At 46.5% G+C, this 144,179-nt stretch overlaps 1 pseudogene and 1 gene segment (V, D, J or C); one reads left to right on the forward strand and one right to left on the reverse strand.

Annotated features, from left to right (window-relative positions):
- Positions 1-22,093: 22,093 nt before the first annotated feature.
- On the forward strand, positions 22,094-95,859 carry LOC130024140 (immunoglobulin heavy variable 4-59-like; the record flags this gene model as incomplete). The annotated part of the segment is given in 3 exon segments: positions 22,094-22,133; positions 22,214-22,521; positions 95,791-95,859. Coding segments are annotated over 3 exon segments (417 nt in total), but the record flags the coding sequence as incomplete, so codon positions are not given.
- On the reverse strand, positions 70,814-70,931 carry LOC130024486 (uncharacterized; annotated as a pseudogene).
- Positions 95,860-144,179: the final 48,320 nt, after the last annotated feature.

A 144,179-nucleotide genomic window follows, 5' to 3' on the forward strand; every position in this document is an offset into this window, starting at 1 on the left:
GCTTGGCCAGTGGCGTGGCATCTTTGAAGATACCATTAGCTTCAATATCATGGAGGGTTTTGCCAACTTTATTTTCAATGTACCTTATGGCTTCTGGTCTGATGTTGAGGTCTTTAATCCATTTTAATCTTACTTTTGTACATGGTGTTAGGCAGAGTTCTGAGCCTATTTTTTTGCATGTAGCCGTCCAATGATGCCAACATAATTTATTAAAGAGGCTTTCCTTACTCCACTTCACATTACTTGCACCTTGATCAAAGATTAGATGAGCATATGATTGAGGGGAGATGTCAGTGTATTCAACCCTATTCCATTGGTCTGCAGTTCTGCCTTTGTTCCAGTACCATGCTGTTTTAATTATTACTGCTTTGTAGTACAGTTTGAAGTTAGGGATGTTGATTCCCCCTTTTTCTTTTTCCCAAGAATTCCTTTAGCTATTCGTGGGGGCTTATTGTTCCATATAAATTTCAGGAGTGTTTGCTCCATTTCTTTGAAGAATGTCATGGGTATCCTTATAGGGATTGCATTGAATTTATACAATGCTTTCGGTAGTATTGCCATTTTGACAATGTTAAGTCTCCCGACCCATGAGCAGGGGATATCTTTCCATTTCCTCATGTCCTCTTTTATTTCCTGAAGTAGCGTTTTGTAGTTTTCTTTGTACAGGTCCTTTACTTCCTTAGTTAAGCTGATTCCTAGGTACTTGATTTTCTGGGGCACAATTGTGAACGGGATTGTTTTTTTCATGTTGCTTTCTTCTCTCTCACTGTTTGCGTATAGGAAAGCCATGGACTTTTGGGTATTGATTTTATAACCTGCAACTTTACTATACGAGTCTATTGTTTCTAGGAGTTTTTTGGTGGAGGTTATTGGGTTCTCTAAGTAGAGTATCATATCATCTGCGAATAGTCAGAGCTTGATTTCTTCCTTTCCTACCTGAATTCCCTTAATATCTTTTTCTTGCCTAATCGCTATTGCAAGTACTTCCAGTACTATATTGAACAGAAGTGGAGAGAGTGGGCATCCCTGTCTCGTCCCTGATCTTAGAGGGAAGGCTCTCAGTTTTTCCCCATTGAGGATGATGCTTGCTGTAGGCTTGTGGTAGATGGCTTTAATTATGTTGAGGAAGGTCCCCTCTATACCCATTTTGGCTAGGGTTTTCATCATAAAGGGGTGCTGGATCTTGTCAAATGCTTTCTCTGCATATATTGATATGATCATATGCTTTTTATCTTTTCTTTTGTTGATATGATGGATTATGTTGATTGATTTCCGAATGTTAAACCATCCTTGCATCCCTGGGATGAATCCTATTTGGTCATGGTGTATGATCTTTTTGATGAGTAGTTCGATTCTATTTGCTAGTAGTTTGTTAAGTATCTTTCCATCTGTATTCATCAGGGATATCGACCCATAGTTCTCTTTCTTTGTGTTATCTCTGTCTGCTTTTGGCATCAGTGTGATATTTGCTTCATAGAAACTGTTCGGAAGTGTATTTGATAGTTCAATTTCGTGGAAAAGCTTAAAGAGGATTGGGAGTAAGTCCTCTTTAAATATTTGGAAGAATTCACTGGTGAATCCATCCGGGCCAGGGCTTTTGTGCTTCGGGAGACTTTTTATTACCATTTCAATTTCCTTGATGGTGATAGGTCTGTTCAGGTATTCCAGGTCTTCTTGGTTCAGCCTTGGGAGTCTGTAGGAGTCTAGCAATTTATCCATTTCCTCGAGGTTTTGATATTCCGTGGCATAAAGCTTCTCAAAGTATTCCCTGAGGATCCTTTGAATTTCTGTAGTTTCTGTTGTAATGACTCCCTTTTCATTTCTGATTCGGTTTATTAGGGTTTTCTCTCTCCCTTTCTTTGTGAGTTTTGCTAGTGGCTTATCAATTTGTTAATTTTCTCGAAGAACCAGCTCTTGATTGCATTGATCTTTCGGATTGTTTTTTGGGTTTCCATCTCGTTAATCTCTGCTCTGAGTTTTAGGGTTGTGCTCCTTTTTTTGGTCCTTCTCCAAGTTCTTAAGCTGTGAGGTTAGTTTATTTATTTGGGCTCGCTCCTCCTTTCTGAGGAATGCTTGTAGTGCTATAAACTTACCTCTTAAGACAGCTTTTGCTGTGTCCCATAAGTTTTGGTAACTCGTGTCCTCATTTTCATTCGTTTCTAGGAATCTTTTGATTTCCTCTTTAATTTCCTATCTAAGCCACTCGTTGTTCAATAGTGCAGTTTAATTTCCAGGTGTTTGATTTAGTTTTCTGTTTTTGTGTGTGATTTACTTCTAATTTCAGTGCATTATGGTCTGAGAAGATTGTTGATATAATCTCTATCTTTTTAATTTTATGGAGGCATGCTTTGTGGCTCAGCATGTGGTCTATCTTGGAAAATGTTCCATGTACGCTTGAGAAGAATGTGTATTCAGCTTTTTGTGGATGAAGTGTCCTGTATATATCTACTAAGTCCCTTTCTTCCGACAATGATCATTCTAACAACCACCTTGGCTGTACTTCACTCGAGGGTATTTTCTTCTAAGTGTGTGAAAAAACTAATGCAAACTTTGATTGACTTTGGGTTGAAACAAACTTTGTCTGAATTCACAGTAATAATAAATCTGACTGTGTGAAACCAAAAGTTGGAAAGAGTTGTAGAACAGGAGCAAACACAGACGGACACGGAGGGGCAGGGGTCTGTCTACATGCCTTGGGGGGGCCGGGTTTTGTCATCAGGGACTTGCGACATGGGGACACTCCTCCACAGCTGCTGTTGCCCCCCGAGCTATTCCTGTTTCCAGAGAGCTCCTCAGCAGTTTTTTTTGTGCTGGAGAAAGAGTCCCATCTCTGACAGGACCCCAGGGAAAGGCCTGATCCTCCTGATTTCCTCCTCAGAGAGTCAGGGTCTGAGACACAGAATGGGGCTCACAGGGTTAGGCTTCATTTGAGAAAAAGGTTCAGGATCTCTCTCTGTCCTTCAGCAACAGCCCAGAGGAAGATGGCTTCTCTGGAGAACACCTGGTTTCCCTCATATTTTCTTCCAGGATTTTCTGTGAAGTGACCAGATGGTACAGGAAGAACCACATGGAAGTTTGGGCTGGTGTCATTGCAGTTTCCTGAACTGTATGTAGGTCTACCCATTTCAGACTCTCAATGTTACACATTAAGCTTGAAATTCTGTCTCTGCAAGAAATCCTTTTCTCTGAGGTGAATTCTTTGTGGTGGCCAGAGTTTCTGTGCAGACCTGTCTCTTTGTACATCTTCATATCTCTATATTCCTGACCTGGAATCCTGCCACTGGACAAGGGACAGTGGAGGATATGTACCTATATGAAAGGGACCAAGGTCACATTTCTCCTATCACGTAGTGTTAAGTAAATGGTCAGGGTCAGGTTCTGTGAAATCCTGATGTTGGCGGCATCTCAGCCCAGCTCTGGGGAAAGTCATGACCCAAGCACAGACACACAGTCTGGGGTGTGCCCAGGGGGGCTAGCAGTAGTATGGACCAGCAACAGGATCTAGAGTAAGGCCTCAGGGGCTGTTCCCTCCACTCCAGGGTCATGCATCCCAGATGAGTTTACCTGGGTCTGACCGCACCAACTGACCAATAGTCCTGGGAAATAAATGGTATTGAGTGAGACATTAATTTTATGCATGCCTTGAAACCTGGGAATAACTAATCACAATTCATAACTTTCTTTCAATTGATACGGAGTACATGTATTCATGGAAATATATCCGTGCACAAATGTATACACTAGGTGAGTGGAAAACAGAAATATATATATATATATATATATATATATATATATATATATTTGCTCGAGCGGGCCCAGTAACGTCTCCATTGGAGACTTTGTTGTTACTGTGTCTGGCATATCCAATACTCTCGGAGAGCCCGGCAAGCTACCGAGAGTATTTGATATGCCAGACACAGTAACAACAAAGTCTCCAATGGAGACGTTACTGGGCCCGCTCGAGCAAATCGACGATCAACGGGAGGGCCTTTTTATATATATTTACCCTATTAGTGTCCACTGGGAAGCCTCAGACAGCTTGACTAAATGGTAGACTATCAGTCATGCAGACCACAGTATTACTGGGAATATTCGTGCTTCTGTAGTTGGACTATGAGATTTACTTCTTAGGCTGAAACCAGATTCATACCTGTACTTTGGAAACTGTTACCATATTTATCAAAATGGTCAATTTAAAAAGGGAACAAAACTCTTCCCAATGACAGGGAAAATGCTCATATCTGATGTGAGAATATTTTCATTCCTTCTCCTAGAAGAACATTGAATATATATGAATCAGGACGACCATTTAAGTCTTGAAGGCACAAAGAGCACAATATTGGGGATAGTTCCGACCGAGGTCAATGCAGAGCACAGAAGAAGGGGTCCGACCTGAAGGCCAGCCTGAATTGTAAATGTGGTAGAGCAGAAAGACGCAGATTTCTGGGATAAGGCAGACTAGAAATCAAACCTCGAGAATTGTTCTCAATTCATCCTCCTGCCTCCACACAGAGCAGCTATCTAGATGGGCCTTCTTGGTGACTGAACTGCTACCTACAGTTCAGGAATGTCAGCCTGTTCTCAGTCTCCCACTGTCCTCTGTGTGTAGTGACAACTCCAAGTGACACTGGGAATCTCAAATCACCAGCATGTCCCCTAGTGCTACACACTTCCAGCTGATTCCAGAAAATCTGGTGCATTGCCCTGAAGATATTTTACTCATAAATTTCACATGTATGAGGAACACCTGGAAAGAGTCCTAATCCTGCCTACCCTCTGGGCCTTACCATACTTACTGAGTTAAAAATCACTCGACTTTCTGCAATATAGATAAAACAAGAGGATATCATGCTGATTGAATCAGTCATCAGAAAAGGGAGAGATACAGAATGATCTGTCTCATAATATGGGGCTTAAAGGATCCACAGCAAGGTAGCAACAAGGGTTAAGAGCAGTGCAATAGGAGAACTGATCTGTACATTTGAGAATTTTTGGGGCAGAGGCTTTAACCCTGACCAATCTCTGAATTCTCACAACATCCTATTCCCTGAACTCCAAGACTTGAACCTGTTTCAATCTCCCAGGCCCTGCACCAAGTGCCAGAGCACAGAATTGTTTTCCCAGCTGCATACAGACAGGGCACTGGGACAAAAAGGGCTCCCTGAGGAGCAGAGGTGTGGGGGAGTGTCCTAGCCCTGACCCAGATCTAACCATCCACTTGTGTCCTGGAACAGACATGAATCTCAATTCCCCTAACTCGGTGCCTGGAGGAGACTTTCAGTTTCCTGTTCTGGGGAGGCCCAAGGCTCACAGACTCCTGTGTTCAATATTTCCACAGGGAACCCTCAGCTTACATTTGAAATAACAGAAAGAAAGGAAATGTTATAGCTGACACTGGGGGCATTTTTTTTACCCTTTCAAGATTTTCAGGAAAATCCACTCATCTCAAAGGTGTTGAGTTCAAAAATCCCCAATAGTTCGATCCGTGCCCTGTCTTTCCTGCTGAGATTTCAGCAGGAAGTGAGGAGCATCTCCATGGGTCTGAAGAAGCATACCTCTTGCAGAGGCCATTGATCAAATGCGTAGGCCCCTGTCTTCCTGCATGTAGTTATCTCATAACTACAGGGACTCTGGGAACAAGGAGCTGGTCCATCTGTCTTGGGCAGTAGATGTTCAAAGATTTATAAGTGCAGTGTGGCTGAGACATAGCAGCTCACATAGGCCCTTGATCCTTAGTCATATGACAAGAGTTTATTAGGAGAGCAATGGCCCATAGAGGCTGAGGGGAAATGCCTGTCTGCACGAAGGAGCAAGTGGCAGAGAGAAGCAGGGGATGGTTATGCCTGGAAGAAGTTGCTGGATCACTGGCCTTGGTACTCTAAGACAGAGGCATGATTGAAGTATTGCTAACACCAGAGATGTCTCTCTCCCAACTCTTGAGCCATTGGACACCAGCAAATCAAGGTCATTTAATCTACGCTATTCATAGAAATGTCAGAGAAGTTGGGGCTTGGGGAACTCTCTACAGGTCTAATGTCCTCTAGTGACCAAGGGGACATCCAGGGAGAATGCCACACCTCCAGGAATCTGGGTTGACCATGTGCAACATAAGTGCCTTACCACTCTACTATCCCTCAGCCCCTCTTGCTTTGGTCATGTTGTTTGTGCCAGTTTGGTTTACTCCTGGTTCTGTGCTCAGAGGTCACTCTCGCTAGGGTCATGAGAAATCATGTGAAGTGCAGGGGATCAACTTGATGAACCACATGCAGGGGAGGAAAATTCCCCACCTCCTGCCTCTGCAACTCTAGTTACAGGGATGATCCTGGTGAACAGGGACCAACCGTGGGATGCTGTGAGTATGAACAGACAGACTGAAGAGAGAATGGGTGTTGCTCAGGGGACTAACTCCCTACTATGTGAGTGCATGGGGGATGATGAAAAAACCCAGAGTTGTTTCCTCTGAGGCAAAGTACAAAAACAGCAGATACATGAACTTGCTCAAGTGGGTTCTCAGACATCAGGGCCCTGTTTTCTGGCCATTCTTCCTTCCTCCTGATTCTAGCTTAACACTTGGCTCCCAAAACATTGACAGCTGTGAGTGACAATGGATTTCTTTTGTCTAGATAATGGGACCAACATTTAAAGTGTATTTTTGTGCATTGTAAAAACCATATAATCTGTTATGTTTCATATTATGGCATTAACTATAAGTAACACTCCACACATAACTATTTATATAAAAAGAAACATTAAAGAATATAAATTAAATTGGTTGTCATGTAATAATTGCATGCTGGAATAGCAGAGTTTCCAAAACTTTTCATGGCCATGGGCACCCCCAGAACCCCTCACTTGCTCTGGAGTCCTCCCTTCTCTCTACCAGTTCAAAGATGACTTTTTATAGAGAAGGAGGACATGCAAATAAGGCTCTCTCCACAGTGATGAAAACACCCCAGCCCAGCCTCAGCTCTGGGAGAGGAGAGGAGTCAGTTCAGGGATTCCCATGGGATGCATCTTGACTCACATAGAACCAACATGGCATGTGGGCTGAGCTGACTTCTCCTGGTGGCTGTGTTAAGAGGTAACTCATGGGTGACAGTGACTTGGGAGAGATGGGAGAGGTAGATCCTCTGTGTGAGGAGACTTTCCTGACCAGGATGTCTTTTGTGTTTGCAGGAGTCCAGTGTGAGGAACAGCTGGTGAAGTCTGTGGGAGACTTGGTGCAGCCCTGGGGGGTCCCTGACACCCCCCTGTGAAGCTTCTGGATTCATATTTAGCAAAAATCACATGAGCTGTGTTAGCTAGACTCCAGGGAAGGGTCCTGAGTGGGTCTCGATCGTTACTAAAGATGATCGAATATATAATGGCGACTCTGTGAAGGGCCAATTCACCATCTCCATAGACAACGGCAAGAACACGCTCTCTCTGCAATTGAGCCACCTGAGGGAGGAGGACAAGGCCCTGTACTACTGTGTGAGGCACAGTGAGGGGAAGGCCCTGTGAACCCAGACAGAAACAACCTGACAGAGGAAGCAAGGTGAGCTTAAGGGGTGAAGGTCCCCAGGAGGCTCTGAGGACTCTCCTGTGAGGAGACGTTGTTCATGACCAGATGAATCATGTTGCTGTGGAGATCAGGACTTACCTGCCTCTCAGCTCTCAGATGGCCCCATGGACACCTTGTCTGTGGGTTATGGCTCTGAGTTCTCCATCCCCACTCTGGGCAGGAAAGAATTTGTCAGACTCTCTGCTTTCTAATGGAAATTTCCAGTAATGGGAATAGCCTGAGGACCCTTATCCTCTTGTAGGAATTAAGGTGACCTTGTAGGAATTATTATAGTCTCTTGGTGGAAGTTTCTTCATCAGAAAGAGAAATCCTGTTGTCCACTCAGTTGTGTGCTGGGTTCCTTTTTATGTTCTCTCTCATCTCTCTCTCTCTCTCTCTCTCTCTCTCACACACACACACACACACACACAGAGTCTGTCCTCTCTTTCCTGCACCCAGGTAATCTCTTCCTGCTCACACTACACCTGGGAGTCCTGGTCTCTAGGATGGGTTCTTTGTTCCCCCATTCACTCTCAAAATGGACATTCAAGGTTTCCCGTTTTCTCTGAAGTCCTTAGCCATTGTCGTGAAGAAACCAGGTCCTGTGATATGGGCAGAACTGACCTCTTCACAATGAGACAAGCACAAAGTCCCCTGTGACCCCATTCAGCTCCTCATAGAGTCTTGGGGGTCACCACAACAGCCCTTGATGAGTGCTGACACGAGTTTCCAGTGCTCACAGGGAGATGCCCTGAACTATGAGACCAGCTGCCTCTCCTCAGGGAGTCTGACTCTCTCCAGACTGGGTCACTCATGCTGTGTCTTCAACAGTCATGCAGGGCCATGAGCTCTGACCTCAGGCTGCTCAGTGCTCTGTAGACTGTGCTCAGAGGAGGCTTTATGGTGCCTCTCAGGGTCACAAGGAGTCGCAGACACTGGGAGAATCTCCATCATTTCTTTGAGCTCCTCGTGCATCCTTAACAGTTATGTTGAATTCCTTCTCAGAGACTTTATAGAGCTCAGTATTATTGGTTGGGGCAACTGGGCTAGAGTCTTCACTTATCAGCCTGTTGGTTGTCTGGATTGCTTTATTACTGTGATCTTGGCAGTTTGGAGTTTTTTCTTGAACAATTCTGTGTGGTTAGTCGCCTACGTTAGGATGTCTTTGTATATTTACGAGAAGTTATGGAGTGGTGCAGAAGTTCGTGGCCGAGAGCAGACTCCCCCTCTCTCTGAAGGCACTTCTCTGGTTCCTGGATAGAAGGATGCTGCTCCCGGTCTAAGCCTCCCAAATTCATGCCTGTCTCTACAGTCCAAGGTTCTCATGTCCTGGGCTGAGGTCCTTGTCCCTGGGTCCTCTGTCTTGTTTAGGCCTTGTAGACCTGCTCAGGTGTCAGAGCCTTACAAGACCTTCTCTGCACCCCAAGCCTTCTCACCTCAACCCCACGCTTCACAGGTGAAACTTGACCATGGAATTGTTTGTGGTCCTGTGCTGTCCTCCCCGCCACACATTGACTCTTGTCCACACCACAGCCTGGAGAAAGGGTTTCTCAGGAGGGATTATCACTTCGTCAGGAGTAGCTGGGGTCACGCATGACGACTTTTGAGCATGGAGAGGTGGGCATTTAACCCTGGACATCTCTGTTTCATCCACACTCACAAGGTAGATATTTCGTAGTTCACTTCCGGTCCATCGTGAAGGCAAATATATTTCTCAGTGATATTACTTTCTGGGTCTAAGTATTACCTTACTTCATATTCCCTTTTGTTTTGGGGCCACAGCCGGCATTGCAGAGGGTGTTGTCCTGGCTCAGTGCTCAGGAATTACACCTAGTGGTGCATTGGGGACTGTAAAGGATGCCAAAGATCAAACCCAGGTTGGCCGCAATCAAGGCAAGTGCCTCACCCAAGTCAGGCCCTTCTGACTTGATATTTCTTCTCCATCACACCTGGTACTCTGTGCCAACAGGTCTGACATATAAGCCACATACAAGGGTATAATCACCAGGGGCACTGATTCTAGCCCTGAGCTTATCCCCACTCTGCCATGGAATACTCAGACGCTCGCCTGGTACCGTACAATTCTCCTTGGTTCAGAACGTCACCCTGGAGACAGCATCAGGTTCCATCTTTCACAGTTTCCATCTCAGTGCGGGAAGTTCCCACAGGATTCCCCTGTGCTTCTGACCAACACCCACTGAGCAGGTGTCTCAGTCAGGTTACTATGATCGACTCACTCTCAGATCTTAGAAAATGTTTTTCTGTAACATAGCAAGAGAACTAATCCATGCATTTCAGTTGTTGGTGGGAGAACAATAAGTGGGAAGGACACTGGTTCTCAGAAGAATGAGGTGGGTACACTGGTGATGGATTTGGTATTAAAATTTTTTTCATGAGTGTACTGTGATCGCCAGAATTGCAATACATTTTATTCAAAGCAGTTTTTTTCATTCATAAATCCTAACATTTTCCAAGTGCAGAAGGAGGGAAGAGCTGAATGAGAGGCTCAGGGAAGGGAAGTGGGAGTGCATCAGGGACCCCAGTGGGGACAGGGAGGGCTGAAGCCTGGATCACTCCCTCTCTCCCATCCTGGGTCACTGCAATGTGCCCGAGGAAATCCCCCTCTGGGAAAGTGGTCCAGAAGCCCCTGCAGGAACAGACCTCGCTCTTCCCAGCCCCAGGGGCAGCAGGAAGCTGGCCTGCAGGAGGGGATAAAGGGTGAGTGAAGTGGTTTGATCAGAGGTTAAAAGAGGGAAGGAAAGAGAGAAGATGGGTAACACGCTCAAAGGAGACCATGGGCATCTCCAGAGGTTGGCAGCAGCCTTGAGCGACTTTTCAGTCTGAGTTACATGTGCTTCATTCCCAGAGAGCCTCGAACAGGAGATTCTGGGCACCCAAGGGTTGGACAGGGTGTAGTCACGGGGAAGAGCTTTGGCTGTTTATGGGTTTTCACATCCTCCCCACAGCCTTTTGCTTCTGTTGGAGTTTCTCTTCTCCTGCGGGGTTCCAGGCTTCCCTCAGGCCCCTGTGGCCTCAGAGTCTCATTAGGCTTCAGGTCCTGTGTCCAGAAAGTGGGTTTGACACAAATGCTTGGAGACGCTTGAGTGCTAGTGACAGAGTCACTTCTGGAAGTCCCATCGTGGCTTTATGATTCCTCAAGAACTTTTGCCAGGGCCCACAACCTACACACAGATATACGCACACATGCATGCATACACATACTCACATACAAACACATACACTCAAGCACACATAGTCACACACATACAGTCACACACACTCAGACACACATGAATACACACACACAAACACACACACACTCTCTAATGCACACACACAGACACACCTCCATTTCTGCTTCAGAGGGGCCAGATATCAGCTTTCATCCCTCCCAGATCTCCTGAAAATCACAAACCAGAGCCCACCGAACCTCATATCCTGAATTCTCAGAGCCAGTTGCAGGTACGACTCTTACTATATTTGTCTGTGGATCAAACTCATTCTCCAGTCTCCCCTCCTGAGACGCTGAAATTCGGGGATTAGAGTCTGAATAACTCCCTCCCGGCATATGGTGACCCCACTGAAGCAGCACTCCTCTTTGGGTGACCTTCCCAAGCCACATGTTAAGGTAAGGTAAGGTAAAGACCCTCCCGTTGATCGTCGATTTGCTCGAGCGGGCCCAGTAACGTCTCCATTGGAGACTTCGTTGTTACTGTGTCTGGCATATCGAATACTCTCGGTAGCTTGCCGGGCTCTCCGAGAGGGGCGGAGGAATTGAACTTGGGTCGGCCATGTTGGCCGCTTATAAGGCGAACGCCCTACCCGCTGTGCTATCGCTCCAGCCCAAGGCTTCTGGCTTCTGGCTTCTGGCTGCTAGAAGCCACATGTTAAACATGGGAAATCACCAAGTTGTTTTCACTTAGGAAACTGAAAGACTATGAAAGTTCAATATCAATAAAACACAAAGATAGAAATGTGTTTCTTATTAGAAATCACACATCAACCAAGAAAGAAAATGAATAAATTAGAATAAAATGGATGAATATCACTAAGGCTACTATTTTGTAGCATTTTAAGTGGTTTCTCATAACAAACAATACAAAATATATTACCTCAGTTCTGCTTTGGGGCAGGAATTTGGGCTCAGGATGAAAACATCTTAAATATGGTTGTAGGAACGTGTAATGATGGTGGCTTTGGTGTTTGAATATTAAATGTAATCAAATATTGTGAACTATTTTATAAAATTTAAAAAATTAAAATGTGGATGGATATCTAATCTTTACGTTAAAATTACATTATTCAAATATGGACGATATGTGGTTTTCTTTGATTTGGGGAACACAGCTAGAGGTAATCCATTCACTTCCTGTTGATGTACTGGTTCAATTGTAGTGCTCAGGTATCAATTACTGGTCCTGCAAAATATACTTGGGACACTCACATACAAAGCATTTCATTGACCCTGAAGAAACCGCTATTAAGGATCAATTAAAAAGTTTTTTATAGTCTTAATTTAATTTTTAAGTTGTTCACAATAATGTATTGCATTAACTGTTCCAACAACAATTCCATCATCATTACACATTTCCACCACCATTATTTTGAATTTTTCCACCAGCACCCAAACCTACCCCCAAAGCAGGTCCTAAATTATTTATTTTATATTGCTTCCTATGAAATAATTCGCAAAAAAAATGATCCCAAAATATTCCCTTAGAGGAAAGTGTGAAGATTGTTTTATCTCAACCTGGAGCCTTTGAGCGTTTGTATAAGAGATTACTAACATATTGTTACAGGTTGGGCAGGAGAGATAGCACAGTGCAGTGGTAGGGCATTTGCCTTGCATGCGGCCAGACCGGCAGAGCTGAGTTGGATGCCTCTGCCCCTCTCAGAGATCCCAGCAAGCTACTGAGAGCATCTCACCCGCACAGCAAAGCCTGGTAAGCTACCCGTGGCATTTTTCTATATGCCAAACACAGTAACATCCAACTCAGGTTGTTAGGCATTCGAATGAATCAATGCTCTTGGCTAAGTTTGTGTTGACAAGGACACCGACACCTCCAACACCTCTTTTACTGCATGTTCCGAGGAACGATTCTTCTCCAGTGTCGAAAACGGCATGGTGAGATTTGTGCCTTCTTGTCTCAGTCAGACCAATGATGTCGTAATTGATCATTCGCGCTTGTACCATTAGTTCGTCGATGGATGCATCTGATGCTAGCGTACGTGCATTGAAAGTACAGACGATCATTTTTGTCTTCCTTCATTGTGGCAGCCTAGGTCGGCCTTGAGATTTTGTCGGCCTCTCTTTCTCATCCATCTCAGTGCTGCCATGTCGGTGAAGCCTTCAGGGTCAGGTGAATGAGACCAGTTGTATTTACTGGTTTTGGCATATCGAATACACAACAGATAGCTTGCCAGGCTCTTCCGTGCGGGCGGAATACTCTCGGTAGCTTGCCAGTCTTTCCGAGAGGGATAGAGGCTTTTGGGGCAACCTCTAATTACCCTTGTAGGTGTTACCATATTTGAACCCTATCAAATACGGTACGACAATTCCAGAAGATGGGCATTTAATGTCTTATGATGTGTCGCGCAGCCACTTTGTGGCTGCGCGGGTCCGGAAAGCGTCCTGGAGTGTGGCGACGGCTGGGTAGTGGGAGTAGTGTAGAATGGAACAAAGAGAGTGAGAGGCTGTCTGAGTTCATCATGTCAAACAAGATCATTCATGGTAACTCACATTTCCAGAAGGCAGAATCTAAACGATGGACATGGGAGTCTCCCGGTAGACGATTCCACAACGAAATAGACCACATCATATTCAATCGACGGTTTTGCCTGACTGATGTCGCTGTTCGACACTACTTCCACTACCCAGCCGTCGCCACACTCCAGGACGCTTTCCGGACCCGCGCGGCCGCTTGCGCCATCATAAGACACTAAATACCCGTCTTCTGGAATTGTCGTACCATATTTGATAGGGTTCAAATATGGTAACACCTACAAGGGTGATTACAGGTCACCCCAAAAGCCTCTATACCTCTCGGAAAGACTGGCAAGCTACCGAGAGTATTCAGCCCGCACGGAAGAGCCTGGCAAGCTATCCGCTGTGTATTCGATATGCCAAAACCAGTAACTACAACTGGTCTCATTCACCTGACCCTGAAGGCTTCACCGACATGGCAGCACTGAGAAGGATGAGAAAGGAGAGGCCGACAAAATCTCAAGGCCGACCTAGGCTGCCACAACGAAGGAAGACAAAAATGATCGTCTGTACTTTCAATGCACGTACGCTAGCATCAGATGCATCCATCGAGGACCTGATGGTACAAGCGCGAATGATCAAGTACGACATCATTGGTCTGACCGAGACAAGAAGACACGAATCTTCTTGTTGGAGGCGTCGGTGTCCTTATCAACACAAACTTGGCCAAGAGCATTGATTCATTCGAATGCCTAACAACCCGAATCGGACGTTTACATTTGAATAGATGTGACTTACTGCCTGCAGTTTCTATCTTCGTTGTCTACGCACCAACATCTCATTATGATGAAAGAGAAATCGAGAAGTTCTACATGGAGCTAGAGAAGTTCTATAAAGAAGACCACACCTTCTACAAGATCATTGTGGGTGATTTTAATGCCAAGATAGGACCGAGAAGATCAGCTGAAGAACTTCACATCGGAACCCATGGCCTAGAATGGAACGAACAGGGTGAGAGACTGTCTGAGTTCATCATGTCGACCAAGACCATTCATGGTAACTCACAGTTCCAGAAGGCAGAATCTAAACGATGGACATGGGAGTCTCCCGGTGGACGATTCCACAACGAAATAGACCACATCATATTCAATCGACGGTTTTGCCTGACTGATGTCGCTGTTGTCCCAAAATTTCGAACGGGATCGGACCACCGTCTCCTTCGTGCAAAATTCTACTTCACAGAGCGGGGAGAAAGGGCTGCAAAGTTCAAAAAGAAAACTCCCAGAACGACCACCAACTGGGAACTCTTTGGTACTATTGCGGCAACATGGGAAGATGCCATTGTTGACAACATTGACGAGGAATACGATCGACTGGTTCAGCACCTCCATGAATGTGCGAGGAACGCCAAGAGAGAGATAGCCACAAAAAGTCGCCTATCTTCGAAAACTCTTGAGCTAATTCGCCAGCGTGGTTTGGCGCATGCCTCAGGCAACCGCAAGCTAACGTCCGAGCTTGCAAAGCTGTGCAGAGATGCGATCAAGGAAGACCTCAAAGAGAGAAGAGCAGAAGTACTGGTAGATGCGGCAGAAGCCGGGAAAAGTATTCGTAACGACCGCCTGTCCTTCGCCAACTATAAGACCAAGATGACTGCCCTCCGACGTCCTGATGGATCCATCACATCCTCCAGAACGGCAATGGAGAAGATTATCCATGACTTCTACTCAAATCTCTTCGATAGCCATGTCCACTTGCCGACATACCAAATTCCACAGGATGGGTATGTCGTTCCCAACGTTCTCACTTCCGAAATCCGACACGCCATTTCGTCAGTAAAGAAGCAAACAGCACCCGGCCCAGACAAGGTTAGACCTGAACACCTGAAGAACCTGCCGTCAGTACTCATCAATACACTGGCTCGGTTCTTCACTCGCTACCTGTCTGAATGCAAGGTTCCATCTCAATGGAAAACCAGCAGGACCATAATACTGTTCAAGAAGGGAGACATCCATGACATTGGCAACTATCGCCCGATCTGCCTATTGTCTGTCATCTACAAGTTGTTCACTCGAGTCATCCTGAATAGGATTGGCAGAACACTAGATGAAGGACAACCATGTGAGCAAGCAGGGTTCCGCAAAGGATTCAGCACCATCGACCATATCCACACGATAACCAAACTCATTGAGGTTTCTCGGGAGTTCAAGATGCCGCTCTGCTTAACGTTCATTGATTTAAAGAAGGCCTTTGATTCTGTTGAGACGGAAGCGGTCATTGAAGCCCTAGCCAATCAGGGCATTCAAGCCCAATACATCAGGATCCTCCGTGAGCTGTATTGCGGATTCACTACCAGGATCTCACCATTCTACAAAGAAGTGATCGTTGATGTCAAGAGAGGGGTGTGGCAGGGTGATACCATTTCACCGAAACTCTTCAGTGCCACCCTCGAGAACATCATGCGACGACTGGAATGGGAAGGAATGGGAGTGAAGATAGATGGTCGGCAACTACACCACCTCCGCTTTGCTGATGACATTGTTTTAATAACACCAAACATCAGCCAAGCGGCACAAATGCTGGCCGACTTTGACCGTGAGTGTGGAAAGGTAGGACTACAGCTGAATCTTACGAAGACAATGTTTATGAGAAACAGCCTTGTTCCTGACGCCCCATTCGCTCTCAATGGAACGACCATCTCCGAATGCAACAGCTATGTGTACCTAGGTCGAGAGGTCAACATGACAAATGACCTGGCACCCGAGCTGCGCAGGAGGAAGAGAGCGGCTTGGAACGCCTTCAAGAACGTCGAAGAAATAGCTAAGAGGACGAAGAACCTCCGGCTCCGGGCACATCTCTTTGATTCCACTGTTCTTCCTGCATTAACATATGCCTCAGAGACCTGGGCCCTACGCAAACAAGATGAGAACGCCATTCAGGTCTCCCAAAGAAGAATAGAAAGAGCTATGCTTGGAATATCACGTTTCACTCAAATGAGAGAACGAATCCGGAGTTCTGACATCCGTCGACGATCAAGGATCAGGGACGCTGTCTCATTTGCCAAGGTGTCTAAAATCAGATGGGCTGGTCAAGTAATGAGATTTAAAGACGACCGTTGGACTAGAGCTGTTACTGATTGGATTGCACGGGATGTCAAGAGACCGCGTGGCCGCCCACCTACCAGATGGTCAGACTTCTTTGTCAAGGTCATGAACGATCGGTTTGAGGCCCTCCATGTTCCCGGAGCGAAGAGATGCCATTGGGCTACACTAGCACGCGACAGGGACAAATGGAGACGTTACTGGCGCCCGCTCGAGCAAATCGACGACTAACGGGAAGTTAAGTGATTAAGTGATTAAGTGATGTCGCTGTTGTCCCAAAATTTCGAACGGGATCGGACCACCGTCTCCTTCGTGCAAAATTCTACTTCACAGAGCAGGGAGAAAGGGCTGCAAAGTTCAAAAAGAGAACTCCCAGAATGACCACCAACTGGGAACTCTTTGGTACTATTGCAGCAACATGGGAAGATGCCATTTTTGACAACATTGCCGAGGAATACGATCGACTGGTTCAGCACCTCCATGAATGTGCGAGGAACGCCAAGAGAGAGATAGCCAAAAAAATGGCCTATCTTCGAAAACTCTTGAGCTAATTCGCCAGCGTGGTTTGGCGCATGCCTCAGGCAACCGCAAGCTAACGTCCGAGCTCGCAAAGCAGTGCAGAGATGCGATCAAGGAAGACCTCAAAGAGAGAAGAGCAGAAGTACTAGTAGATGCGGCAGAAGCCGGGAAAAGTATTCGTAACGCCGGCCTGTCCTTCACCAACTACAAGACCAAGATGACTGCTCTCCGATGTCCTGATGGATCCATCACATCCTCCAGAACAGCAATGGAGAAGATTATCCATGACTTCTACTCAAATCTCATCGATAGCCATGTCCACTTGCAGACATACCAAATTCCACAGGATGGATATGTTGTTCCCAACGTTCTCCCTTCTGAAATCCGACACGCCATTTCATCGGTAAAGAAACAAACAGCAGCCGGCCCAGACAACGTCAGACCTGAACACCTGAAGAACCTGCCGTCAGTACTCATCAATACACTGGCTCGGCTCTTCACTCGCTACCTGTCTGAATGCAAGGTTCCATCCCAATGGAAAACCAGCAGGACCGTACTACTGTTCAAGAAGGGAGACATCCATGACATTGGCAACTATCGCCCGATCTGCCTATTGTCTATCATCTACAAGTTGTTCACTCGAGTCATCCTGAATAGGATTGGCAGAACATTAGATGAAGGACAACCATGCGAGCAAGCCAGGTTCCGCAAAGGATTCAGCACCATCGACCATATCCACACGATAACCAAGCTCATTGAGGTTTCTCGGGAGTTCAAGATGCCGCTCTGTTTAACGTTCATTGATTTAAAGAAGGCCTTTGATTCTCCAGGCTCGGCGGACCCAAGGACAGAGCTTCTCTGCTTGCTCCCACCACCACAGGTGACAAAGGGATTCTAATCAGGAGCCCCACCCTACCCTGCCTTGTGTGCTTCCATCAACCATCCAGGGATCGAATTGTGCACAGGAGACCCACCCTACCCAGATAAATACCCCACTGGCAGACTTCCACTCCCGACACTACTTCCACTACCCAGCTGTCGCCACACTCCTGGATGCTTTCCAGACCAGTGCGGCCGCTTGCGGCCGCGCGACACATCATAAGACACTAAATACCCATCTTCTGGAATTGTCGTACCATATTTGATAGGGTTCAAATATGGTAACACCTACAAGGGTGATTAGAGGTCACCCCAAAAGCCTCTATCCCTCTCGGAAAGACTGGCAAGCTACCGAGAGTATTCCGCCCGCATGGAAGAGCTTGGCAAGCTATCCGCTGTGTATTCGATATGCCAAAACCAGTAACTACAACTGGTCTCATTCACCTGACCCTGAAGGCTTCACCGACATGGCAGCACTGAGAACGATGAGAAAGGAGAGGCCGACAAAATCTCAAGGCCGACCTAGGCTGCCACAACGAAGGAAGACAAAAATGATCGTCTGTACTTTCAATGCACGTACGCTAGCATCAGATGCATCCGTCGAGGACCTGATGGTACAAGCGCGAATGATCAAGTATGACATCATTGGTCTGACCGAGACAAGAAGGCACGAATCTCACCATGCCATTTTCGACACTGCTAAGAGGACGAAGAACCTCCGGCTCCGGGCACATCTCTTTGATTCCACTGTTCTTCCTGCATTAACATATGCCTCAGAGACCTGGGCCCTACGCAAACAAGATGAGAACGCCATTCAGTTCTCCCAAAGAAGAATAGAAAGAGCTATTCTTGGAATATCACGTTTCACTCCAATGAGAGAACGAATCCAGAGTTCTGACATCCGTCAACGATCAAGGATCAGGGACGCTGTCTCATTTGCCAAGGTGTCGAAAATCAGATGGGCTGGTCACGTAATGAGATTTAAAGACGACTGTTGGACTAGAGCTGTTACTGATTGGATTCCACGGGATGTCAAGAGACCGCGTGGCCACCCACCTACCAGATGGTCAGACTTCTTCGTCAAGATCATGAACGATCGGTTTGAGGCCCTTCATGTTCCCGGAGCAAACAGATGCCGTTGGGCTACACTAGCACGAGACAGGGACAAATGGAGACGTTACTGGCGCCCGCTCGAGCAAATCGACGACTAACGGGAAGTTAAGTGATTAAGTGATTAAGTGATTGATTCTGTTGAGATGGAAGCGGTCATTGAAGTCCTAGCCAATCAGGGCATTCAAGCCCAATACATCAGGATCCTCCATGAGTTGTATTGCGGATTCACTACCAGGATCTCACCATTCTACAAAGAAGTGATCGTTGATGTCAAGAGAGGGGTGCGGCAGGGTGATACCATTTCACCGAAACTCTTCAGTGTCACCCTCGAGAACATCATGCGACGACTAGAATGGGAAGGAATGGGAGTGAAGATAGATGGTTGGCAACTACACCACCTCCGCTTTGCTGATGACATTGTTTTAATAACACCAAACATCAGCCAAATGGCACAGATGCTGGCCGACTTTGACCGTGAGTGTGGAAAGGTAGGACTACAGCTGAATCTTATGAAGACAATGTTTATGAGAAACAGCCTTGTTCCTGACGCCCCATTCGCTCTCAACGGAACGACCAACTCCCTATGCAATAGCTATGCGTACTTAAGTCGAAAGGTCAACATGACAAATGACCTGGCACCCGAGCTGCGCAGGAGGAAGAGAGCACCTTGGAACGCCTTCAAGAACGTCGAAGAAATAGCTAAGAGGACGACGAACCTCCGGCTCCGGGCACATCTCTTTGATTCCACTGTTCTTCCTGCATTAACATATGCCTCAGAAACCTGGGCCCTACGCACAGAAGATGAGAACGCTATTCAGGTCTCCCAAAGAAGAATAGAAAGAGCTATGCTTGGAATATCACGTTTCACTCAAATGAGAGAAAGAATCCGGAGTTCTGACATCCGTCGAAAATCAAGAATCAGGAACGCTGTCTCATTTGCCAAGGTGTCTAAAATCAGATGGGCTGGTCATGTAATGAGATTTTAAGACGACTGCTGGATTAGAGCTGTTACTGACTGGATTCCATGGGATGTCAAAAGACCGCGTGGCCGCCCACCTACCAGATGGTCAGACTTCTTCGTCAAGATCATGAACGTTCGGTTTGAGGCCCTTCATGTTCCCGGAACGAACAGATGCCATTGGGCTACACTAGCACGCGACAGGGACAAATGGAGACGTTACTGTCGCCCGCTCGAGCAAATTGACGACTAACGGGAAGTTTTGTGATTTAGTGATTAAACACAGTAACAATTGTCACAATAGAGAGGTTACTGGGCCCGCTCAAGCAAATCAATTCACAACGGGAGGACAGTGACAGTGACAGTGATATAACTGGAGTTAAATTTTTAACTGATGGTGACTTTGGGGTCCAGATGTATCTCTGCAGTTTGTTGCTACTCTCCAAGATTTATTTGTAATCTCCAAATCGTGATCATTAATAAGTTTTCATGGCACAGAGGCAGTTCCTGTGCATGACTGCCAGGTTCCCGGGAGAACAGAGAGATGGTGCCAGGAGTGTGTCACAATGAGAAAACACAAAATGAATGATTGAGGCTTTCAATTAATCTCTGATTGGTTTCTTTTATCGTTTCTAATAAACTAGTAGTGATAACCCATGATATTTTATTAGTCAACATCTGTGTGAATGAAACAGCCACAAATGAATCAAGAACCTTTTAACAAAGAAATCCATCTTATTTAATATCCTTAAAACAAATTTTTTAAAAGTTTATAAAATTATCAATTAATGTTGGTGGTTGGAAACCACTTTTCATAGATTTAAGAAATTGCCCTTTGCTCTGGTGAAGTAGCTTTAGGAAACAGTCCCATCATTTTGCATCTCCCCGTCCATCCAGATTATATTTGAAGTCCGGGTATCAAGTTACCCTGAAAACTGCTGTTAATGGTGGAGCTCACAGAGACAGTGCAGGTTGGTCAGAACTCGGAGGATTCACCGTTCTGGGCCTGCAGCTCAGGCACAGGACACCTGGGCACAGAGAGCCATAGCGACTCACATGCTTTACATAAGAGAAGGTTTATTAATCCTATTAGCGCTATCTGTATGTGAGGTGTAATATTGATCTGTTCAATCCGCATCTTGTCTGAGTTCTTTATATATCTTTCTGTGTTTATTTTAATAGAATTATGTTGAACGTGCTAGTTGTTTCAATTACTTTGACCCTTAATGCTGACATTTAGAACATGAAAATTAAGAGCATATTTTCTTGTCCCTTATATTGAACTCAAACTCCTGATGCTCCATAGAATCAGGGGTACACTTAGGTGACACAGGCTGAGTCTAGGTTCCATGTATTTGGGGGCAGGGTAGAGCCTCACATGTCACTACTCAGGGCTTTCACACTGTACATTTGATCTTTGCACAAAGACCAAAACTCTGGCCCAATAGATTATGTGCTGAGGACTGTTTACTGGGTCTTTCTAAGCACTCACAAGATTGTGATTTCTCAATGATGACCACCAAGAACACAGTCATCTTTTGGACACTGAGCTATACACAGGACTGAGCAAGTTTTGTTACTGCTGATCAGGTCAACCATGCCACGAAATTCATCTAGGCAGAAGTATCTTCCTTATCCTGATACAAATGAATCATCAGACAGAATGTATATCTATAAATACCTGTATACTTACGAATAATGCTGCTACAGGTGAAGGAATGTTCATCCTTGCTAAGTGTCTGAATAAACTCTGTGAAATTTGATTGACCTGGGATTCGACCAAACCAAGTCAGAATTCACTGTGACAATTACATTGTGTGTTTCGTCTCAGATTTTGTATATACAGTAGAAAAGGAGCCACCACAGAGTGACATGGAGGGGCAGGGGTCTGTCTGCAGGGTAGAGGCCATGAGAGTGCTGGGATTTGTCATCAGGGACCTGAGACACAGGGACTCTCCTCCCCAGCTGCCATTTCCCCCTCAGCAATTTCTGTTTCCTGAGAGCTCCTCAGCACGTTTCCTGTGCTGGAGGAAGAGGCCCAGCTCTGAAAGGGCCCCAGGGACAGGCCTGAGTGCTCTGAGCCACAGTCAGCACCTCCTCCCAGGGAGCCCACACACCATCCTCCCCCGGGTTCCCTCCTTTCTCTCCAGAGGCTCCCCCATGCAAATCTGCACTCGGGACCCAGGATTAAAACCTCGTTCACACTCACCCCAACTCAGGCTCCCTCTCCCCCTGACACAGTGTCTGAGATCATGGACCTCGTGGGCAGGAACGTGCATCAGCGCTGGTTCCTCCTCTTTCTGGTGGCAGCTCCTGGATGTGAGTATCCCCTGGACAGAGGCTCAAAGGTGGGCATGGGGCCTCTGAGCCCATGACTCACTGTGAGTCTCTGTTCCCAGGCGTCCTGTCCCAGATCCAGCTGCAGGAGTCGGGACCAAGCCTGGTGACGCCCTCGCAGACGCTGTCCCTCACCTGCTCGGTCTCTGGATTCTCTCTAACCAGCAATGATGTAAGCTGGGTCCGCCAGGCCCCTGGAAAGGGGCTGGATTGGATTGGTGCTATATGGGCTGGTGGAACCACAAAGTATAATCCAAGTCTTCAGTCCCGAGTCAGCATCTCCAGGGACACCTCCAAGAACCAAGTTTACCTAAAACTGAGCAACTCGGTAACTGAGGACACCGCCGTGTATTACTGTGCAAGATACACAGTGAGGGCAAGTCCCTGTGAGCCCAGACACAAACCTGCTGAGGGACACAGGGCAGCGGCAGGGGTTACTGTGGCCACCAGGGGGCGCTCTGCTCCAAGTTATCCCAGGCTGTGCCGGGGCAGGGGGAGAAGGGCCAGTAAGTCACTTTCTTTTTTTTTCTTCTTCTGGGTGGGGGGATCATTTTCCTCTGTATTAGAATATTTATACCAACTTAAAAAATAAGTATATACACTTCAGTCACCACTTCCTCTCCATGGGGATTCTACTGCTTCTGGTGGGAATAAGTCAACAACTGCACAATTCTGTGTTCCCACCAGCAATGAATGAGAACGTCTGTTACTATGTATCTTTACCAGCATTTGGTGGTGCTGGTATTCTGAATTTTAACCCTTCTTAAAGGTTGCAGCTCTTTGTGTTTTTCTTTTTGGGTCACACCCCGCAGAGCTCAAGGGTTTCTGCTGGCTCTGTACTCAGGAATTACTCCTGGTGGGTCTTGGGAGACCAGATGGGATGCTGGGAATCGAACCTGGGTCGGACGTGTGCAAGGCAAACGCCCTACCTGCTGTACTATCACTCCAGCTCCAAGGTTGAAGCTTTCTTTGTTGTTGTTGTTTCTTGTTGTTGTTATTGTTGCTTTTGAGGGAGGAGTTACACCTAGCAGTGCTCTGGCCTCACTCCTGGAAGAGCTCAGGGGGACTCTATCTGGTACTGGGATTGAACCCAGGATTGCTTTGTGTGACTCAAGTGCCCTGCCCACTATACTACCTCTCTGGCCCCCAAGTAGCTTGTTGTTTTCATTGCAGTTTCCCAACAGCGCATAACATTGAGCATCATTTGCATGAGCCTATTGCTATCTGCTTCTCTCCACAGGTGTGAGTTCAGATCTTTAATCCATTTTAAAAATTGGATTATTTGTTGATGGGCTTTAAGATCTCTTTGTGTTGTGGGGTTGGGCCTAACCCAGCGGTGCTTGTGAGCATCTCAGTGACCCGTTCCTACCTCTTGCAGGGCTCAGGGCACTATGTGGTACCAGGAATTGAACCTGGACCTCCAGCCTGCAAAGGATAAACTCCAGCCCATTGAATTATTTATTATTATTATTATTATTATTATTATTATTTATTATTGGGGCCAGAGAGATAGCACAGCGGGTAAGGCTTTTGCCTTGTATGCAGCCGACTTGGCCGACCCGAGTTTGATTCCTCTGCCCTTCTCAGAGAGCCTGACAAGCTACCAAGAGTATCTCGCCTGCACGGCAGAGCCTGGCAAGCTACCTGTGACATATTCAATATGCCAAACACAGTAATAAGTCTCACAATGTTACTGGGCTGCTCAAGCAAATCGACGAACAGCGGGAGGACAGTGACAGTGATTATTGTTATTATTTTTGCTTTTTGGGTCACACCCAGGGATGCTCAGGGGTTACTCCTGACTCTGTACTCAGGAATTACTCCTGGTGGTGCTCAGGGGACCCTATGAGATACCCGGAATTGAACCCAGGTCAGCCGCATTCAAGGCAAACACCCTTCCCACAGTACTGTTGCTCCACACATCGTTTCCCCTTTCTCCCCCCACCCACCACGTACCCCCCGGGGGTTGAACTATTTCCCCTGCATTTATAGGTTAAGTTTCATAGGATTGCATTCATCGGGAATTGTTTCTGGTCACTTTTGTGTTTCAGTAGCAGACACTCCCCCTATGTTCCCACACAATAATTTTAATTTGCTAGAAAATGTTTATGTCTGGTTTCTATTTTTCTTTTTAAAAATAACCTAATTTGGGTACACCTGGCAACTATATATATATATATATATATATATATATATATATATATGTAATTTGTCTGATTTTCAGAATTCTCCCAATATCTTCTTTCAAATTTTCAGCTAATTTATTTTCCTCCAACAATCCTGCATCATTGCCTTGAGATACATTACAAATAACGACTCTCTCAACCCCTGAAATGAAATTGAAGTGTCTGTTCTGTTCTTGTTTTCGCTTTTCTTTTTGTTTGTTCCCCCTTCCCCCCTCCCCACATTGTGGTGCTCAGGGCATACTCCTGGTTTTGTCTGTGCTTAGGGATTACTCCTGGCATGGCTCAGGGCACCATATGAAATGCCAGGGATGAACCCAGATCAGCCATGCGTAAGGCAAGCGCCCTGCCGCTGTACTATCTTTCTAGCCCTACAATTCGTTTTTTTTCTTTTAAAGTTTTGTGGCTGCAGCGATAGCAAAGTGGGTAGGGAGTTTCCCTTACACTCAGCCGGCACGGCAGATCCGGCAACCCGGGTTCGATTCCTCCGCCCTTTTTGGAGAGCCTGGCAAGCTACCGAGAGTATCTCGCCCACACAGCAAAGCCTGGCAAGCTTCCCGTGACCTATTCGATAGGCAAAACACAGTATCAACAAGTCACGCAATGGAGACGTTACTGGGCACGCTCAAGCAAATCGATGAACAATGGGAGGACAGTGCTACAGTGCTACTTCCTCTTCTAGTACAAATTAGTTTTCCTCTTCCTGTCTCAGAGTCCACCAGAGACTGTTATTTCCTGCTAGGTCAGGTGTGATTGATTTTTCTTCCAGTAGAGATCACTCCTCTTCACAGTAATGAGAGATTTCTTCCCTTCCCTTCTTGATTGTCACTGAGGGAACATGATGACAATAGTCTGAGTGTTGATGCTTGTGGGCCCCAAACTCCCTGCGCTTCTCCCAGCACCAAAACTCACAGACCCCCAAACAATCCCGTGGCCCCTGTGCTTGGCCTATTCTTCCCAGTGATCTAAGCCCTCACCCAACTCCTCTTGGGAACCCGAGCGTGTGGTTAGGATGCAGGGATTTTTAATCAATGGATCCTGTCCATCCTGATGCTCTGTTCTCTGTGTGTCACAGTTGAATGAGATTGTTAGAATTTTCCTTCTCCCTCTGACAAACTTCACTTAATCTGATATTCTCTAGTTCCATCCATGGAGCAGAAAATACTGATATTTTGTCTTTTTTTTCTTAGCAACTGCACAGTATCCCTTTATGTATATATACCACAACTTCTTACTCATGAAACTGTCATTAAGTATTAGGGTCATTTCTGTGTCCTAGTCAGTGTATCAAATACTTCAGTGTATGTTTTCTTGTAACTTAATTTGATATTTTCACCTTCGGGTGAATGTATCTAGCTCGAATCAGTGCATTATATGGAAACTCTAATTTCACCTTTTAGAGAAATCTCCTGCTGTTTTTCATAGACATCAAATCAGACATTCCAAGGTAATGAGGAAACAGATTTGCTTTTGACAACATCCCAACTCTTGTTCTTTTGAGTCTTTTTCTGATAAAGGTCTTTCTCCGTGACATCTCTCATTGTCCCTCTGATATTTCCTTTACATTCCCGCCATCTTTCTGTAGTTCTGGAAGCCCAGGAAGTCACGCACATGCCCCAAAGCCTCCCCCAGTTAAAGATTTAACTTCAGCTATTTTACCTCTTTAAAAACTCTGGATTTCCTGGAGCGACACCTCAAACACTACAACTCGATCAAACAGGAGTAGCACAGCAGATTGGAGATACGGTGGAATGTAATGTGGAGTTCCAGCTCCAATCTCAATTAAAACATATAATCACTGAAGGCTTAACCTGGAGGGGGGAGGGAGAGAGAGACAGAAAGAGACAGAGATGGAGTCTCTCCTGTGCAGATTCTGGTCAGCAACTCCTGGATGACCAGGTCACCAGGCCCAGGGAAAGGGCAGGCCTTTGTTAGAACAATCACCCCCTGACTCTCTGGGAGGGACTGATGCACCATCTCCTGAGACCAAAAAGACTTGTGACCACCTGCAGGGGAGCAGCCTGAGATACGGTAAACCCGGGGTGTGACTGTGCAGGGGACTGTGGGTCAGTCAAAAGAGCCCAGACACCAAGTCCTGAGGGGACACGGAGCGGCTGCAGGGGCGCTGACTACCACTAGAGGGCAATAGGGAGCCACCTGGGAAAAGACCTCAGTCCCACCAGGGGACAAAGAGGATCACCATGTGCTAGAAGCCCACAGGGGCCAATCTTCTGTCACAATACATAGATGCTCACCCCTCTCACCCCCATACACTCCCCTCCATGCCCAGTTCCAGCAACATTCCTAGGACCCTTCCCTGTCGCTCCCAGAGCAGCTCCACTCTCAGTGACACCCTCACACTCGCAACCCCCTCCCTGAGATCTGTCCTCCCTGTCCCCCACACTCACCCCACCAGGCCCCCAGGACTCCAACGTCTAGCAGGGTAAATATTAATCGGTACTTTTACGTTTGTTATTATTTTTATTTGAGTAAAAGTCATGGATAATCTTTTCCATTGCCTTCTGGAGGATGTGATGGATCCAACAGGACGTCGGAGGGCAGTCATCTTGGTCTTATAGTTGGCGAAGGACAGGCGGTTGTTACGAATACTTTTCCCGGCTTATGCTGCATCTACCACTACTTCTGCTCTTCTCTCTTTGAGGTCTTCCTTGATCGCATCTCTGCACTGCTTTGCGAGCTCAGACGTTAGCTTGCGGTTGCCTGAGGCATGCGCCAAACCACGCTGGCGAATTAGCTCAAGAGTTTTCGAAGAGCCGCTCCTCTCTGGAAAGAAAGATGGTGGCCGCACGGGAGCCTTGTGGAAAGCAGGTTTGAGCCAGGCTTGGGGGAGCGGCGGGGACCTCATGGGAAGGGGGGCTTTGTGGGCCGTCCCCCACACCCCACCGAGGTCGCCAGCTGCCCCCCACGAGCAGCTCTCCGGCACGGCCACGACTCCAGGTCAGGTCACAGAAACAAATCTCTTAACTAGCTAACTTTTAATAGAAATTCTTCCAGGGTCAATAAGTAAAATAGCAGAAATTCAAAACCGCGCGGCCGCGATAGCGGCCCCGTGACATCATTTTCTTCTTAAACCAAGTTGTAGAAAGCAAATCATTTCACAACGCTGTTTCAGCATGTCTGATTGTGGGGGGTGGGTCGTAAACTCTAAACAATAATTGTGCATCTTATATCGAAATAATCTATCTAGTCAAAGTAGATAGGGTATTAACTAGAACTCATCTGCCTCGCAAGAATTGGGAGGGGTGGGAGGTGGGGGTCTATTGGGGTTCGGGGTTAAAAACGAGTATTGGTAAAGGGAAATGTGTTCGGTATCTACATGACTGAGACCTAAACCCGAAAGCTCTGTAACTTTTCCCACAGTGATTCAATAAATAAATAAATTATAAAAAAAAAAGAGTTTTCAAAGTTAGGCGACTTTTTTGTGGCTATCTCTCTCTTGGCGTTCCACGCACATTCATGGAGGTGCTGAACCAGTTGATCGTATTCCTCGTCAATGTTGTCAATGACGGCATCTTCCCATGTTGCCGCAATAGTACCAAAGAGTTCCCAGTTGGTGGTCATTCTGGGAGTTCTCTTTTTGAACTTTGCAGCCCTTTCTCCCCGCTCTGTGAAGTAGAATTTTACATGAAGGAGACGGTGGTCCGATCCCATTCGAAATTTTGGGACAACAGCGACATCAGTCAGGCAAAACCGTCGACTGAATATGATGTGGTCTATTTTGTTGTGGAATCGTCCACCGGGAGACTCCCATGTCCATCGTTTAGATTCTGCCTTCTGGAACTGTGAGTTAACATGAATGGTCTTGGTTGACATGATGAACTCAGACAGTCTCTCACCCTGTTCGTTCCATTCTAGGCCATGGGTCCCGATGTGAAGTTCTTCAGCTGATCTTCTAGGTCCTATCTTGGCATTAAAATCACCCACAATGATCTTGTAGAAGGTGTGGTCTTCTTTATAGAACTTCTCCAGCTCCATGTAGAACTTCTCGATTTCTCTTTCATCATAATAAGATGTTGGTGCATAGACAACGAAGATAGAAACTGCAGGCAGTGAGTCACATCTATTCAAATGTAAACATCCGATTCAGGTTGTTAGTCATTCGAATGAATCAATGCTCTTGGCCAAGTTTGTGTTGACAAGGACACCGACGCCTCCAACACCTCTTTTATTGCATGTTCCGAGAAACAATTCTTCTCCAGTGTCGAAAATGGCATGGTGAGATTCGTGCCTTCTTGTCTCAGTCAGACCAATGATGTCGTACTTGATCATTCGCACTTGTACCATCAGGTCCTCGATGGATGCATCTGATGCTAACGTACATGCATTGAAAGTACAGACGATTATTTTTGTCTTCCTTCGTTGTGGCAGCCTAGATCGGCCTTGAGATTTTGTCGGCCTCTCCTTTCTCATCCTTCTCAGTGCTGCCATGTCGGTGAAGCCTTCAGGGTCAGGTGAATGAGACCAGTTGTAGTTACTGGTTTTGGCATATCGAATACAGAGCTTGCCAGGCTCTTCCGTGCGGTCGGAATACTCTCGGTAGCTTGCCAGTCTTTCCGAGAGGGATAGAGGCTTTTGGGGCGACCTCTAATCACCCTTGTAGGTGTTACCATATTTGAACCCTATCAAATATGGTACGATAGCCATGTCCACTTGCCGACATACCAAATTCCACAGGACGGATATATCGTTCCCAACGTTCTCCCTTCCGAAATCCGACACGCCATTTCATCGGTAAAGAAACAGCACCTGGCCCAGACAAGGTCAGACCTGAACACCTGAAGAACCTGCCATCAGTACTCATCAATACAGTGGCTCGGCTCTTCACTCGCCACCTGTCTGAATGCTGGCAGCTGGGCCTGGGTCTCCTGCCCATGGGGTCACATTGGCAGGACCCGCAATGCGGCCACATCGCTGGCTGTTAGCAGGCCACGGCCAGGCTACAGGACCATGGGCTGCATTGGGCATGTGGGGCACCACGTGTCCTGCCTACACCCTTCCGCACTTGGCTCGCCAGAGGGCCAGTCTTGGTGCTCGTGCGGGACCCACTGTCCCTGGGGAGTCAGAGCAACCATGACCACCGCAGAAGAAAGGGCAGCGGCCCACTCAAGGCCAGTCTCCCCTCTTCACACAGCCCGAGGGAGCCTCCTAGTCTAAGGTTGCAGGGGGAACCACCTGCGGGGCCTCACTGCCTGTGCATCTGCCCCACCACAGCCAGAGGACTCGACCACGGAACCCGGGGCCCAGGGCTAGAGATCAGCCTGGAGAACGCTCGCCAGAACCCAGCAGATACCGCCTGAGCCTGGTGGGCATCAGCCCTGGGCACTACTGCACTCCCGCTAGTGAGTAAATACCACACTCCCGCCAGTGAGGGGGAAGCTGCGGCCATGCTGACCCTACCCTAAGATTTCAGGTCCTAAGTGTGGCTTTGCGATGAGTTTCGTTCTTTTGTTGTTGTTGTTTTTTTTTTTAATTTTTATTAGTGAAACACCATGAGGTACAGTTGTAGACTTATCTGTGCTTGGGTTTCAGTTATACAATGATAGAGTACCCATCCCTCCACCAGTGCCCATTCTATACCCCCACCAATCCCAGTATCCCTCCCACCCCCCATCCCCATCCCACCCTGCCTCTGTGGCAGGGCATTCACCTTTGTTCTCTCTCTCTTTTTGGGTCCTGTGGTTTGAAAAAGAGGTATTGAGTGGCAGTTTTGTTTGGTCTAGAGTCTACTCTCAGCACATATCTCCCATCCTAGGAGGATCCTCCCAACACCCCTTATTTTGTGCTCCCTTCTCTATCTGAGCTGCCTTTTCCCCTAGCATGTGCGGCTGGCCTCCAAGCTATGGAGTAAACCTCCTGGTACTTATCTCGGCTATTTACCCAATATATATCGACAATGAGTTTCATTCTTACTTGGGCTAATAGGTTGACATCGTTTCGCCCCAAGACCTCGGATCATGTGCTTTACTGGATAAAACTGCGTGGTTGTTGGGGCGAGAGTTGGCTGGAGAGATAGCACATCGGTAGGGCATTTGCCTTGCACGTGGCCCACTGGCTGACCCTGGTTCGATTCTTCTGTCCCTCTCAGAGAGCCCGGCAAGCTACCTAGAGTATCTTGCCCGCATGGCAAAGCCTGGCAAGCTCCCCGTGTCATATTTGATATGCCAAAAACAGTGAAAACAAGTCTCACAATGGGACATTACTGGGCCTGCTTGAGCAAATTGATGAACAACGGGAAGACAGTGCCACAGTGCTATTTATTTATTTACTTATATTTTTCCTATTAATGCAGTTATAAAATAAACTTGTTGGCAGCTGTGTTCGACTTAAGCCTGGGTTTTGAAAAAGTCTTCATACATTTAACCAATTTAATATATCTTTGTTTATATTAAAGTCTTTACTTAAATCCTCTTTAATTTTGATAGTTTTTACTATTTTATTTGAGTGAATTAAGTGATTATTTTATTACTTTTACATAATCTCAGCAAAGAACACTCAGTGTCACCTTTCAATTGTTAGATATATAACTACTTGATTTGCCAGTATTTTCCTAGGATGCATCTACCTGAACAATTCCAGAGCACAAAGCCAAATGTATGCCCTCAGAACTGCCAGGTGTGGCTCAAATCCAAAATAAAATGCCCACAAAAGAATATGACTCGTGAACAAGTCTTTTGAATTGAAGTCCCAGGATTCAATCCTGTGTTAGAGACACCAAGAGGCTAACGCCCCTGAGAGCGTAGAGACTCTGCAGGGTGGGGACTGGACTGCAGGGAGTGCCAAGTCCCAAAAGGACCGAGTTGCAGGCAAGAAGAGGTGCAGAGATGAAAAGGGTTTCTCTTCAAAAACAGGAATACCATGTGACTGAAGTCAAATCACAAACAGCTTTGTAAGGGTCTATCTCACAGAGATTTAATAATAAAAAGCATTTAAACAAACCCAGAAAACTAAATTTTGCTTTATTGAGAAAACCAAAACAAAAAAAGTATAGGACACAGAATGTTAAATTGTGCATACTTAACCGTTTTGAGAGGAACATTTATCATACTGATAAGGCAGTAAAACCTGTATGCAGGGGGTGTTTCTGAACTTCTTAATATCACCAATGGAAACCTCTGGGGCATTATGATGGTTTTGTAGTCTCATTGTAGTATGCATTGGGGAGCTACAGGATCCCAGAAATAATCGCAGAGCCCTGGTGTGTCGAGACGTGTCCATGACATACAGATGTGGGGGGGGGGGACCTTGAGGGGAAGATCCTGAAAGGGCTTGGCCCTCAGGAGGGGGAACTCTGTGTGCACAGAGTCCTGGGACAGGGCAGGTCTCATCTCCTCAAACAAGGCTCAGAACGTGGACCTCTTCACTCCCCCTGAAGATGGACCCAGTGGCTTCCACCATCCCCTTCTCAGATTGAACTAGGCCTTCAGCTATGAATTTTACCTCCTCATGAATATGCAAATTACATGAGAGACACTAAATTAAATACAGATGTGTCTGTAACTGGACAACCTCACACAGCAAAAACAATCACACCTTCAGAAGCTCCTGAGTGTACGTTACCCACCATGGACTGGACCTGGAGAATTGTCTTCCTGGTGGCAGTGGCTGCAGGTAAGTGTACCCATGCCCTGGGCTGAGGGAACGGGACCAGTCAAGCGGAGTCCACCCACTCCTGTCTGCTGTCCACAGGTGTTAACTCCCAGGTGCAGCTGGTGCAGTCGGGGGCTGAGGTGGGAAAACCTGGGACATCAGTAAAGATCTCCTGCAAGGCGTCCGTATACACCTTCACCGAACATGTGATGAACTGGGTGCGGCAGGCCCCGGGACAAGGACTCGAGTGGATGGGATGGATAAATCCTTACTATGATAGCCAAACTATGCACCGAAGTTCCAGGGCAGACTCACACTCACTGCAGACAAGTCCAAGAACACAGCTTACATGGAGCTGAGCAGGCTGAGCACTGAGGACACGGCTGTGTATTACTGTGCGAGAGACACAGTGTGACAACCACAACGTAAGTCTGTCAGAAACCTGAGGGTGAGGCAGCTGTGGCGGGTGAGGAGATGACAGGGACGCTGATCCTCCTGACTTCCTCCTCAGAGAGTCAGGGTCTGAGACACAGCATGGGGCTCACAGGGCCAGGCTTCATTTGAGGAAACGGCTTAGAGTCTTTCTTTGTCTGCCATAATCAGACAAGAGGAAATTGGCTTCTCTCTAGTACACCTGGTGTTATTCATATTTTCTTCTACGATTGTGTAGCGGAGCACCCCGGATGGTACTGGAAGAACGGCAGGGAAGTTTGGGCTGGTGTCATTGCAGGATCCTGAACTATAGGTCTACCCATGGCAGACTCCCAATGTTATACATTTTCTTTGAAATTCTGTCTCTGCAAGAAACTCTTTTCTTTGAGAAGAAATCCTGGTGTTGGCCAGACTCCCTTCCTGAGTTTCTTTGGAAACCTGCCCCTTTGTACATCTTCATATCTCTGTATTTCTGAGCTGGAATCCTGACATTGGATAAGAGACAGTGGAGGATATGACTCTACATGGAAGGGATCATGGTCACATTTCTACAATCACATGCTGATAAGGAAATGTTTGGGGTCAGTTGTCTGTGAAACCCTGATGTTGGGGGCATCTCAGCCCAGCTCTGGGGAAGGTGAGACACACACCTTCCCAAGCACAGACACACAGTCTGGGATGTGCCCAGGAGGGCTGGCAGTAACATGGACCAGCAGACAGGATCTAGAGCGAGGCCTCAGTTGCAGCTCCATCTGCCCCAGGACTCATGCACCTGAGCTGAGTTTACGTCAGGTGTGATGTCACCAACTGACAGATAATTTTGGGAAATATATGGTATGGAGTGAGACATTAGTTTTCTGCAGCCATTCAATATGGGAATAAATAATCAAAATGAATCACTTTCTTTCAATTGATATCCAGGACATATCCATGGATGTATATCTATGCACAAATCCATAGACTCGATGAGTAGAAAAGAGCAACTTATACATATACAAACATATATGTATATATTATGTATATACATATACATATATATGTCGCCTATTCGTGTCCATTGGGAAGCTTCAGACAGCATGACTCTGTAGTCATGCAGACCACAGTATTACTGGGAATATACATACTTCTGTAGTTGGATTATGACCTTTATTTCTTATGCAGAATCCAAGACTCATATGTGCACTTTCAATAATCACTTAATCACTTAATCACTTAACTTCCCGTTAGTCGTCGATTTGCTCGAGCAGGCGCCAGTAACGTCTCCATTTGTCCCTGTCGCGTGCTAGTGTAGCCCAATGGCATCTGTTCGCTCCGGGAACATGAAGGGCCTCAAACAGATCGTTCATGATCTTGACGAAGAAGTCTGACCATCTGGTAGGTGGGCGGCCACGCGGTATCTTGACATCCCGCGGAATCCAATCAGTAACAGCTCTAGTCCAACGGTCGTCTTTAAATCTCATTACGTGACCAGCCCATCTGATTTTCGACAACTTGGCAAATGAGACAGCGTCCCTGATCCTTGATCGTCGACGGATGTCAGAACTCCGGATTCGTTCTCTCATTTGAGTGAAGCATGATATTCCAAGCATAGCTCTTTCTATTCTTCTTTGGGCGACCTGAATGGCGTTCTCATCTTGTTTGCGTAGGGCCCAGGTCTCTGAGGCATATGTTAATGCAGGAAGAACAGTGGAATCAAAGAGATGTGCCCGGAGCCGGAGGTTCTTCGTCCTCTTAGCTATCTCTTCGACGTTCTTGAAGGCATTCCAAGCTGCTCTCTTCCTCCTGCGCAGCTCGGGTGCCAGGTCATTTGTCATGTTGACCTCTCGACCTAGGTAGACATAGCTGTTGCATTCGGAGATGGTCGTTCCATTGAGAGCGAATGGGGCGTCAGGAACGAGGCTGTTTCTCATAAACATTGTCTTCGTAAGATTCAGCTGTAGTCCTATCTTTCCACACTCACGGTCAAAGTCGGCCAGCATTTGTGCCGCTTGGCTGATATTTGGTGTTATTAAAACAATATCATCAGCAAAGCGGAGGTGGTGTAATTGCCGACCATCTATCTTCACTCCCATTCCTTCCCATTCCAGTCGTCGCATGATGTTCTCGAGGGTGGCACTGAAGAGTTTCGGTGAAATGGTATCACCCTGCCGCACCCCTCTCTTGACATCAACGATCACTTCTTTGTAGAATGGTGAGATCCTGGTAGTGAATCCGCAATAGAGCTCACGGAGGATCCTGATGTATTGGGCTTGAATGCCCTTATTGGCTAGGGCTTCAATGACCGCTTCCGTCTCAACAGAATCAAAGGCCTTCTTTAAATCAATGAACGTAAAGCAGAGCGGCATCTTGAACTCCCGAGAAACCTCAATGAGCTTGGTTATTGTGTGGATATGGTCGATGGTGCTGAATCCTTTGCGGAACCCTGCTTGCTCGCATGGTTGTCCTTCATCTAATGTTCTGCCAATCCTATTCAGGATGACTCGAGTGAACAACTTGTAGATGACAGACAATAGGCAGATCGGGCGATAGTTGCCAATGTCATGGATGTCTCCCTTCTTGAACAGTAGTACGGTCTTGCTGGTTTTCCATTGGGACGGAACCTTGCATTCAGACAGGTAGCGAGTGAAGAGCCGAGCCAGTGTATTGATGAGTACTGACGGCAGGTTCTTCAGGTGTTCAGGTCTGACCTTGTCTGTGCCGGGTGCTGTTTGTTTCTTTACCGATGAAATGGCGTGTCGGATTTCGGAAGGGAGAACGTTGGGAACAACATACCCATCCTGTGGAATTTGGTATGTCGGCAAGTGGACATGGCTATCGAAGAGATTTGAGTAGAAGTCATGGATAATCTTCTCCATTGCCGTTCTGGAGGATGTGATGGATCCATCAGGACGTCGGAGGGCAGTCATCTTGGTCTTATAGTTGGCGAAGGACAGGCAGGCTTCACGAATACTTTTCCCGGCTTCTGCCGCATCTACCAGTACTTCCGCTCTTTTCTCTTTGAGGTCTTCCTTGATCGCATCTCTGCACTGCTTTGCAAGCTCGGACGTTAGCTTGCGGTTGCCTGAGGCATGCGCCAAACCACGCTGGCGAATTAGCTCAAGAGTTTTCGAAGATAGGCGACTTTTTGTGGCTATCTCTCTCTTGGCGTTCCTCGCACATTCATGGAGGTGCTGAACCAGTCGATCGTATTCCTCGTCAATGTTGTCAACAATGGCATCTTCCCATGTTGCCGCAATAGTACCAAAGAGTTCACAGCACTTTCAATAATGTTACCAAATTTATCAAAATTGTCAATTTACAAAAAGTGAGCTTTTGTACTTTTTTTTCTACTCTTCCCAATGACAGGGAAAATACCCATATCTGATGTGAAAGTATTTTGATTCCCTCCTCTAAGAGAACATTGAACATACGTGATAAGGACAACCCTTCAATTCCTGAAGGCACAATAGCACAATATTGGGGCAAGTTCCAACTGAGGTCAATTCAGAGCACAGAGGCAGGGGTCCGACCTGCAGGCCAGCCTGGATTGTCAATGTGGAAGAGTGGAAAGCGCAGAGACAGAGCAGTCCAGATATCAGACCTCGAGGATTGTTCTCAATGCACCCTTCCAGCCTCTGCACAGAAAAGGCGCCTAGATGGGGCTCCTTGGTGACTGAACTGCTACCTACGTTCTGGTGTGTCAGACTGCTCTCAGTCTCCCACTGTTCTCTCTGTGTAGTGACAAGTCCAAGTGGCACCTGGAATTGCCACGTTCTCAAATGACCAATCACTCTCTGTAGAATAGTATTTCTTTGTTCTTTCTCCCTTGCCACAAGGTTCTTAGGTTTATCGGGCCATAACCATTACAGTGCTCCCGAGTCACTCCCATTCTTTTGTTTATCTGCAACCACTTCTCTATGCTCTCTTCCCCAACCAGTTAATCAGCTTATCCCCCTAACAAGTTTCTGTTAATTTGTAAGGTCAGATCTTTCTAGGACACTGAACTTGTAAGTTAATATTGCCTTTCTCCTCTCCTTATGTCTTTTGAATAATTTACTTTAAAGCAATGTCCTTTTGCATAGACAAAAGAAGACAATTAATATTATGATTTTGTAACATGGGATTTAATTGGCTTTGAATATTACTTATTCCTGGGTATCTGCTTTCCCAATTTAAGCCTCAGTTATCCTCACTTCCTAGCACCAGGGTCCCAGTGAGGGACTGGATGGAACCAGGGCAAGTGGTAATCTATGTGCTATCCTGGCATTGATATGAGCCTGGACAAAGTACCACAATTCTTTTTTTTTAATTGTTATGTAACTTTATATTTTTAATTTATATTAGTGAGACACCATGAGGTACAGTTGTAGACTTACAAATTTCTGTGCTTGGGTTTCAGTTATACAATGATCAAGTACCCATCCCTCCACTTATCACTTAATCACTTAACTTCACGTTAGTCGTCGATTTGCTCGAGCGGGCTCCAGTAACGTCTCCATTTGTCCCTGTCACGTGCTAGTGTAGCCCAATGGCATCTCTTCGCTCCGGGAACATGGAGGGCCTCAAACCGATCGTTCATGATCTTGACAAAGAAGTCTGACCATCTAGTAGGAGGGCGGCCACGCGGTCTCTTGACATCCCGTGGAATCCAATCAGTAACAGCTCTAGTCCAACGGTCGTCTTTAAATCTCATTACGTGACCAGCCCATCTGATTTTCGACACCTTGGCAAATGAGACACCGTCCCTGATCCTTGATCTTCGACGGATGTCAGAACTCCGGATTCGTTCTCTCATTTGAGTGAAAAGTGATATTCCAAGCATAGCTCTTTCAATTCCTCTTTGGGAGACCCGAATAGCGTTCTCATCTTGTTTGCGTAGGGCCCAGGTCTCTGAGGCATATGTTAATGCAGGAAGAACAGTGGAATCAAAGAGATGTGCCCGGAGCCGGAGGTTCTTCGTCCTCTTAGCTATTTCTTTGACGTTCTTGAAGGCGTTCCAAGCCGCTCTCTTCCTCCTGCGCAGCTCGGGTGCCAGGTCATTTGTCATGTTGACCTCTCGACCTAGGTACACATAGCTGTTGCATTCGGAGATGGTCGTTCCATTGAGAGCGAATGGGGCGTCAGGAACAAGGCTGTTTCTCATAAACATTGTCTTCGTAAGATTCAGCTGTAGTCCGACCTTTCCACACTCACGGTCAAAGTCGGCCAGCATTTGTGCCGCTTGGCTGATGTTTGGTGTTATTAAAACAATGTCATCAGCCAAGCGGAGGTGGTGTAGTTGCCGACCATCTATCTTCACTCCCATTCCTTCCCATTCCAGTCGTCGCATGATGTTCTCGAGGGTGGCACTGAAGAGTTTCGGTGAAATGGTATCACCCTGCCGCACCCCTCTCTTGACATCAACGATCACTTCTTTGTAGAATGGTGAGATCCTGGTAGTGAATCCGCAATAGAGCTCACGGAGGATCCTGATGTATTGGGCTTGAATGCCCTGATTGGCTAGGGCTTCAATGACCGCTTCCGTCTCAACAGAATCAAAGGCCTTCTTTAAATCAATGAACGTTAAGCAGAGCAGCATCTTGAACTCCCGAGAAACCTCAATGAGCTTGGTTATCGTGTGGGTATGGTCGATGGTGCTGAATCCTTTGCGGAACCCTGCTTGCTCACATGGTTGTCCTTCATCTAGTGTTCTGCCAATCCTATTCAGGATGACTCGAGTGAACAACTTGTAGATGACAGACAATAGGCAGATCGGGCGATAGTTGCCAATGTCATGGATGTCTCCCTTCTTGAACAGTAGTACGGTCCTGCTGGTTTTCCATTGAGATGGAACTTTGTATTCAGACAGGTAGCGAGTGAAGAGCCGAGCCAGTGTATTGATGAGTACTGATGGCAGGTTCTTCAGGTGTTCAGGTCTGACCTTGTCTGGGCCGGGTGCTGTTTGCTTCTTTACTGACGAAATGGCGTGTCGGATTTCGGAAGGGAGAACGTTGGGAACGACATACCCATCCTGTGGAATTTGGTATGTCGGCAAGTGGACATGGCTATCGAAGAGATTTGAGTAGAAGTCATGGATAATCTTCTCCATTGCCGTTCTGGAGGATGTGATGGATCCATCAGGACGTCGGAGGGCAGTCATCTTGGTCTTATAGTTGGCGAAGGACAGGCGGGCTTCACGAATACTTTTCCCGGCTTCTGCCGCATCTACCAGTACTTCTGCTCTTCTCTCTTTGCGGTCTTCCTTGATCGCATCTCTGCACTGCTTTGCAAGCTCCGACGTTAGCTTGCGGTTGCCTGAGGCATGCGCCAAACCACGCTGGCGAATTAGCTCAAGAGTTTTCAAAGATAGGCGACTTTTTGTGGCTATCTCTCTCTTGGCGTTCCTCGCACATTCATGGAGGTGCTGAACCAGTCGATCGTATTCCTCGTCAATGTTGTCAACAATGGCATCTTCCCATGTTGCCGCAATAGTACCAAAGAGTTCCCAGTTGGTGGTCGTTCTGGGAGTTCTCATTTTGAACTTTGCAGCCCTTTCTCCCCGCTCTGTGAAGTAGAATTTCGCACAAAGGAGACAGTGGTCCGATCACGTTCGAAATTTTGGGACAACAGCGACAACAGTCAGGCAAAACCGTTGATTGAATATGATTTGGTCTATTTCTTTGTGGAATCGTCCACCGGGAGACTCCCATGTCCATCGTTTAGATTCTGCCTTCTGGAACTGTGAGTTACCATGAATGGTCTTGGTCGACATGATGAACTCAGACAGTCTCTCACCCTGTTCGTTCCATTCTAGGCCATGGGTCCCGATGTGAAGTTCTTCAGCTGATCTTCTCGGTCCTATCTTGGCATTAAAATCACCCACAATAATCTTGTAGAAGGTGTGGTCTTCTTTATAGAACTTCTCTAGCTCCATGTAGAACTTCTCGATTTCTCTTTCATCATAATGAGATGTTGGTGCGTAGACAACGAAGATAGAAACTGCAGGCAGTGAGCCACATCTATTCAAATGTGGACATTACTTCCACTACCCAGCCGTCGCCACACTCCGGGACGCTTTCCGGACCCGCGCGGCAGCTCCGGCCGAGACCCACGCACAACTGAAGACCCACAGAACAAGATAAGCGGAACTCTCTGAGACCTTGGACTCCAGGCTCGGCGAACCCAGGGACAGAGCTTCTCTGCTTGCTCCCACCACCACAGGTGACAAAGGGATTCTAATCAGGAGTCCCACCCTACCCTGCCCTGTCTGCTTCCATCAACCACCCAGGGATCGAATTGTGCACAGGAGACCCACCCTACCCAGATAAATACCCTACTGGCAGACTTCCACTCTCGACACTACTTCCACGACCCAGCCGTCGCCACACTCCAGGACGCTTTCCAGACCCGCGCGGCAGCTCCGGCCGAGACCCACGCACAACTGAAGACCCACAGAACAAGATAAGCGGAACTCTCTGAGACCTTGGACTCCAGGCTCGGCGGACCCAGGGACAGAGCTTCTCTGCTTGCTCCCACCACCACAGGTGACAAAGGGATTCTAATCAGGAGCCCCTCCCTACCCTGCCCTGTCTGCTTCCATCAACCACCCAGGGATCGAATTGTGCACAGGAGACCCACCCTACCCAGATAAATACCCCACTGGCAGACTTCCACTCTCGACACTACTTCCACGACCCAGCCGTCGCCACACTCCGGGACGCTTTCCGGACCCGCGCGGCAGCTCCGGCCGAGACCCACGCACAACTGAAGACCCACAGAACAAGATAAGCGGAACTCTCTGAGACCTTGGACTCCAGGCTCGGCGGACCCAGGGACAGAGCTTCTCTGCTTGCTCCCACCACCACAGGTGACAAAGGGATTCTAATCAGGAGCCCCACCCTACCCTGCCCTGTCTGCTTCCATCAACCACCCAGGGATCGAATTGTGCACAGAAGGCCCACCCTACCCAGATAAATACCCCACTGGCAGACTTCCACTCTCGACACTACTTCCACGACCCAGCCGTCGCCACACTCCGGGACGCTTTCCGGACCCGCCCGGCAGCTCCGGCCGAGACCCACGCACAACTGAAGACCCACAGAACAAGATAAGCGGAACTCTCTGAGACCTTGGACTCCAGGCTCGGCGGACCCAGGGACAGAGCTTCTCTGCTTGCTCCCACCACCACAGGTGACAAAGGGATTCTAATCAGGAGCCCCACCCTACCCTGCCCTGTCTGCTTCCATCAACCACCCAGGGATCGAATTGTGCACAGGAGACCCACCCTACCCAGATAAATACCCCACTGGCAGACTTCCACTCTCGACACTACTTCCACGACCCAGCCGTCGCCACACTCCGGGACGCTTTCCGGACCCACGCGGCAGCTCCGGCCGAGACCCACGCACAACTGAAGACCCACAGAACAAGATAAGCGGAACTCTCTGAGACCTTGGACTCCAGGCTCGGCGGACCCAGGGACAGAGCTTCTCTGCTTGCTCCCACCACCACAGGTGACAAAGGGATTCTAATCAGGAGCCCCACCCTACCCTGCCCTGTCTGCTTCCATCAACCACCCAGGGATCGAATTGTGCACAGGAGACCCACCCTACCCAGATAAATACCCCACTGGCAGACTTCCACTCTTGACACTACTTCCACGACCCAGCCGTCGCCACACTCCGGGACGCTTTCCGGACCCGCGCGGCAGCTCCGGCCGAGACCCACGCACAACTGAAGACCCACAGAACAAGATAAGCGGAACTCTCTGAGACCTTGGACTCCAGGCTCGGCGGACCCAGGAACAGAGCTTCTCTGCTTGCTCCCACCACCACAGGTGACAAAGGGATTCTAATCAGGAGCCCCACCCTACCCTGCCCTGTCTGCTTCCATCAACCACCCAGGGATCGAATTGTGCACAGGAGGCCCACCCTACCCAGATAAATACCCCACTGGCAGACTTCCACTCTCGACACTACTTCCACGACCCAGCCGTCGCCACACTCCGGGACGCTTTCCGGACCCGCCCGGCAGCTCCGGCCGAGACCCACGCACAACTGAAGACCCACAGAACAAGATAAGCGGAACTCTCTGAGACCTTGGACTCCAGGCTCGGCGGACCCAGGGACAGAGCTTCTCTGCTTGCTCCCACCACCACAGGTGACAAAGGGATTCTAATCAGGAGCCCCACCCTACCCTGCCCTGTCTGCTTCCATCAACCACCCAGGGATCGAATTGTGCACAGGAGACCCACCCTACCCAGATAAATACCCCACTGGCAGACTTCCACTCTCGACACTACTTCCACGACCCAGCCGTCGCCACACTCCGGGACGCTTTCCGGACCCACGCGGCAGCTCCGGCCGAGACCCACGCACAACTGAAGACCCACAGAACAAGATAAGCGGAACTCTCTGAGACCTTGGACTCCAGGCTCGGCGGACCCAGGGACAGAGCTTCTCTGCTTGCTCCCACCACCACAGGTGACAAAGGGATTCTAATCAGGAGCCCCACCCTACCCTGCCCTGTCTGCTTCCATCAACCACCCAGGGATCGAATTGTGCACAGGAGACCCACCCTACCCAGATAAATACCCCACTGGCAGACTTCCACTCTCGACACTACTTCCACGACCCAGCCGTCGCCACACTCCAGGACGCTTTCCGGACCCGCGCGGCAGCTCCGGCCGAGACCCACGCACAACTGAAGACCCACAGAACAAGATAAGCGGAACTCTCTGAGACCTTGGACTCCAGGCTCGGCGGACCCAGGGACAGAGCTTCTCAGCTTGCTCCCACCACCCCAGGTGACAAAGGGATTCTAATCAGGAGCCCCACCCTACCCTGCCCTGTCTGCTTCCATCAACCACCCAGGTATCGAATTGTGCACAGGAGACCCACCCTACCCAGATAAATACCCCACTGGCAGACTTCCACTCTCGACACTACTTCCACGACCCAGCCGTCGCCACACTCCTGGACGCTTTCCGGACCCGCGCGGCAGCTCCGGCCGAGACCCACGCACAACTGAAGACCCACAGAACAAGATAAGCGGAACTCTCTGAGACCTTGGACTCCAGGCTCGGCGGACCCAGGGACAGAGCTTCTCTGCTTGCTCCCACCACCACAGGTGACAAAGGGATTCTAATCAGGAGCCCCACCCTACCCTGCCCTGTCTGCTTCCATCAACCACCCAGGGATCGAATTGTGCACAGGAGACCCACCCTACCCAGATAAATACTCCACTGGCAGACTTCCACTCTCGACACTACTTCCACGACCCAGCCGTCGCCACACTCCAGGACGCTTTCCGGACCCGCCCGGCAGCTCCGGCCGAGACCCACGCACAACTGAAGACCCACAGAACAAGATAAGCGGAACTCTCTGAGACCTTGGACTCCAGGCTCGGCGGACCCAGGGACAGAGCTTCTCTGCTTGCTCCCACCACCACAGGTGACAAAGGGATTCTAATCAGGAGCCCCACCCTACCCTGCCCTGTCTGCTTCCATCAACCACCCAGGGATCGAATTGTGCACAGGAGACCCACCCTACCCAGATAAATACCCCACTGGCAGACTTCCACTCTCGACACTACTTCCACGACCCAGCCGTCGCCACACTCCAGGACGCTTTCCGGACCCGCGCGGCAGCTCCGGCCGAGACCCACGCACAACTGAAGACCCACAGAACAAGATAAGTGGAACTCTCTGAGACCTTGGACTCCAGGCTCGGCGGACCCAGGGACAGAGCTTCTCTGCTTGCTCCCACCACCACAGGTGACAAAGGGATTCTAATCAGGAGCCCCACCCTACCCTGCCCTGTCTGCTTCCATCAACCACCCAGGGATCGATTTGTGCACAGGAGACCCACCCTACCCAGATAAATACCCCACTGGCAGACTTCCACTCTCGACACTACTTCCACGACCCAGCCGTCGCCACACTCCTGGACGCTTTCCGGACCCGCGCGGCAGCTCCGGCCGAGACCCACGCACAACTGAAGACCCACAGAACAAGATAAGCGGAACTCTCTGAGACCTTGGACTCCAGGCTCGGCGGACCCAGGGACAGAGCTTCTCTGCTTGCTCCCACCACCACAGGTGACAAAGGGATTCTAATCAGGAGCCCCACCCTATCCTGCCCTGTCTGCTTCCATCAACCACCCAGGGATCGAATTGTGCACAGGAGACCCACCCTACCCAGATAAATACCCCACTGGCAGACTTCCACTCTCGACACTACTTCCACGACCCAGCCGTCGCCACACTCCGGGACGCTTTCCGGACCCGCGCGGCAGCTCCGGCCGAGACCCACGCACAACTGAAGACCCACAGAACAAGATAAGCGGAACTCTCTGAGACCTTGGACTCCAGGCTCGGCGGACCCAGGGACAGAGCTTCTCTGCTTGCTCCCACCACCACAGGTGACAAAGGGATTCTAATCAGGAGCCCCACCCTACCCTGCCCTGTCTGCTTCCATCAACCACCCAGGGATCGAATTGTGCACAGGAGACCCACCCTACCCAGATAAATACCCCACTGGCAGACTTCCACTCTCGACACTACTTCCACGACCCAGCCGTCGCCACACTCCGGGACGCTTTCCGGACCCGCGCGGCAGCTCCGGCCGAGACCCACGCACAACTGAAGACCCACAGAACAAGATAAGCGGAACTCTCTGAGACCTTGGACTCCAGACTCGGCGGACCCAGGGACAGAGCTTCTCTGCTTGCTCCCACCACCCCAGGTGACAAAGGGATTCTAATCAGGAGCCCCACCCTACCCTGCCCTGTCTGCTTCCATCAACCACCCAGGGATCGAATTGTGCACAGGAGACCCACCCTACCCAGATAAATACCCCACTGGCAGACTTCCACTCTCGACACTACTTCCACGACCCAGCCGTCGCCACACTCCTGGACGCTTTCCGGACCCGCGCGGCAGCTCCGGCCGAGACCCACGCACAACTGAAGACCCACAGAACAAGATAAGCGGAACTCTCTGAGACCTTGGACTCCAGGCTCGGCGGACCCAGGGACAGAGCTTCTCTGCTTGCTCCCACCACCACAGGTGACAAAAGGATTCTAATCAGGAGCCCCACCACTTCAGGATGCTTTCCGGACCGGCGCGGCTGCTTGAGGCTGCGCGACACATCATAAGACACTAAATACCCATCTTCTGGAATTGTCGTACCATATTTGATAGGGTTCAAATATGGTAACACCTACAAGGGTGATTACAGGTCACCCCAAAAGCCTCTATACCTCTCGGAAAGACTGGCAAGCTACCGAGAGTATTCCGCCCGCACGGAAGCGCCTGGCAAGCTATCCGCTGTGTATTCGATATGCCAAAACCAGTAACTACAACTGGTCTCATTCACCTGACCCTGAAGGCTTCACCGACATGGCAGGACTGAGAAGGATGAGAAAGGAGAGGCCGACAAAATCTCAAGGCCGACCTAGGCTGCCACAACGAAGGAAGACAAAAATGATCGTCTGTACTTTCAATGCACGTACGCTAGCATCAGATGCATCCATCGAGGACCTGATGGTACAAGCGCGAATGATCAAGTACGACATCATTGGTATGACCGAGACAAGAAGGCACGAATCTCACCATGCCGTTTTCGACACTGGAGAAGAATTGTTCCTCGGAACATGCGATAAAAGAGGTGTTGGAGGCGTCGGTGTCCTTGTCAACACAAACTTGGCCAAGAGCATTGATTCATTCGAATGCCTAACAACCCGAATCGGACATTTACATCCCTCCACTAGTGCCCATTTTCTATCACCACGGGTCCCAGTATCCCTCCCACTCCCTCATCCCCCCCATGCCACCCTGCCTCTGTGGCAGGGCATTCCCTTTTGTTCTCTCTCTCCTTTTGGGTGTTTTGGTTTGCAAAAGAGGCATTGAGTGGCAATTACATTTGGTCTATAGTCTACTTTCAGCATGCTTCTCCCATCCTAGGAGTATCCTCTCAACACCCATTATTCGGTGCTCCCTTCTCTATCTGATCTCCCTTTACCCCTAGCATGTGTGGCCTGCCTCCAAGCCATGGAGCAAAATTCCTGGTACTAATCTCTGCCACCCTTGGGAAAGGGGGGAAAGTAACACAATTCTTAACTATAAGTTAAGAGTTTGATCATGGAAAAATGATGTAATGATCCAAAATTAATGACAAGACTAGGACCCTGCTAGAAATAGGAAAGACTAATCTGACCTGAGCACTGTAGTCTTAGATCAGGATGACCCCAGGAGAGCAATTCTATAAGCTTAAAGTATCTTTTACTGAGTCCATACAAATTATTAATATTATGAATGGTAATATGTTTGTTGGACAAGGAGAGGGCAAACATACCCATGGGATTCCTGCTGAAAGAGAATCTGTCCTAGGAGCAGCATCCCCTGAGGGAGAGAACTTTAACCCAATCGAGTGTGATTACACCTATGTGTAAGTCCAGTCCCACATGGTTTTGGGATTTAACTAGACTGTAAGAGTGGGCTGGGGATCAGAGCCAGAGCCAGAGCGAGAAGGACCAGGGATTTCAGATTGGGGCCTGGGAGAGAAGGAGAAAGAGAGACAGGAGTGAACGGGGATGAGAATGGAATAAAAAGCATCTAATCAATCAACCGGCTTGGCTCTCGCTTCATCCACCATCTGCTCCATGGCCCGGGCCGCCCCGGCTGGGAGAGTGGCCTGGGTCCCCCAGAATCCTGGGCAGCCAGGGGAAGAGCCGTTGGTGAAACCCCCTGGCCGCCCTCGGAGATTTTTTACAACTCTCCTAGCACTACACACTTCCAACTGAATCCAGAAAGTCTGGGGCATTGCTGTGAAGACATTTTACTCATGAATTTTACATACATGAGGAAGACCTGGAAAGAGTCCTAATCCTGTATACTCTCTGTGAGCCTTACCATACTTACTAAGTTGAAAATCACTCAACTTTCTGAAACATAGTAAAAACTAGAGGATATCATGCTGAGTGAACCAGTCTGCAAAAAAGGGAGAGATACAGATGATCTGTCTCATAATATGGGGCTTAAAGTATACACAACAATGTAACAACAAAGACTAAGAGCAGCGCAATAGGAGAACTGATCCACACAGTTGAGTTTTGGGGGAAGGGGCTTTAACCCTGATTTCAATCTCTAATGGGCTGGAGCGATAGCACAGCGGGTAGGGCGTTCGCCTTACAAGCGGCCAACATGGCCGACCCGAGTTCGATTCCTCCGCCCCTCTCGGAGAGCCCGGCAGCTACCGAGAGTATTCGATATGCCAGACACAGTAACAACAAAGTCTCCAATGGAGACGTTACTGGGACCGCTCGAGCAAATCGACGATCAACGGGAGGGCTTTACCTTTTACCTTCAATCTCTAAATCCTCACAACATCCAATTCTGTGAACTCCAAGACTTAAACCTGTTTCAATATCTCAGGCCCTGCATCAAGTTCCAGGATCTCAGAATGATTGTCCCAGATGCACACAGACAGGACACTGGCATAGGAATTTATCTGGTGAGCAGAAGTGTGGGGGAGTCTCCTAGCCTGACCAATATCTAACCATGTTTCTGTGCCCTGGGACAAACAGGAACTTCAGTTCCCCTCACTCAGTCCCTGGAGGATACTTTCAGTTTCCTGTTTTGGGGAGGCCCAAGGCACACAGGCTCCTGTGTTCAACATCTAGGCAGGGGACCCTTAGGTCACATTCTAAATGACAGGAAAAAGGAAATGTTTTGGCTGAGACTGGGGGCATTTTTTCTGCCCTTCTAGAGTCTCAGGAAAATCTCCTCTCAAACGTGTTGCGTTCAAAAATCCCAGATAGTCCGATCCATGCCCTATCTTCCCTGATGAGGTTTCTTCATGAAGTGAGGAGCTTCTCCGTGGGACTGGGGAAACGTCCACCTTGCAGAAGCTATTGACCAAATGCCTGGACTCCCCTGTCCCTGCATGTAGTTATCTCGTAACCACAGGGACTCTGAGAACAAGGATATGGTCCGTCTGTCTTGGGAAGTAGGTACTCAGAGGTTTATGAGTGCAGCATGGATGAAACATAGCCGCCCATATGGGCCATAGCGGCCGCGCGACATCTTATCAGGACATCTTTTTATGACATCTTATTATCTCATTCCTACTTTGGACAAACTTGCAGGCTATAAAATGTAGCCTGCCCACAGGGCAGAGTCTGGCAAACTCCCCGTGGCGTACCAAATATGCCAAATACCAGTAACAATGATGGGTCTCATTATCGTAAACAGCCTTGAATATAATCTCAGGGCTAGGATGAATGAGACGTTACTGGGGCCTGCTCAAGGCAATCGATGAATAACAGGATGATGAAATGAAAATGAAATGAAATGGGCCATAGACCCTTCGTCATATGGCAGTTTATTAGGAGAGCAGTGGTCCATAGAGTCTGAGGGAGGATGCCTGTGTGCACTAAGTATCAGGTGGCAGAGAGAAGCAGGGGATTGTTATGACTGGAAGAAGCTGCTGGAGGATTGGCTTTGATGCTCTGTGGCACAGGCAAGGTTGAAGTATTGCTGACACCAGATATATCTCTCTCCCAAGTCTGGAGCCATTGGACACCAGAAAATCATGGCCAATTAACCTATATTATTCTTAGAAGTGTCTGAGAAGATGGGACTTGGGGAACTCTCTACGGGTCCAATGTCTTCTAGTGGTCAAGGGGCTGTGCCAGGGAGAATTCCACACCTCCAGGCTTCCAGTGGGATACTGTCCCCTTAATAATAAGCCCGAAGTCAGGGTGATCCATTGAGTGTTCTGAGACTATCTAAAGGGTTTCTAAAGCAGGCAAGATTAGAAAACTCTCAGGGCTGTGCTCCAGGCAAGAATAAATAGAAAATTACCATCACTGTGTCATGCTTTAAGTGTAATTGCTGGTTGTCTGATCACCCTATGGCCACAGCTGTGTGAATATCCCAGTCCTGCTTTTAAGTTATCTAATGCTTCCACATATTAAGGCAAATGATGGTTAATGTTAATGGTTAAAGCCGAAGACCTCCAGGACCAGCCACCACCATGCTGAGACCACTCTCCACACACCTGAAGGTACCAGCAGAGGAACAAAGGCAAGTGGGTCCCGGGGCTGAGATCTCCAAGCCTAATAGGATCGGGGCTGAGCACCCTCCACCCAGATCCTCCGAATTCCAGTAGGCGGGGTTCACATCCACCAACTGCCCCCCCCCCACCTTCGCCGTGTAATTCCGTCAACGGCCAAGACTCAGAGAATATAAAAACCAGTTCCCGGAACTGTGTGGCCAGTCGCGCGACATCTTATTATGACATCTTATTATCTCATTCCTACTTTGGACAACCTGGCAGGCTACCGAATGTAACCTGCCCACATGGCAGAGTCTGGCAAACTCCCCGTGGTGTACCCAATATGCCAAATACCAGTAGCAATGATGGGTCTCATTCTCCTAAAGAGCCTTGAATATAGCACTTTCTTAAAAATCGCAGGGCTAGGATGAAGGAGACATTAATGGGGCCTGCTCCAGGCAATCGACGAATAACAGGACGGTCGTGATTCGTGATTCGTGTGATGGTTAATGTGTCTGGAGTAAGGTACTTGGTTAGTGGAGCAGATTTTGTGTTCAATAATGGCCAATCTGGGACAAGAGATATGTTACAGTGGGCAGGGCCTACCCGTACATTTGGACGGATCAAACTGGAGTTGATTTCTGTCTCCTGCAACACGCAAACCCTGTGACCCAAAAGAGTGATTCTCTGGGCAGAGACAGGAATAAACCCTGAGCACCATCAGTTGTGGCCCACCAACTCTGCCCCCTCTCGCCACCACATATTTTTAAAAAATGAATTAAAATCTTTCAGGCTGTTGCCTTGGTAAAGGCTTTTGAGAATAACTTGCAACCAGGACGTACCACACAGTCTGTCTTACCTTTCAAGACTCATCCTGAAGGACAGAGGACAAAGGCACAATGGTCTTTGGCTCTCTAGTGGTAAGTTAAAAAGAGCATCTGAATTTTCACACCTTTATTTTGAGTTTGGCACTTCAGTTCTATGAGAAGATACTTGTTTCTTATATGTTTCTTAACATTATTCTGTTATTTTTTTCATAATGCTATCAACTTGTCTTCTTATAAATCTACAAAGTGATACTGAGTATCCTTATAACAGTCAAGCACTGAACAAATTCCAGATGCACATCCATGCCTGGAGAAACAAGCTCAATATGCTGATACAGTCGATCACTCCTGCTCTGTGGAAATGGGTGCACACTGCCAGTGCTGTAAACAAGATCTCTGTGCAGACTTTATGGCATTTCTAACAAAAAAATTTGTGAGTTGTAACATAGGGGATAGAATTTTTAAAAAATGTCAGTTTACGGTATCAGTGTACAGTTACTGCACACCACGGTTTTCAAGTGCCCATACCCCACAAGCCCAACCCTATTTCATCTGCTACCTGCACTCTCTTCCCTCCCTCCATCCCCTTATTCGACCCTGATTGGCAGCTGCAGTTTCTGTGCACACTGTCACCTCCCTTAGCAGCGCCTCTGTAATCCAGATCATCTTCAACATCTTTGCTCCCCTCACCCCAAACCTGCACTCTCAGTACTGTATCTCCTTATGAAGGTGCATTAACAATTGATAGTGTTCATTGCTTTCATTTGTTTCTTTCATTATTTATTTATATATTTGTGTCTTGGTTTCAGGGCCACACACAACAGTTCTCAAGGCTTCCTCCTGCTCTCTAGGCTGAGAGATCAGGGAACCATTTGTGGTGCTGGGAATCCAACCCGTATCAGCCAAGAACAAGACAAATGCCAAACCCTCTTCTGCTCTGCTGATTTGTTTCTTTACATAAACAAGTGAAATTATCTTCTATTTGTCCTTTTCTCCACAGACTTATTTAGCTCATCATCATGCCCTTCATCCTCATTCAAGTTGTAATGAACAGCATGACTTTATTTTCCATTTGGTTGCATAGAAATCCACTGAGTATAACTACATGCCACACTCACACTAGCATGTGTTGATTTCAGTTTTGGGAGATACATGTCATTCACACAGATGTGAGGTGATACTCGTTGCTTGTGTTTCCCTCTGGGAGAAACGGCAGAGACCAGAGAAGACACAGGATCCTGCCTCAGATTTCCCAGATATCAGGTCTGTGCTGTCAGCCATTCTGCCTTACTCCTGAATCTGTTTTAGTTCTTTGTTCTCAACTCATTCATAACTCAGTGTCATTCAGTGGATTACTTTTGTCTCAATAATGGATTCAACTGTTACAGTGTGTTATGAAAATATTGTATAAAGTATTTAAGCTTTTATGTGACAAATGGTGCATGAAACAGAAGTATGACTGTAGATATTACATGATAGACATAAAAAATAAGGATAAAATATCACTATCACTGTCACTGTACTCCCATTGTTCATCAGTTTGCTTGAGCGAGCCCAGTAACATTGTGAGACTTGTTACTGTGTTTGGCATATCAAATACATCACTGGTAGCTTGTCAGGCTTTGCCGTGAGGGGGAGATACTCTTGGTAGCTTGCTGGGCTCACCGAGAGGGGTGGAGGAATCGAACTCGGGTCGGCCATGTTGGCTGAGTGCAAAGCAAACGCCCTACCTGCTGTGCTATCACTCCAGCCCAAGGACAAAATATCACAAATTAAATTTGTTGTCATATAATAATTCCATATCAGAATGTTTTCTGGATCACAAATCACCCCCAGAACCTGACACTTGCTCTGGAGTCCTACACTTACTCTTTAGGTACCAATAGACTGTTTTATATATTGGAGGAGGATATGCAAATGAGCCTCTCCCTACTATGATTAAAACGGCCCAGCCCAGCCTCAGCTACAGGAGAGGAGTCAGTTCAAGGGTACCCAGGGGCTCCATCCTGACTTACACAGAACCAACATGGCTTGTAAGCTGAGCTGGCTTCTCCTGGTGGCTGTGTTAGGAGGTAATTCATGGGCGACAGAGACATGGAGCATGGGAAAGATTGGAGAGCAAGATCCTCTGTGTGAGGAGAGTTTCCTGACCAGGATGTCTTTGTGTTTGCAGGGGTCCAGTGTGAGGTACAGCTGGTGGAGTCTGGGAGAGACTTGGTGCGGCCCGGGGGTCCCTGGCACTCTCCTGTGCAGCCTCTGGATTCGACTTTAGTAAATATGACATGTAGCACTGTCCTCCCATTGTTCATCGATTTTCTCAAGTGGGCACCAGTAATGTCTCCATTGTGAGACTTGTTGTTACTGTTGTTTGGCATACCGAAAACGTCCCAGGGAGCTTGCCAGGCTTTGCCGTGCAGGTGAGATATTCTTGGTAGCTTGCCAGGCTCTCTGAGATGGGCAGAGGAATCGAGTAGTAGTAATAATAATAGTAGTAGTATCAATAATAATAATAATTAATTATTAATAATAATTTGCTCGAGCGGGCCCAGTAACGTCTCCATTGGAGACTTTGTTGTTACTGTGTCTGGCATATCGAATACTCTCGGTAGCTTGCCGGGCTCTCCAAGAGGGGCGGAGGAATCGAACTCGGGTCGGCCATGTTGGCCGCTTGTAAGGCGAACGCCCTACCCGCTGTGCTATCGCTCCAGCGATAATAATATTAATCACTTATCACTTAATCCCCGTTATTCATCGATTTATTCGAGCGGGTGCCAGTAACGTCTCCATTCATCCCGGTTGCATGCTAGCGTAGCCCAATGGTATCTGTTCGTTTTAGGAACATGTAGAGCCTCAAACCGATCATTTAGGGTCTTGACGAAGAAGTCTGACCATCTTATAGGTGGGCGTCCACGTGATCTTTTGATGTCTCGTGGAATCCAATCAGTAATGGCTCTAGTCCAGCGGTTGTCTGTAAACCTCATTACATATCCAGCCCATCTGATTTTTGATGTCTTGGCAAATGAGACAGCGTCCTTGATTCTTGAGCGTTGACGAAGATCAGAACTCCGGATTCTATCTCTCATTTGAGTGAATCGTGATATTCCAAGCATAGTTCTTTCGATTCCTCTTTGAGAGACCCGAATAGTGTTCTCATCCTGTTTTCGTAGGGTCCAGGTCTCTGAGGCATATGTTAATACAGGAAGAATAGTGGAATCAAAGAGATGTGCTCGTAGCTGGAGGTTCTTTGTCCTTTTAGTTATTTCTTCAATGCTCTTGAAGGCATTCCAAGCCGCTCTCTTCCTCCTGCGTAACTCAGGTGCCAGGTCATTCATCATGTTGATTTCTCGACCTAAGTATATATAACTGTTGCATTCGGAGATGGTGGTTCCGTTGAGAGCGAATGGAGCGTCAGGAACAAGGCTGTTTCTCATAAACATTGTCTTCGTAAGATTCAGCTGTAGTCCGACCTTTCCACACTCACGGTCAAAGTCTGCAAGCATTTGTGCCGCTTGGCTGATGTTTGTTGTTATTAGAACGATGTCATCAGCAAAGCGGAGGTGGTGTAGTTGCCGACCATCTATCTTCACTCCCATGTTTTCCCATTCTAGTCGTCACATGATGTTCTCGAGGGTGGCACTGAAGAGTTTTGGTGAAATGGTATCACCCTGCCGAACCCCTCTCTTGATATGGATGATTACTTCTTTGTAGAATGGTGAGATCTTGGTAGTGAATCCGCAATAGAGCTCACCAAGGATCCTGATTTATTGAGTTTGTACGCCCTGATTGGCTAGGGCTTCCATGACCGCTTCCGTCTCAACAGAATCAAAGGCCTTCTTTAAATCAATGAACGTTAGACAGAGCGGCATCTTGAACTCCCGAGATACCTCAATGAGCTTGGTTATTGTGTGGATATGGTCAATGGTACTGAATCCTTTTCGGAATCCAGCTTGTTCACATGGTTGTCCTTCATCTAGTGTTCTGCTAATCCTATTCAGGATGACTCGAGTGAATAGTTTGTAGATGACAGACAATAGGCAGATTGGGCGATAGTTGCCAATGTCGTGGATGTCTCCTTTCTTGTATATCCAGTAATAAATGGATCTCATTATAATAATATTATTATTATTAATAATAATAATAAAATGGATCTAGGATCAGGAAGAGTGTACAGTGGGGAAGGCACTTGTCTTGCATGCAGCTGGACCAGATTGGATCCCCGGCACCACCTCCAGTCCCCCAGCACCTCCAAGAGTGACCCAAGGTGCCAGAGAGATATAGTGGGTAGGACATTTGCCTTGCATGCGGCTGACCCGGAGTTTAATCCCTGGCTTCCCCTGAACACCACCAGGAGTAATTTCTGAGTGCAGAGCCAGGAATAACTCTTGAGCAATCCCAGGCTGGAATGATAGCACAGTGGTTGGGCATTTGCCTTGCATGCGGCCAGCCTGGCTGAGCTGGGTTTGATTCCTGCCCCCCTCTCGGAGAGCCCGGCAAGCTACCGAGAGTATCTCGACAGCACAGGAAAGCGTGGCAAGCTATCCGTGACATATTCAATATGCCAAATACAGTAACAACAAGTCTCAAAATGGAGACGTTATTGGGCTCACTTGAGCAAATCGGTGAACAACAGGAGGACAGTGCTACACCCAGTTGTGTCCCCCTTCCCCCCAGAACAACAACAACAGCAAAGAGGGTAGAGCCAAAAATCAGTCCTGCACACAGCTGGCTGTAGCCAGAAGAAAAAGGGTCGCACTGCCAGGGAGACAGCTCAAAGGACCACCACACAGGCTTCGCACACAGGAAGCCCAGCGCCGGTTTCCAGCATATGCCATCACCTCCCCATCACTGCGAAGAGCGACTCCACATAACCAAGCCAGAAGTAGCCCCTGAGGACCCTGAGTGTGGCCCCCAAACCCAAATCAAGCAACTGAACAGAACAAAAACAACATCCCAAGATTTTTCTTTTTCCCCACTGCATCAGGAATCCAGATTCCAGAGAAAGGGGCCTGGCCCAGGGCCCAGGAGAGCCGGAACACACACACACAGACCACAGAGTCCTGAGCAGGGGGTCTTGGAGGCTGCCAGGTCTGGGAGTCAGGAGCAAGACAGTCATCCCTCAGGACTCCGTGGGAAGTGCCAGACGCATCGTGCAAGCACCAGCCGCTTGCCTCCACCCATTTACCCACGCCGACCGCTCCTCCTAGCAAGGTTTGGTCAGCGATTGCTCGAGAACAGCTTCCCCAAACCACAGAGGCCATAGAGCTCCACAGCCAGAGCTCAGGGTGGTAGGCCAGGAGGCCCGGGTCCGACCCTGACACATGTCCTGGAGTATCCCCCGAGCAAGCCTGGACTGGCTCCCCGAGAAACAGAAAAGTAGCACTCCCAAACACGAGCTGGGAAAGGGAAAGAGGCATTATCAGCAGGCGCCCCAGAACCGAAGGGGCCAACGGACCTTCAGGTGAGCAGGCCTGGGTGCCGTGACCCATGGCCACGCTGAAAATGTGTGGTAGTGGGGGGCGAAGGCAGACAGCAGAGATGATAGGAACCAGAGGGCCATTGAGACTCAGACCTGGTTAGAGGAGTGAGGCACCATCCCCCACAGAGGAGCGGGGCAGAGAGTGAGGTCCTCCCGCCTCCTCTCCGCACTGCATCTGGCTTTACTAAAACACTCAATTTTCATCAACCCCACAGAGAAACAAAACTTACCCTCACGGCACTTTCTTCGCTGAGACAGAGCAAAGGCAAGAGGGGAAGCACCGTCACGACCTGTCTGGGACACAAAGAGGGACTCGAGAATGAATGACCGAGGCTGCAGTGATAGCACAGAGGGGAGGGTGTTTGCTGCAAGGCTCTATCCACTTTCCTTCGCCCCCAGGTCATTTTTTTTTATTTTTGGGTCACACCTGGCAATGCTCAGGAGTCACTTCATCAGAAAGAGAAATTCTGGTGTCCACTCAGCTGTGTGCTGGCTCCTTCCTTCTGCTCTCAGACACACACTCTGTACCGAATGACCTCTACCCTCTGATCTGCACCTAGGTAGCCTCTACCTGGTCACCCCACACCTGTCAGATGGACTGACCTCTAGTCCCTCATCCACTCACTAAAAGGGCATCCAAGGATCCCCATTCCTTCTTCACTCCTCAGCCATTGTAGACCAGAAAATCTGTCCAGTGACACCTGCAGCGCTGACCCCTTCACAGTGAGACAGAGGAAGGACCCAGAACATCGATGCTTTCCCTGAGCCCCCACTCTCTGGCACTGACAGAAACACCATACCCCAGAGCCTATGGGTCTTCCTTACACTGAGGCTCCATATTGAGACCATTGCAGATGTGACTCTTAATGAATTCCTCATTGTAGATCAACCTTAGTTTCCTGTCTGCCCTCCCAAGACAGAGTATCCTGGAGATTAGAATCTACATTCCTCCCTCCCCTCACACAGTGACATCACTGCGCAGCTCTCCTGTTCTGGGGATCTTCCAAAGTCACCTATTTAAAATCACAAGTGCACCATTAATTCCTCACTTAGGGAACTCAAACAATATTAAAGGATCAATGTCAATAATAAAGACTAATGTTGAAGGTAAATTTCCTATTAAAAATTAAACTCTCATGATGATTGCAACTGGCTAATTTTGAATTAAACTAATGATTGCATAATCATTATGAAAAACTGTATTATTCAAAGATGGATTTTCTGTGTTTTTTAGTTGTGGAGCCACCCCTGGGAGTACTCTGTCTGTGTCCTGGTATCCCATATAGTGCTCAGTGATCAGGCTAGTGGAGCAGGAAAATGAACATGTGCAAAGATGCTCCAATTCCATTGATCCTGCTCAAGTTGCTGTGAAAATAACTATCACTATCACCCTATTGTTCACTGATTCACTCGAGCGGGCCCAGTAACATCTCCTTTCATCCCTGTTGCGTGCTAGTGTGGCCCGATGACATATTGGGGGCTCCTTCAGGATCAGGGTAATGAGGACCATTCATTGTTACTGTTTTTGACATATCGAGTACACTACGGTTAGCTTGTCAGGCTCTGCCGTGCAGGCGGGATGCTCTCGGTAGCTTGCCGGGCTCTCCGAGAGGGATGGAAGCTTTTAGGGCTGCCTCTAATCATATTTACAGGTGTTCCTAGTCAGGCATATAGGTGGGCATCATAGTCTAAGTAGCCTGCCGGGTTCTCTGAGAATGAGAACTAGAAAATAAGAGGTCGCAGCCAGGCGCTACTGGGAGCTTGGTTTTAGAGTCTCTGGATCCTGGCCATTGATGGGGTTACACAGCATTGGTGGGTGTAACTGTATAGTTGCTGGAAGGTGGGGGAGCTGGATGGAGGAGGCCCAGTCCTGAACCGAGCAGGCTTGGATATCTCAGCCCCGGGTCCTGCACACCTGGGTTCCTCTGCCGGTTCCTTGTCCAAGCATGGGGAGAGTGGTCTCATTATGGCTTTGGCTGGGTACTGGAGGTCTTCAGTTGCCTGGTCTCTGCTCAGGGCAGAGAGAGAAAATCAATCCACCCTCCTCCAAGGGGCCTGGTGAGGACAGCCAGGCACGGGGGGCAAGAAACTCTGCCTTCTTCTCTTCCGGGAGCTTGCTGTGAAAAAAAAATTTAAAGTTTCTGTCATGCCAGGAGTGTCTAACAATGCTAAAATCTGAAAAGAATATTCTAAATATCTTTCATTTCTAATTTTGTTCTTGCACTATTTTTATACATTACTAATTATAAACCAGAGTGTTTTATTTATTCTATATCTGAAAGAGTGAAACAGCTACAATGTGAGGCAAGAAAGGGAAAAGAAATACGTCTAATTTAATAAGATGAAAATTAAAACAAATATTGTTAATCTACACTTAATATTGGTGTTTGAAAACAAGCTTTCCTAAGTTTAAGAAAGTGTCCTGTTGGTCTTGGTGGAGCAACTTTAGGTAATATTCCAACATTCCCCAGGCACCCCAGCGTCCTTCCTGAGGTCTAGGAACCCATCTTCCCTGGAAACTGATGACTTTGGAGATACAGAGACAATGCCGGTGGGTCAGATCTGTGAGGATTCACTGTCTTGAACCTGCAGGAGCCCTGGGACAGACATCTGGGGACAGACACAGTGAGTCACGTGCTTATACACGAGAGTGGTTATGAATCCTATAGCCACCGGGTCCCTGAGATGTAATATCATCCATCTAAATACTCACGTTGCCTGCATTGTTGTTTTCGTGTCTCTGTATCTATCTTAGCAGAATTTTGTAGAACCTGCTAGGTGTGTAGATTACTTTTGATCTTTAATGCTGACTTTTTTAAATATCAAATTTTATAGCATATTTTCTGGCCCCTTCAATTAAACTCAGTCCTCGGGTCACTTGATCACTTGATCACTTGACATACAGTTACTCATCGATTTGCTTGAGCGGGAGCCAGTAACAACTCCATTTGTCCCTGTCGCGTGCTAGTGTAGCCCAATGGCATCCATTCATTCTAGGAACACGAAGAGGCTCAAACTGATCATTCAGGGTCTGGACGAAGAAGTGTGACCATCTCGTACGTGGGCGGCCATGCAGTCTTTTGATGTCCTGTGGAATCCTCTCAGTAATGGCTCTAGTCGAATGGTCATCTCCAAATCTCATTACGTGTCCAGCCCTTCTGATTTTTGATACTTTTGCAAACGAGACAGCACCCCTGGTTCTTGAATGTCGACGGAGGTTGGAACTCCGGATTCTTTCTCTCATTTGAGTGAAATGTGATACTCCAAGCATAGCTCTTTCGATTCCACTTTGGGAGACCCGAATAGTGTTCTCATCTTGCTTTCATAGGGCCCAGGTCTCTGAGGCATATGTTAATGCAGGAAGAACAGTGGAATCGAAGAGATTTCAAGCGACTCTCTTCCTCTGGGCAACTCAGGTGCCAGGTAATTCATAATGTTGACTTCTCGACCTAGGTACACATAACTGTTGCATTCAGAGATTGTCGTTCCGTTGAGAGTGAATGAAACATCAGGAACGAGACTGTTTCTCATAAACATTGTCTTCATGAGATTCAGCTGGAGTTGGACAGTTCCACACTCATGGTCGAAATTGGTGAGTATTTGTGCTGCTTGGCTAATATTTGGTGTTATTAGAGCAATGTCATCAGCAAAGCGGAGGTGGTGTCGTTGCGGACCATCTATCTTCACTACCATTCCTTACCATTCCAGTTGTTGCATGATGTTCTCGAGTGTGGCACTAAAGAGTTTTAGAGAAATGGTATTACCCGGCCAAACCCCTCCCTTGATATTGATGATCACTTCTTTGTAGAATGGTGAGATCCTGGTAGTAAATCCATAATACAGCTCACAGAGGATCTGATGTACTGAGTTTGAATGCCTTGATTGGCTAGGGCTTTGATGACCACTTCCATCTCAACAGAATCAAAGGTTTTCTTTAAATCAATGAACGTTAGACAGAGAGGCATCTTGAACGCCCAAGAAACCTCAATGGGCTTGGTTATCGTGTGGATATGGTCGATCGTTCTGAATCCTTTGCAGAACCCAGCTTGCTCACATGGTTGTCCTTCATCTAGAGTTCTGTCAATCCTATTCAGGATTACTCCAGTGAACAGCTTGCAGATGACAGACAATAGGCGAGGCATCTTCCTTGTCTTTAAATAGGCTCAGCACCAGTGCGAAAGAACAGATTCACCCTAATAACTGCCTTGAATATTTCAGAGTTTAGCTGCTCAAGGAAAATGGATTTTTATCCAAGGTACATGAATAAATAAATATGTGGAAAAAACTCAGCTCATATGGAGCACCTGAGGGCTGAATTTTAAAAAATGTGAAATTTTATTGACGTAGATTAGAACAGGCCAAGTCATAATTCACAGGGACAATTCCACTGCCTGTACGGCCCCAGGTTTTCCATATTCAGTGGTAGAACAGGAGCCACCACAGGGACACAGAGGGGCAGCGGTCTGTCTAAAGGGTAAAGGCCCTGGGGGGCTGGGTTTGGTCATCAGGGACCCAAGACAAGGGGTCTCTCCTCCCCACCTGCCGTTTTCCCCTGAGCAACTCTTGTTTCCTGAGAGCTCCTCAGCATGTTTCCTTTGCTGGAGGAAGAGACCCGGCTGTGACAGGGCCCCAGGGGCAAACCTGAGTGCTCTGAGCCACACTCAGCACCTCTTCCCAGGGATCCCACACAACAGCCGCTCCCGGGCCCCCTTCTTTGTCTTTCTTTGTCTACAGAGGCTCCCCTATGCAAATCTTCACTCAGGACTCAAGATTAAAACCACGTTCACACTCACCCCAAAACGGACTCCCTCTCCCACTACATGGTGCCTGAGATCATGGACCTCGTGGGTAGGAACATGCATCAGCGCTGGTTCCTCCTCTTTTTGGTGGAAGCTGTGAGTGTCTCCTGGACAGAGGCTCTAAGTTGGGCAGGGCATGGGGCTTCTAAGCCCGTGACTCAACTATGGGTCTCTGTCCCCAGTTGTCCTGTCCCAGGTTGAGCTGCATGAGTCAGGACTAAGCCTGTTGATGCCCTGGCAAATGCTGTCCCTCACCTGCTCTGTCTCCGGATTCTCTCTAACCAGCTATGATGTACAATAGGCTGGATAGACCCCTGGAAAGGGACTGAATTGGATTGGTGGTATATGGAGTGATGGAAGTACATACTATAAACCGAGTCTTCAGTCTCAAGTCAGCATCTCCAGGGACACCTACATGAACCAATTTTATCTAAAACTGAGTAATTCAGTAACTGAGGACACAGCTGTGTATTATTGTGCAAAATACACACACAGTGAGGGCAAGTCCCTGTGAGCCCAGACACAAACCTGCTGAGGGAGACAAGGGAGTTGCAGGGGTGTTTGTGACCACCAGGAGGTGCTGTGATTCAGAGATTCCAGGGCTGTGCTCCAGAGGCAAGGGGAGAAAGGGGAGAAAGGCTTGGGGGGGGGGGGAGTCCTCTTTACTCTTTAATTGAAATATATGAATAAAATTATATGAATAAAATATATATATAAAATATATGAATAAAATCAGATGGGCTGGTCACGTAATGAGATTTAAAGATGACCGCTGGACTAGAGCTGTTACCGACTGGATTCCACGGGATGTCAAAAGACCGCGTGGCCGCCCACCTACCAGATGGTCAGACTTCTTCATCAAGATCATGAACGATCGGTTTGAGGCCCTTCATGTTCCCGGAGCGAACAGATGCCATTGGGCTACACTAGCACGCGACAGGGACAAATGGAGACGTTACTGGCACCCGCTCAAACAAATCGACGACTAACGGAAAGTTAAGTGATTAAGTGATATACATTTTAACACATTTTAATAATTGCTTTCTCTTCTATTTCAAATTTGCTTATTTCTCGTCCTTTCTCAGAGTCCATTAGAGAATGTTATGTCCTGCTAGGTCAGGTGTGGTTGATTTTTCTTTAATCAAGATCATTTCTTTTCACAGAATGGAGAGATTTCTCTCCTTCCCTTCTTACTTTCACTGAGGGTACACGATGACAATAGCCTGAGTGTTGATGCTGGTGGGTCACAAACTCCCTGCGCTTCTCCCAGCAATAAATCCTCAAGACTCCCACACTCTGCTGCGGCCCCTGGGCTCAGCCTCTCCTTCCCAGGGATCTGAGCCCCCGCCTGACTCCTCTCGGGAACCCCAGAGTGTGGTTAGGATGTAGGGGGCGTTATCATTGGATCCTGTCCATCCTGACGCTCTGTTCTTTGTGCACCACACGTGAATAAGATTGTCTGAATTTGTTCTTCTCCCTCTGACTAACTTCACCTAATTTGATATTAGGTATCAAGTATTAGGTACCTAGTTTTCCATGGTGCAAAAAACGCTGCTATTTTGTCTTTGCTTATAACTGCACAGTATCCAATTGTGTATATATACCACAACTCCTTATCCATAAAGTTGTCATTAAGCATTAGGATTGTTTCCATGCCTTTGCAACTATTCTAAACGCTGCAATAAACAAATGTCTACATGTATTTTCTCAAATGACTATTTTCAAGCGAGGGTGAAGCTACCAAAAATAGAATCAGTTGTAACTTGGAGATTCTATTTTCACTTGTTAGATAAATCTTATAGTGTTTTCCTTAGATAAGTTCACACAAACATAGAAACGTTGTTTTCTTTGGCAACCTTCCAAAACTGTTTGTTTCCAGTATTTTTCATATAAGCTATTCTCACTGGAGAGAGATGGTTTCATTGTCCTTTGTATTAACATTTCCTTTATAGTGTTGATAAACACCTTTTCATATGTCTACAGCCCACAGAAATGTTGCTTTAGTAAATAATCTGTTTATTTCCACACCATTTTATCGTGTGTTATTTGTTGTAATGGGCTGGAGTGATGCATAGATGGTAGGGTGTTTGCCTCGCACACGGCCAACCTGGGTTCAATTCCTCTGCCCCTCTCAGAGAGCCCGGCATGTTACCGAGAGTTTCTCGCCCACATGGCAAAGCCTGGCAAGTTACCCGTGATGTATTCAATGCCAAAAACAGTAACAACAAGTTTCACAATTTGTTGGGAGACGTTACTGGTGCCCCTCGTGCAAATCGATGAACAACGGGAGTACAGTGCTACAGTGCTACGGTGCTATTTGTTCTGATGTTGAGCTGGGTGAGTGCTATGAATATCTGATGTTTGGTGGGTACACATTTTCTTCCAGTCAGTTGGTTACTTCAAATTTTTTTTAATTTATTTTTTTTACAATTGTAGATTTACAATTTTTTGTGCTTGGGTTTCAATTATACAATGATCAGATACCCATCCCTCCAACAGTGCCCGTTTTTCACCACCATGGATAATATCCCTCCCACCCCCATCCCCCCATCCCCCCCTGCCTCTGTGGCAGGGCAATCCCCTGTGTTCTCTCTCTCCGTTTGGGTGTTGTGGTCTGCAAAAGAGGCATTGAGTGGCAAACATGTTCAGTCCATAGTCTACTTTCGACATGCATCTCCCCTCCTGGGAGGATCCTCCAAACATCCTTTATTTGGTGCTCCCTTCTCTATCTGAACTGCCCTTTCCTCTAGGATACCCGGCTGGCCTCTAAGTTGTGGAGTAATCATCCTGGTGCTGATCTCAGCTATTCTTGGGTATTAATCTATACTTTGTTACTTTATATCCCCCAGATGAATGCAATCTTTCTATGCCTATCCCTCTCTTTCTGACTCATTTCGCTTAGCATGATACTTTCCATATTGTACCACTTGTATGTAAATTTCATAACTTCATCTTTTCTAACAGCTACATAGTACTCCATTGTGTAGATGTACCAAAGTTTCTTTAACCAGTCATCTGTTCTTGGGCATTCAGGTTTCTTCCAGTTTCTGGCTATTGTAAAGAGTGCTGCAATGAACAAACAAGTGCAGATGTCACTTCGACTATACATTTTTGCCTCTCTGGGATATATTCCCAGGAGTGGTATTGCTGGGTCAAATGGGAGCTCAATTTCTAATTTTTTGAGAATCGTCCATACTGTTGTCCAGAAGGGCTGAACCAGTGGACATTCCCACCAGCAATGAAGGAGTGTCCTTTTCTCGCCACATCCATGCCAGCATCGGCTGCTTTTGTTCTTTTGGATGTGGGCCGGTCTCTGAGGTGTGAGATGGTATCTCATTGTGGTTTTGATCTGCATCTCCCTGATGATTAAGGATGTAGAGCATTTTCTCATGTGCTTTTTTGCCATTCGGATTTCTTCTTTGAGAAAGTTTCTGTTCATTTCATTGCCCCATTTTTGGATGGGGTTGGATGTTTTCTTCTTGTGGAGTTTAACCAGTATTTTGTATATCCTGGATATCAACCCCTTGTCAGATGTGTATTCGGCGAATATCCTTTCCCATTCTGTAGACTGTCTTTGTATTTTGGTCACTGTTTCTTTGGAGGTGCAGAAGCTTCTTAGTTTAAGATAGTCCCATTTATCTATCTCTGTTTTCACTTGCTTGGCCAGTGGCGTGGCATCTTTGAAGATACCAATAGCTTCAATATCATGGAGGGTTTTGCCAACTTTATCTTCAATGTACCTTATGGTTTCTGGTCTGATGTTGAGGTCTTTAATCCATTTTGATCTTACTTTTGTACATGGTGTTAGGCAGAGTTCTGAGCCTATTTTTTTGCATGTAGCTGTCCAATGATGCCAACACAATTTATTAAAGAGGCTTTCCTTACTCCACTTCACATTACTTGCACCTTTATCATAGATTAGATGATCCTATGATTGAGGGGAGATGTCAGTGTATTCAACCCTGTTCCATTGGTCTGCAGTTCTGCCTTTGTTCCAGTACCATGCTGTTTTAATTATTACTGCTTTGTAGTACAGTTTGAAGTTCGGGAGGTTGATTCCTCCCATTTTCTTTTTCCCAAGAATTGCTTTAGCTATTCGTGGGGGCTTATTGTTCCATATAAATTTCAGGAGTGTTTGCTCCATTTCTTTGAAGAATGTCATGGGTATCCTTATAGGGATTGCATTGAATTTATACAATGCTTTCGGTAGTATTGCCATTTTGACAATGTTAAGTCTCCCGACCCATGAGCAGGGGATATCTTTCCATTTCCTCATGTCCTCTTTTATTTCCTGAAGTAGCGTTTTGTAGTTTTCTTTGTACAGGTCCTTTACTTCCTTAGTTAAGCTCATTCCTAAGTACTTGATTTTCTGGGGCACAATTGTGAACGGGATTGTTTTTTCATGTTGCTTTCTTCTCTCTCACTGTTTGCGTATAGGAAAGCCATGGACTTTTGGGTATTGATTTTATAACCTGCAAATTTACTATATGAGTCTATTGTTTCTAGGAGTTTTTTGGTGGAGGTTATTGGGTTCTCTAAGTAGAGTATCATATCATCTGCGAATAGTGAGAGCTTGATTTCTTCCTTTCCTACCTGAATGCCCTTAATATGGTTTTCTTGCCTAATCGCTATTGCAAGTACTTCCAGTACTATATTGAACAGAAGTGGAGAGAGTGGGCATCCCTGTCTCGTCCCTGATCTTAGAGGGAAGGCTCTCAGTTTTTCCCCATTGAGGATGATGCTTGCTGTAGGCTTGTGGTAGATGGCTTTAATTATGTTGAGGAAGGTCCCCTCTATACCCATTTTGGCTAGGGTTTTCATCATAAAGGGGTGCTGGATCTTGTCAAATGCTTTCTCTGCATCTATTGATATAATCATATGCTTTTTATCTTTTCTTTTGTTGATACGATGGATTATGTTGATTGATTTTCGAATGTTAAACCATCCTTGCATCCCTGGGATGAATCCTATTTGGTCATGGTGTATGATCTTTTTGATGAGTAGTTGGATTCTATTTGCTAGTAGTTTATTGAGGATCTTTGCATCTGTGTTCATCAGGGATATCGGCCTGTAATTTTCTTTCTTTGTGGTATCTCTGTCTGCTTTTGGTATCAGTGTGATATTTGCTTCATAGAAACTGTTCGGAAGTGTTTTTGATATTTCAATTTCGTGGAAAAGCATAAAGAGCATTGGGAGTAAGTCCTCTTTAAAGATTTGGAACTATTCACTAGTGAATCCATCCGGGCCAGGACTTTTGTGCTTGGGGAGACTTTTTATTACCATTTCAATTTCCTTCATGGTGATAGGTCTGTTCTGGTATTCCAGTTCTTCTTGGTTCAGCCTTGGGAGTCTGTAGGAGTCTAGGAATTTATCCATTTCCTCGAGGTTTTGATGTTCCGTGGCATAAAGCTTCTCAAAGTACTCCCCAAGGATCCTCTGAATTTCTGTGGTTTCTGTTGTAATGACCCGCTTTTCATTTCTGATTCGGTTTATTAGAGTTTTCTCTCTCCCTTTCTTTGTGAGTTTTGATAGAGGCTTATCGATCTTGTTAATTTTCTCAAAGAACCAGCTTTTTGTTTCATTGATCTTTCAGATTGTTTTTTGGGTTTCCATCTCGTTAATCTCTGCTCTGAGTTTTATTATTTCCTTTCTCCTGTTCGGGTTGTGCTCCTTTTGTTGGTCCTTCTCCAAGCTCTTAAGCTGTGAGGTTAGGTTACTTATGTGTGCTCGCTGCTCCTTCCTGAGGAATGCTTGTGGAACTATAAACTTTCCTCTTAACACAGCCTTTTCTGTGTTCCATAAGTTTTGGTAACTCGTGTTCTCATTTTCATTCGTTTCTAGGAATCTTTTGATTTCCTCTTTGATTTCCTGTCTAATCCACTCGTTGTTCAATAGTGCACTGTTTAATTTCCAGGTGTTTGATTTAGTTTTCTGTTTTTGTGTGTGATTTACTTCTAATTTCAGCGCATTATGGTCTGAGAAGATTATTGATACAATCTCTATCTTCTTAATTTTATGGAGGCATGTTTTGTGGCTCAGCATGTGGTCTATCTTGGAGAATGTTCCATGTACGCTTGAGAAGAATGTGTATTCAGCTTTTTGTGGATGAAGTGTCCTATATATATCTACTAAGTCCCTTTCTTCCATTGTTTCCCTCAAATGAAGTATGTCATTGCTAAGCTTGAGTCTGGTTGATCTATCAAGAGGTGACAAAGCAGTGTTGAAGTCTCCCACTAGTATTGTGTTGCTATTGATGTTTTTTTCCAAATCTATGAGTAGTTGTTTTAAGTACTTTGCTGGTCTCTCATTAGGTGCATATACATTTATTATTGTAAGTTCTTCCTGTTGTACAGATCCTTTGATCAATAAGAAATGGCCTTCACTGTCTCTTATGACCTTGTCTCACTCTGAAATCGATGTGGTCTGATATTAGGATGGCTACCCCAGCTTTTTTATGGGAGCTGTTTGCCTGTAGGATTGTTTTCCAGCCTTTGACTCTGAGCCTGTGTTTGCTTTGACTATTGAGATGCGTTTCTTGCAGGCAGCAGAATGTTGGGTTCAATTTTCTAATCCATCCTGCCACTCTATGTCTCTTAATTGGTGCGTTTAGCCCATTGGCATTGAGAGAGATTATTGTTATGGGATTTTGTCCCATTGTTCTGTTAAAATTTGGTGTATTTGAGGGGCCTTTCTTGCCTTAAAGTAGCCCATTTAGTTGTTCTTTTAACCATGGTTTTGAGTCTATGAAGTTCCTGAGCTGTTGTTTGTCTGTGAAACTGTGTGTTGTTCCTTCTATTATGAATGAGAGTCTCGCTGGGTAAAATATTTTTGGAGAGGCATTTATTTCATTGAGTTTTTTCACTATGTCCCACCACTGTTTTCGGGCCATGAGGGTTTCATCAGAAAAATCAGCTGTGAATTTTAAGGATGCTCCTTTGTAAGAGATTTCTTTCTTCGATCTTGCTGCTTTCAGAATTTTGTCTCTGTCGATGGTTTTGGTCATTTTGAACAGAATGTGTCTTGGGGTATTTTTATTCGGATTTCTTCTAGCTGGTACCTTTCGGGCCCCCTGAATGTGGTCACAAGTTTTCTTCAGCTTTGGAAACGTTGTAGCAATGATGTCTTTGACAGTTTCTTCTTCATCAAGGTTTTCTTCCTGTACCTCTGGGACTCCAATAATTCTTATGTTACCCGTCTTGGCTTCATCACGATCTTCTCTTGACTTCTGTTCCCGAATTGTGAGTCTCTTTTCCATTTTCTGCTCTTTTCTGGAGAGTCTCTGAACTTCATCTTCGAGTTCACTGATTCTGTTCTCAGCAGCTGTTACTCTGCTGCTGAGGCCTTCCACTGAGCTTTTCAATTCGCGTATGAGATTTTTCAGGTCTGATATTTTTGATTGCATTTTCCTCCTTTCTGCCTTCAGATCCTCTTGTCTTCTATTGGCATTGCATTCCATTGTTTCTTTTAATTCCCTAAGCATCCTAAGAAGCTCCCTCCTGAATTCCTTGTCAGAGAGGTTGTCTAACACTACAGTACTGTTGGTGTCATCTGGGCTAGACTCTTCAATATGAAAGTTTGGTGAGCTTTTACGTTGCTTTACCATTGTGAGAGGTGTGGTTTAGTCCTTCACGTTCACTGTTACTATTCTGCTTGATATGCAGTGTGAGTTAAGATAGGCTTATGAGTTATTGGCTACTGTGTTTCTAGTGGCTGAGATAAAATAGAGAAGTTTCCATCTAAGAAGGTAGCTTATGGTTCCTATGGCATACGTAGTGGGAAAATCTACGCGGTCACGGCTCCGGAAAGGGTCCCTGGCACTGGGCAAGAAGTTGGGAACATCTCCAGTTTGGAATTGGAGCCGTTCAGCTTTGTTGCCCAGAGCTGGGCCTCCGTGCCCGTCCCGCACAGCTCAGGGGTTGAAAACCGGCTTTCTAGGGGCTGGATTTAGGTACGCATGCCCAGAAAGGGTCCCAGGCCCTTGGGGGCGGACTGTACCTGTTTGGAATTGGAGCCGTTCAGCTTTTTTGCCCAGAGCTGGGCCTCTGTGCCCGTCCCGCACGGCTCAGGGGTTGAAAACCGGCTTTCTAGGGGCTGGATCTCGTTTACTTCAATTTTAATATCATTTACGTTCTCATTAAAATCTTGTAATTGATTTAGTTTCATTATTTATTTTGGTTTCTCTGTTATTTGCCAATGGAATGAAACTGTAGATGGCCCTCTAAGATTAGCGTCATGGAGAGACTGGTCGAGGTTTTCCTCTGTGTATTTTAAGGATTCAGCTGTCTGTCAAAGCTGGACCATAAGTCCACTTTTAATTAAATTCTGCATCTGCTGTGAGATATGGATTCAGTCTATCTTCTATTGTTGTTTTTGTGTGTAGCATTATTTTCCCATTACACCATTTATTGTAGAGTATAGGATAACATTGCTTTATACTTTCTGCTTTGCCGCAGAGAGCTTAAGTTTACTAGGTTGTTCCCATCACAGTGCTCCCATTCCCCTGATTTTATTTGTAATTTCTTTCTTTGTGGTCTGTTGACTTGAAAATACTGTTTTTCTCTTCTCTGTAAGTCCTTTGCATAGTAAATTTAGAGCAACGTCCTTTTGTACGGACACAAGAAGACAGTTAATGCTATGCTTTAGTAACTTGGGAGTTAATTGACTCTGAATGATTTTTACTTCCTGGTCATCTGTTCTCTCCACTTAAGCCTCAGTTGCCCTTACATCCTAGCACCAAAAATCAGAGTCCTGATGAGGGACTAGATGGGCCCTGGACAAGCTGTGAGCTATGTGTTACCCTGGCATCAAAATGGGCCTGGCCAAAGTGTCATAATACTTTACTATAAATTAGGAGCATGGTCATGGACAAATTCTATCATGATCCAAAGAGTAATAACTAGATTCTGACCCTGCTAGGGTTAGAAATGATTAATCCGGCCTGAGCACTATAGTCTGAGTCCGTGGTGAGATGTTCCCGGAGAGCCACCTGCAAGCTCATTGTATCTCTTACTGCGTCCATACAAAATAACTAATATTAAGAAATAAATAAATATCAATAATAATATGCTTGGAATATCACGGTTTCACTCTAATGAGAGAAAGAATCCAGAGTTCCGACCTCCGTTGACAATCAAGAATCAGGGACGCTGTATCGTTTGCTAAGATGTCAAAAATCAGATGGAATGGTCACGTAATGAGATTTAAAGATGACCACTGGACTAGAGCTGTTACCGACTGGATTCCACAGAATTTCAAAAGACCGCGTGGCCGCCCTCCTACAAGATGGTCAGACTTGTTCATCAAGATCATGAACGATTGGTTTGAGGCTCTTCGTGTTCCTAGAGCAAACAGACGCCATTGGGCTACACTAGCAAACGACAGAGACTAATGGAGACGTTACTGGCGCCTGCTCGAGCAAATCGATGATTAACAGGAAGTCAAGTGATGAAGTGATCAAGAAATAAGATTAAGATGTTAATTGAGTTACTGGACTAAGGAGAAGGGGACACCCCTAGGTGGTGTGTCAGCCTTTGAGCCTGATGGACCATCAGGAAGGGTTTTCTTATGTTGATCTTGCTACTGACAGGGTGTGGTGGCTACCCCCAGTGCTGGGGAACTGGAGAAGTGAGACAGTTGGAGAGAGAGAGACAGCAGGACAGCAAGATGGAGCGCAGAAAGACTAGCACGGGGAACAGAGGGAGAAGAATGTAGAAGAAGAACACAGGAGCAGTTGTATGGAGAAAAAAATCCTAGGCTGTGAGATGCAGCACAAAGAGATGAGCGGGAGAGACAGTAGGAAACAGGAATGAGGGGCACTGTGAGACTAGAATGGGGGGCTCAGATATTTATATATGGATGAAATATAGCACAACTACACAATGGAAAACTATACAGTCACCAGGAAAATATGAAATCATAACATTCACTTATAAAAGCAGGGAAATGGAGAGTATCAGGCTGAGTGAAATGAGTCAGAAGGAAAGGGACAGATGTAGAATAAATGCACTCTTCTGAGGGATATAAACTTTGCTATGAGATTAATATTCAGTGTCAGGAAACACAGGGGACAGCAGTACGGGTCAATGGTTGAAAGCTTGTGTGGTTTGTATGGTGGTTTGTGAAGGACAGAGAAGAAATAGTATGACAGGAATAGCAAGATATGATCATTGGACTAGAACTAAATGTTGAAAATTGGAAAAGGGATATGCACAACAACATTTCAGTGTCTATATTGAGATCAATAGACCTGAGAGAGAGAGAGACAGACAGACAGACAGACAGACAGAGACCCCATATAGGACCCTAGGGATCAATAAAGGAGAAGAATGGCTCACGTGATGATGACCAGATTCTGTACTTGGGCTGTCTTTGTTCTTCCTGTTACAATTCTTTGCCTCCCCTCCCCTCTCTCTCCTTGCATTTCTCTAAGTAAATTTCTTTAGATAATCCTATTTTACTTCTCTGTCTATCTCTCCTTTCTTACTATTCACACAGAGACAGAAAGCGAATCTCTGAGTTTCACTTGTTCAGATATTCAATTGTGCTGGGTGGAAAGATGTTTTCCAAATTCCTAACGTGTGTGACCTGAAATCAGAACTCAAGTTTTCCCATTTGGAGAAACCCATGTGGTCTCTTGAACACGGCTCTCACTTTCTCTCCCTTTGAATTTCTCTAAGAAAAAAGTTTTAAATAAAGCTATTCTGAGTCACTGAAAAAGTTAGAGTTCAAGTCATATATTCCATAAAACTTTATTAATTTCATCATATTCATTTGTTATTTACTTATATTTGTCCTACTAATACAGTTATAGAATAAACTTGCTAGCAGCTGTGTTAGACTCATGTCTGGTTTTTGAAAAACTCTTTATTAAATTAACAAATGTAATATATTTTTGTTTCCATTAAAGTCTTTGGGCCAGAGCGATAGCATAGCAGGTAGGGTGTTTGCCTTGCACGCGGCAGACCTGGGTTCGATTCCTCCGCCCCTCTTGTAGATCTTGGCAAGCTTCCAAGAGTATTCTGCCCACAAGGCAAGCTCCCCGTGTTGTATTCGATATGCCAAACACAGTAACAACAAGTCTTGCAATGGAGACATTACTGGTGACCACTCGAGAAAATCGATGAACGACCGAAGGACAGTACTATTAAACTCTTTACTTAAAGACTTAAATCCTATTTTAGTTTGATGGTTTTTACTATTTTTATTTGAGTGAATTATTTATTGTATTATTTTTACATAATCTCAGCAAAGAGCCAACAGGGTCATCTTTTAATTTTTATACATACAACCACTTGATTTGCCAATATTTTCCTAGGATGCTTCTATCTACAGCACCCAGTATTCCCAGGCGGTCTCCCATCCAAGTACTACCAGGACCGACCCTCCTTAGCTTCCAAGATCAGACAAGATCAGGCGCGTTCAGGGTGGTATGGCCGAAACAGGGTGCACAGCGGTACAGCGTTTGCCTTGCGCGCAGCAAGTCCGGCTGGGCTGGGTTCAATTCTTCCACCCCTCTCAGAGAGCCCGGCTCTAGGATAATACTCTTGTCCTTCCTCAGGTAGCTTAGGTTTGTCAGCTCACACCCATCTAAGGACACTGAACTTGTATTGTAAGCAATGTCCTTTATGTGTGGACACAGGAAGACAGTTTATATTATGCTTTGTAACTTGGGAGTTGATTGACTCCGAATAATATTTATTCCTGGGCATCTGATTTCTTGATTCAGTTGCCCTTAGTTCCTAGCACCCCAAAAGCAGGGTCCCGACGAGGGACTGAATGGACCCAGGGCAAGCAGTGAGCTACCCTGGCATTGAAATGGGCCAGGCCAAAGAGCCACGATACTCAACTATAAGTTCAGGGCATGATCACGGACAAATGCTGTCATGATCCAAAAGTAAGTAACGACGAGACTAGGACCCTGCTGGAGCTAGGAAGATTAACCTGGCCTGAGGACTGCGAAATGTATAGTGAGATGTTCTCAGGAAGAACCAAACTAAATTTATATCTCTTACTGTGCTCATACAGAATGACATTGCTAGAAATATTAGAAGTAGATTTATTACAACTATTTAAGTAGATTACTAACTGAGGGAAGAACACACCCTTGTTGGGATCCCACCCTTGGGTGGATCTCCTAGTAATCTGAAGTAATCTCTGTAGATGAGATTTTATACTTGAGTTAATCTCCTGGAGGAGTGGTCTTACCTCTCTTTGTTGACTCGTCAGTATTCAACCCACCTTTATGTCACCGCCTTATGTGACTGCTATATAAATTAAGACGTAAGCTCAGAAAGGGAGTCAGAAGTGAGAGAGCTCGGGCTCCAGAGATACAGAGTCAGAGCTAGAAGGAGAGAGCTTCCAAGACTGGGGCCCAGGAGAGAAGGAGGCAGAGAAAGACAGGAGTGAAGAGGATTGGAATAAACTACTATTGATATAGACCGGCCTGGCCCCCGTTTCTTCTTCCGTCTGCCCTTGGTCAACAGTCGTTCCGATCCAGGCCACACACAGAGGCTCAAGAGCACCGAACGCAGGTGTTGAGACAGTGCCGTCCAGTGAGCCCGTGAACACAGAACCTTTGGCGTGATAAAATTTTACACCCGGCAAGCTACTGAGAGTATCTTGCCTGTATGGCAAAACCTGGCAAGCTGCCCATGACGTATTTAATATGCCAAAGACAGTAACAACAAGTCTCAAAACGGAGACGTTACTGGGCTTGCTCAAGCAAATCGATGAACAATGGGAGGACAGTGTTTGTTTGCTTCTACCTGAGGGATCCCTGAGCACAGAGTCAGGAGTAAGCCCTCAGAACTACTGGGTGTGACTCAAAACGTAATCAAAAGGCCCATTAAGGAATATGACTCCTGAAGAAGGCTTCTGAAGTGAAGTCCCAGGATTCAATCCTGCTTTAGAGATGCCAAAAGGTTAATGCCCCTAAGAGCCCAGAGGCTCTCCCTGCAGTGTGGGGATTGGGCTGCAGGGGGCGCCATTTTCAAGAGCACCAAATTGTAGGCCTGAAGTGGATGCAGAGGTGAGAGAAATTGGTGCAGAGACACAGAAATCTCAGAATGGATTTTCTTCAATAAAAATAATTTTGCTTTCTCAAGAAAACCAAAATTAAAATACGTACAAGGCACAGAAAGTTAAATTGTGCAAACTTACCGTTTGGGGAGGAACATAAGGCAGCAGAACCTGTATGTAGGTTATGTTTCTGGACTTCTTAATTTCTCCAATGGAAACCACTGGGGCATTAGGATGGTTTTGTTGTCTCATTTTACAATCCCTTAGGGGATTTGCAGGTTCCCAGAAATAACCTCAAAGCCCAGGTGTGCCCAGATGTCTCCAGACCATACAGATGTGGGGGCCCTGAGAGGAAGATCCTGAAAGGGCTTGACCCCTGATGGGGAGCTCTGTGTGCACAGAGTCCTGGAACAGGGCAGGGTCTCATCTCCTCAAACAAGAATCAGAACGTGGACCTCTTCACTCCCTTTGAGTATGGACCCGCTGCCTTCCACAAGGCCCTTCTCAGGTTGGACCAGACCTTCAGATATGTATTCTCCCTCCTCATGTATATGCAAATTATGCAAGAGACACTGAGTTAAATACAGATGTGTCTGTGTCCTGACAACCTCACACAGCCGGCACTCCCACACCTTCAGAAGCCCCTGAGTGCACTGTTCCCACCATGGACTGGACCTAGAGAATTCTCTTCCTGGTGGCAGTGGCTGCAGGTAAGTGTCCCCATGCCATGGGCTGAGGGTATGGGGCCAGTCAAGTGGAGTCCACCCACTCTTGTCTGCTGTCCACAGGTGTGAACTCCCAGGTGCAGCTGGTGCAGTCAGGGGCTGAGGTGGGAAAACCTGGGACATCAGTGAAGATCTCCTGCAAGGCATCCGGATACACCTTCACCAGCTACTATATGTACTGGGTGCGGCAGGCCCCGGGACAAGGACTCGAGTGGATGGGAAGCATATATCTTGGTATTGGTAATACAAACTACGCACCAAAGTTGCAGGGCAGACTCACACTCACTGCAGACAAGTCCAAGGACACAGCCTACATGGAACTGAGCAGGCTGAGCACTGAGGACACGACCGTGTATTACTGTGCGAGAGACACAGTGTGACAACCACATCCTGACTGTGTCAGAAACCTGAGTGGGAGGCAGTTGTGCCGGGTGAGGAGACATAGGGACGCTGATCCTCCTGACTTCCTCCTCAGAGAGTCAGACTCTGAGACACATAATGGGGCTCACAGGGCCAGTCTTCATCCGAAGAAAAGGCTCAGGATCTCTTTCTTTCCTTCAGCGACAGCCAAGAGGAAGATGGCTTCTCTCGAGAACACCTGCAGTCACTCATCTAATTCTTGGATTGGATTTTGCACTTCTCCGAAGCTAGCAAAAAAACCACTTGTAAGTATTTGGGGGACTTTGCAGTTTCTTGGATTGTTTCCTCTAGAATAATCATTCACACATATTTCCTGAATGGCTGAGATCCTTGTGTTTCACACTTACCACAGGAGCTAACACATGTCAGTGTGCGTTAGGACCACTGCAGGTTTGGGACAATAGCTCCAGCCCCAGAAAAATCCTTGATTATTCTACAATGTTTTTGGCAAATAGACCATGTTCTTTATTAAATGTAAATAGAAATAGGAGCTGAGCTTCATTTCCTCTTCTCAGCATCACACATGTGGCACTGGGGAGGACATGCGACACAGACACCAGCGGTGGTGGAGGAGTGACCCAGGTGCATCAGCATCTGTGCCTGTCTACCCCTGATTTCCTGACCTCCTTTCTGTGATTTGTTCCTGAAAGGACAGGCATGATCATTCCTGGGACTAATGTGTAAAACTACAAAACATCCTAGCATCTAAATATGCACATATTCACCTACTTTGGGCCAACAGGAAATCATTTTCTCTGAAATGGAATCCAGGTGTTGGGAGACCCCTTCTGAGAGGCTGTGAGCCCCACCCCATGTGCGTTTTTGCATCCCAGTGTCCCTTAACTGGAATCCCGCCACTAGACATGGGGAGTGGAGAAAGTGACACACTGATAGTGGTCATGATCAAAAGTCCAGGATCACGAGGTGTTGGGTAATGAGTGGTGTCCATATCCTGTCCCAACCTCAATGTGACTTTCTTCAGTGACCATGATGCAGTAGAGTGAACCCCGCATGCCTCTCCCTTTGTCCCTGTGACCTTGGAGGCATCATGCCCGTGCTGAGGAGATGTTTCACTCAGAGAGGGCAGAAACACCAGGGGGATGTGTGATGAGGGGCTAATCCCTGAGCAACAGCAGCAGCGGATCCTGAGCAAGGTTCAGGACACCCTGTTGGCAATGCCAGAACTCAGCGCTTCCAGCTGAAGGAAGGTGGCACATTAATTCACCTGCCGTAAAATTCCTAAGAAATAAATGTCATTTATTGAGACAGATTTGGAAGTATTTTGAGATGTAAAAGGAATAACCAAACAACTCTACTAGGTATCTGTAGGCAGAGAGGTCAGACACCCAGGGAGAAATTTATGGGCACTTACCATTTACAATGACCCTAGTTTTAGGGCTGGAGAGATAGAACAGGGGGTGGGGCATTTGCCTTGCATGCGGCCAACCCGAGTTTGATTCCCAGCATCCCCTATGGTCCCCCTAGCACGCCAGGAGTAATTCCTGAGTTCAGAGCCAGGAGTAACACCTGAGCATTGCCAGGTGTGACCCAAAAAGCAAAAAAAAAATGAGCGTAGTTTTAACCTAGAGAAAATATGTTGACAGAAATTGAAAACTAGGGAACTGGTACTTGGAGAGATAACCACATCTCCCATTAGTGTCCATGAAGTGTCCACGCAGACATGATAGGGGTCACGGGATGCATGTTTACCTGCAGTTTTTCTGGAAATCTGGTGTCAACAAAAGATGCAGTGTGAACTTTTCCTATTACGCTGCCCCAACAGCTCATTTTTCCCTTTAAAATACCCCCAAATTACAACAATATTGGTGTATTAATAATTAATGAATCAGAGACTGAGCTCAGAGCCCAGACAATGACACCCTTGTTTCCTTCCCCAAGGGGAATATTGCCCACTCACAGCCCACTGACACTTAAACGACCCTGTTGGAATTTTGATACAAATATGGAAACAAACGTGCTCCAACAGATCACTTAATCACTTAACTTCCCGTTAGTCATCGATTTGCTCGAGCGGGCGCGAGTAACGTCTCCATTTGTCCCTGTCACGTGCTAGTGTAGCCCAATGGCATCTGTTCGCTCCGGGAACAGGAAGGGCCTCAAACCGATCGTTCATGATCTTGACGAAGAAGTCTGACCATCTGGTAGGTGGCCGGCCACGCGGTCTCTTGACATCCCATGGAATCCAATCAGTAACAGCTATAATCCAACGGTCGTCTTTAAATCTCATTACGTGGCCAGTCCATCTGATTTTCGACACCTTGGCAAATGAAGCAGCGTCCCTGATCCTTGATCGTCGACGGATGTCAGAACTCCAGATTCGTTCTCTCATTTGAGTGAAACGTGATATTCCAAGCATAGCTCTTTCTATTCTTCTTTGGGAGACCTGAATGGCGTTCTCATCTTGTTTGCGTAGGGCCCAGGTCTCTGAGGCATATGTTAATGCAGGAAGAACAGTGGAATCAAAGAGATGTGCCCGGAACAGGAGGTTCTTCGTCCTCTTAGCTATTTCTTCGACGTTCTTGAAGGCGTTCCAAGCCGCTCTCTTCCTCCTGCGCAGCTCGGGTGCCAGGTCATTTGTCATGTTGACCTCTCGACCTAGGTACACATAGCTGTTGCATTCGGAGATGGTCGTTCCATTGAGAGTGAATGGGGCGTCAGGAACAAGGCTGTTTCTCATAAACATTGTCTTCGTAAGATTCAGCTGTAGTCCGACCTTTCCACACTCACGGTCAAAGTCGGCCAGCATTTTTGCTGCTTGGCTGATGTTTGGTGTTATTAAAACAATGACATCAGCGAAGCGGAGGTGGTGTAATTGCCAACCATCTATCTTCACTCCCATTCCTTCCCATTCCAGTCGTCACATGATGTTCTCGAGGGTGGCACTGAAGAGTTTCGGTGAAATGGTATCACCCTGCCGCACCCCTGTCTTGACATCAACGATCACTTCTTTGTAGAATGGTGAGATCCTGGTAGTGAATCCGCAATACAGCTCATGGAGGATCCTGATGTATTGGGCTTGAATGCCCTGACTGGCTAGGGCTTCAATGACCGCTTCCGTCTCAACAGAATCAAAGGCCTTCTTTAAATCAATGAACGTAAAGCAGAGCGGCATCTTGAACTCCCGAGAAACCTCAATGAGCTTGGTTATCGTGTGGATATGGTCGATGGTGCTGAATCCTTTGCGGAACCCTGCTTGCTCGCATGGTTGTCCTTCATCTAGTGTTCTGCCAATCCTATTCAGGATGACTCGAGTGATCAATTTGTAGATGACAGACAATTGGCAGATCGGGCGATAGTTGCCAATGTCATGGATGTCTCCCTTCTTGAACAGTAGTACGGTCTTGCTGGTTTTCCATTGGGACGGAACCTTGCATTCAGACAGGTAGCGAGTGAAGAGCCGAGCCAATGTATTGATGAGTACTGACGGCAGGTTCTTGAGGTGTTCAGGTCTGACCTTGTCTGGGCCGGGTGCTGTGTGTTTCTTTACCAACGAAATGGCGTGTCGGATTTCGGAAGGGAGAACGTTGGGAACGTTCTGTGGAATTTGGTATGTCGGCAAGTGGACATGGCTATCGAAGAGATTTGAGTAGAAGTCATGGATAATCTTCTCCATTGCCGTTCTGGAGGATGTGATGGATCCATCAGGACGTCGGAGGGCAGTCATCTTGGTCTTATAGTTGGCGAAGGACAGGCGGGCTTCACGAATACTTTTCCCGGCTTCTGCCGCATCTACCAGTACTTCTGCTCTTCTCTCTTTGAGGTCTTCCTTGATCGCATCTCTGCACTGCTTTGCAAGCTCGGACGTTAGCTTGCGGTTGCCTGAGGCATGCACCAAACCACGCTGGCGAATTAGCTCAAGAGTTTTCGAAGATAGGCGATTTTTTGTGACTATCTCTCTCTTGGCGTTCTTCCCACATTCATGGACGTGCTGAACCAGTCGATCGTATTCCTCGTCAATGTTGTCAACAATGGCATCTTCCCATGTTGCCACAATAGTACCAAAGAGTTCCCAACTGGTGGTCATTCTGGGAGTTCTCTTTTTGAACTTTGCAGCCCTTTCTCCCCGCTCGGTGAAGTAGAATTTTGCATGAAGGAGACGGTGGTCCGATCCCGTTCGAAATTTTGGGACAACAGCGACATCAGTCAGGCAAAACCGTCGATTGAATATGATGTGGTCTATTTCTTTGTGGAATCGTCCACCGGGAGACTCCCATGTCCATCGTTTAGATTCTGCCTTCTGGAACTCTGAGTTACCATGAATGGTCTTGGTCGACATGATGAACTCAGACAGTCTCTCACCCTGTTCGTTCCATTCTAGGCCATGGGTCCCGATGTGAAGTTCTTCAGCTGATCTTCTAGGTCCTATCTTGGCATTAAAATCACCCACAAGGATCTTGTAGAAGGTGTGGTCTTCTTTATAGGACTTCTCTAGCTCCATGTAGAACTTCTCAATTTCTCTTTCATCATAATGAGATGTTGGTGTGTAGACAACGAAGATAGAAACTGCAGGCAGTGAGCCACATCTATTCAAATGTAAACGTCCGATTTGGGTTGTTAGGCATTCGAATGAATCAATGCTCTTGGCCAAGTTTGTGTTGACAAGGACACCGACGCCTCCAACACCTCTTTTATCACATGTTCCGAGGAACAATTCTTCTCCAGTGTCGAAAACGGCATGGTGAGATTCATGCCTTCTTGTCTCGGTCAGACCAATGATGTCGTACTTGATCATTCGCGCTTGTACCATCAGGTCCTCGATGGATTCATCTGATGCTAGCGTACGTGCATTGAAAGTACAGACGATCATTTTTGTCTTCCTTCGTTGTGGCAGCCTAGGTCGGCCTTGAGATTTTGTCGGCCTCTCCTTTCTCATCCTTCTCAGTGCTGCCATGTCGTTGAAGCCTTCAGGGTCAGGTGAATGAGACCAGTTGTAGTTACTGGTTTTGGCATATCGAATACACAGCGGATAGCTTTCCAGGCTCTTCCTTGCAGGTGGAATTCTCTCGGGAGCTTGCCAGTCTTTCCGAGAGGGATAGAGGCTTTTGGGGTGACCTCTAATTACCCTTGGAAGTGTTACCATATTTGAACCCTATCAAATATGGTACAACAATTCCGGAAGATGGGTATTTAGTGTCTTATGATGTGTCGCGCGGCTACTTGGAGTCCAAGGTCTCAGAGAGTTCCGCTTATCTTGTTCTGTGGGTCTTCAGTTGTGCGTGGGTCTCGGCCGGAGCTGCCGCGCGGGTCCGGAAAGCATCCTGGAGTGTGGCGACGGCTGGGTAGTGGAAGTAGTGTCCAACAGAACCAAGGAAAAACAAGAAAGTGAAGGCCCTAACTGACTGCCAGCTTCGAGAACATGTGTACCAACACAAATCTATTACAGCAGAGCAAACTTCACAGGGTGTCAAGTCCAGAAATCAAAATATTATTATCACCATATCACTGTCATCCCAATGTTGGTCGATCTACTCTAGCGGGCGCAAGTAATGTCTCTATTAGTCCCAGCCCTGAGATTTTAGTAGTCTCTGCTTACTCGTCTTTCCCAATGATTGGAGACTCTTTCAGGGTCAGGGAATGAGACCTGTTATAGTTACTGGTTTTGGCATATTGAATATGCCACGAGGAGCTCGCCAGTATAGTGTAGCCAGGATATTCTCAGTAGCTTTCCGGGAGTATCACTGTCTACTGTCCTCCCGTTGTTCATAGTTTTTCTCAAGCGGGCACCAGTAACGTCTTACAACAAATTGTGAGAGTTATTGTTACTGTTTTTGGCATATCGAATATGTCATGGGTAGCTTGCCAGGCTTTGCCATGTGGGAGATATAAGTAGGTGATCTGAAGCCAGTGTTTAAAGAGCCCACACAATGTATGTCTTCCTTAAGTATTTCTGTTACACAAAGCTTTCTTATTTCAAATGCAGACATGATACGCAGAAGAGGAAGAGTTCTGGATATTGCTGGGAACTTGTGACAGAGATGGCATAAGGGAAGCTGAAGGGCCTGCTTGAGAGGAGCTCTGACCCTGCATCCTGCTCCATACCCTCCGTCCCTGATGTTGCCCAAATGTTCAGCACCCTGCTAGGACCCAGACTCTTCCCCAGAACTGATCTGCCCTGGAATACCTCAGAATATTTATAGTCCTGTGTTAACTCAGAAGCAGCAGCCAAGCCTCCTGGTCCCTGGCAGGTGCGACAGAGATGATCCACACTCAATAACATGGAGAAAATCCACTGAATGACCCCAATCTCTGAGACCAATGGGGTCCCACTTTGGGCCAGTTTGGGGGAGAATGGAGCCCCGCATGTGCAGGGGCAGACAGTAGCAGTCCCATGACACTATGGGTTTGTACCCCACTGAGGCGCACACTCCCAGCCCCTACAATGGGGAACCAGTAGAGGAGCAGCAGGATGCGTCTGAGCATGCCCAGAGCACGTAGTGGCTGCATACAATTCACGTCCCTGCACCCAACATCTCTCTTGCTGTCTGAAGTGGGAGCGCCCATTCAGCTCAGTCCATCCATCCGGGAAGAGGGTAGCAGAGCAAGGGCCATAGAAAGCGGGATGGGGAGACAAATACAGAGACCATGGAACTTGGTGCAGGGAACTTGGCAGAGTGCTGAAACCCACTGACTTCTGTGTGGATATAGGATGCCCTGGGCATTATTTGGAGACTAATTCTGCTGATCCTCATCTGGCTGTCTCTTGTGAGGGGGCTCAGGTGAGTTTTTCTTCTCCATGAAACTCTCATATAGCATTAGTGTTATTTCCATGTCCTGGTCTTTATATCAGATGTGTCAGTGTCTGTTTCTTTATGACTTCTTAATTTATTATTTTCAAATTTAGGTGACGGTGTCTAGATGGAATTACTGGGTTATATGGAAACTCTATTTTCACTATTTAGGGAAGTCTCCTAGTGTTTTTTGTAGACATTATATCAGACAACTCCAGGACCAGCCACTACCATGCTGAGACCACTCTCCGCACACATGAAGGTACTGGCAAAGGGACAAATCCAAGCGGATTCCGGGGCCGAGATCTCCAGGCCTACTCAGATTGGAGTGGAGCATCCTCCACCCAGATCCTCCAAATTCCAGTAGGCGGGGGTCACACCCACCACCTGGCCCCCTGGCGCCATGTAATCCCATCAACGGCCAAGACTCAGAGACTATAAAATCCAGCTCCCGGAACCGCATGGCCGCATTCGCGGCCGCGCGACATCTTATCAAGACATCTTTTTATGACATCTTATTATCTCATTCCTACTTTGGACAAACTTGCAGGCTATCAAATGTAGCCTGCCCACAGGGCAGAGTCTGGCAAACTCCCCGTGGCGTACCAAATATGCCAAATACCAGTAACAATGATGGGTCTCATTCTCCTAAAGAGCCTTGAATATAATCTCAGGGCTAGGATGAAAGAGACGTTACTGGGGCCTGCTCGAGGCAATCGACGAATATCAGACAACATACCAAATTAATGAAGAAACAGGTTTTCTTTTGACCACATCCCAACTCTTGTTGCTTTAAGCCTTTTTTTTTATACAGGTCTTTCTCACTGATATCTCTCATTATCCTTCTGATTTCTATTTCCCTTACAGTCCCGCCATCTTTGTGTACCTCAGGAAGCCCAGGCAGACACACACAGGCCTCAAAGCTGCCACTCAGTTAAAAATTTAACTTCAGCCTATATTACCCCTTTAAAAATTCTGGATTTCCTGGAGGAACATATCAAACACTACAACTCTGATAAAACAGGATTATTACACCAGATTGGAGATTGAATGAGATGTAATGTGGAAGGTGTCCAATCCCAGTTAACAACATATAATCATTGAAGGCTTAACCTGGAAGGGGGGGGAGAGGGAGAGGGAGGGAGGGAGGAAAAGAGAGAGGGAGGAAGAGAGAGGGATAAATGGAGAGAGAGGCAGGGAAAGAAAGAGGAAGAGAGGGAGGGGGAGGGGGATAAGAGAGAGACTCCTCTGTGCAGACTCCTTTCATGAGCTCCTGGAAAACCTGGATGACCCGGGAAAGGGCAGGACTGTGGCAGGACAATCACCCCTTTACTCTCTGGGGGGGGGGGGGCTGATTCACCATCTCCAGAGACCCAGGAACTCTGTGATCTGCCTGCAGGGGAGCAGCCTGAGAGCAGGTGACCCCGGGGGTGTGACTCTGCAGGGGGCTGTGGGTCAGTCATGTCACCCAGACACCAATTCCTGCAGGGACACGGGAGGGGCTGCAGAGGCGCTGCCCATCACCAGAGGGCACTCAGGGGCCACCTCGGAAAATGCCTCAGCCCCACCAGGGGGCAAAGAGTGTCACCATGTACTAGAAAGCCACACAAGCCAATATTCTGTCACAACACATAGGCTCAGCCCCGATCACCCCCACCCACTCCCATCCATGCCCAGTTCCAGCATCTTTCCTAGGACACTTCCCCTTCTCTCCCAGAGCAGCTCAAATTTCAGTGACACCCTCACACTCCCAAGCCCCTCCCTGTGATATGTCCTCCCTGTCCCTCACACTCACCCCCACCAGGCTCCCAGGACTCCAATGCCTTGCAGGTGAGTATTAATCGGAACTTTCCTGTTTTTTTATACTTATTATTTGTATAGTTTTCTCCTTGCTATTCATGTAAGATATAGAACAGCTTTTCCTCATTTTTCTCCTTCCTCCTAGAAAGTGCGTGTGATCTATTTTAAAGGTCCAGGACTGCGAATAAACCAAGATGCCTTTAGGCCTGAATAAAAACCCATAATATATCCCTAGAGTGGAAGGCTTTTGAGAGTGAGTGTCCGTCATCGTGATGTCAGTGGGCCCCACGGGTGACTTACGTAAAGCGGGGAGGAGAAAGACAGCCACTTTCTCCCCACCTGCCTCTGCCACCCAGGATCCAGGGTTACTGGGTTCTTGTCTCGCCTTGCAGAAAGGAATTTCAGGAGTATACAAGCAGTGAAATAAATAGATTTTATTTGGAGGCTTTTGGAGAGGGAGAGAAAGGGATAGCAGGTAAGCGGGGGAATGGAGAGTAAGAGAGAGAGTAAAGCGTCCAGAGAGAACATGGGCTTCTCCAAGGGTGGAGAGAGCCCCTACACACATCCTAGCATTAGACACGAAAGCATGAAAGTACACATCACAAGAGGGGAGATGCTGGCAACACATGTGCTCGGGCACCACATGTGTTCGGCCACGTGGGCGCAAGCAGCACATGGGCTTGGGCAGCATATGCGCGCCCTTCCTTTGTTCAAGGTGGCCTTTGTAGGGTTTCTCCAGCCTGCACCCACGTGAAGCTTCTTCCCAGGTAAAAGTACGTTGCTAAGGAGGTTACCAGGGAGGTCCAAAAAGAGGAATTTTATGGGGAGGAGGCCTATATCCTCAGGATCTGCGAATGGTCTTGGATGGTCTTATCAGGCCTTTGTTTTCTGTATCCACAAGGTGGTTCATTCCTAGAATTCTTCTTCCATGAAACTTTGTTTCATTGCAAAGGGCCTTTCCCTACCTACCTGCCTACATCAATCGCACCCTACATACAGTTCTACAAACAGAAAGCACTGCATAGTGTATGGTACCGCCATCAGGTTAACCTATACCTGTGGGGTGAGTGCATCAGCAGCCTGATGGTCCCTTCAGGCTTCCTGACAACCCAAAATTGCAGCTGTACCTTTGGCCTGACCACAAAAACTTGGGACCAAGTTTGCCAAGAAATTAAACAGCTAAAAGTCATGTATGTGGGATCACACCCACAGAAGACCTCTGGCTCAGCTATAGAAGCTCATTTATTGGTCTTATTTTAGAGGACCGTAAATAAATCTGGAAAGACATCAAAAGATACAGTTAATCTTGGACTCGCACATGGCTAAACACACTGGGGTAAATCAGAGTGGGGCAGGTCGACCTGTGCCTGCCCAGGCAGATCCCCCAGCACCCGCTTACTTCTACAGTCCAAAATCGCTGCCATATCCACGGCCTGACTCTACTGTCTCAGGACGGACCTCACTAAGGTACTACGTGTCCTGAAAATTCGGGTATGCGGGTTTTGTGACAGAAATCTCCAAGCTTTCACAGAGTTGTCTTTGGCAACCTCCACCCACTTCCCAATACACCTGGAAGCATTGACAGTCAACCCCACAAAGCAACGCCAGCGTCACCCTGTGAACTCTATTACTGACTTTGTTTCAGGGACCCATAAATAAATCTTGAAAGAGATCAAAACCCAGAGATACAGCAGTGAGTCCTGAAAGTCACCCTAGAGCCAGAGACATCTCCAGGCCCCATTTTGAGTCCATTTCAGTGGGACACTCCAGATGGAGCAGGTGCAATCTCCCTGCCTACTCCAGATCGAACCCGGGGATGAAGAGCTTCCACAAGCAAGGCCCAGGTATGAGGGTTCCAGGACTAAATCTCCATGCTGCATGGCAGAAGAGGCACTGGGCTGTCTCTGCCCAGCTCCCTGGACAATTGTCAGCCTGGCTTTCGCCTCCAAAATGTGCCTTCGAGTGCCATCTTAGTGCAACAACAGCCCTGGTCCAGAAACGCCCAACTGAATTCCCAAATCGATTAGTGCTCTACAGAAATGTCTCTGGAACCCAACCATTTACAATCTAGGATTCCAGAAGTGTGTGGCCGTGCACCCAAGGTATTCAAAATGAGCAATGGACAATAAATGATCTAACATAAAGAAATCTCAGAAGGGATCACCAAGCTGTAGAGATGTTTCTGAACTCCAAAGTCACCAGCCAGTTTAAAATTTAACCTGAGTTGTATCACCCCACAAACATTTTAAAATTCCTGGTGTGACATCTACTCTGCATCATGATATACTAGGATTAGCACGCCACATTGGATGGGATGTAAAGTAAAAGGCAACCCATCTCACTGAAGAAAATAATAAAACACAAGGCTTAACCTGTAACACAGGTTAGTAATATTGTATATGAGAGCTTATTAGTTCCAGGATGGGACAGAACAATCTTCACACACTTTCCTCTAAGAAAATCTTTATCAGTTTTTGTGAATTAATCTTAACAAGTATATACAAAATATATCATTTCAGTCTTGCTCTTCAGGGAGGCTTCTGTGGTGGTTGGGAAAATAGGAAATGATGGTGTTGGGAAGTTGTAATAGTGGTGGGATTCGTGTTGTAATATTGAATATAATAAATCACTATGAACAATTTTGTAAAAATAAAATTAAATTTAAAAAACAATGACATTCAAAAATCACTCTATCACAGTGAAAGAATCCATATTAGGGCATCAAATTTTTGAGTGCTTCAGCTAACTTGCAACATTGCTTTCTGTAAAACTGCTTGGCTGTTTTGCACCTGGGGGGGGGGACTTGGAATGTGAACAGGGCATAACTTCTTGCTAAACCAAGTGTGACAGGATTCAGGTGTATTTACTGTTCCTGGAATGTATTGTCTCACTAAAGCAACCTGCAGACTTGGGTAAAGGATAACTCAGGATGCGGGTGGTTGGGGGAGATTACCTAAGGCTTAAGATTCCCGCTATAGCCTTGCTTGTGCTGACAATCGATGTATGTAACTGCTGACTTTTGAATCTATGGAATGCGCGAGCTTTGTTATGATGGTCGATGAAGGCCTATATAAGACCCCCTTTGAAGAAGCTTGGGGCTCTCAGCCACTGCCCACTCTGGGGTATGCTGTGGAGCCCCAGCATGCTGGTCTAAATAAACCCCATTTGTACTCCTGCAGGAATTGTGTCTGTCTGGTCTCTCCGTGCCTCCCAGGGCCAGGGGACTCCCAACCCCAACAACAGCAGTAGCCTACCATTGTGAGCACAATTACCAAATCTCCACACATACCACTTAGAGTTACACAAGGAGTTGCCAAAGCACCCAGAATAGTGAAAGAGAAAAGAACTATAATGGCTTTAATAAATAGGGACAAAAGTCTGGGAAAGATCTCAAGTACATCAGAATATTCGATGCTTTCTGAGAATCACCTCTGAGCACCAATCCACTCAATGATCACTGAACTGAAAACAACAGTGATAGTTTCAAATATCTATAGTGATTGAAGGACATAATTATAAAAAATTTCCTTAAAACAGAAATTGAGGAGGTAAATAATGGACTCCATGGCTGAACAGAGAAGCAAAAAGAGTCAACACTGGGACTTGTGCACATCTTTCTACAACACTTAGTGCTACAGTGACAGGATCACACAGACATCGCTACATGATCGTGTATTTTGTGGTTCTGGGAGACACATACAGTACTTGAGGCTCATCTTAAAATTGAGCCTGAAATAATTAAACATGGAGCACTTTCTGGGAAGGCTGTGGGATTCTTGAGTCAGGTCAGTTCTGTTTTGCTGCTACACTTGTGAAAAGAAGAACCACGTCACAGGGCTGTGTTTGCATAGAGAGGCTGAGAGTTGTGCAGCATACACGGTGCAGACATGATTTGAGTGTCCTGGAGGGATGTTCAAAGGGCCTCATTGTTCAGTTTCATAGCTGTTAATTCACAGACTCTCTAGAACTTATTTACACCCAAGAGTGAAAGTGACTTTGTCTTTGTGATTGTACCCAGCATGTTGTGCTGCTAACAAGAGTATATTCCGGGCTGAGTTGAGACACAGGATTTCTACCCTCTTGATTCAGATTTTCTCAAGCAATAAAAGGGTTTGGGGGTCGATTTGGACTGAACTTTTGACCCGCTTGATGTTGTGGATCCTCAATGCCCCTGTTTTCAATGTCCACGTGTGTATTGCAGAGGGACTGTCTAGCACACCCATTTCCGAGCTTTGTGAGTCAGAGTAGGAGACTGTCAGGTGAGAGATGGGGGCCATTGAGGCAGGAACGTCAGTGCCCCTGCTTGGGAGACTGAGAGTAATGCTTCAAACATCAGTCACATTGCAAAAGAACAAACTTCTTGCTGTAAAAGTTATGCATTCTTGAAAATCTGAATCAACCACAAACACTGCATGTGTGTGCAGTGATCTGTGGTTAAAAACCAGGAAGGGATGTGTAGGCTCAGAGGACAGGAGCCTCCAGGCTGAGGTGATCATGAGGGGCTGACTCTGGGCTTCTTGCTGCAGGGAAGATGAGCAGACACGGCTTGGAGAATGGAGGGCACCACGGGTGTAATCGGATCTAGAGGCTGTCCAAAAGTCCAGGGAGAGAAATTTCATTTATGTGTTTGAGGTGTCTTGCTAAAACTGGATCATGAAAACATAGCATAGACTCTCAAGTGAATATATATTTGAAGAGAACATTGCAAAAACCTTGATTAATGTAAGGTCAAGACACTTTGGGAAGCAAAAAACGGATTCATACAATGAAAGAAAGATACATACAAATAGACAGAAATACGGAGACTATTTCAAATGAATCGTAGCTTAAATGAAATCAGTTACAGCATTGTAAAAGAGGCTTAGTATTAGAGTTTCTCTGATTATTAAAAAGGGAAAATGTAAACAACTTTCATTCTATATTTCAAGACAGTCAAAAGGAAGGAGTTGTAATATTGTCAATGTCGCTGACACTGATTATTATGTAGAGTGAGTCAGGACCCTCATAAAAGCTCTTTCAAGGTGCCCCATTGACTGAATTCTCAATCCATCACACAGGGCGTGTGAGTTCAGTGCCCCAGTGGGACAAGGAGATTCAATGCAAAAAATTTTCCCCTTATAACAGACTTGGTCGCCTCATGCAAATCCCTCTCAAGCTCTGGGGTCAAATGCTGTATGGGCTGTGGCGATCACAGCTGTCTCCTCACTCGGGGCTGAGTCTCTGGGGAAGGCAGAGCTCTGGTCGAGAAGAGGATGATTCTGTGGGGTCTTCTCCTCTGCCTGGGGACAGCCCCCCTGGGTGAGTGTCCCAGATGTGACAGGGTCTAGGGGAGGGAGTGACTGCAGGGACCAACAGTGACTGATTCTCCTTGTCCCCAGGTGCTGTGATTGCTCTGACCCTGCAGGAGTCGGGCCCAGGAGTGGTGGCCCCCTCCCAGACCCTCTCCCTCACCTGCTCTGTCTCCGGATTCTCCATCACAACCAATGGTTACTGCTGGCACTGGATCCGCCAGCCCCCAGGAAAGGGCCTGCTCTGGTTGGGAGTCATATGTTATAATGGAAACACCAACTCCAGTCCATCCTTCAAGAGCCGCATCTCCATCACCAGAGACACGAACAAGAACCAGTTCTCCCTGCAACTGAGCTCAGTGAACTCCGAGGACACAGCCATGTATTACTGTGCTAGACCCACACAGTGAGGGGAAGTCAGGGTGAGCCCAAACACAAACCTGCTGAGACAGGCTGGGCTGCAGGGGTCTCCAGGGCCACCAGAGGGCGCTCAGGACTGAAAGGGGCACAGGGATGAGGAGGGGGTAAGGTCGATCAGGAGAATCAGAACACAATAAAAACTGATCCGTGCTGTAGTCGGAGGAAACTCAGGCCCCTGCTTTGCCATCACTAAGTCGTAGGGCAGGTCCATTTGCAACTCCTCTGCAAGTATCGTTGTACCAACTTTGGTCAAGCTTCTCACACTTCCTGCAACCTGTTAGCACCCAGCCTTAATGAGAGTCAGGTCTGGATCCAGTGTCAGTACAGGACCCTTCCCCATTGCTCCCAGAGCGGCTCCATATTCAGTGACACTCTCAGATCACAGTTCCCGTCCCTCTTGCTCCAAAACTCAACCACATAAAACCCTCCCAATGCTGGTTCATCTAGCTGCCTCTGTCCCTCGCTGACCCACATGCTCCAACAACACTGTCCGTCCACCACGCAAACTCAGACCAGCATTATTTTTTTTCCCACTGTAATTTTATTTTTATTTTATTTTTAATTTTTATTAGTGAACCAGATTATCGTGTGGATATGGTCGATGGTGCTGAATCCTTTGCAGAACCCGGCTTGCTTGCATGGTTGTCCTTCGTCTAGTGTTCTGCCAATCCTATTTAGGATGACTCGAGTGAACAACTTGTAAATGACAGACAATAGGCAGATCAGGCGTTAGTTGCCAGTGTCATGGATGTCTCCCTTCTTGTACAGTAGTACAGTCCTGCTGGTTTTCCATTGGGACGGAACCTTGCATTCAGACAGGTAGTGTGTGAAGGGCCAAGCCAGTGCATTGATAAGTACTGATGGCAGGTTCTTCAGGTGTTCAGGTCCAACCTGGTCTGGGCCAGGTGCTGTTCATTTCTTTACTGACGGAAAGGCGTGTTGGATTTCAGAAGGGAGAACATTGGGAACGACATATCCATCCTGTGGAATTTGGTGTCGGCAAGTGGACATGGCTATCGAATAGATTTGAGTAGAAGTCATGGATAATCTTCTCCATTGCCCTTCTGGAAGATGTGATAGATCCATCAGGACGTCGGAGAGCAGTCATCTTGGTTTTGTAGTTGGCGAAGGACAGGCAGGCGTTGCAAATACTTTTCCTGGCTTCTGCCGCAACTACCAGCATTTCTCTTCTCTCTTTGAGGTCTTCCTTGATCGCATCTTTACACTGCTTTGTGAGCTCGGACATTCGCTTGCGGTTGCCTGAGGCATGCGCCAAATCTTGTTGGCAAATAAGCTCAAGAGTTTTCGAAGACAGGCGTTTTTTTGTGGCTATTTCTCTCTTGGCATTCCTTGCACAATCATGGAGGTGCTGACCCAGTCAATCCGGGTTCCACAAAGGATTCAGAACCATCGACCATATCCACACAATAACCAAGCTCATTGAGGTTTCTCGGGAGTTCAAGATGCCGCTCTCTCTAACGTTCATTGATTTAAAGAAGGCCTTTGATTTTGTTAAGACGGAAGCGGTCATTGAAGCCCAAGCCAATCAGGGCATCCAAGTTCAATACATCAAGATCCTCCATGAACTGTATTACGGATTCACTACCAGGATCTCACCATTCTACAAAGAATAATCATTGATGTCAAGAGAGGGGTTCGGCAGAGTGATACCATTTCACCGAAACTCTTCAGTGCCACCCTTGAGAACATCATGCGACGACTGGAATGGGAAGCAATGGGAGTGAAAATAGATGATCGGCAACTACACCACCTCCACTTTGCTGATGAAATTGTTTTAATAACACCAAACATTAGCCAAGTGGCACAAATGCTGGCCGACTTCGACCGTGAGTGTGGAAAGGTCGGACTACGGCTGAATCTTACGAAGACAATGTTTATGAGAAACAGCCTTGTTCCTGATGCCCCATTTGCTCTCAACGGAACGATCATCTCTGAATGCAACAGCTATGTGTACCTAGGTCAAGAAGTCAACATGACAAATGACCTGGCACCAGAGCTCTGCAGGAGGAAGAGAGCAGCTTGGAACGCCTTCAAGAGCGTCGAAGAAATAGCTAAGAGGACGAAGAACCTCCAGCTCTGGGCACATCTCTTTGATTCCACTGTTCTTCCTGCATTTACATACGCCTCAGAGACCTGGGCCCTATGCAAACAGGATGGGAACGCTATTCGGGTCTCCCAAAGAGGAATTGAAAGAGTTATGCTTGGAATATCACGTTTCACTCAAACGAGAGAAAGAATCCGGGAGTTCCAACCTCCATCGACGATCAAGAATCAGGGACGCTGTCTAGTTCGTCAAGGTGTCAAAAATCATATTGTCTGGTCACGTAATGAGATTTAAAGACGACTGCTGGACTAGAGCTGTTACGGACTGGATTCCACGGGATGTCAAAAGACCACGTGGCCGCCCACCTACCAGATGGTCAGACTTCTTCATCAAGATCATGAACAATCGGTTTGAGGCTCTTTGTGTTTCTAGAGTGAACAGATGCCGTTGGGCTACACTATCACGCGACACGGACAAATGGAGACCTTACTGGCGCCCACTCGAGCAAATCGATGGTTAATGGGAAGTCAAGTGATCGAGTGATTAGGAAAACATCATGAGGTACAGTTATAGACTTACAAATTGTTGTATTTGGGTTTCAGTTATACAATGATCAAATGCCCATCCCTCCACCAGTGCCCATTCTCCACCACCAATTAACCCAGGATATCTCCCAACCCCCCCATGCCACCCTGCCTCTGTGGCAGGGATTACAGGGGCGCCAGGGGGCCAGTTGGGTGCCCTTTTGGGTGCTGTAGTTTGCAAAAGAGGCATTGAGTGGCAATCATGTTCGGTGTAGAGTGTACTCTAAGCAAACATCTCCCATCCTGGGAGGATCCTCCCAACACCCTTTAATTGGTGCTGCCTTCTCTATCTGAGCTGACTTTTCCCCTAGGATGTGCGGCTGGCCTCCAAGCTATGGAGTGAACATCTTGGTAGTTATCTCGGCTATTCTTGGTGTTAGCCTCCTATTTTGTTACTTTATGTTCCACAGATAAATGCAATCTTTCTATGTCTGTCCCTCTCTTTCTGAATCATTTCGCTTAGCATGATATTTTCCACTTTTATGTAAATTTCACGACTTAATCTTCTCTACACAGCGCCAGGGGGCCAGTTAGTGGGTGTGACCCCTGCCTACTGGAAGAAGGAGGATCTGGGTGGAGAATGCTCAGCCCCAATCTGAGTAGGCTTGAAGATTTCAGCCCCGGGACCCGCATGCCTTTGTTCCTCTGCAGGTACCTTCATGCGTGTGGAGAGTGTTCTCAGCATGGTTGTGGCTGGTTCTGGAGGTCTTCGACTGCTGGAGCTCTGTTCAGGGTGGGAAGGGAAACTCAACCGGTCCCCCTCCAAGGGGACCCGGTGAGGACAGCCAGGTGCGGGGACAGGAGACTCTGTGCTGTTCTCTTCCGGGAGCTGGGTTTTATAGTCTCTGGATCTTGGCCGTTGATGGGATTACAGGGGCGCCAGGGGGCCAGTTGGATGGTGTGACCCTGCCTACTTGAAGAAGGAGGATCTGGGTGGAGGATGCTCAGCCCCAATCTGAGCAGGCTTGGAGATCTCAGACCCGGGACCCTCATGCCTTTGTTCCTCTGCCGGTGTTATACCATCAACAACCAAGATCCAGAGACTTTAAAACCCAGCTCCTGGAAGAGAACAGCGCAGAATATCCTGCCCCCATGCCTTTTTGTCCTTGCTGGGGCCCCTTGGAGGTGGGCGGGTTGAGTTGCCCTCTCCACCCCGACCAGAGCTCCAGCAGCCAAAGGACTCCAGAACCAGATACAACCATGCTGAGACCACTCTCCTCACACATGAAGGTACCTGGCAGAGGAACTCCTCCTGGTGGGGCTGTCCCATGGCCTCTCTCTTCTTGTAGGTCCAGCATGGACAGCCTGGTTTCACACATGACGTTACATGTCCTGTCATAGAGGATGGTTCTTAGTTTGTCTTATTAATATTGGGAGGGGGGTCCTTCCCCATCTCCCTGCCTGCTTTGGATCCTGGCTGTCATACTCATTATCTGCCTCTGGGAGCAATTTCAGCGCATCAGTGGCCTTGATACAGAGACTCCCAGATGAATCTCAAAATGGATTGGCTCCCTGCAGGGATGTCTCTGGACACCAACCATTTACAATTTTGGAATTCCAACATCTCATGATATTCATGGTCACTTGATCACTAGATCACTTGACATCCTGTTACTCATCTATTTGCTCGAGCGGTGCCAGTAACATCTCCATTCATCCCTGTCATGTGCTAGTGTAGCCGAATGGCGTCTGCTCATTCTAGGAACACTGTATCAAGGTATCACGTAATCGTGTTGTTCATCGATTTCCTCGAGCAGGCACCAGTAACCTATCCTCCATCCTAGCCCTGAGATTTTAGAAAGTGCCATATTCAAGGCTCTTCCAGGGTCAGGAGAATGAGACCCATCATTGTTACTGATTTTTGGCATTTTTAGTACGCCCCAGGAGTTTGCCAGAGTCTGCCATTCGGGCAGAGTTTTCCTCCCCGCCCCAAGCAGAGCCCTGGCAGCCGATATCTCAGGAAACAGACACAGTCATGCTGAGACCACTGTCCACACATTCGGACAAGCCTCATGCATGAAGGAACCAGCAGAGGACCCCAGGCACTCGGGTCCCGGGGCTGAGATCTCCAAGCTTTCTCGGATCGGGACTCTACCTCCTCCACCCAGATCCCCCATCTTCCAATAGGTAGGCATTACACACACCAACTGCCCCGGCACCAGGTAATCCCATCAACGGCCAAGACCCAGAGACTATAAAACCTGGCTCCCAAAGAGAACAGCACAGAATCTCCTGCCCCCACGCCTGGCTGTCCTCACCGGGACCCCTTAGAGTCTCCTAGAAAGCTCGTGTGACCTATTCTAATGCTTTAGGACTGAGAGTAATCCAAGACGCCTTTAGTAATGAGTAAAAACACATAATATATCCCAAGAGTGGAAGGCTACTGAGAGTGAGTCTCCGTCATCACACCCTACACATACTTACACAAACAGGAGTCACTGCAGAGAGCATGAGGGAGGGGTGGGGCATGTGGGGAGGAATACCATGTTACTGAGGAAACACGATGACAATAGTCTGAGTGTAGATGCTTGTGGGTCACAAACTCCCTGTGCTTCTCCCAGCACCAAACCCCCACAGACCCCCACACTCTGCTGTGGCTCCTGTGCTTGGCCTATTCTTCCCAGTGATCTAAGCCCCCACACGACTCCTCTCGAGACCCCCAAGAGTGTGGTTAGACTGCAGGGGCCATTATCATTGCATCCTGTTCATCCTGACACTCTGTTCTCTGTGTACCACAGATGGATGAGATTGTCTGAATTTGTAATTCTCCCTCTGACAAACTTCACTTAATCTGATATTCTCTAGTTCCATCCATGGTGCAGAAAATGCTGCTATTTTGTCATTTTTTAACAAATGCACAGTATAATTTTTTGTATATACCCCACAACTTCTTACCCATGAATCTGCCATTACGCATTAGGATCATTTCCGTGTCCTAGCAGAGTATATCAAATGCTTCATTGTCTGTTTTCTTATAACTTCTTAATTTGATATTTTCACTTTTGGGTGAAGGTATCTAGCTTGAATCAGTTTCTTATATGGAAACTCTATTTTTTCTTTTTAGAGAAATCTCCTACTGTTTTTCATAGACATTATATCAGACAAAATTCCAAGCTAATGAGGAAACAGATTTGCTTTTGACAACATTCCAACTCTTTTTCCTTTCGAGTCTTTTTCTGATATAGGTCTTTAACCGTGATATCTCTCATTGTTCCTCTGATTTATATTTCCTTTATATTCCTGCCCCCACGCCTGGTTGTCCTCGCCGGGGCCCCTTGGAGGAGAGCAAGTTGAGTTTCCCTCCCCCCCCGACCAGGGCTCTGGCAGCCAATGACCTCCAGAACCAGCCACGACCATGCTGAGACCACTCTCCTCACGCATGAAGGTACAGGCAGAGGAACAAAGGCATGCGGGTCCTGGGGCTGAGATCTCCAAGACTGCTCGAATTGGGCTGAGCATCCTCCACCCAGATCCTCCAAATTCCAGTGACAGGGGTCACACCCACCAACTGGCCCCCTGGCAGCGTGTAATTCCATCAATGGCCAAGACCCAGAAACTATAAAACCCAGCTTCCGGAAGAGAACAGTGCAGAGTCTCCTGCCCCCGCACCTGGCAGTCCTCGCTGGCGCCCCTTGGAGAGGGGCTGGTTGAATTTCCCTCCACACCCTGACCAGGGCTCTGGCAGCCGAAGACCTCCAGAGCCAGTCTCCACCATGCTGAGACCACTCTCCTCACGCATGAAGGTACTGGCAGAGGAACAAAGGCATGCGGGTCCCGGGGCTGAGATCTCCATGCCTGCTTGGATCGGAGCTGAGCAACCTCCACCCAGATCCTCCAAATTCCAGTAGGCAGGGGTCACACCAACCACCTGGCCCCCTGGCGCCGTGTAATCGCATCAACGGCCAAGACTCAGAGACTATAAAACTCAGCTCCTGGAAACGCGCTGCCACTTCGCAGACCCGCAACATCTTATTATCTTATTCCTACTCTGGACAAACTGGCAGGCTACCAAATGTAACCTGGCCACACGGCAGAGTCTGGAAAACTCCCCGTGGCGTACCCAATATGCCAAATATTAGTAACTATGATGGGTCTCATTCTCCTAACACTGAAAGAGCCTTGATTATGGCACCTTTTAAAAAATCTCAGGGCTAGTATGAAGGAGATGTTACTGGGGCCTGCTCTTGGCAATCAACGAGATTCGCTCCATCTTTCTGTACTTCTGGAATCCCAAGAAGTCACGAACATGCCCCGAAGCCAGCACCAGTTAAAGATTTAACTTCAGCTATGTTATCCTGTTAAAATCTCTGGATTTCCTGGAGCGACATATCAAAAACACTACAACTCGATCAAACAGGAGTAGCACAGCAAATTGGACATTGGGTGGGATGTAATGTGGAAGACTCTGATCTCAATTAACAAGATATAATCACTGAAGGTTTAACCTGGAGGGAGAGACGGAGACAGAGACAGAGACAGAGAGAGAAATGAGAGAGAGACAGAAACGTAGACAGAGACAGAGGTGGAGTCTCTCCTGTGCAGACTCTGGTCAGCAGCTCCTGGATGACCTGGTCACCAGAACCTGGGAAAGATCAGGACTGTGGCAGAACAATCACCCCCTGACTCTCTGGGAGGGGCTGATGCACCATCTCCAGAGACCCAGGAACCCTGTGAACTGCCTGCATGGGAGCTTCCTGAGAGCAGGCAACCCCGGGGGTGTGACTGTGCAGGGGACTGTGGGTCAGTCAGGGGAGCCCAGACCAGACACCAATTCCTGGGGGGACATGGGAGTGACTGCAAGGGCGCTATGCACCACCAGAGGGCACTCGGGAGCCACTTGGGAAAGGCCTTAGCCCCACCAGGGGCAAAGAGGCTCACCATGTGCTAGAAACCTACATGGGCCAATATTCTGTCACAACACAGAGACACTCAGGCCCCATCACCCCCACTCACTCCGATCCATGCCCAGTTCCAGCGTCTTTCCTAGGACCCTCCCCTATCGCTCCCAGAGCAGTTCCACTCTCAGTGATACCCTCACACTCCTAACCCCGCTCCCTGTGGTCTTTCCTCCCTGTTCCCCACACTCACCCCACCAAGCCCCCAGGACTCCAACGCCTGAAAGGGTGAGTATTAATCGGTACTTTTCTGTTTGTTATTCTTTGTATAGCTTTCTCTTTGATATTCATGTAAGGTGTAGAACAGCTTTTCATCATTTTTCTCTCTCCTTCTAGAAAGTTCTTGTGACCGATTTTAAAGGTCCAAGACTGAGAGCAATCCAGGACGCCTTTAGTAATGAGTAAAAACCCATAATATATCCCAAGAGTGGAAGGCTATTGATAGTTAATCTCCATCATCACACCTACATACACTTACACAAAGAGGAAGCACTCCAGAGAGCATGAGGGAGGGGTGAGGCGTGTGGGGAGGAATACCATGGGCCAAGAGGAAACACTGGGTGAGGGATTTATTCACTGTTTTGGGTGTCATGATCACTGAACAGGTGTCCATATATGCCAGCGCTCATGAAACATTAATGATCTATAATCAGTATTCTGTGTAGGGCATGGCCTCCTTTGGTTTTTACTGTTAATCAAATATTGACATACTATGAAGGAGATCATAGGGTTGGGCCGATGTGAAGAGTCACACCCCATGCACCTCCATGCACACTACTCTCCAACATCCTCCAGGTAAAGATAAAATTCAGAATAAATACAATTGGTTCTCATTACAGGGAAGTTCTTGACAGATGCTAGCGATATTTTCTTTGGTATTATTTGTGAGTTTTTGTCTTGTTTTGGGTCTATACCTGGCGTTTCTCAGGGATTACTCCTGACTCTACACTCAGCAATTACTCTTGAAATTGCTGGGAGAAGCATATGGGATACTAGAGTTCAAACCTGTGTCAGCCATGTGCAAGGCAAGAGACTTTAGTCTCTGTTGGTTTGGATTTGTTGTTGTGCCATTCTGGTTAAACTGCTGGATTAGTGCTCAGGAATCACTCCTGGTGGGGCATGGGAAAACATACAAAGTGCAAGGAATGAACCTTAATCACCCAATGCAAAGGAAGAAGCTTATCCCTCTACATCTCTTATTATTGGAGAAAGATCCTGGTGAACAAGGATAAGTCATGGGATGCTATGAGCATTTTAAAGACAGACTTAAGAGAGAAAAGGTGTGTGTGTAGGGGGGGGTGGTTCAGGGGACGAACAGGCTTGTGGACTGAGAGCCCAGCACAGTGAGTTTTCACTTAGAAGCAGGAATCAACAGAAGAATGACATTCTTAGGTCAGCTGCCTAACTCAGTCTATATGAGCTAAGCTTTTAAACATCTGAGGGCCTTTGATATCAGGACAAACATCTTTATTCTCAGAGATGTTTCCTCTGGAAGAAACAGCAGAGACAGAGCAGACACAGGATCCTGCCTCAGGTTTCCCAGATATCAGGGCTGTGCTATCTGGTCATTCTGCCATACTCCTGATTCTGTTTTAACTCTTGGTTCCTAACTCATTCATAACTTGGTGTCATTCAGTGGATTACTTTTGTCTCAATAATGGGGATAACTCTTACAATGTGTTATGATATTATATAACATATTCAAGCTTTTCTGTGACAAGTGATGCATGAAACAGAAGTATGACTGTAGATAATTCATTCATTCATTCATTCATCATCCTGTTATTCATCGATTGCCTCGAGCAGACCCCAATAACGTCTCTTTCATCCTAGCCCTGAGATTATATTCAAGGCTCTTTACGATAATGAGACCCATCATTGTTACTGGTATTTGGCATATTTGGTATGCCACAGGGAGTTTGCCAGACTCTGCCCTGTGGGCAGGCTACATTCAATAGCCTGCAAGTTTGTCCAAAGTAGGAATGAGATAATAAGATGTCATAAAAAGATGTCCTGATAAGATGTCCTGGAGGTCTTCGGCTGCTGAAGCCCTGGTCGGGGCGGGGAGGAAAGCTCAACCCGCTCCCCTCCAAGGGGCCCCGGCAAGGAACAGCCAGGCGCGGGGGCAGGAGACTACACTGTTCTCATCCGGGAGCTGGATTTTATAGTCTCTGAGTCTTGGCCGTTTATGGGATTACACGGCGCCAGGGGGCCAGGTGGTGGGTGTGACCCCCGCCTACTGGAATTTGGAGGATCTGGTTGGAGGATGCTCGGCCCCAATCCGAGTAGGCTTGGAGATCTCGGCCCCGGAACCCGCGTGGATTTGTCCCTCTGCCAGTACCTTCATGTGTGCGGAGAGTGGTCTCAGCATGGTGGTGGCTGGTCCTGGAGGTCTTCGGCTGCCGGAGTCCTGGTCTGGGCGCGGAGGAAAGCTCAACCCGCTCCCCTCCAAGGGGCCCTGGCGAGGAACAGCCAGGCGCGGGGGCAGGAGACTGCACTGTTCTCGTCCTGGAGCTGGCAGCGAAGATGGGACTAAAAAAGTGACTCGTTTGTGGCCAGGTCACATTTTGTTAAGGGATCGCCTTATATAATAAATAAGGACAAAATATCACAAATTAAATTTTTTCATATACTTATTGCACGACAGAATCTTTTTCGAGTCACAAGTCACCCACAGAACCTGACACTTGCTCTGGATTCCTTCACTTAATCTATAGGTTCAAACAGAACGTTTTATGTAGGAGCAGAATATGCAAATGAGCCTCTCCCTGTCATGATGAAAACAGACCAGCCCAGCCTCAGCTCCAGGAGAGGAGTCAGTTCAGGGGTTCCCAGGGGCTTCATCCTGACTCACACAGAACCAACATGGCATGTGGGCTGAGCTCGCTTCTTCTGGTGGCTGTGTTAGGAGGTAACTCTTGGGCGACAGAGACACGAAGCATGGGAGAGATGGGAGAGGCAGATCATCTGTGTGAGGAGAGTTTCCTGACCAGGATGTCTTTGTGTTTTCAGGGGTCCAATGTGATGTGCAGCTGGTGGAGTCTGGGGGGAGGCTTGGTGCAGCCCGGGGGGTCCCTGACATTCTCCTTTGCAGCCTCTGGATTCAACTTCATTAATATCTGGATGAACTGGGTCCGCCAGGCTCCAGGGAAGGGCCTAGTATAGGTCTCAAGCATTAGTACTGGTGGTAGCACATACTATACTGACTCTGAAGGACCAATTCACCGTCTCCAAAGACAACAGCAAGAACACGCTTTCTCTGCAAATGAGCCGCCTGAGGGACTAGGACACTGCATTGTACTACTGTAGAGAGACACAGTGAGGGGAGGGCCATGTGGGCCCAGACTCAAACCACCTGTAAGAGGAAGCAGGGTGAGCATCAGGGGTGCCGGCCCCCAGGAGGCTCTGAGGACTCTCCCCTGAGGAAAAGTTGCTCATGACCAGATAAATCATCTTTTTTTGTGGAGATTAGGCCTAATCTGTCCCTCAGATCTCAGATAACCCCATAGACACCTTGTACTGAGTTCTCCATCCCCACTGTGGGCGGGAAGGAGGTTGTCTCATTCTATGCCTCAGGATAGTAGTTTTTACTGATGGGACCATAACTACCCGGAGGCCTGAGGGGCTCATTATTTTCTTGAGAAATTAAAATCCCCCTGTAGGGATTATCATGGTTTCCTGGTAGGAGTCACTTCATGAGAAAGAGAAATCCTGGCGTCCACTCAGCTGTGTGCTGGCTCCTTCCTTCTGCTCTCAGACACACAGTATATGCCCACTGACCCCTACCCTCTGACCTGCATCCAGATAGCCTCTACCTGGTCACCCCACACCTGGAAGTCTTGCTCTCTCGAATGGGCTGACCTCCAGTCCCTCTTCCACTCAATAAATGGACATTCATGTTTCCCCATTCCCTCTCCGCCCCTCAGACATTGTAGAGGAGAAACCCTGTCCAGTGACACGTGCAGCAATGAGCCATTCACAGTGAGACAGAGGAAGGACCCAGAACATCGATGCTCTCCCTGAGCCCCTACTCTTCCTCAATCCCCAGATACACCATACCCGAGAGACTAATGCTCCTTACTGAGACCATTGCAGATGTGACTCTGAATGATTTTCTCATTTTAGATCAACCTTAGTTTCCTGTCTGCCTTCCCAAGACAGAAAAACCTGGAGATTAGAATCTCCGCTTCTCCATACCCTCAACATGGTGACATCACTGGGCAGCTCTCCTGTTCTGGGGGCCTTCCAAAGTCACCTCTTTAAAATCACAAGTGCACCATTAGTTCTTCACTTAGGGAACTCAAAGAATTTTGAAGGTTCAGTATCAATAATAAAGACTAATGTTGAATTTAAATTTTCTATTAGAAATTACACTCCAAGTGATGATTGCAATGCGCTAATTTGGAGTTAAACTAATAGATACACAGTCATTCTGAAAAACGGTACTATTCAAATATGGATATTCTGGTATTTCTTTTAGTTTTGGGCACCCCTGGGAGTACTCTGTCTGTGTCCTGGTCTCCCCTGTAGTGCTCCGGAATCAGGCTAGTGGTGCAGGAAAATGAACATGTTCAAAGATGCTGCAATTCCATTGATCCTGCCCAAGTTGATGCGAAAAACAAAATTTTAAAGTTTCTGTAATGCCAGGAGTGTCTAATAATGATAAAATAAATCACTATCATCCCTTTGTTCATTGATTTGCTCGATCAGTCACCAGTAACTTCCCCATTCGTCCCAGCCCTGAGATTTTAGCAGCCTCTCCTTGCCCTGATCCACAGGACTAGTCAACGTGGATAACCGGGAAAGGGTGCGCGAGTGGGGAAAAAAAGAGAGAGATAGAAGAATGGAAGCAAGTCAAGACTCTGATCAAGTTCCAATTTTTTTTCTCCCAAGCTAGCCTTTTATAATTCATTACACGAGGAATGGGCAAAATGGGGAATTAACGAAGCATGCAGATATTCAATAAATCTTGGTGTGAGCCCTGACGGTGGGCTCATGGCATTTATCCCGGGCATAGCTAAAAACCTTACACAATGTATTTAACATTTTTCTAAGAAGAAATTTGTTCTTAAATTGCAGGTCAGGATTACTGACATTTTGGCTCCCGGCATGACAGAATGAATATAAAGAAATGCATACGTTTGAGGTGGTGTTTCAAGAAAAAAATTGTGATCAAAAACTATATTGTTATAAAAACCCTTTAAATTATATCTGTAGAATTGTTCTAGTGTGTAAACTCAAAAAAAGGCACAGCAGCGGCGGTGGCTCTATCTCTCCCCGAGCGTTCAGTAGCCTCGCGCTGCTTCCCCCACCCCGGAAGGTCGATGGCAATGGGCAAGCGAAAGAAGGAACGAGGGCCAGGCTGGTTGGTCTTAGTTGCAGTTTATTCCAATATTCTCTCCATTCATTCCTGTCTCTTTGCTCTGCCTCTCCTCCTGCTTCTTCCTCCCCATGCTACTTCATTCTCCTTCTCCATCCCCCTTCATCCTCCATCTCAGGAGTCTGGATTCTGATTCTGCTCTCCCAGCCCACTCTTACAGTCTAGTTAAATCCCAAAGCATGAGGAGTTGGGGTAACAATTACACATAGGTGCGATCACAATCAATAGGGGTAGAATTCTTTCCCTCAGGGACATCTGCTCCTAGGACAGATCCTCATTATCAGATCAATTCACCCTAGAGCGGATTCTCCTGGGTGTGTTTCTCCTCTTCTTGTCTAGCAAACATATAAAAACATATAATATAAATCATTTTGTATGGATACAGTAAAAACTACCTTAAACTTATAGGATTGCCCTCCGAGGGCCATCTCGATCTCAGACTACAGTGCTCAGGCTAGATAGTCTTTCCTACCCCTAGCAGGGTCCTACTCTCATCGTTACTTTTGGATCATGACAGAATTTGTCTATGATCAAACTTTTAATTTATAGTTAAGAATCCTGGCACTTTGGCCTGGCCCATTTCGATGCAAGGGTAGCTCATCGCTTGCCCTGGGTCCGTTCAGTCCCTCGTCAAGACCCTGCTTTTGGGGTGCTAGGAATCCAGGGCAACTGAGGCTTAAGTCGAGAAAGAAGATGCCCAGGAATGAATAATATTCAAAGCCAATTAAATCCTAAGTTACAATGCATAATATTAACGGTCTTCTTGTATCTATACAAAAAGGACATTGCTTTGAAGTAAACTGTTCAAAAGACATAAGGAGAGGAGAAAGGCAATATTTCACTCATACATATAAAATCATAGTTTTCTGAGGAATCTAACCTTAGAAGTTAACAGAGTCTGATTAGGGGGAAAGCTGATTAACTTGTTGGGGAGGAGAGCATAGGGAAGAATTTACAGACAAACAATGGCATGAAAGTGCCTCAGGACCACTGTGATGGGTGTAACCTGATAAACCTAAGCTCCTTGTGGAGAAAGGGAGAAAGGACAAAGCAATATAATCCTACATTCTAGTATCCAGACTTCTATTACAGTGCTCTTAGACAATTGGAAATTGAGGTTTTCAACATGGGACTAAAGAAGTCTAGATAAGATGCTGTTGAACTGTGTGTTCTGTCTCTGCAGATATTGGTGCCCAACTAGAACTGTTAGGATGAGCCCATGGAGACTCATCTGCAAATGGGCAGGAATACAGGCCCCATGAAAATGGGTGAGCCATGATTTTTAAGTACGGTCGGGTCAGGACAGGGCTAACATCTCTTCCTTTGCGGTCTTTTAGCTCTTAGTATCACATAGAAGCAATTCTCCCCTTCGCACAGATCCCTAACCCAGCTCAGCTTTGGAATACAGACATTCCCTCACATCCCCCATCACTCCAGGTGCAAGCGGCTGTAGCTCATGTTGCCAGGCTGCTTGGCCTTGCATTCCTTTCTGGAGGCTGCGACCAAGGGCTTGCAGACATGACAGAACAAAGTAGCCTTGATGTCCTGATGTCCCTCCTGTAACGCCATTTCTCCATTAATGCTTTCTTTGTACTGAGTGCATTAGATGTGTGTACCTAGGAGAGTAAATAAAAGAGACTGTGGGATGCTTCTTCGCAGCTGTCCTGCCGAGCGACCTAGCAACCGTCCAGACATTTTTAGAATTCTTCTCGAGGTCTATCTCTGCACCCCCGATGGAAAGAATATTCAAACAACTATTTATTTATTTTATTTCATTTATTTTGTGTTTGCTTTATATTTTTCCACTAAAACTGCTATATAATAAACTTGTTGGCAGATGTGTCTGACTTATGCCTGGTTTTTGAAGTCTTCTTTAACTTAGCTAATTTAGTATACATTTTTTGCTTAAAATATTTACTTCAATAAATTCTTTTAGTTTGATCATTTACATTATTTTTCTTGAGTGAATAATTTATTGCATCAATTTTACAGAATCTCAAAAAAGAACACTCAATATCACCTTCTAATTTATATGTTTTCCCGTTGTTCATTGCTTTGCTCAAGTAAGCCCAGTAACGTCTCCATTGGAGACTTTGTTGTTACTGTGTTTGGCATATCGAATACATCACGGGTAGCTTGCCAGGCTCTTCCGTGTGGGCGTGATACTCTCTGTAGCTTGCCGGGCTATATATAAATGAATTTGATTTGTCAATATTTTCTTAGAGTGCATCTACCAGAGCAGTCCCTAAACACTTGATCATTTAATCACTTGACATCCCGTTACTCATAGATTTGCTTGAGCGTGTGCCAGTAAGGTCTCCATTTTCCCTGTCACATGCTAGTGTAGCCCAATGGCATCTGCTCATTCTAGGAACACGAAGAAACCTCAAACCGGTTGTTCAGGGCCTTGCCGAAGAACTCTGACCATCTCGTAGGTGGGCGGCCATGTGGTCTTTTAACTTCCCGTGGGATCCAGTCGGTAATGGCTCTAGTCCAGCAGTCGTCCAAATCTCATTATGTGTCCAGCCCATCTGATTTTCAACGCCTTGGCAAATGAGACAGTGTCCCTGATTCTTGACCTTCGACTGAGGTCGGAACTCCGAATTCTTTCTCTCATTTGAGTGAAACATGATACTCCAAGCATAGCTCTTTCAATTCCTCTTTGGGAGACCCGAATAGCATTCTCATCCTGTTTGCATAGGGTCCAGGTTTCTGAGGCGTATGTTAAAGCAGGAAGAACAGTGGAATCTAAGAGATATGCCCGGAGCTGGAGGTTCTTCATTCTCTTACCTATTTCTTCAACGCTCTTGAAGGCATTCTAAGCCGTTCTCTTCCTCCCGCGCAACTCAGGTGGCAGGTCATTCATCATGTTGACTTCTCAACTAAGGTACACATAACTGTTGTATTCAGAGATGGTCGTTCCGTTGAGAGTGAATTGAACGTCAGGAAGGAGACTGTTTCTCATAAACATTGTCTTCATGAGATTCAGCAGGAGCTGAATTAATTAATTAATTAATTATCTTGAGCCAGGATTAAGCCCTCAGTAGTGCCAGATGTGGCTCAACACCAAAACAAAAGGTCCATAAAAGAGTATGACTAGTGAACAAGGTTTCTGAAGTAAAGGCCCAGGATTCTCTCCTGTATTAGAGACACCAAACGGTTAAACTCTGAGAGCCCAGAGGATCTACCTGCAGGGTGGAGACCGGGCTGCAGGGGGCGCCAAGTCCCAGGAGCACTGAGTCACAGGCTAGAAGGGTTACAGAGGTGAGAAGGGTTTCTCTTCAGAATCAGGAATTTTATATGAGAGAAATCTAATAATGAACAGCTTTGTAAGAGTCTATCTCACAGTGATTTAAGAAAAAAACATATAATAGTAATAAAAAATTTAAAAACCAGAAAACTAAATGTTGCTTTCTTTAGAAAACTGTAATTAAAATACGTATAGAATACAGAAGGTAAATTTGTGCATACTTATCGCTGTGGGAGGAACATTTACCATATTGATAAGGCAGTAAAACCTGAATGCAAGGGGTGTTTCTGGACTACTTAATATATCCAATGGAAACCACTTGGACATTAGGATGGTTTTGCAGTCTCATTATGGCATCCCTTGGAGAGTTACAGGATCCCAGAAATATCCTCAAATCCCAGGTGAGTCCAGATGTGTCCAGGTCATACAGATGTGGGGTCCCTGAGGAGAAGGTCCTGAAAGGGCTTGGCCCTCCGTTGGGGAAGCTCTGTATGCACAGAGTCTTGGGACAGGGCAGTGTCTCATATCCTCAAACAAGGATCAGAACATGGACCTCTTCACTCACCTTGAGGATGGACCCAGTAGCTTCCACCAGCCCCTTCTCAGGTTGGACCAGGCCTTCAGCTATGAATTATACATCCTCATGAATATGCAAATTACACGAGGGACACTGAGTTAAATACAGATGTGTCTGTGTCCTGACAACCTCGCACAGCAGGCACACCCACACCTTCAGAAGCCCTTGAGTGCGCAGTCCCCACCATGAACTGGACCTGGAGAATTCTCTTCCTGGTGGCACTGGCTGCAGGTAAGCGTCCCCATGACTTGGGCTGAGGTTACGGGGCCAGTCAAGTGGAATCCACCCACTCCTGTCTGCTGTCTACAGGTGTGAACTCCCAGGTACAGCTGGTGCAGTCAGGGCCTGAGATCGGAAAACCTGAAACATCAGTGAAGATCTCCTGCAAGGCGTCCGGATACACCTTCACCAGCTACTGGATGTACTGGGTGCAGCAGGCCCCGGGACAAGGGCTTGAGTGGGTGGGAAACATATATCCTGGTAATGGTAATACAAACTACGCACAGAAGTTCCAGGACAGACTCACATTCACTGCAGACAAGTCCAAGGACACAGCCTACATGGAACTGAGCAGGTTGAGCACTGAGGACACGGCCGTGTATTTTTGTGCGAGAGACACAGTGTGACAACCACATCCTGAGAGTGTCAGAAAACTGAAGGGTAGGCAGCTGTGCCATATATATATATATATATATATATATATATATATATATATATATAACTATCAGGATCATCCTGTTCATCGATTTCTTCGAGCAGGCACCAATAACATCTCCTTCATCCTAGCCCTTGAGATTTTAGAAAGTGCCATATTCAAGGCTCTTTCAGGCTCTTTCAGAGAATGAGACCATCATTGTTACTTTTTTTTTTTGGCATATTGAGTACGCCACAGGGAATTTTCCAGACTCTGCCGTGTGAGCAGGATGCTTTTGGTAGCCTGCTGGGTTCTCCAGAGTAAGAATTAGATAATAGGATATCCTAGATAATAAAATCCAGCTGGCTTTTAAGTAGCTAGCTTTTAAGTTTCTGGGTCTTGGCCATTGATGGGATTACCTGGATCTGGGGAAGTTGGTGGGTGTGACACCTACCTACTGGAAGGTGGGGGATCTGGGTGGAGGAGGCCCAGTCCCAATCCAAGCAGGCTTAGAGATCTCAGCCCCGGGACCCACATGCCTGTGTTCCTCTGCCGTTTCTTTCATGCATGTGGAGAGTGGTCTCAGCATGGCTGTGGCTGGTTCTGGAGGTCATCAGCTGCCGGGGCTCTGCTCGGGGTGGGGAGGAAAACTCAACTCGCCCCCCTCCAAGGGGCCCTGGTGAGGATATATAAAAGTATATATAATGAAAACTACATATATAAAAAGTACATATATGTACATATATGTGTACACAAGTATCATACTTAAACAACATGTTAGGAATCTCTTATATCTCTTATAGTAGCACTGTAGCACTGTCCTCAGGTTTTTCATTGATTTGCTTGAGCAGGCACCAGTAACGTTTCACAAGATACTTGTTGTTACTGTTTTTGGGATATTGAATATGTCACGGGTAGCTTGCCAGGCTCTGCCATACGGGCGAGATACTCTCAGTATCTTGCCGGGCTCCCTGAGAGGGACGGAGGAATTGAACCCATGTCGCAAGGCAAACACCCTACCCCCTGTGAGTCCACTAAACAGGTTGACATCCAAACTGTAATTTTTCATGAATGATAAATGTTGTTGACAGATTGAAGCACCAGTGTGTGTGTTTTCAGAAGTCCGCCGGCACTGTCTCTCCTGCCACCCATGTTCGGTGGTCTCACGTCGCTTCCCCCACCCCGGGGAGGTCAATGGTGAGGTAGGCAAAGGAATGAATGAGGGCCAGGCTGGTCGGTATCAATTGTAGTTTATTCCAATCTTCACTCTCACCTCTGACTCTGCCCTCTGGAACTCGAGCCCACGTCTCAGCCTGAAACTCAGCCTGAGCCTCTGCCTGAGCCTCAGCCTCTTCCTCAGCCTGAACCTTCTCTCTCTGCTCTCTCGAGCCCAAGGTCCCTCCAAGCTTACAGTCTTAATTTATATAGTGACACAAAGGTGGGTTGAACATTAACAAATCATCAAAGAGAGGTAAGACCATTCCATGAGGAGATTAACTCAATATCATCTAAAGAGATTATTCCAGATTACTAGGAGACTGCTCAAGGTTGGGATCCCAATAAGGGTGTGCTCTTTCCTCAGCTAGTAATCTACTTAAATAGTTGTAGTAAATCTACTTCCAATATTTCTAGCAATGTCATTCTGTGTGAGCACAGTAAGAGATATAAATTTACAGTTTGGTTCTTCCTGAGGACATCTCACTATATATTCGGCAGTCCTCAGGCCAGGTTAGTCTTCCTAAGCCCCAGCAGGGTCCTAGTCTCATCGTTACTTACTTTTGGATCATGACAGCATTTGTCCATGATCATGCCGTCAACTTATAGTTGAGTATCGTGGACTTTGGCCTGGCCCATTTTGATGCCAGGATAGCTCACGGTTTGCCCTGGGTCCATTCAGTTCCTCGTTGGGACCCTGCTTTTGGGGTGCTAGGAACTAGGGCAATTGAGTCAAGAAAGCAGATGCCCAGGGGTAAATATTATTCGGAGTCAATCAACTTCCAAGTTACAACACATAATATTAACTGTCTTCCTGTGTCCATAGAGAAAGGACATTGCTTTAAGGTAAACTATAAAAAGACATAACTTATAATACAAATTTAATACAATACAATACAAGTCCTTAGAAGGATATGATATTACAAGCTAACAGAATCAGATTAGGCAGAAAAGGTGATTAACTGGCTGGGGAAGCGAGCACAGAGAAGAGTTTACAGAAAAACCAAGGAATGGACGTGACTCGGGAGCACTGTGATGGGTGTAACTGGATAAACCTAAGCTCCCTGTGGCAATGTTATCCTACACCAGTGCAACTACCCACATTCTGAAACTAATCTTCGTAATGGCACAGGGGAAAATACAACAATCTTTACACATGTTCTCTATTCAAACTTTTTTGGATCACTTTTAGTGAATTATTCATAACAATCAACAGAAAATAAATTATTTAAGTCCTGCTTTAGGGGCAGGTTTTGGAGGACAGCAAGGAAACATTCAAATTATGGTGATAGGAAGGTGTAATGGTGGTGGGAATGGAATTGGAATAGTAAATGTAATAAAATATTATGAGCATATTTATAAAAATTAAATTTAAAAATACAAAATAATTTAAAAATTGATTTAAAAAAATTTCTTCGTTGTGCTGGTGGGGTAAGGAGGCTCCACCATTGTTTCTGAGTTAAAACACGGGTGGTAACAAGGCCAATATTCTGGGATACCCCAGGTTTGATCAGTTGTAAGGACTGTTGGGACCTAGCAGGGAGCTGAATCCATAACAAAGAAATAGGTCCAACACTTCTGAAATTCATATGGAACAATATACCCCCACAACTAGTTACAGCAATTTTTGGGGAAAAGATGTGAGGCATCACCCTTCCGAACTTCAAATTGTAGTATAAAATGGTAGGAATTAAAAGAGCATGATATTAAGAAAAGGCAACCCCAGGTTCCATGACATAGAGATGAATATCCGGACAGAGACCCTGACATATGTGATCATTTAACCTTTGAATAAAGAGTAAGAAATAGGAACTGGATCAAGGAAAGCCGCTTCAAGAAGTGGTGCTGGGTAAACTGGCCAACTACATGTAAAAAAAAAAAATGAACTCAGACCTTTCTCTAATACCATGCACAAAAGTCAGATCAAAGTGGATTAAAGACCTCAACCTCAGACTTGAATTCATAAGGCATATATAGGAAAACATAGGCAAAAGCCCCCATGATCTTGTAGCAAAAGGCACCTTCAAACATAAAACACCACAGACCAAGTAAGTGGAAGCAGAGATAAACAAACGGAACTTCATTTAACTAAGAAGTTTCTGCACATAAAAAGAAATTGTTCCCAAGATACAGAGACAGATCACAGAATTAGAAAAATATTTAGGCATTACCCATCTGAAAACTGGTTAATATCAAAGATATATAATGCACTGCGCTGGAGCAATAGCACAGCGGGTAGTGTGTTTGCCTTGTACACGTCCAACCCGGGTTCAATTCCTCCATCCCTCTAGGAGAGCTCAGGAAGCTACCGAGAGTATTCCGCCAACATGATAGAGCATAGCAAGCTTCCCGTGGAGTATTTGATATGCCAAAAACAGTAACAACAAGTCTCACAATGGAGATATTACTGGTGCCCACTCAAGCAAATCGATGAACAACGGTACAACAGTGCTATAGTACATATAATGAACTGTAGAGAATTACAAGAAAAGACATCCAACCTGGTCAAAAATGGAGAGGAAAATAATGAGCAGAAAACTTTCTCAAAGAAGAAACTCAAATGGCCAAATGGCACATGAAAAAGCAGTATACACCACTAATCATCAGGTGTACCTGCCGACCATCTATCTTCACTCCCATTCCTTCCCATTCCAGTTGTCACATGATGTTCTCGAGGGTGGCATGGAAGAGTTTCGGTGAAATGGTATCACCCTGTCGAACCCCTCTCTTGACATCAATGATTATTTCTTTGTAGAATGGTGAGATCCTGGTAGTGAATCCGCAATACAGCTCATGGAGGATCTTGATGTATTGGGCTTGAATGCCCTGATTGGCTAGGGCTTCAATGACCGCTTCCGTCTCAACTGAATCAAAGGCCTTTTTTAAATCAATGAACGTTAAACAGAGCGGCATCTTGAACTCCCGAGAAACCTCAATGAGCTTGGATCACTTAATCACTTAATCACTTAACTTCCCATTAGTCGTCAATTTGCTCGAGCGGGTGCCAGTAATGTCTCCATTTGTCCCTGTCGCGTGCTAGTGTAGCCCAATGGCATCTGTTCGCTCTGGGGAACATGAAGGGCCTCAAAGCGATCGTTCATGATCTTGACGAAGAAGTCTGACCATCTGGTAGGTGGGCGGCCACGCGGTCCCTTGACATCCCGTGGAATCCAATCAGTAACAGCTCTAGTCCAACGGTCGTCTTTAAATCTCATTACGTGACCAGCCCATCTGATTTTTGACACCTTGGCAAATGAGACAGCTTCCCTGATCCTTGATCGTCAACGGATGTCAGAACTCCGGATTCGTTCTCTCATTTGAGTGAAACGTGATATTCCAAGCATAGCTCTTTCTATTCTTCTTTGGGAGACCTGAATAGCGTTCTCATCTTGTTTGCGTAGGGTCCAGGTCTCTGAGGCATATGTTAAAGCAGGAAGAACAGTGGAATCAAAGAGATGTGACCGGAGCCAGAGGTTCTTCGTCCTCTTAGCTATTTCTTCGACGTTCCTGAAGGCATTCCTAGCCGCTCTCTTCCTCCTGCTCAGCTCGGGTGCCAGGTCATTTGTCATGTTGACCTCTCGACCTAGGTACACATAGCTGTTGCATTCGGAGATGGCCGTTCCATTGAGAGCGAATGGGGCGTCAGGAACAAGGCTGTTTCTCATAAACATTGTCTTCGTAAGAATAAGCTGTAGTCCTACCTTTCCACTCTGATGGTCAAAGACGGCCAGCATTTCTGCCGCTTGGCTGATGTTTGGTGTTATTAAAACAATGTCATCAGCAAAGCGGAGGTGGTGTAGTTGCCGACCATCTATCTTCACTCCCATTCCTTCCCATTCTAGTCCTCGCAAGATGTTCTCAAGGGTGGCACTGAAGAGTTTCGGTGAAATGGTATCACCCTGCCGCACCCCTCTCTTGACATCAACGATCACTTCTTTGTAGAATGGTGAGATCCTGGTAGTGAATCCGCAATACAGTTCAACGAGGATCCTGGTGTATTGGGCTTGAATGCCCTGATTGGCTAGGGCTTCAATGACCGCTTCTGTCTCAACAGAATCAAAGGCCTTCTTTAAATCAATTAACGTTAAGCAGAGCGGCATCTTGAACTCCCGAGAAACCTCAATGAGCTTGGTTATCGTGTGGATATGGTCGATGGTGCTGAATCCTTTGTGGAACCCTGCTTGCTCGCATGGTTGTCCTTCATCTAGTGTTCTGCCAATCCTATTCAGGATGACTCGAGTGAACAACTTGTAGATGACAGACAATAGGCAGATCGGGCGATAGTTGCCAATGTCATGGATGTCTCCCTTCTTGAACAGTAGTACGGTCCTGCTGGTTTTCAATTGGGACGGAACCTTGCATTCAGACAGGTAGCGAGTGAAGAGCCGAGCCTGTGTATTGATGAGTACTGACGGCAGGTTCTTCAGGTGTTCAGGTCTGACCTTGTCTGGGCCGGGTGCTGTTTGTTTCTTTACCGACGAAATGGCGTGTCGGATTTCGGAAGGGAGAACGTTGGGAACGACATACCCATCCTGTGGAATTTGGTATATCGGCAAGTGGACATGGCTATCCAAGAGATTTGAGTAGAAGTCATGGATAATCTTCTCCATTGCCGTTCTGGAGGATGTGATGGATCCATCAGGACGTCGGAGGGCAGTCATCTTGGTCTTATAGTTGGCGAAGGACAGGCGGGCGTTACGAATACTTTTCCCGGCTTCTGCCGCATCTACCAGTACTTCTGCTCTTCTCTCTTTGAGGTCTTCCTTGATCGCATCTCTGCACTGCTTTGCAAGCTCGGACATTAGCTTGCGGTTGCCTGAGGCATGTGCCAAACCACGCTGGCGAATTAGCTCAAGAGTTTTCGAAGACAGGCGACTTTTTGTGGCTATCTCTCTCTTGGCGTTCCTCGCACATTCATGGAGGTGCTGAACCAGTTGATTATATTCCTCGTCAATGTTGTCAACAATGGCATCTTCCCATGTTGCCGCAATAGTACCAAAGAGTTCCCAGTTGGTGGTCATTCTGGGAGTTCTCTTTTTGAACTTTGCAGCCCTTTCTCCCCGCTCTGTGAAGTAGAATTTTGCACGAAGGAGACAGTGGTCTGATCCCGTTCGAAATTTTGGGACAACAGCGACATCAGTCAGGCAAAACCGTGATTGAATATGATGTGGTCTATTTTGTTGTGGAATCGTCCACCGGGAGACTCCCATGTCCATCGTTTATATTCTGCCTTCTGGAACTGTGAGTTACGATGAATGGTCTTGGTCGACATGATGAACTCAGACTGTCTATCACCCTGTTCGTTCCATTCTAGGTGATGTGAAGTTCTTCAGCTGATCTTCTCGGTCATATCTTGGCATTAAAATCACCCACAATGATCTTGTAGAAGGTGTGGTCTTCTTTATAGAACTTCTCTAGCTCCATGTAGAACTTCTCGATTTCTCTTTCATCATAATGAGATGTTGGTACGTAGACAACGAAGATAGAAACTGCAGGCAGTGAGCCACATCTATTCAAATGTAAACGTCCGATTCGGGTTGTTAGGCATTCGAATGAATCAATGCTCTTGACCAAGTTTGTGTTGACAAGGACACCGATGCCTCCAACACCTCTTTTATCGCATGTTCCGAGGAACAATTCTTCTCCAGTGTCGAAAACGGCATGGCGAGATTCGTGCCTTCTTGTCTCGGTCAGAACAATGATGTCGTACTTGATCATTCGCGCTTGTACCATCAGGTCCTCGATGGATGCATCTGATGCTAGCGTAGGTGCACTGAAAGTACAGACGATCATTTTTGTCTTCCTTCGTTGTAGCAGCCTAGGTCGGCCTTGAAATTTTGTCGGCCTCTCCTTTCTCATCCTTCTCAGTGCTGCCATGTCGGTGAAGCCTTCAGGGTCAGGTGAATGAGACCAGTTGTAGTTACTGGTTTTGGCATATCGAATACACAGCGGATAGCTTGCTAGGCTCTTCCGTGCAGGCAGAATACTCTCGGTAGCTTGCCAGTCTTTCTGAGAGGGATAGAGGCTTTTGGGATGACCTCTAATCACCCTTGTAGGTGTTACCATATTTGAACCCTATCAAATATGGTACGACAATTCCAGAAGATGGGTATTTAGTGTTTTATGATGTGTCGCGCAGCCTCAAGCAGCCGCGCCGGTCCGGAAAGCATCCTGAAGTGTGGCAACGGCTGGGTAGTAGAAGTAGTACTTGGTTATCGTGTGGATATGGTCAATGGTGCTGAATCCTTTCCGGAACCTGGCTTGCTCGCATGGTTGTCCTTCATCTAGTGTTCTGCCAATCCTATTTAGGATGACTCGAGTGAACAACTTGTAGATGACAGACAATAGGCAGATCAGGTGATAGTTGCCAATGTCATGGATGTCTCCCTTCTTGAACAGTAGTACTGTCCTGCTGGTTTTCCATTGGGACGAAACCTTGCATTCAGACAGGTAGCGAGTGAAGAGCCGAGCCAGTGTATTGATGAGTACTGACGGTAGGTTCTTCAGGTGTTCAGGTCTGACCTTGTCTGGGCCGGGTGCTGTTCGTTTCTTTACCGATGAAATGGCGTGTCAGATTTCGGAAGGGAGAATGTTGGGAACGACATATCCATCCTGTGGGATTTGATATGTGGGCAAGTGGAAATGGCTATCGAAGAGATTTGAGTAGAAGTCATGGATAATCTTATCCATTGCCATTCTGGAGAATGCGGTGGATCCATCAGGTGTCGGAGGGCAGTCATCTTGGTTTTGTAGTTGGCAAAGGACAGGCGGGCGTTACGAATACTTTTCCCGGCTTCTGCCGCATGTACCAGCACTTCTGCTCTTCTCTCTTTGAGGTCTTCCTTGATCGCATCTCTGCACTGCTTTCCGAGCTCGGAAGTTAGCTTGCGGTTGCCTGAGGCATGCGCCAAACCATGCTGGTGAATAAGCTCAAGAGTTTTCGAAGACAGGCGACTTTTTGTGGCTATCTCTCTCTTGGCGTTCCTCGAACATTCATGGAGGTGCTGTACCAGTCGATCATATTCCTCATCAATGTTGTCAAAAATGGCATATTCCCATATTGCCGCATTAAGCCCAAAGAGCTCCCAGCTTTGGTGATGACATTGTTTTAATAAAACCACACATCAGCCTAGCGGCACAAATGCTGGCCGAATTTGACCATGAGTGTGGACAGATAGGACTAAAGCTGAATCTTACGAAGACAATGTTTATGAGAAACAGCCTCGTTCCTGATGCTCCATTCGCTCTCAATGGAACGACCATCTCCGAATGCAACAGCTATGTGTACCTAGGTCGAGAATTCAACATGACAAATGACCTGGCGCCCGAGCTACGCAGAAGGAAGAGAGTGGCTTGGAACGCCTTCAAGAACGTCGAAGAAATAGCTAAGAGAACGAAGAACCTCCGGTTCCTGGCTCATCTCTTTGATTCCACTGTTCTTCCTGCCTTAACATATGCCTCAGAGACCTGGGCCGTACCGAAACAGGATGAGAACGCGATTCGGGTCTCCCAAAGAGGAATTGAAAGAGCTATGTTTGGAATATCACGTTTCACTCAAATGAGAGACAGAATCCAGAGTTCCGACATCTGTCGACGATTAAGAATCAGGGACGCCATCTCGTTTGCCAAGGTGTCAAAAATCAGATGGGCTGGTCACGTAATGAGATTTAAAGAGGATCGCTGGACTAGAGCTATTACCGACTGGATTCCAAGGGATGTCAAAAGACCACGTGGCCGCCCACCTACCAGATGGTCAGACTTCTTCATCAAGATCATGAATGATCGGTTTGAGGCTCTTTATGTTCCCAGAGCGAACAGATGCCATTGGGCTACACTAGCACGCGACAGGGTCAAATGGAGATATTACTGGCGCCCGCTCGAGCAAATCGACGACTAATGGGAAGTTAAGTGATTAAGTGATTAAGTGAATAATCTGGTAGACTCAAATCAGGCAACAGTGAGATATAATCTCACACCACAGAGATTAGCGAACATCCAAAGGAACAGAGCAACCAGTGCTGGCATAGATGTGGGGAGAGGGGAGAAAAGGGTTCTCATTCATTGTGGGAATGTCGACTGGTTTAGCCTTTTTGGAAAACAATATGGAATTTTCTCAAAAAACTGGATTTGATCCAGGAATACCACCCTGGGCGTCCAAAACACGTAGCAGAAATGCCATCTGCATTTCTATGTTCATTGCAGCACTATTCCCAATGGCCAGAATCTGGAAACAACTCAAGTGTCCGAGAACAATTGACCGGTTAAGGAAACCATGGTACAATTACACAATGGAATACTATGCAGCCACTAGGAAAACTGACGTGAGGAAATTTGCTTGTAAATGGATGGACATGAACAGTATCTTGCTGTGTGAGTCAGAAGGACAGGGATAGATATAGAATGACTGCATTCATTTGTGCAATATTAAAAAAAATAGTATGAGCTAATATCCAAGGCCAGAAAAAACAGGAGCCAGAAGGACTGGTGCATGGTTTGAAGCCATCCAAAAGAGTGTGTGGGGCAAAGAGCAGTTAGGATAGAGAAGGGACCAGTAGGACAATAGTTAGTATTGATCACTTTGGGCACAAACTGAGTATTGAAAGTAGGTAAAGGAATTTACCTATAACCTTTCAGTATCTTTCTTGCAAACCATAATTCCACAATGAGACATAGAGAGAGAGAGAGGAAGGCAGAGAGAGAGAAAGAGAGAGAGAGAGGGAGGGAGGGAGAGAAGAATAATGCCTGCCATAGAGGCAGCAAGGTGAGGAAGGGCAAGAGAGAAACTAGGTACATTGGTGGTGGTAAATGTACCCTGGTGAAGCGATGGGTGTTGAAATATTATATGTTTGAAACCCAATCATGAACAACTTTGTAATTGTGTATCTCACTGAGGTTCAATTCAAAATAAGTAAGTTTAATTTTCTTAAAATGATGGATATCTAGTCATTATTTAAAAATGATATTATCCAAATATGGACAATCTATATTTTTCTTTGACTTGGGGAACACACCTGAAACACTATGTATTTACTTCCTATCTGTGTCCTGGTTCACCCTGTAGTGTTCAGGTATCAATTAGTGGTCCTGGACAATGATCTTGGGACACTTACCTGGAGAGCATTTCATTGAACCAATCCAAATTGCTATTATGAACAAAATTAAAAGCTAGATCTTTCATCCAGGACTGTCTAACAATGAGAAAACACAAAATGATGATCTGGGCTTTCATTCATTTCTAATTGATTTCTTAACATCTTTCTAATAAATTCCAAATGATAAACAGGGATATTTTTAGTATACATCTGTAATAGTGAAACACCTACAAAATGTGTCAAGAAACATTGAAAATAGAAATGCATCTTATTTAATATGCTGAAAATAATTTTTAAAAATATTTTATAAAATCTACAGTCAAAGTTGGTGGTTGGAAACAAGTTTTTATAGAATCAAGAATATTCCCTGTTGAATGCCGACTGGTCCAGCCTTTCTGGAAAACAATATGGCCCGGCAAGCTACCGAGAGTATTCGATATGCCAGACACAGTAACAATATGGACAGTCCTTCAAAAACTAGAAACTGAGGGCCTGGAGTGATAGAACAGCGGGCAGGTGTTTGCCTTGCATGCAGCCTACCTGGGTTTGATTCCCAGCATCCCATATGGTCCCCTGAGCACCGTCAGGAGTAATTCCTGAGTTCAAAGCCAGGAGTAACCCCTGTCCATTGTGGGGTGTGACCCAAAAAGAAAAAAAAATTCCCAAAAAAAAAACCCCCTAGAAATTGAGCTTCCATATGTCCCTGCAATACCACTTCTAGGAATATATCCCGAGGATGAAAAAAAGGAAAGTAGAAATGACATCTGTACCTATATGTTCATTGCAGCACTGTTCACAATAGCCCAAATCTGCAAACAACACAAGTGCCCTAGAACAGATGACTAATTAAAGATACTTAGGTACATCTACACAATGCAATACTATGCAACTGTTAGGAGAGATGAAGTCATAAAATTTGCATATACATGGATAAACATGGAGATTATCATGTTAAGTGAAATGAGTCAGAAAGAGAGGGACAGACAGAATGACTGCACTCATTTTGGAGTATATAATAACATAACATGAGACTGACACCCAAGGACAGTATATACAAGGGCCAGGAGGATTGCTCCACAGCTGGAAGCCTACCTCATGAGCGGAGAGGAGAAGGCAGATGGAATAGAGAAGAGATCACTAAGAAAATGATGGCTTTAGGAATCAGTAGGGTTGTGAGATGTGTGCTGAAAGTAGATATTGGACCAAGCATGATGACCTCTCAGTGCCTGTATTGCAAACCATAATGTCCAAAAGTAGAGAGAGAGTATGGGAAATATCGTCTGCCATGGAGGCAGGGGGAGGCCAGGGAAGGGGGAGTACAGTGGGGAGATTGGTCGTGGAGAATGTGCACTGGTGGAAGGAAGGGTGTTTGATCATTGTGTGATTGTAACTCAAACATGAAAACTTGTAACTATCTCACGGCAATTCAATAAAATTTAAAATATTAATAAATAAAGATTTTAAAAAAAGAATGTTCTCTATTTTCTAGTGTTCTATCTTTAGGAAAGATAGTGTCAATCTTTAGGAAACAGTCCCATCATTGTGCAACTCCTCATCCTCTCCAGACTTTATCTGAGATCTGGAGTCCAACTCCCTTGGAAACTGCTGCCAGGGATGGAGCTCACAGAGACAGTCCAGGTGGGGTCAGATCTGTGAGGATCCACCGTCCTGGGCTTGCAGGTGCTCTGGGACAGAGCCGAAGAGAGCCATGGGCTTTATATAGAGAATGTTTATTAATCCTTTTAGAGACATCATGTACATGAGGTGGAATACTCATCGATCTCAATAATCATGTTGCCTGAGTTGCTGTTTATCTCTGGGTTTATTTTTGGTAGAATTTTGTTGAACTTGCTGGGTGTTTTGTTAACTTTTGATGTTTAATGCTGACTTTTTTTTCTTTTCAGGTAAGACCTGGCACTGCACCGGGGTTATTCCTGACTCATGCTCTCAGGAATTACTTCTGGCCCTGCATGGGAGACCATATCGGGTTCTGGGAATTGAACCCAGGACAGCTGAGTGCAAGGCAAATGCCCAACCTGCTGTGCTATTACTCCAAACCCAAATGCTGACTTTTTAAAACATCAAATTATAAAGCACAGTTTTGAGTTCCTTACATTTAATTCAACCTTCTGGTGCTACATGGAATTAGGGGTACACTTAGGTGACACAGACTATGTCTAGGTCCCTTCATTTGGGGGCAAGGTAGGGCCCCATGTGACATTTCTCAGGACTTGCACACTGTATATTTGTAACATGGGTTAGTCTTTGAACAAAGTCCAAAATTTTGGCCCAATAGATTGTGTGTTGAGGACCCTTTATTGGGTCTTTCTAAGCATCAAACATGGATAGGGATTCATCAGTGATGAACCCCAAGAATAGTGTCCTGAAGTTCATGATTATCTTTTGGACACTGAGTTGTACACAGGACTGGCCAGGTTTAGGTGCTGTTGGCCAACCCCACCAGGAAGGTCACCTAGGCAGAAGCATCTTCCTTGTCCCAATACAATACCATTAACAGTGAAATTAAAAAAAATGTACCTTAAAAACTACCTTGAAATTAGGGAGTGACTCTGCTTCAGGGGAAGGAATGTTCATGAAAGATGAGAGCAAATAGAGTGAAAATTGATCAACCATGGATTGGATAGAGCCTGTAACAGTTCCACTGCCTGTTACGCCCGAGGTTTTCCATCTCAGTGGGAGAACAGGAGTCACCACACAGGGACACGGAGGGGCAGGGGCCTTTCTACTGGGTAGAGACCCTGGGAGGGGCTGGATTTGGTCATCAGGGACCTGAGACACGGGGACTCTCCTCCCCTGCTGCCGTTGCCCCCTCAGCAATTCCTGTTTCCTGAGAGCTCCTCAGCACGTTTCCTGTGCTGCAGGAAGAGGCCCGGCTCTGATAGGGCCCCAGGGACAGGCCTGAGTGCTCTGAGCCACAGTCAGCACCTCCCAGGGACCCCACACACCAGCCTCCCCTGGGTCCGCTCCTTTCTCTACCGAGGCTCCCCCATGCAAATCTGCACTCGGGACCCAGGATTAAAACCACGTTCACACTCAGCCCAACTTAGCTCCCTCTCCCCCTGACACGGTGTCTGAGATCATGGACCTCGTGGACAGAACATGCATCAGCGCTTGTTCCTCCTCTTTCTGGTGGCAGCTCCTGTATGTGAGTATCCCCTGGACAGAGACTCTAAGGTGGGTATTGGGCCTCTGAGCCTTGACTCACTGTGGGTCTCTGTCCCCAGGTGTCCTGTCTCAGGTACAGCTGCAGGAGTCGGGACCAAGCCTGGTGACACCCTCACAGACGCTGTCCCTCACCTGCTCGGTCTCTGGATTCTCTCTAACCAGCTATGGTGTACACTGGGTCCGCCAGGCCCCTGGAAAGGGGCTGGATTGGATTGGTGCTATATGGTATAGTGGAAGCACAGACTATAACCCAAGTCTTCAGTCCCGAGTCAGCATCTCCAGGGACACCTCCAAGAAACAAGTTTACCTGAAACTGAGAAACTCAGTAACTGAGGACACAGCTGTATATTATTGTGCAAGAGACACAATGTTGGCAAGTCCCTGTGAGTCCAGACACAAACCTGTCAGGGTGACAGGGGAGCTGCAGGCATGCCTGTGACCACCAGGAGGCCCTCTTCTCCAGATGATCCAGGGCTGTGCCAGCGGCAGATGGAGAAGGGTCAGTAAGATGTCACTTTCTTTTTTTCTTTTTCACTTGTTTTTACATATTTTTCTTCTTCTGGTGGAGGATAATTTTCCTCTGTATTATAATATTTATACCAACTTAAAAAAAAACAAGTATATACATTTTAGTTACCACTTCCTCTCCATGGGGACTCTCCTGCTTCTGGTGGGAATAAGTCAACAACTGCACAATTCTGTGTTCCCACCAGCAATGAATGAGAACTTCTGTTACTATGTATCTTTACCAGTATTTGGTGGTGCTGGTATTCTGAATTTTAACCCTTCTGAAAGATTGCAGCTCTTTTGGTTTTTATTTTTGGGTCACGTCCCGCAGTGCTCAGGTGTTACTGCTGGCTCTGCACTCAGTAATTACTCCTGGTGGTGCTCGCGGGACCAGATGGGATGCTGGTAATCGAATCTGGGTCGGCCGTGTACAAGGCAAACACCCGACCCGCTGTACTATCACTCCAGCCCCAAGATTGAAGCTTTCTTTTTTCTTGTTGTTGTTGTTGAGAGAGGAGTCACACCTAGCAGTGTTCTGGCCTCACTCCTGGCGGAGCTCAGGAGGACTATAAATGGTACTGGGATTGAACCCAGGCAGGCCTGCTTTGTGTGACTCAAGTGCCCTGCCTACAATACTACCTCTCTGGCCCCCAAGCAGCTTGTTGTTTTAATTGCAGTTTCCCAACAGTGCATAACGTTGAGCATCATTTTCATATGCTATCTGCTTATCTTCACAGGTGTCATAGCAGATCTTTCATCCATTTTAAAAATCGGATTGTTTGTAGATGGGATTTAAGAACTCTTTGTGTAGTGGGGCGGTGGGGTTGGGCCTTACCCAGTGGTGCTTGTGAGCATCTCAGTGATACGTTCCTAGAGGTTGCTCTTGCAGTGCTCATGGCACCATGTGGTAACAGGAATTGAATCTGGGCCTCCAGCAGGTAAAGCATACATCCCAGCCCATTTAATTATTATTATTATTATTATTACTATTATTGTTATTTATTCTTATTATTGGGGCTGGAGAGATAACAAAGCAGATAGGGCTTTTGCCTTGCATGCAGCCGACCTGGCCGACCCAAATTCGATTCCTTTGACCCTCTCAGAGAGCCTGGCAAGCTACCGAGAGTATCTCGCCCGCCCGGCAAAGCCTGGCAAGCTACCCGTGATGTATTCGATACGCCAAACACAGTAACAAGTCTTTGTCTGCTCCAGCAAATCGATGAACAGCGGGAGGACAGTGACAGTGATTATTGTTATTTTTGCTTTTTTGGGTCAAACCCAGCGATGCTCAGGGGTTACTCCTGACTCTGCACTCAGGAATTACTCTTGGCAGTGCTGGGGGGACCCTATGAGATCCCCGGGATTGAAGACGGGTCAGCCGCGTTCAAGGAAAGCTCCTTACTCACTGCACTATCACTCTGCGCGTCGTTTCCCCTCCCTCCCTGCCTCCCCCCTCGTTGGACTATTTTCCCTGCATTAAGGTTAAGTTTCATAGGAATGCATTCATCACGAATTGTTTCTGGTCACTTCTGTGTTTCAGTAGCATACACTGCCCCTATGCCCCCCCCCCAATAATTTTAATTTGCTAGAAAATGTTTAGGTCTGGTTTCTATTTTTCTTTTTACAAAGAACCTAATTTGGGTAAACCTGGCAACTATATATATATATATATATATATATATATATGTATATATATGCAAGTAATTTGTCTGATTTTCAGAATTCTCCCAATATGTTCTTTCAAATGTTCAGCTAATTTATTTTCATCCAACAATCCTGCATCATTGCCTTGAGATACATTACAAATAACAACTCTCTCAACCGCTGAAATGAAATTGAAGTGTCTGTTCTGTCCTTGTTTTCGCTTTTCTTTTTGTTTGCTCCCCCCCACACACACACCTGGTGGTGCTCAGGGCATAATCTTGGTTTTGTCAGTGCTTAGGGATTACTCCTGGCATGGCTCAGGGCACCATATGAAATACCAGGGATGAATCCAGATCAGCCATGCATAAGGCAAGCGCCCTGCCACTGTACTATCTCTCTAGCCCTACAATCCTTTTTTTTTTTTTAAATTTTGTGACTGCAGCGATAGCACAGTGGGTAGGGAGTTTCCCTTGCACTCAGCCAGCACAGCAGACCCGGGCGACCCGGGTTCGATTCCTCCGCCCTTCTTGGAGAGCTTGGCAAGCTACCGAGTTTCTCGCCCGCAGGGCAAAGCCTGGCAAGCTTCCCGTTACCTATTAGATAGACCAAACACAGTAACAAGTCACACAATGGAGAAGTTACTGGACACGCTCCAGCAAATCGATGAACAATGGGAGGACAGTGCTACAGTGCTACTTCTTCTTCTAGTACAAATTAGTTTTCCTCTTCCTGTCTCAGAGTTGACACTACCTCCACTACTCAGCCGTCGCCACACTCCAGGACACTTTCCGGACCAGCGTGGCAGCTCCGGCCAAGACTCACGCACGACTGAAGACCGACAGAACAAGATAAGCGGAACTCTCTGAGACCTTGGAATCCAGCTCGGCGGACCCAGGGACGGAGTTTCTATGCTTGCTCCCACCAACCACAGGTGACAAAGGGATTCTAATCAGGAGCCACACCCTACCCTGCCCTGTCTGCTTCCATCAACCACCCAGGGATCAGATTGCGCTAGGTTGGGTTCCCACCCTACCCAGATAAATACCCCACTGACAGACTTCCACTATCTACACTACCTCCACTACCCAGCCGTCGCCACATTCCAGGATGCTTTCCGGACCCACGAAACCGCGCGACACATCATAAGACATTAAATGCCCATCTTCCGGAATTGTCGTACCGTATTTGATAGGGTTCAAATATGGTAACACATACAAGGGTGATTAGAGGTCGCCCCAAAAGCCTCTATCCCTCTCGGAAAGACTGGCAAGCTGCCGAGAGTATTCCGCCCGCATGGAAGAGCCTGGCGAGCTATCCGCTGTGTATTCGATATGCCAAAACCAGTAACTACAACTGGTCTCATTCACCTGACCCTGAAGGCTTCACCGACATGGCAGCACTGAGAAGGATGAGAAAGGAAAGGCCGACAAAATCTCAAGGCCGAACTAGGCTGCCACAAGGAAGGAAGACAAAAATGATCGTCTGTACTTTCAATGCACATAGGCTAGCATCAGATACATCTATCGAGGACCTGATGGTACAAGCACAAATGATCAAGTACGACATCATTGGTCTGACCGAAACAAGAAGGCACGAATCTCACCATGCCGTTTTCGACACTGGAGAACTGTTCCTCGGAACATGCGATAAAAGAGGTGTTGGAGGCGTCGGTGTCCTTGTCAACACAAACTTGGCCAAGAGCATTGATTCATTCGAATTCCTAACAACCCAAATTAGACGTTTACATTTGAATAGATGTGGCTCACTGCCTGCAGTTTCTATCTTTGTTGTCTACGCACCAACATCTCATTTTGATGAAAGAGAAATCGAGAAGTTCTACATGGAACTGGAGAAGTTCTATAAAGAAGACCACACCTTCTACAAGATCAATGTGGGTGATTTTAATGCCAAAATAGGACCGAGAAGATCAGCTGAAGAACTTCAGATCAGGACCCATGGCGTAGAATGGAACGAACAGGGTGAGAGACTGTCTGAGTTCATCATGTCGACCAAGACCATCCATGGTAACTCACAGTTCCAGAAGGCAGAAACTAAACGTTGGACATGGGAGTCTCCCGGTGGACGATTCCACAATGAAATAGACCACATCATACGATAGCAAGGGCTGGAGCGATAGCACAGTGGGTAGGGCGTCTGCCTTGCACGCAGCCAACATGGCCGACCCGAGTTCGATTCCTCTGCCCCTCTCGAAGAGCCCGGCAAGCTACCGAGAGTATTGGATATGCCAGACACATTAACAACAAAGTCTCCAATGGAGACGATACTGGGCCCACTCGAGCAAAACGATGATCAACGGGAGGGCCATATTAAATCGAAGGTTTTGCCTGACCGATGTCGCTGTTTTCTCAAAATTTCGAATGGGATCGAACCACCGTCTACTTCGTGCGAAATTCTACTTCACAGAGCAGGGAGAAAGGGCTGCAAAGTTCAAAAAGAGAACTCCCAGAATGACCACCAACTGGGAACTCTTTGGCACTATTGCGGCACCATGGGAAGATGCCATTGTTGACAACATTGACGAGGAATATGATCGACTGGTTCAGCACCTCCATGAATGTGCGAGGAATGCCAAGAGAGAGCTAGCCACAAAAAAACTCCTGTCTTCGAAAACTCTTGAGCTAATTCGCCAGCGTGGTTTGGCGCATGCCTCAGCCAACCGCAAGCTAACGTCCGATCTCGCAAAGCAGTGCAGAGATGCGATCAAAGAAGACCTCAAAGAGAGAAGAGCAGAAGTACTGGTAGATGCGGCAGAAACTGGAAATGTATTCATTACGCCCCCCTGTCCTTCGCCAACTACAAGACAAAGATGACTGCCCTCCGACTTCCTGATGGATCTATCACATCCTCCAGAATGGCAATGGAGAAGATTATCCATGACTTCTACTCAAATCTCTTCGATAGCCATGTCCACTTGCTGACATACCAAATTCCACAGGATGGATATGTCGTTCCCAACGTTCCCCCTTCTGAAATCCGACACGCCATTTCATCGGTAAAGAAACAAACAGCACCCGGCCCAGACAAGGTCAGACCTGAACACCTGAAGAACCTGCCATCAGTTCTCATCAATACACTGGCTCGGCTCTTCACTCGCTACCTGTCTGAATGCAAGGTTCCATCCCAATGGAAAACCAGCAGGACCGTACTACTGTTCAAGAAGGGAGATATCCATGACATTGGCAACTATCACCCCATCTGCCTATTGTCTGTCATCTACAAGTTGTTCACTCGAGTCATCCTAAATGGGATTGGCAGAATACTAGATGAAGGGCAACCTTGCGAGCAAGCCGGGTTCTGCAAAAGATTCAGCACCATCGACCATATCTACATGATAACCAAACTCATTGAGGTTTCTCGGGAGTTCAAGATGCCGCTCTGCTTAACGTTCATTGATTTAAAGAAGGCCTTTGATTCTGTTGAGACAGAAGCGGTCATTGAAGCCCTGGCCAATCAGGGCATTCAAGCCCAATACATCAAGATCCTCCATGAGCTGTATTGCGGATTCACTACCAGGATCTTACCATTCTACAAAGAAGTGATCGTTGATGTCAAGAGAGGGGTTCGGCAGGGTGATACCATTACACCGAAACTCTTCAGTGCCACCCTCGAGAACATCATGCGATGAATGGAATGGGAAGGAACGGGAGTGAAGATAGATGGTTGGCAACTATACCACCTCCGCTTTGCTGATGACATTGTTTTAATAACACCAAACATCAGCCAAGCGGCACAAATGCTGGCCGACTTTGACCGTGAGTGTGGAAAGATAGGACTACAGCTGAATCTTACGAAGACAATGTTTATGAGAAACAGCCTCGTTCCTGATGCCCCATTTGCTCGCAACGGAATGACCATCTCTGAATGCAACAGCTATGTGTACCTAGGTCGAGAGGTCAACATGACAAATGACCTGGCACCCGAGCTGTGCAGGAGGAAGAGAGCGGCTTGGAACGCCTTCAAGAACGTCGAAGAAATAGCTAAGAGGACGAAGAACCTCCGGCTCCGGGCACATCTCTTTGAGTCCACTGTTCTTCCTGCATTAACATATGCCTCAGAGACCTGGGTGCTATGCAAACAGGATGCGAATGCTATTCAGGTCTCCGAAAGAAGAATAGAAAGAGCTATGCTTGGAATATCACGTTTCTCTCAAATGAGAGAAAAAATCTGGAGTTCCGACATCCGTTGACGTTCAAAAATCAGGGACGCTGTCTCATTTGCCAAGGTGTCAAAAATCAGATGGGCTGGTCACGTAATGAGATTTAAAGACGACCGCTGGTCTAGAGCTGTTACTGACTGGATTCCACGTGATGTCAAAAGACTGCGTGGCCGCCCACCTACAAGATGCTCAAACTTCTTCGTGAAGATCATGAACGACCGGTTTGGCTCTTCATGTTCCCAGAGCGAACAGATGCCATTGGGCTACACTAGCACGTGACAGGAACAAATGGAGACGTTACTGGCACCCGCTCGAGCAAATCGACGACTAAAGGGAAGTTAATTGATTAAGATTTTAAGTCTCAGAGTCATGAAGTCTGTTATGTCCTGCTAGGTCAGGTGTGATTGATTTTTCTTCCAACAGAGATCACTCCTCTTCACAGAAATGAGAGATTTCTCCCTTTACCTTCTTGATTGTCACTGAGGGAAAATGATGACAATAGTTTGAGTGTTGATGCTTATGGGTCACAAACTCCCTGCGCTTCTCCCAACAACAAATCCCCACAAACCCCCACACTGTGCTGTGGCCCCTGTGCTCGGCCTCTTCTTCCCAGTGATCTCAGCCCTCACCCGACTCCTCTCGGGAACCGCAGTGTGTGGTTAGGATGCAGGGGTTTTTATCAATGGATCCTGTACATCCTGACACTCTGTTTTCTATGTACCACAATTGAATGAAAATCTCTGAATTTGTCCTTCTCCCTCTGACAAACTTCACTTAATGTGATATTCTCTAGTTCCATCTATGGGACAGAAAATGCTGATATTTTCTCTTTTTTTTTTAACAACTGCACATTATCCCTTTTTGTATATACACCACAACTTCTTACCCATGAAACTGTCTTTAGGCATTAGGATCATTTCCGTGTCTGGGCAGTATATCAAATGCTTCAATGCATGTTTTCTTATAACAACTTAGTTTGATATTTTCACCTTTGGGTGAAGGTATCTAGTTTGAATCAGTGCGTTATATATGGAAACTCTATTTTTACCTTTTAGAAAAATCTCCTGTTGTTTTGCATAGACATTAAATCAGACAATATTCCGAGCTAATGTGGAAATAGATTTGCTTTTGACAACATCCCAACTCTTGTTGTTTTGAGTCTTTTACTGATATAGGTCTTTCTCGTGATATCTCTGATTGTCCCTCTGATTTATATTTCCTTTATATTCCCGCCATCTTTCTGTACTTCGTGAAGCCCAGGAAGTCATGCACATGCCCTGAAACTGCCACCAGTTAAAGCTTTAACTTTAGCTATATTACCTCTTTAAAAACTCTGGATTTCCTGGAAGGACATCTCAAACACTACAACTAGATCATACAGGAGTAACACAGCTGATTGGACTTTGGGTAGGATGTAATGTGGAAGGCTCCGACCTCAATTAACAAGATATAATCACTGAAGGCTTACCCCAAGAGAGAGAGGAGGGGAGAAAGAAGAAGAGAGGAGGGAAAGAGAGAGAGAGAGAGAGAGAGAGAGAGAGAGAGAGAGAGAGAGAGAAACATAGACAGAGACAGAGACAGAGATGGAATCTCTCCAGTTCAGACTCTGGTCTGCAGCTCCGGAAGACCTGGTCACTGGGCCCTGGGAAAGGGCAGGACAATCACCCCTTTAATCTCTGGGAGGGGCTGATTCACTATCTTCAGAGACCCAGGAACCCTGTGACCTGCCTGTAGGGGAGCAGCTTGAGAGCAGCTGACCCCGGAGGTGTGACTGTGCAGGGGACTGTGGGTCAGTCAGGGGGTCCCAGACACCAACTCCTGGGGGGACACGGGAGCGGCTGCAGGGGCGCTGCTGACCACCAGAGGGCACTCGGGAGACACCTGAGAAAAGGCCTCAGCCCTGCCATGGGCAAAGAGAGTTACCATGTGCTACAAGCCCACACGTGTCTGTCACAACATAGAGACATTCAACCCCATCACCCACCCATGCCCATCCATGCCCAGTTCCAGCGTCTTTCATTGGACCCTTCCCCGTCGCTCCCAGAGCAGCTCCACTTTCGGTGACACACTCACACTCCCAACTGCCTTCTTGTGATCTGTCCTCCCTGTCCCCCACACTCACTCCACCAGGCTCTCAGGACTCCAACGCCTGGCAGGGTGAGTATTAATTGGTGCTTTCCTGGTTTGTTATTACTTTTATAGCTTTCTCTTTGATATTCATGTAAGATGTACAACAGCTTTTCCTCCTTATACCTCTTCCTTCTAGAAAACTAGTGTGACATATCTTAAAGGTCCAGGACTGAGAGTTATCCAAAGCTTTTAGTCATGGGTAAACACCCATAATATATCCCTAGAGTGAGAGGCTATTGAGAGTGAATCTCCGTCATCACACCCTACATACACTTACACAAACAGGAAGCACTGCAGAGAGCATGAGGGAGGGGTGAAGCGTGGGGGGAAGAATAGCATGGGCCAAGGGGAAACACTGGGGTGAGGGGCTCATCCACTGTTTTGAGTGTGATGATCACTGCACAGGTGTCCATACATGCCAGCGCTCATGAAACATTAATGATCTATAAGTCAGTATTCTGTGTAGGGCATGGCTTCCTGTGGTTTTAACTGCTTATCAAATATTTACATGGTAAGAAAGAGATGTGGGGTCGAGCTGGTGTGAAGAGTCACACCCCATGCACCCCCATGCACACAGTCTCCAACATCCTCCAGGTAAAGGCAAAATTCAGAATAAATAAAATTTGTTCTCATAAGGGAAGAAGTTCTTGACAGCAGCTAGCCCATATTTTGTTTGGCATTATTTGTGAGTATTTGTCTGGTATGGGGGCTATTCCTGGCGATGCTCATGGATTACTCCTGACTCTGCACTCAGCAGTTACTCTTGAAATTGCTGGGGGAAGCATATGGGATACTAGAGTTCAAACCTGAGTTAGCCATGTGCAAAGCAAGCGCCCCGCCACTGTGCTATCCTTCAGTCTCTGTTAGTTTGGATTTGTTGTTGTGCCACTCTCGGTATAATGCTGGATCTCTACTTAGGGGTCACTTTTGGTGGGGGCATAGGAAACCATATGAAATGCAGGGAATGAACCTTGATCTGCCGCATGCAAGGGAAGAAGCTTATCCCTCTGGTGTCTCTACATTTCTTGTTACTGGGGAACAAACCTGGTGGACAGGGACAAACCATGGGATGCTGTGAGTATTTTAAAGACAGATTTAAGAGAGAAGGGGTGGAGGACAAGAGACTATCCTGCTCGTAGAATGAGAGCTCCTAATGCCCAACACAGTGAGAGTTTTCACTTAGAACCAGAAATCATCAGAAGAATGCCATTCTTAGGTCAGTTTTCTAACTTAGTCTATATGAACTAAGCTTTTACACATCCGAGGGCCTTTGATATAAGGAAAAACATGGTTAACCTCGGGGATGTTTCCTCTGGGAGAAACAGCAGAGGCAGAGCAGACACAGGATCCTGCCTTAGATTTCCCAGATATCAGCCTATGCTGTCTGGCCTTTCTGCCTTATTCCTGATTCTGTTTCAATTCTGGGTTCCTAACACATTTATAACTCCGTGTAATTCAATGTATTACTTTTGTCTCAATAATGGGGCCAACTCTTACAATGTGTTATGAGAATATTATATAACATATTTAAGCTTTTCTGTGACAAATGATGCATGAAACAGAAGTATGACTATAGATATTACATGAGAGTCATTAAAAATAAGGACAAAATATCACAAATTAAATTTGTTGTCATATAACAATTGCATGACAGAATCTTTTCCGGGTCACAAGTCACCTCCAGAAGCAGACATTTGCTCTGGAGTCTTTCACTTACTCTTTAGGTACAAACAGAATGTTTTATGTAGGAGGAGGATATGCAAATGAGTCTCTCCGTTCTATGATTAAAACAGTCCAGCCCAGCCTCAGCTCCAGGAGAGGCGTCAGTTCAGGGGTCCCTAGGGGCTCCATCCTGACTCACACAGAACCAACATGGTGTGTAGGCTGAGCTGGCTTCTCCTAGTGGCTGTGTTAGGAGGTAACTCATGAGTGACAGGGACACGGAGCATGGGAGAGGCAGATCCTCTGTGTGAGGAGAGTTTCCTGACCAGGGTGTCTTTGTGTTTGCAGGGGTCCAGTGTGAGGTGCAGCTGGTGGAGTCTGGGGGAGACTTGGTGCAGTCCGGGAAGTCCCTGACACTCTCCTGCGCAGCCTCTGGATTCAGTTTTAGTGGCTATGCAATGGGCTGGGTCCGCCAGGCTCCAGGAAAGGGCCTAGAGTGGGTGTCAAGCATTAGTTATGATGGTAGTTTTACAAACTATGCCAACTCTGTGAAGGGCCGATTCACCATCTCCAGAGACAATAGCAAGAACACGCTCTCTCTGCAAATGAGCCGCCTGAAGGAGGAGGATACGGCCCTGTACTACTGTGCGAAATACACAGTGAGGAGAATGCTGTGTGGTCCAAGACACAAACCACCTGCGGGAGGAAGCAGGCTGAGCTTCAGTGGCGCAGGCCCCCAGAAGGCTCTGAGAACTCTCCCCTGAGGAGACATTGCGTTGCTCAGGACCACATGAATCATGTTTCTGTGGATATCAGGCCTGATCTGCCCCTCAGCTCTCAGATGACTCCATGGGCACCTTGTCTTGTGGTTTGTGGCCCTGAGTTCTCCATCCTCGCTGCGGGCAGTAACGACTTATCACACTCTCTTTCCTGATGAAAAGTTTCCAGTGGCTGTATCATAACTTCTCTGGGGCATGAGGGGCACATTAGTCTCTCGTAGAAATTAAAATGACTCTGTAGAGATTGTCATTGTCTCCTGGCAAGAGTCATTTGGTCAGAAAGAGAAATTCTGTTGTCCACTCAGCTGTGTGCTGTTTCTTTCCTTCTGCTCTCAGACACACTCTGTGCCCACTGACCTCTACACTCTGACCTCCTCTACCTGGTCACACTACACCTGGGAGTCCTCTTCTCCTCGACTGGCTGACCTCTGTCCTCCATCCACTCACTAAGTGGACATTCAGATTCCCCCAATCCTTCTCCACCCCTCAACCATTGTAGAGGAGAGACCAGGTCCTGTGACACGAGCTTTGCTGACCATTTCACCTTGAGATAGGGCCAGGACCCAGAGCATCAATGCTCTCCCTGAGCCCCCTCTCCTGGTATCCCCAGACATACCACAGCCCAGAGCCCAGGAACTCTCCTCACACAGTGGCTCCGTATGGAGACCATTACAGATGTGACTCAATAATTTTCTCATTGTGCTTCCACTCAATTTCTGGTCTACGCTCCCAAGACAGAGAAACTTGGGGAAGAGAATCTATGTTTGTCTCTCCCCTCACGTGTTCAACCACCTGAAACAACATTCCTGTTCTAGTGACCTTCCAAAGTCACTTCTTTAAAATCACAAGTTCACCATTTATTCTTCACTTAAGGAACTCGAAGAGTTTTAAGGGTTCAATATCAATAATAAAGACTAATGTTGAAGGTATATTTCTTATTAGAAATTACACTATCAGTCATGATTACAAATGGCTAACAGAGAATAAAACTAATGGATACATAATCATTGTGAAAAACTGTACTATTCAAATGTGGACAATATGTGTTTCTTTAGTTTGGGGGCCACCCCTAGGACTGCTCTGCATTTAGTTTTTGTCTGTGTTCTGGTCTCTCCTGGAGTGCTCAGGGATCAAGCTAGTGGTGCAGGAAAATGAACCTGTGCAAAGATACTCCAATTCCTTGATCCTGTTCAAGTTTTAAAATAAAATTTTAAAGTTCTCTCATGCCAGGAACGTCTAACAATGATAAAATATGAAATGAATAGTCTAGGTATGTTTTCTTTCGAATTTTTTTCTTTTCACTGTTTCTAATACATTATTAATTATAAACCATAATTTTTTTGAGGGATCACACCCAGCGATGCATAGGTGTTACTCCTGGCTCTGCACTCAGGAATTACTCCTGGCTGTGCTTAGGGGACCATTGGGATGCTGGGAACCAAACCCAGGTTGGCCGCGTGCAAGGCAAACACCCTACCCACTGTGCCATCGCAACAACCCGAAAAACGATAATAGTTTAATTATTCTACATCTGAAGGAGTGAAAGAGCCACAATATGAGTCAAGAACATTAGGGAAAAGAAATATGTTTAATTTAATTAAGTGAAAATGAAACAAAAATTGTTAATCTAGAGTTAATATGGTGTGTAAATATTTCATAATTTTGGTGTGTGATATATTCATAGTATTGGTGTGTGAAAAGTTTTGATTAATTTAATTAAGTGTCCTGTTGGTCTTGGTGCAGCAGCTTTAGGAAATATTCCCAATCTTCCACAGGCACTCCAGCATCCTTCCTGAGGTCTGGGGGGTCCAGCTCCCCTGGAAACTGCTGACTGTGGAGACTACAGAGACAGTGCATGTGGGTCAGTTCTGTGACGACTCACTGTCCTGGCCTGCAGGAGCTCTGGGACAGGACACCTAGGGACAGACACAGTGAGTCACTTGGTTATACACGAAAGTGTTTATGAATCCTGTAGACATCTGTGGGGTGATATCATTCATCTCAATCCTCACGTCACCCGAGTTGGTGTTTTGGTGTATCTGTGTCTAACCTAGCAGTATTTTGTAGACCCTGCTGGGTGTGTATATTACTTTTGATCCTTAATGTTGAGTTTTTAAACATCAAATTTTAGAGCATATTTTCTGGCCCCTTCGAATGAATTCAAACCTTGCATGCTCCATGGAATTACGGGGTACCTGGAGGGCCATGCCTGGCACTGTTCAGGGCCAACACACGTGTGCTCTTGTAAAATGTGTGAGTCTAAGCACTAAGACCAGATTCCAGGCTCAGTAGTTTGTGGGCTGATGACTTCTCAAGAGCTCTTTTCAGGCACCTGATAGGTCTTCAATTCCTCAGTGATAAGCCCAATACCAGGGTCCTGTGATTCACGGTCATCTTCTGGATCATGATCACGATAATCCTGTTGTTCGTTGATTTCCTCGAGCAGGCACCAGTAACGTCTCCTTCTTACTAACCCTGAGATTTTAAAAGAGCCATTTCAATGCTCTTTCAGGATTAGGAGAATGAGACCCATGATTGTTACTTGTATTTGGCATATTGAGTATGACACGGAAGTCTGCCAGACTCTGCCGTGAGGGCAGGATACTTTTGGTGCCTGCCAGGTTCCCCAAAGGAAAAAATAAGATGTCGCACGGCCGTGAATGCAGCCATGCTTCCGGGAGCTGAGTTTTATAGTCTCTGCATCTTGACCGTTGATGGAACCAACCTGGCGCTGGTAGCAGCTGGTGGGTGTGACACCTACCTACTGGAAGATGATGGGGGTCTGGGTGGAGGAGGCCTAGTCCTAATCCAAGTATGCTTGTAGACCTCAGCTCTGGAACCCACATGCCTGGGTTCCTCTGCCAGTTCTTTCATGCATGAGGCCCATCCGGACGTGTGGAGAGTGGTCCCAACATGGCCGTGGCTGGCTCCGGAGGTCCTCAGCTGCTGGGGCTCTGCTCGGGGCAGGAAGGGGGCAGAGAAACTCAACCCTCCCCCCTCCAAGGTGAGGACAGCCAGACGCAGGGACAGGAGACTCTGGATACTTCTGGATACTGAGTTATATACAGAACAGAGTGGGTTGAGGTGCTCCTGGCCTGGCCAACTACACAAGGATGGTCACTAGGTGAGGCATCTTCCTTGTCCTTAAATAGACTCAGCACCAGTAAGAAAGAACAGATCCACCCTAAGAACTGCCTTGAATATTTCAGAGTGAAGCTTCTCAAGGAAAAGGAATTTTCATTCCAAGTTAAATGAGTGAAAAAAATACTGTGAAATCTGATTGACATGGGTTGGATTCAGCCAACTCAGAACTCACAGGGACAATAACATTGTCTGTTGGGTCGCAGGATTTGCATTCACAGTGGGAGAACAGGAGCCACCACACAGGGACATGGAGAGGCAGGCGCCTCTCTGCAGGGAAGAGGCCCAGGGGGGAGGGGTGTTGGGTTTGGTCATCAGGGATCTGAGACACAGGAACTCTCCTCCCCACCTGCCATTTTCCCCTCAGCGATTACTGTTTACTGAGAGCTCCTCAGCACGTTTCCTGTGATGGAGGAAGAGGCGCGGCTCTGACAGGGCCCCAGGGAAAGGCCTGAGTGCTCTGAGCCACAGTCAGCATCTCCTCCCAAGGAGACCAGACACCAGCCTCCCTGGGTCCCCTCATTTCTCTACAGAGGCTCTCCCATGCAAATCTAAACTCAGAACTCAGGATTAAAACCACATTCACACTCAGTCTCCCTCTCCCCCTGACATGGTTCTTGAGATTATGGACCTTGTGGGCAGGAACCTGCATCAGCGCTGTTTACTCCTCTTTCTGGTGGCAGCACCTGAATGGGATGTGAGTGTCCCATGGACAGAGGCGTGTGACCACCAGGGGGCACGCTGCTTCTGTCATTGCAGGGACGGGTTCCATGTAAGGAGGGCGCTTTATTTTCTCTTTAGTTGAAAAATATTTAAAAAAATAATAAATCAAGTATATAAATTTCAGTCATCATTTCCTTTTTTAGTACAAGTTTATTTATTCCCCTTACTATTTCACAGTCAAGCAACTGCAAGCGAACGTCCGAGCTCACAAAGCAGTGCAGAGATGCGATCAAGGAAGACCTCAAATAGAGAAGAGCAGAAGTGCTGGTAGATGCGGCAGAAGCCTGGAAAAGTATTTGTAACACCCGCCTGTATTACGGATTCACTACCAGGATCTCACCATTCTACAAAGAAGTAATCATTGATGTCAAAAGAGGGGTTCTACAGGGTGATACCATTTCACCGAAACTCTTTCGTGCCACCCTCGAGAACATTATGGGATGACTGGAATGGGAAAGGATGGGAGTGAAGATAGATGGTCAGCAATTATACCACCTCCACTTTGCTGATGACATTGTTCTAATAACACCAAACATTAGCCAATGGTACAAATGCTGGTCGACTTAGATCGTGAGTGTGGAAAGGTCGGACTACAGATGAATCTTATGAAAACAATGTTTATGAGAAACAGCCTGGTTCCGGAATCTCCATTCGCTCTCAATGGAACGGCCATCTATGAATGCAACAGTTATATGTAACTAGGTCGAGAAGTCAACATGATGAATGACCTGGCACCTGAGTTGCGCAGGAGGAAGAGAGCGGCTTGGAACACCTTCAAAAGCGTCATAGAAATAGGTAAGAGGATGAAGAACCTCGGCTCTGGGCACATCTCTTTGAGTCCAATGTTCTTCCTGCATTAACATATGCCTCAGAGACCTGGGCAAACAGGATGAGAACGCTGTTCTGGTCTCCCAAAGAGGAATTGAAAGAGCTATGCTTGGAATATCACGTTTCACTCAAATGAGAGAAAGAATCCGGAATTCCGACATTCGTCGACGATCAAGAATCAGGGACGCTGTCTCCTTTGTTAAGGCATCAAAACTCAGATCGTCTCGTCACGTAATGACATTTAAAGACGACCGCTGAACTAAGCCGTTACCGACTGGATTCCACGGGATGTCAAAAGACCGCGTGGCTGCCCACCTACCAGGTGGTCAGACTTCTTCATCAAGATCATGAATGATCGGTTTGAGGCTCTTCATGTTCCTAGAGTGAACAGACGCCATTGTGCTACACTACCACACGACAGGGACAAGTGGAGATGTTACTGGCGCCCGCTCGAGCAAATCGACGATTATCAGGAAGTCAAGTGATCAAGTGATACAAAATGTTGATCAGCACCTTTTCATATGCCTACAGCCCATAGGAATGTTGTTTTAGGAAAATATCTGCTTATTTTCCACACCCTTTTATGGGGGTGATTTTTTCCAACGTTGTTCTTGGTGAGTACTATGAATATCTTTAGATATTGGGTTGGCTCTGATGTTCGGTGGGTACACATTATTTCCAGTCTGTAGAATGCCTTAATTTAAATGTCATTTACATGGTTATTGACATCTTTTTAATTGATTTAGTTTGATTTTATTTCCTTTTCGCTCTGCCAATGGAGTAAAACTATAGATGAACCCTCTAAAATCAGTGTCATGGAGAGACCAGCTCTTTCAAAACTCTGTGTGTTTTAAGGATTCTGCTGTCAAAACTGGAACATAAGTTTTTTTTTTAATTAAATTCTGTATCTGCTGTTTTCATATGTGGTTTTGTCTTCCCAACGCCATTTCTTGAAGAGAGTTCCTTTCTTTACTCCATGGGATGGAATTCTTTACTAAAGAATCACAGTAAAAGTTCTAAGAATTTATTCTGGGCTCTCAATTCTATACAGTTGGACTGAGAGTTTATATTCCTGAAACTAGGGGTTAATTTCTATAGCTTCATGATATTATTGAAAGCCTGTTCCCCAGGAGATGTCACAAGTCTCAGTGAGGCCCCGTCAGCACCACCCAACCTCTGGCCCTCCCAGTCCCACTGAGAAAACACTACATGCTTTATGGCTGCCAGAAGTTACTAGAGTGACAGCCCTACCTGAATAGAGCAGGAAACTTCACCCAGCCCATGACCAGACCACCGGGCACTTATACACTCAGCTCCCACAGAACATTGGGAACAATGAAAACATAATTCTATTGTTTTAATGAACGTAGACTGAATCCAGATAAGAACATCAGAATATCCGATGCTCTGTGGGTGTGCGGAGAGCAACAATTCTCTCAGTGCTCTTTGATCTGAGGAAAACACTGACAGGAGACTCAGGAATCTCTGTGAGAGAAGGAAGGGAACAAAAATCACTTTCCTTCAAACAGAACTGAAGGAGAGAAAGAACGGACTCTATGGCTGAATGAGTCACAGACAGAACTGAACACTGCGGTTGTGTGTTTTGTGTGCATCTTGGCTACTGTACTTGGTGCTGCCGTGAACATGACTATGATAATCTCCACTAGTTAATGCTTTTGGGTTTCCAGGAGACACATAAAGTACCCAAGGCTCAGCTTAGTCTCAAGAGGAGGTTCTGAGACCTGGTGACACTCTGAGAAGGCAGTGGAGAGTGTGTCCAGAGACGATTGAGTTTCAGCTTATGCTTGTGGAAGGAAGGTCCACATCCTAGTACCTAGCTGTGTGCACAGAGACTAAGTGAGGCCCTGAGCTGTGCAAATACATTGTGTCCCGACTCTTAACCTGCAATGACCCACCCACATTGATCACAATTCCACCTGAGGACTCACCAACTCTCTTGGCTGTTGGTGCACCCAACATTAAAGGTGACTTTGTGTTTGTGATTGTGGTTATCCTGTGACACATATTTCATGTCAACAACACACAGTTACTCTCAGCTGAGTTCAAACACATGGTCTATGTCTTCTTGATTCAATTTCCCTCCTGTAAACTAATTATTTGGGGATCAATGTGAAGTCAAAGTTTTCACCCATTTCATGCTTTTAGTTTTTAGTCTTTCTGTTTTTAATGGCCCAATCATTGTAAATGAAAATATGGCCAGAATCATAAGACAACAACAAAAAAACACAGAAAATATCTGCTCACCTCATCTGCTGGAGCGATAGCACAGTGGGTAGGGCGTTTGCCTTACAAGCGGCCAACATGGCCGACCCGAGTTCGATTCCTCCGCCCCTCTCGGAGAGCCCGGCAAGCTACCGAGAGTATTCGATATGCCAGACACAGTAACAACAAAGTCTCCAATGGAGACGTTACTGGGCCCGCTCGAGCAAATCGACAATCAACGGGAGGGCCTTTACCTCGTCTACGGCCATACCCGATCTCGTCTGATCTCGGATGGCAGACAAATAAAACATATATTAAGCACTTGTAGGTCTTACACCAAAAAATAAACTCCCTCTAAAATAGGGATTTTAAAGAAATACATCCTTAAAGTAGACTTTGATTCAGAGAACTGTATAAATAAATTCTCCCTGACACTATTCAGAGAAATGTAAATTAAAATAATTATGAAATATCACCTCATACCAAGGGAGAAGGGCACAAATCTCAAAGAATCAAAACGTTCTGTGTTAGCATAGATATGGTAAAAATACAATCATCATACTCTGCTCGTGAGAATAGCAATGAAATTGACCTGGTTGGAAAAAACTTGGATACTGCTCAATAGACTAAGAATTGAGCTTCCATTTGACCCAGAAATTCCTTCTTGACATTGACCACAAAGGCTCCAAGACAATAATCTGGAAATATATTTTCAAGCCCATGTTTATTGCATCACAATATTGTATACACAATAGTCAAATCTGAAACAACCCGAATGTCTGAGAATAGTTAACTCAATGAAATATAGTACATCTACAGAATAGAATACTATGCAGCTACCAGAAAAAGTTAAATCATGAAATTCACTTATAAATGGATGGACATGGAGAGTAGCAGGCTGAGTGAAATGAGTCAGAAGGAGAGGCACAGATATGGAATAATTGTATTCTTCTGTGGGACTTAAACTTTTGTATGAGATTAATATTCTGTGCCAGGAAACACAGGGGCCAGAAGGACTAGTCAATGGTTGGAAGCTTGCTCCAAGTGTGTGGGAGGCGAAGGACAGAGAAGGACCAGTATGACAAGAAAAGTTAAATGTGGTCACTCTGGACAAGAATTGAGTGTTGAAAGTAGAAAAAGGGCTATGCATGATAATATTTCAGTATCTGTATTGCAATTTGCTCGAGCGGGCCCAGTAACGTCTCCATTGGAGACTTTGTTGTTACTGTGTCTGGCATATCAAATACTCTCGGTAGCTTGCCGGGCTCTCTGAGAGGGGCGGAGGAATCGAACTCGGGTCGGCCATGTTGGCCGCTTGTAAGGCGAACACCCTACCTGCTGTGCTATCGCTCCGTATTGCAATCCATAGACCCCAGAGAGTGTGAGAGAAAGAGGAGAGAGGGAGAAAGGAGGGGGGAAGAGAGAGAACCTGTATATGATTCAAGGGATAAATAAAGGAGGAGGATGACTCATATGATGATGACAACACTCTGTATGGGAGTTGTCTTTGTCAATCCTGTGCCATGTCTCTCTCTCACTCTCTCCTTGCATTCCTCTAAGTAAATTTCTTTAAAGAATACTATTGTGTATCACTGAAAAAGTCACTATTCAAGTCATATGATCAATAAAACTTTATTAATTTTATAGTATTCATTTATTACTTAAATATGTCTTACTGATTCAGTTATATAATAAACTTGTTTGCAGCTGTGTTCGACTCATGCCTGGGTTTTTAAAAAAGTTTTCAAGAATTAAACAAATTTAATATATTTTTGTTTATATTAAACTGTTTAAAGACTTAAATCCTCTTTTATTTTGATGGTTTTTACTATTGTGAGTGAATGAATTAAATGTTTATTGAATTATTTTTACATAATCTCAGCAAAGAACACTCAGTGTCACCTTTTAATTTTTAGATATACAACTACTTCATTCTTGACTGTTTAATCAGGGGCGCTGTCTCGATGCCAAGGTGTCGAAAATCAGATGGGCTGGACACTTAATGAGATTCCGAGACCACCGCTGGACTAGAGCCATTACCAACTGGATTCCACAGGATGTCAAAAGACCGCATGGCCGCCCACCTACGAGATGTGCAGACTTCTTTGTCAAGACCCTGAACGATTGGTTTGAGGATCTTTGTGTTCCTAGAACGAGCAGATGCATTGGGCTACACTAGCATGCAACAGGAATGAATGGAGAAGTTACTGGCACCCGTTTGAGCAACGCGATGATCAAGTTAACTACTTTTTTGCCAACATTTTCCTAGGATTCATCTGCCTGAGCAATTCCAGATCACAGAGCCAGAATATGCCCTCAGAACCTCCAGGTGAGGCTCAAAACCAAAATAAAATGCTCAAAAAGAATATGATTCGTGAACAAGGCTTCTGAAATGAAGTCCCAGGATTCAGTCCTATATTAGAGATGCCAAGAGGTTAATGCCCCTGAGAGCCCAGAGACTCTCCCTGCAGGATGGGGACCAGACTGCAGGGGTTCCAAGTCCCAAGAGCACACAGTTGTAGGCCTGAAGTGGGTACAGAGATGGAAAAGGTTTCTCTTCAGAAACAGGCATACTGTGTGACTGAAATCAAATCACGAATAGCTCTGTAAGGGTCTAACTCAGTGATTTAATAGAAAAAAATAACTAAAAATAATTCAAAAACCCAGGAAACTAAATTTTGCTTTGTTGAGAAAACCAAAATAAAAATATGTATAGGACACAGAAGGTTAAATTATGCATACTTAACCATTTTGGGAGAAACATTTATCATATTGATAAGGCAGTAAGGATGCTCGGCCCCAATCCGAGTCTCCTGGCCCCGTGCCTGGCTGTTCTCGCCACGGCCCCTTGGAGGGGAGCGGGTTGAGCTTTCCTCCCCACCCCGATCAGGGCTTCGGCAGCTGAAGACCTCCAGGACCAGCCACCACCATGCTGAGACCACTCTCCGCACACATGAAGGTACTGGCAGAGGAACAAAGCCACACGGGTTCCGGGGCCAAGATCTCCAAGCCTACTCAGATTGGGGCCGAGCATCCTACACCCAGATCCTCCAAATTCCAATAGGCGAGGGTCACACCCACCAACTGGCCCCCTGGCCCCATGTAATCCCATCAATGGCCAAGACCCAGAGACTATAAAAACCAGCTCCCGAAACTGCGCGGCCACATTCGCGGCCACGCGACATCTTATTATGACATCTTATTATCTCATTTCTACTTCGTACAAACTGGCAGGCTATCGAATGTAGCCTGCCCACACAGCAGAGTCTGGCAAACTCCCCGTGGCGTACCAAATATGCCAAATACCAGTAACAATGATGGGTCTCATTCTCCTAAAGAGCCTTGAATATAATCTCAGGGCTAGGATGAAAGAGACGTTACTGGGGCCTGCTCGAGGCAATCGACGAATAGCAGGATGATTTGTGATTTGTGAAGGCAGTAAAACCTGTATGCAGGTGGTATGTCTGGACTTCTTAATATCTCCAATGGAAACCACTGGAGATTATGGTGGTTTTGTAGTCTCATTGTAGTATACCTTGGGGAGTTACAGGATTCCAGAAATAACCTCAGAGCCCAGGTTTGGCCAGATGTGTCCAGGTCATAAAGATGTGGGGGACCTTGAGGAGAAGGTCCTGACAGGGCTTGGCCCTCCTGAGGGGGAGCTCTGTTTGCACAGAGTCCTGTGACAGGACAAAGTTTCATCTTCTCACTCAAGGATCAGAACGTGGACCTCTTCACTATCCTTGAGGATGGACCTGGTGGCCTCTACCAGACCCATTCTCAGGTTGGACCAGGTCTTCAGCTATGAATTCTACATCCTCATGAATATGCAAATTAGACGAAGGACACTGAGTTAAATAGAGATGTATCTGTGGCCTAACAACCTCACACAGCAGGCAAACCCACACCTTCAGAAGCCCCAGAGTGCACAGTCCCAACCATGGCCCGGACCTGGAAAATTCTCTTCCTGGTGGCAATGGCTCCAGGTATGTGTCCCCATGCCTTGGGCTGAGGGAACAGGACCAGTCAAGTGGAGTCCATCCACTCCTGTCTGCTGTCCACAGGTGTGAACTCCCAGGTACAGCTGGAGCAGTCAGGGGCTGAGGTGGCAAAACCTGGGACATCAGTGAAGATCTCCTGCAAGGCGTCTGGATACACCTTCATCCAAGACTATATTCACTGGGTGTGGCAGGCCCCAGGACAAGGGCTCGAGTGGATGGGATACATACTCCCTTACGATGGTGGAACAAGCTATGCACCGAAGTTCCAGGGCAGACCCACACTCACTGCAGAAATGTTCAAGGACATAGCCTACACGGAACTGAGCAGGCTGATCACTGAGGACATGACCATGTATTACTGTGTGAGTGACACAGTGTGACAACCACATCCTGAATGTGTCAGAAACCTGATGGGAAGGCAGCTGTACCGGGTGAGGAGACGAAAGGAACGCTGATCCTCCTGACTTCCTCCTCAGAGTCAGTGTCTGAGACACAGAATGGGGCTCACAGGGCCAGGCGTCATCTGAGGGAAAGGCTCAGATTATGTCTCTGTCCTTCAGCAACAGCCAAGAGGAAGATGCCTTCTCTCGAGAACACCTGGCGTCACTCATATTTTCGTCTAGAATTTTGTGTGGAGTGCCCCAGATGGCACAGGAAGAACCACATGGAAGTTTGAGCTGGGGTTATTGCAGGTTCCTTAACTGTAGGTCTACACATGGCAGACTCCCAATTTTTCACATTTTGTTTTAAATTCTGTATCTGCAAGGACTTCCACAACCTCCACTACCCAGCCACCTCCACGCTCCAGGCCACAAAGTGGCCGCGTGACACATCATAAGACACTTAATACCCATCTCCCAGTATTGCCACACCATATACAATGGGATTCAAATATGGTTGGAACTATGGGAACACCTACAAGGGTGAATTGAGGCCACCCCAAAAGCCTCTATCCCTCTCAGAGAGCCTGGCAAGCTGCTGAGAGTATCCCGCCTGCACGGCAGAGCCTGGCATGCTATCCGTGGAGTATTCTATATGCCAAGATCAGTAAATACAATGGGTCTCATTCCCCTGACCCTGAACGAGCCACTAATACGGCAGCATTGAGAAGGATGTGCAAGGAGAGGCTGATAAAATCTCAAGGCCGAACTAGAATGCCAAAACAAAGAAAGACTAAAATAACTGTCTGTACCTTCAATGCACGTACGGTGACATCAGATGCATCCACCGAGAACCTGATGTTACAAGCGCAAATGATCAAGTACTAGATCATTGGTCTGACCTAGATGAGAAGGCATCAATCACATCATGCCGTTTTCGACACTGGAGAAGAACTTTTCCTCAGAACATGAGATAAAAGAGGCATCATTGGTATCAGTGTCAATGTGAACACGAACTTGGCCATAAGCATTGCTTCATTCAAATGCCTAACAACCTGAATCAGACGATTACACTTGAATAGATTTGGCTCACTGCCTGCAGTTTCTATCTTTGTTGTCTACACACCAACATTCAATTATGATGAAGGAGAAATTGAGAAGTTCTACATGGAGCTGGAGAAGTTCTATAAAGAAGACCACACCTTCTAAAGATCATTGTTGGTGAATTTAATGCCAAGATAGGACTGCCACATCAGGACCCATGGTCTACAATGGGACAAACAGGGTGAGAGACTGTCTGAGTTCATCATGTCAACCAAGACCATAAGTGGTCACTCACAGTTCAGAAAGGCCGAATCGAAATGTTGGACAAAGGGAGTCTCCCGGTGGACTGTTCCAAAACGAAATTGAACACATTATATTCAATGGATTTTTGCCTGACCAATGTCGCTGTTGTCCCAAAATTCCAAACGGGATCGGACCACCGTCTCCTTCGTGCAAAATTCAACTTCACAGAGCGGGGAGAAAGGGCTGCAAAGTTTAAGAAGAGAACTCCCAGAACGACCACCAACTGGGAGCTCTTTGCCACTATTTCGGCAACATGGGAAGATGCCGTCGTTGACAACATTGACAAGGAATATGATTGACTGGTTCAGCACCTCCATGATTTTGCGAAGAATGCCAAGAGTGAGATAACCACAAAAAAATGCCTGTTTTCGAAAACTCTTGAGCTTATTCGCCAATGTGGCTTGGTGCATGCCTCAGGCAACCACAAGCAAATGTCTGAGCTAGCAAAGCAGTGGAGAGAAGCGATAAAGGAAGACCTCAAAGAGAGAACAGCAGTGCTGGTAGATGCAGCACAAGCCGGGAAAAGCATAAACAATGCCCGCCTGTCCTTCTCCAACTACAAGACCAAGATGACTGCCCTCCGACGTCCTAATGGATCCATTACTTCTTCCAGAAAAGCAAAGGATATTATCCATGACTTCTACTCAGATCTCTTTGACAGCCACATCCACCTGCCCACATACCAAATTTCACAGGATAAATATGTCCTTCCTAATGTTCTCCCTTCCAAAATCTGACATGCTATTTCGTCAGTGAAGAAATGAACAGCACCTGTCCCAGTCAAGGTCAGACCTGAACACCTGAAGAACCTTCACTCAGTACTCATCAATACACTGGCTTGACTCTTCACACGCTACCTGTCTGAATGCAAGGTTTTGTACCCCTGGAAAACCAGCAGGAGTGTACTTCTGTTCAAGAAGGGAGACATCCACGACATTGGTAACTATCGCCCAATCTGCCTATTGTCTGTCATCTACAAGCTGTTCGCTCGAGTCATCCTGAATAGGATTGGCAGAACACTAGGTGAAGGACAACCATGCGAGCAAGCAGGGTTCCGCAAAGGATTCAGCACCATCGACCATAACCACACAATAACCAAGCTCATTGTGGTTTCTCGGGAGTTCAAGATGCCGCTCGGTCTGACGTTCATTGATTTAAGGAAGGCCTTTGATTCTATTGAGACAGAAGCAGTAATTGAAGCCCTAGCCAAACAGGGTGTTCAAACTCATCAGGATCCTCCGTCAGCTGTATTACGAATTCACTTCCAGAATCTCACCATTCTACAAAGAAGTGATCATCGATGTCACGAGAGGGGTTTGGCAGGGTGATATCATTTCACCGAAACTCTTTCGTACTACCCTTGAGAACGTCATACGATGACTGAAATGTGAAGGAATGGGAGTGAAGATAGACGGTCGACAACTACACCACCTCCACTTCCCTGATGACATCGTTCTAATGACACCAAACATTAGCCAAGCAGCACAAATGCTAGCCAACTTCGACCATGAGTGTGGGATGATCGGATTACAGCTGAATCTCATGAAGACAAATTTTTATGAGAAACAGTCATGTTCCTGAAGTTCCATTTACTATCAACAAAACGACCTCTCCAAATGGAGGCACCAGTTATGTGTACCTAGGTCAAGAAGTCAACATGACAAATGACCTGGCAACCTGAGTTGCGCAGGAGGAAGAGAGAGGCTTGAAACACCTTCAAGAGCATCGATGAAATAGCTAAGAGGACAAAGAACCTCTGGCTCTGGGCACATCTCTTCTATTCCACTGTTCTTCCTGCATTAACATATACCTCAGAGACCTGGACCCTACAAAAAGAGGATGAGAATGC

The sequence above is a fragment of the Sorex fumeus genome, unplaced genomic scaffold (genome assembly GCF_029834395.1).
Source record: "Sorex fumeus unplaced genomic scaffold, SorFum_2.1 ptg000028l, whole genome shotgun sequence".
In the NCBI taxonomy this organism is placed as follows: Eukaryota; Metazoa; Chordata; class Mammalia; order Eulipotyphla; family Soricidae; genus Sorex; species Sorex fumeus.